The sequence below is a fragment of the Gymnogyps californianus genome, chromosome 2, assembly GCF_018139145.2.
Source record: "Gymnogyps californianus isolate 813 chromosome 2, ASM1813914v2, whole genome shotgun sequence".
Classification (NCBI taxonomy): Eukaryota; Metazoa; Chordata; class Aves; order Accipitriformes; family Cathartidae; genus Gymnogyps; species Gymnogyps californianus.
This window is the reverse complement of record NC_059472.1, coordinates 126,958,189-127,092,341: the sequence shown is the minus strand read 5'-3', so window position 1 is coordinate 127,092,341 and position 134,153 is coordinate 126,958,189. Positions and strand designations below refer to the sequence as shown.

Genomic DNA, 134,153 nt, shown 5'->3' with positions numbered 1-134,153 from the left:
AGTAACAAGAATATAAACCCAGTATACCTTAGTATATTTGAAGTACTAAAACTTTTCCATTTACTTTAAAGGTTTTTTTCACCTCTTGGACATGATCAACCCCAGACATATAGACCAATAAACATATTTTTGTTAAGGCTTTAAAACAATGGGGTAAGTACAGTAAATATAAATTTGTTTACCATTTAAAATTGCAAAGACTTAGCAACAACATCTGTCTTTAAGAATACAAAAAAGCATACTTACAGAGAATATATTTCCTGACAGTTCCAACTTATCTAGCAATTAGTGAATGAGTAATTCAAGTACAAAAACATGTTGTATTTGAATTAAAGCATGTAGCTTTGAAGAACAGTGAAGGAAAATAAGAAGAGTGTAATAAACATGGAGGTGGCTAGGCACAGCGTTAAGTATTGCAGCTAGCCCATAAGTTTACTTAACTATAGATTTCTAAAAGAAACTTAGAAGTTGATTGGAAAGCTACAAGTAAAGAAGCATCATTGCAATTACATGTAAAACAAAATGGGTATTAAAGAAATTAAAATAGAAATAGCTTCCTGAGGTTGTGTCAGGAACAGCATTTACACCTGTGGATTAATACTAATCTTAGTCCGCTGCATCTGTTGATGTTGCTTGCTGTGTTTGGGTAGTTAAAACCTAAAGGAAATGCCATGCAGAGATCTCAACAGCAGATGTTGCTTAAAAGTATTTTCATGGAGATGAAACAAGCAAAAACATCTAGCACCTTTCACTGTGTTTCTGGGGTTTCTTTATTTTTTTTATTTGGGGAAATTAGCCACAAATCATTTTGAAAAATAACCATTTTCTCCCTTTTTCTTGGGCACAGATGTCTGGCTTAGTCAATTTTTATTGTCTGTCAAATCACATACAAAATATACATTAGAGTATTAGACAAAGCAGATACTTTCTTCACAAAGCAAGATCACCGAGGCCCTCACATGTCCCATAGTTTAACGACCCTCAAGACAGAGAAGTATTGGTCACTCCAGCAGTCACTACAAAAGCATGAGCTCAATTACTTAATTACTTCATTATTTCAGTATCCAGTTTAAGCACCCAAATCCAACATATTTTATTCAACTTCATCACTGTGTTTAGTCCAAAAGCCACATTAAGTAGGGAGAAATAACGGCTTCAGCACCATCTGCAATTAAGTTCCACTTGACTCACATCTAATAACATATACACTTAAAATTATATTTTCTTGGATTTCAGCCCGATACCAGTTGCACTTAGTTACATGAATACTTATTTCAGTCTATACCTGTCTGTTTCTCCTTGCATTAGTTATTCACATTTGTATCTATGTGGAGTTTTTTCTGCTTTATACCTATAGAAGTGATGTTAGAGTTAGAGGTCAATGCTCAATGGCAGAACTGTCATAGCCCATAGAATCAACTACTAAAAATGATCCTTACCAAACTGGCAGAGTTTGATTCAGCATTATCAGAATCAGGAAGCCCAGGCAATGAAAGAATCATTTCTGCTCTATCCTGCTTCAGTTTGAAAGGCTGAAGTAGCTGGTAACAGAAGTAATGATAACTCATAGCAAAGAGTTTAAATCTTCTTTGCCAACCTGCATATACATGCACGCACACACAAAAACTCACTGTCCCAAGTAGAGAAGAGAAAATGTTCTGAAACTGGAAATTTCAGATCAGTACCCTACTATTACGGTAACTTACAACTGGTATTTATCTTCACTAAATCATATAAAATATCCTTTCCCATCAGTTCCTTTGTCCTGAAAGTATATACCAGTAGTAATGTCAACACTGGCAATGAAATAATTATTTCTAATTTTTTTCTTTACAGTAGGATATACACATATATTTCCTAATTTTTTAAGAAATACCTTGCTTCCATGAATGTCCTGTACTTTAAAATTTGTCTAAGGCAAACAGTGCCAGAATTTGGCAACTTTTTCAGGGTTGCAAGTCCAATTTAACTTCACTTTTCCAAATTCAACATTAATCATAGAGGTAGATAACAAGAGCTGGAAAATACTGCTTCTTGCAGAAGTGGTTGGCAATATCTCTCATTTTCCCCTGAATTTGGGCATTTCTGTTTATTGGGAGCTAGGATTTGATGTCCCATGTAGCTTACTAGCTGACTGGAAGTCTTTCAGCACTTTCGAAGTAGGCCTCTTGACCCACACTGATTTGGGGTTAAATCCAAAAAAAAGCAGCAAAGCAAACATCTGAGAGGCAGCAACTTCTAGCCTTCTGACCAGCTCTCCTGTATGCAATTCAAAAATCTGCCTGTCCTCGTAGTTTTTGATCCCTGTACTAGTAGTTTTATGTTAAGACAGCGTAGTTCAGATCCCAACTGTTTTTGGAACTGACTGTGCCACTTGACTTTTACCACCATCCATGTCTATAGACAGAGAAAGGTCCAGTTCCCTCCTCAAGGATCTCTCAGCGTACATGACACACACATAGGGTCAGATGCAGCCCACGGAGCGGAGGTCTATTTATTAAAGTACTTCAGGTATCTTTAAAACATTTCAATGCTGAAAAACAACAGGTGCATTTGCATTTTAAGGAAGGAAAGATCTAAGTACAGAGAAGGATCTAAGTATAGGGAAGGAATCCATTTGGTACACAGTAAGATAGGTTTTGTGTCAAGAATATGATGGGGAAAGGCATAAAAATAGTAGTGAGAGTAGTCACAGCACTAGACAACAGGCTAACACAAGTAAAGGAAGGAGTAAAGGGAAGCAAGGATCAGAGAGCGGTAAAAAGGGAAAACTACCAGACTGGGTTAGCCTCATTGACAATAAGATACTCTTAAACTTCATGGAAAAGATCAAAGAATTTAGAGATAGACTTTAAAAAGAACAATGGGACATTGTTCAGTGTACAGTCATTGTACAGGATTTTGTTTGCATCATTTTAAATGGAACAAAGAGGTGAGGAGATGATACGGTGGAAGATAAAGAAGATTATGTTAAAGCAGTTAGGGAAGAGAGGCTTTAGAATACTTTCAGATGATAATATAAAGGAATCCGATGCAAGATGGGCTCAAGGAAAGAAGAAAAGTCTTTAGTAAGACAGCAAAATTGTGGTTCCAGGAGAGAAAGCAAAGTGAAAGTACAAGAGTAGTTTGAGAGGGAAGACTTGTAAAGAGAAGCCTTCATCATGAGACCATAGTAGGATCTTTGGGATAGATGTCAGGAATCAGAGTTCGCAGAAAAAGGGAAGAACTAAAATTCAGCATCAATTTGGAGTTCCAAGATTACAGTCAGAGATGAAAACATTGGCAGTGAATGCACTCAACAGCAAAAAGTAGTGAAAGACATAATTTTGCTAGTTCCAAGAAAATAATTTCCATTTAACCTAATCAGTAATACTTAGGAAAGCATCTGAAATAATTTTCAACTACCATAAGAAAACAGTGGGTGGGTGAATAGCCCTTAATTAAATAATTTCATTTCCACAGACAAGCCCACACATTGAACAAAGTACGGAACATGGCTCAAGTGACTTGCATAATGGTCTGATCGTGAACCATTTGTCCACAGATTAATATGCAGTGTCAGCCTGTCAGCAACTTCTGTGTCACTATCATCACTTTCTGCAGCACTGCCGGTGGCAAGAGCTCTTGCTAATACGGAGACTTCTTTGCAAGGGCTGCAATGTTTTGCTGTTGGATGGCACTGGAGAGGATCCCCTTTTGCAAGCAAAGCATGATTCCCATTCAACCCTAAGGGTAGATTCAAACCGAGTCAACATACTCTTACAGCTGTAGTTGCTCTTTCAGCTGGAATTTTAGAATTTTTACCAACCTTTAAGAAAACATTAAGAAAAAAATAAAACATCAGGCAACCTGACAACATCAGGACTAGGACTTAGTTTTCCCCTATATTAATCAGAAAAAGTAATACACAAGTGAAGAATAGAGATGTTGGCTCAATTTCTTTGTCATTAGACAAGAGTGTCATAACCAATTTTGGACTTGCTTCCTATTCACTTCTTTTAAAGCAGAAGTTAAATTCAGGAACCCTGCAACAAAGTTAGAGTATGAATCACTGGAAGATTTTGGGTAAAGTAATATGAAGACATAATACTTTGCTGGTAATGTCTCCTGCCTGTGAGTGCCTACGTTTCTAGTTACTCTGTGAGGAACTTTAATGGCCTTTACTTTTAGAAAATGCTGATAGCCTACCCTTTGAAATACCAGACCTCTTAAAAGTAACTCAAGTGGTCCCAGAAAAAAACTGAAAGTAGGTTAAGTCTCCAGTACTTAAAAAGCAAAAAAAATATAGTCCTTTTGAACACAGGAGAGGTTTTATATTTCCTTCCCCCATCTCTATGACCTTACAGAAAGGTGTCTTCTACCTTAGAGTCTAGGTTTTTATTTGAAAAACAAATTTGTCAAATGAGGATTTAAGAGAAGAAAAATTATATACTCTCAGGTTTTGCTTAATACAGGAACAATTTCATTGATTTTCAGCTCAATTTGTTTTGGTTTCGTTTTGCTTTCTACAGAGAAAGACTGATAGGTTTTAATATAGCTCAAACTCAAGAGCTGGAAATGTGACATGCCCCAGCTCTGCTCCCCTGCTCTGCAACAGTTCCTGGGGGCAGATATTTAGACTGAATCTGTTACTAGGTGAATTGGAGTATATTTTACCATGAAGTAAGTTTAGCATTCAGAGGATATGAGAATCAAACAGAAAACGCATTACCGGCATGTGTTTGAGCAACAGAGTAACTAATTCACTACTGAAAACCCCGTACTTAAGCATTACATGCCAAGTACAGGCCAAATGCTTCATTCAAAACATGTTTGTTACCAGGGGTATCAGTAGTAAAATATGAATAGCCATTTAAAATTTTTAAAAGTAATTTTTCCATCCTTTTAGTCCAAGAGTATTTTATATTATCGACGCTTTTAAAAAAAATTAAACAAAAAAAACCACAAAAAACTTTTTGGCCTTTTGATTGATGAAAACCTGTATATTAACACCCAGGACATGAATATTTCTCTAATACATGCACTCACTAATGAATCTTTTCCCGTAATTGTTAGGTTATTGTAAAGTGTTATTGCAATACTACCATAAAACATCCTGTGGATTTTGGAGATCCTTTAAGGATTTTTCCTTTTTCCCCATTTTAATTGCCATTCACCATGGCTGCTACATATGTCAAATCACAAACTTACCATTAAAGGGATAAGAATTTACTTTCCATTATTGTTTGCATCAATGATAAAACGTGATGTTTCCTGAAGATCTCTGAGCTATAAACTAAGGCTACTTTAGATACAACCATGCTAATCCTCACAGACAAAAATATTCTCAGGTTCATCTGCATAAGCATTTGCATGTTGGTTTAACACTTACTGAACTTGACTGAAAACCTGTTACCTGCTTGAATTTGTATGTTGAAATCAAGTCATACAGACACTACAAAACCCACGATCAATAACACTGATGTACAGCAGGGGCGAAAGTACGCTAAGGTATTTATTTACACATTACAATACTCGGGAATTCTTGAATTTCATTCCTCTCAGAGAACAAGGTTATACGGACCCGAACGAACACACAATATTAGACATGCCCAAACTAATGTTCCCCCTTAAAATGCAATAGAGAGAAAGGGGCATCATTCACTCTGTGCTTGAATAGAAGCGACATATATCACCTGGCATCATTCACTTTGGAGAGTAACACCGTTAAGCAATCCTATCCGCCGGTTGACGGCCACCGTTGCTGCGCTGAAGCCCTTCACCGCGCCGGGCGCTGCGGCGGCGCAGGCAGGCGGTGCCGGGCCCCAGGGCGCGCGGCAGCCGCGCGGGCGCAGCTCTTCGCCGGCGTGGAAATGCTGGGGCGCCCCCTGCCGTTGGAATGGCCGCGCCGCTCCGCCCGCGCTGCCGCTGCCGCCGCCGCCGCCGCCGGGTTGCAGCCGGGACACCGGGGCGGGGACGGGACACCGTGCTTTTTTTTTTTTTTTTTTCCCCCTCCAGCCGCGTTCAATTTAAAAAAGCTGCGGCAGGGGATAACCGAATTTAAACTTTTAAATTTTCTCTCACAGGCAAGGATTTCCTCCCAGTCTTTTTACTGCCACCTCGTAAAAATAAGTAGCTTGACAATCGCGTGAATCGTCAAATGTTGAGCCAACACCGTGCTACAAAACAAGGCCTTTGGTTAAAAAAAAAAAAAAAAAAAAAAAAAATGTAGTAAATCAAACTCACAAGTAAATTAATCTCGAGGAAAACTACTTTCTTCCACGTGGTAATCTAATGTACATATACGTGGAAGGCACAAATGAAAGCTAGGGACTGAAGAAGGTAAATTAAGTGCTGAGTCTGGAAACATCCCACAAAGCTCATGTGCTTAATTGATGTATCAAAGTGGTTCTAAACCTTCCCTTAGTCTTTGAATAGTGAGAAAAATGATTGAAAAACTGAACTGCCATGCAAGCGCACATCTTTTCTTCTGCTTAACATAAAGGAACCTTTAGGCAAGCTGGTGCTTCAATAAATTGCCTACAGTTAAGTAGACAGGCATAGCGATTTTGTGCTTAATATCGTCAACTATCCTATCTCATAAATACATATCTCAATCATCATATTTATAATTAAAATTAAATATATTTTTGAATGCTGGATGAAAACATTTTGGACAACTCACAATTCCAGAATACCATTACTAACTTGGAATCCTGGAATTAAGGATATGAATGACATCTAGAAATTCAAACAAATGGCTTGCTTGTCAGAAATGAAGGAGCTGCTGCAGCTCTCAATTCTGCCGGGAAACCGGAGTTGAAGCAATACAACATATCCTCCCCACTTGTATGAAACACTACAAAATATTTAAGGCAAGTATATTTTCTACATCACCCCACCAGCAGTCACTCAATAAAGTGATAATTATTGATATTCCTACAGTTTCCAGGGAAATTAAAGAAAATAATAAAATACCGTATTTCTATTGCACGGCTAACAACTTAGGGAAGAACAATGATTTATGATCATATTTCTGTAGTCATTCAAAATAAAGAATCAGCAGAATAAATTACTCTAGTTTATAATGAGTGATATATATAAGAACTATTGTGGGTCTTGTCACTGTTTCTTCAACATATCAAGAAAAAGCGTAAGAATGGAATAAGGAGACAGTCATCATTTTATTGCCTTTACTTGCCTTTTTCTAACTAATTAGGTGAAAAACAGAAAGAAATCCCCTCTATGGAAAATTCTTATGTGATTTAATGGGGGGGGGGGGGGGGCAAGAAAAACACATTCTGTAGAAATTCCTTTGCCCCTACTCGTTTTGCTCCTTCCCTCATTTCCTCCACCTTTCTCCACAAAATAATAATTTGCCTAACAGGGAATGTTTCCTCCCACAGCTCTTGGGATAATAAAACGCTGTCTGAATATCTCATGTGCCCTCTGTGTTAGAAATGAGCACTTTCTATCTGAAAAGGACTATGCAGAAAATCAGGACTTGCTTTTCAGTTTAAGAGCTTCAGGGTAACTGAAGTTATTTGTTAAAATTATTTCATTATTACATATGCAATAACCCATCTATAACCTCTAGATACTTCTAAACTCTGATATTTATTTTCTGTTTCACTACAGGAATTTATAATTGGACTTACAGTCCTAAAAAGTGTAGCTAGACATGAAACAAATATGATATATAGTATAACCATCCTGTATAAAAGTCCTTCCCTAAGAGGTGCTGCATATTGCACACGCTGAGGAGGCAGGCACACATTGTACGGGCACACCACTGTCATACAATCCAATACACAACATTTCTCTCAACGTTTCAAATCATCATAATATTGAGGAATGACTACTACTCTATAGACAGGTACAATACATCTTTTCTCACAAACGCTCTGCTGTATTTCAAGAAAGGGTCAACATACTTTCAGGCATTTCCCTTTAGAGAATCACAGCTTTCTTCCACGTAGGCTCTTTGGCAGAAACGGATGGAGCTGACTGAAAAGTCCCTTCAGACTTCTGTTCTTCTTATCAAAGACAAACAAACAATGTCATTTTGATGCAAGTTTTTCTTCTCTTTGAAAACGAAAATTGTGTCTTTTCATACGTTACTAATTTCTAATTTCCCCACTTTCTCCTATTTTTTCTTATTGTGTTTGTTCTAATTTCTTCAGTGGAATAAAGAAAAAGAGGAGAGACTCTGTTTCCCTACCTTCTTTTTTTTTTGCACTTAAGAAGGGAATAATCCACAGAAACTGTGTAACAGCATACAAAACATGAGTTTCTTTTCCTTTCATTCCAAACAGGGTCTTTTTTTCCCCACTAATTCTGTTAACTGGTTAACCAGAGGGAGAATTTGACATGACATTTGACATCTTTCAAGCCCCAGGGCCCAAAGCTCTTCAATTCATGCAAAGCTCTTTTCAGGATAGCACTCTGCTTGCCTAATTCTCCAGTGAAGAAGCAGTAGAAAGTGAAACAATCATCACTCATCTGAACCATGCCTAGTTTTATGAACAAATGTTTGTCACGCAGCATTTTATTCAATAATCTCTCAGTTCTTCTTGTTCTCAAATAGGAAGACCAATAATCATGACACTGGAGCATTGTTAGCACGTCTCTGACCACCTGCAAACACTATTAGTCTGTGTGTTCCGACTATCCTCAATATTATCCCTAAGTAAATCGTCCAAACTGAAAAGCTCACAAACAAAATAAACGGTGGGAAATGGCTTGAAGTAAAAAATGAGTCAGTAATGAAGTACCAGCACTTTCTGTGACAACATACTCAGGCTACTGCTATTGTTTCCACAATAAAAAAAACCAAACAACTTTTAAGAAACAATAGCTATTAATCAAGTGAGAAATACTTGTTATGATATCTAAGCTTTTGGTCCCAATCTTATCCCTCTGTTACTGGTACTAGGTTTCATGTCAAAGCAACTTTAGAGGTGAACAGCGTACTATCTTAAGCAAGGATGTATTAAACATTGATGGTGGTTTAACAAGGGTTAACTGATGACTTAACACGGGTTAACTGGTTTAGTTAACCACCTGTGTGATTAAATTAAAAAAGAAAATCAGGTCTGTGACAGACAATTATATGCCTGCATGTATGCAGGGATAGTTGCCTACTGTCTTCAGTAGACGGCTGCACAGCTACAAACGCATTTAACACTTGTCCTAAAAAATGGCAATATGAGTCTTTGTTTCCCTGCCTGTAGAATAAGGACAAAAGCAGACTTAAAAAAAAAAAAAAAAGCCCTATGCATCATGTTACTATTTTAACTGTAATTTAAGTCCAGTTTAAATGAGGTAATTAATCATTAGCTTGTTTTTTCCTCAGAAATTCTTTGTACTGCTTTCCATTCTAAAGAGGGTGCAAATAAGGACTTCAAAAGAGATAATTATTGAGAGATCAGAAGTCTGGAATCCATTCACATTTGGCTTTCAGCGGTACTGTACTTTGAATCTTTGTACGAGTGCTGTTTTGTTACCCATATAAATCCACTGGAACGAGAAGACCAATAAGTACAGAGATAGCATTATTCTACACTCCCACTGCGACTGAACAACAGAAAGAACACTGGCAGACAGCATTAGCTTTGGCCCTAGATCAAGAGACCTGGCATTTAAGAAAGCTAACAGACTGAATCTGATCTTTATTTTCACAGGGTTAGCATGAGCTTGTGCACTAATCTAGGCCTAGATGTAAGAGGTAGCTAGATCCTTTTGCTGAATTTATGCAGAGGAAGAATTACATCTCAGTATAATAAACATCTCTCACTAGCAGCTTAACAATTTACCTTGCTATATGTACCATGGTGGCACTGAAACAGAGTATTTATTAAAGCAAAACCAGTTTAATCTTAGGCTTCATCTTCCATCCAACACCTCCAAAGCATTTTATGAAAGAAAACACATAGACTGTCCAGCTGTATAAACGGAACCAAATTCTGTTCTCACAACAACATGCAAACTGGAATCAAATCCACTTGACTCAGTGTATTTATAAGAGCAAAGCAGGTCATGGGGAACTATGTTTGCATTAAGCGTACAACTATGTATCACAAGGTTGCTGCACCCAGCAGTGCCTTACTGACTCAGTCTGTGCTAGCTGCCCTGTAATTGTACAAAACATCTTTGAAACTACCCCTGCCTCCATGTTTGAAATATCATAATCATTCCTAATACTGTTATTAGAGGAAATAAACTGACAGCACAGAGAAAGCTCCCGTCTGCCACTTTTAAATCTATGTTCACTGTATCTCAGAAAAACTTCAGAGAAAAGTAACATGCCGAAACAACACTTCGGAATAATTTCTATATAGGCAATACCTAGGCAAGCAGTCCCTGGCCAGGACTTAGAAGGGATGTGACAAAGGTCTACAAATATCTGTATCACTGACAGTGTCTAGAAATTGATTTGTTTGTCGTTTCTTCAAATAGAGTAATTATCTTACATCATATTAAGCCATCAGAAAGAAGGTTTAAAACAAAGGAGCTAGTTTTTCTATTCAGTGTCTTGCTAAAGCTACGGAACTCCTTGCCAAAAGATGTTGCAGAGGCTAGAGTATCACAAAGTTTCAAGGGTAGACTGAGTAAGTTCATGAAGAGAAATGTGTTTAAGAGCATCGAATATAAGGAAAATACATGCTTTTAAGAAAGGTCCTTCCTTCCTTTCAACCACTTGAAGTTCAAGTGGTTCAAGCACTGGGAGACTGCTAGGAAGAAACATCATAATGTTTGCCCTAATCTGCTACTTCTCCCTAATCATGTTTTTGACCATTGTCAGATGGGACACTGGGCTAGACAGAACCTTTGGGCTGCCCTGTACAGATACTCTGTACGTGCTTATGTTATATTCATTGCTCACTAGCAAAAAAATAGCCCTAAATTTTGTTATGCATTCAGCCTTGTCATTCACTGGGGGGACACACTTTTAGTAAAGTACTCATATGGGATTGCATGTGTCTGTCTTTATAATCTGTTGAAAACTGCTGGGAAAACAAAATCACCCCATGATTAACTAACTGGTACCATTTGAAAACCTTTCTGCTCTTATTTCAGTCCTTTGTTCCACCTCAGATTCAAAGAAATACTTGACATTTTCTAGAATCTGCATACAAATTCAAGGCTTATAGAAAAGCTATTTCTAGAAGTATGTGTTCTTAAGCTACTCTGCTTTTGATCTGATGGTGTGGTAGAACCTTATCTAGTAAGTATACACCACATGCAAGATTATTTTAAGATGCAGAACGTATGATCCCTATTACTAGAGGAAGAGATACTTCGCAAAAGCCACATGAATAAAATCTGTCAGTGATACTCAGGCCCTTCTCTTTTTTTCAGATTAGGTCTTGGTTTTGCCACTTTCATTTACATCTAGGCACTGGAATGAGGAGTGAGCTTCGAAAACATGCAGAATACACCAAAGATTTGCTATTTAGGTATTGTAGAATTTACCACCTAATCTTCTTGAGCACAATTTCAGAACACAGCTCCACATACTTGTGCCCTGAGGAATATAAATTTTCCATGGTTATGACATTTGCAAGTCAGGAACATGAACCCGGGATGCACAAGTTCTCTATCTACGCCAGTCTGCTCAGAGAGGCCACACACATTTGGCAGAAATCAACAAGCACCTATCTTAGCAAATAAGAACAGTGAAGGCTGTTTTAACTACCTTTCCCTTTGCAGATTAATCCCGATCACAGATGCCAAAATCTTTCCTACAGGTTTGCATAATCTATGTTGGCATTTTCAAAATTAATATAAAGAGCAATAAAGAAATAGAGATCCTATCCCAACTACTCAACCATGTAGCATTTAGTGTTTCTTTGGCATGCCTAAACTCATACCCATCTGCTAGAAAAGCATTCTGGCCATTCAGCAAGGTGAAACCACGCAGGCAGATGGTGCCCAACGATAGACTGTCAAATGCGAATAACTAGTTTCCAAAGAAATACCTCCTAATGGCAAACACCAACTAATCAGGCTGTATAAGCCATTCCAAAAACATCCCACCTACTCATATCTGTTGGTAAGATGAAGACTTAAATCATATTTCTGGGCACTTTGCCCCAATACCTCCTTTTCTGCTTAGACATCCATTTGAAGTATTCTTCTTAGCATAAAGGATTATTACCATTCTATTTAGCACCTAAATAATTACATACAGTTGTTTAAAAACCAAAACAACCAACCAAACAAAACTGGCCATTCACTTCTGAGTTCCAGGACCAGGAAATTTACTTGAGTCAGGTAAATGACTGAAACCCATCAATTCTTAATTTACTGGAAAAAAAAAAACCTTAATCTTTTTAAGACATATACTAAAGCTATGTAGTAACAATATCAAGGCAAAGTCTACATTTATTTGTACATACATTTCTATGGAAAACAGTGGGCTGGATCTTCCAGCATCACAAACACAAGTCACTGCACAGGCGAATTTTTCCATTAGACAACAGTAAAAAGAATAATCGAGTCCAACATCTGCTTTACATAGCACAAGTCACTGCCAAATAAGTCATATTAGCTGTATGCTTATCTGTGCTAATATTCACATTCTAAAGGTTAAGGGCCAGAAATATAGAATGAATAACAAATAAGTTTGCACATTCAAATCTTCAGCCTTATCTTTTACAGGTAAGTATTTTCAGGTATTGAAAGTCAGTATCGCTGGCACAGCTTTTGGGGAGAAGAAAACACTGGCCTCTACCTCTGTAGAAAGGAGGACTGCCCTGCTCTGTCCCTGGAAACCAATACATCTGCTCTAAGATGAACTTAAGGGGAGTTCAATTCACTTGACAGAACCAATTAAAAATGCATAATTATTAAATATGCTATTCTTTGGAATAATCGTTCTAGTGAAACAGAGATTAATAGAGAAATAGTGCACAAATATCTGAATGTGTGGTGTCTTTTATCCAGCGTTTATTTTTATGAAAATTCTATGAAGAAAATTTGGCCCAAAATGTCTAGAACTCGCCGATTTTTACCAAAATATTTACCTTTGTCAGGATTTACTGTTTACTAGTTTTGTCCGCAAAGTCTCATTCAACATCTTTACAATCTCTGCGATTTTGTAATATAACTGCTAACAGAATCAATTCACTCAAGCGCTAAATTTGTACATTTGCTCTTAGAACACATGACTTTTGAGTCATAGCGAGGGTTGTTTTGGTAACCATTTCTGGAAAACTTTGCCTTGGATATGGCCCCCAGGTTAGTGAAAGGTAGTGTGCTGTCCTGGTTAAATCAACTCCGTACCTAGATAAAGGCAACCATGCTGCAATATAGAAGAAAGCAGACTTTTTATTTTCTGTCAATTGGAATATATTAAGGGAACCATAAAAACCACAGAACACAACTTGCAGCTTTAAAGCCTATAAATATGTCATTGAATTCACACACGTTGGGAAGTCAAACAGAAATGAAATACAAAAATCTGCACCAAGACTCTGTGTGCATAAAGAATTTAACAAAAGGAAACAAAAGGATTGGGAAACTCCACAGAAGTAACTGTCTGTGTCACAGTGATTAAATCTTTCAGGGGCCTCCTATGTATGTTGTGATGAAAAACAAGCACCGACAAGTAGAATTTACAGCTCTGTTCAGTGATTAATCCTTTAAAGCTTCAGAAGAGGTAAGTTTAGGTGAACACCACTTCCAGTTCATTTCAAACTCAAGCTCAAAAGGAAACCTTTAGTCTGCAGTTAGAAACATACTGGCAAAAAACTAAACCATGATTTATCAGTCGTCTTTATTCTGGACTTATTTAGCAGACTGCCCAAGAACAACGTTAATTCCATTTCACTGACAAAGGAAAAGATTCTACTGAAAGTAGAGGAATGAAAGTGGGTATCTTCACAGTAGATTCAAAAAATAGGGTACACAGAATTTCCAGCTGCTGAACAAACACAACAGATCTCATATATATATATACACACACACACACAGATCTGGTAGGTTTTTTTTTTTTTATTTTTCCCTGAAGTGAGCTTAAATCTTTCATCTAAAATTTTCAATTGAAGGAGAAAAACGGTTGGGTTTTTTTTTTTAAAGTAATTCTGTCCGATGCTTTTGGAAGTGCACCGCAACAAAGGTAAAGGATTCTTCCCTCCCACCTTATATGAGCAGAAGAGGAGCTTTAGAGAATTTCACTGGAGGTAACCCTGGCATAATAAATTCAATTGAAATTAGCAGTACATTCATCTTTCTGTCATGATTTCGCTGGGGACAGTCAGTCTGCTTCCTGCATGCTTCCCAGTGCATGCACAGAGTTCCAGAAGGACGGGAAGGGAAGGCAAGGCAACAACAGCACAGAACAACTTTCATTTACAGCAGGAAAGAAGCTGCCTTCATCAAGCAGCGTTTCCACCACCTGCTCCCTGGAGATACCAGAAAGCGAATTCTTTCTACTTGATGTAAGACAGCTACTATTAATGCTACAATGACAACGTACAAAAGGGTCTGGCTTGTGGATCTCACGTAACAAGCTAGTAAATTACAAGCTCCTAGAACACTGGCAAAAAAGGAATCTTAACAATCACGTGAGTAAAAGCCTTACAATGACATTTTAAGCTGGCATTACACATGCATTCCTAGTATTTAAGATATATAGACACTTTACTTACATTGTAGAATTCAGTAAAACTTTTGGCTGGCAACATCCTCCAAATCTTACTAAGGTATTTAAAGCACCAACAGGTGACAAAGTGATATCCTTCCTGAAATCCTGTATGTTAAGATTACATTGGGCAAGGATTTTTCTCTTCCATTAATTTGAAAAAGTCTAAAAGCAATCATTCTCACTGTCAATATCGAACAATTTCCATTTGTTTTATACCAAGCTCAGTACTGTAGGTGAAGAGTGAACATTCCAATTCACAGTTGCAGATTTTAGTATTACTTGCTTTCCATTGTTTATTCTTATTGGACTTCATATATATTCATTGAGATTTCCATAATGATCCTCAAGTGTTATTCATTTATGAAGATCCCTCTTCCCAGGAAATTGCATTGGTCACAGGTGACAGCGCTCTGAAAGCCCTCCCAAACTTTTCTGACTACCTAGCCTGTGTTTTTATGTAATGTGCACATACACCTCTAAATACCCATTCTTTTTTCTGATTTGTGAAAGCTGAATACTACTACCTAATAGCCATAGGCTTGCATAAAGAATATGAGCCCTCTACCACACAACTGGGCATTTATTTTTGCACTTCTTAATGGAGTCTATTTCATAACAACACTTTAGATCCCACCCCCATGACTATGTAGTTTCCTTAGTACCTTACTGTAAAGCACTTTCTCACACAAATTTTTAAACATGTCAAATAACTTACCACAACCAGATCTCTGTTAGCTACCATTTTGTTGACAAGAAATTATGGAACATTAGAAGCAAGGCAAGATGCCACTCTATGATAATAATCTTTAAGAGGTCTTGCATACCTGAAACATTTATCTTAAGTACTTTCAAAAGTGCCCTTCCATTTATAAGAGAAAAAAATAAATTAAAAAATGCAAAATGTGTCCATGTTCAAAGTATTATTATTTAGACTTAGAAACACTGTAAAAAAGAAAAAATAAAGACTATAAGATAAATATTTGCATTCCATTTACCAACATGCTGTATCCTCTTTTATTCCTATGGATATCAGTTCCTACTAACGGCAATGATAGCAGCAAGATTCATATATATGGGGTGAACCCACTATGTAGAAAGACAATAAACAGTGAATTCCAGTTCTGTAAACACATGTTATTGAAAATGTTTATTGTATTCAGCATCAGAATTATGACTGATGTCAATTTAAATAAATGCAGTGCCCAAAGACTAGAATTAGCAACTGTTTTTTGTGTGCGATCCATGTATCTCATCCAGTACATTCCTGATGCTTTCTACACAAACCTCTTCTTTCTGATGTTTCATACAAGCTTGCTTCCATATCTCTTCAAACCTTTCATCTGAAATGTTCACGCCAATATTGCGGAGAATTTGTGCAATCTACAAAATAATACAATTCATGTAATTCTGGTCAGCATTTTCTTTAAACTATATGGAGTCTGGCTTTTACATACATTAGCAATCTCTATTTGCCAAAGAATACTTTCCCACTCTTAAATAAAAACTACGGACCACATCCTGCATCCTTAACCAAAGAAGTTCCTATTTCAGTAAATCTGAATCTTATTGGGATGAAAGCAGTGGTGTACAAAATCGTCTTTAGTTAATAAAGTAACGTTGATGCAACTTCAACACTGGAAAAATCAAACACAGAAGATTCAGGGAAAAGTAGACGTTTTTTAAGAGCCCTAAGCCAAGTCCTGTTTATCCATTGTATTTTTGCAGTTATCGACATAAATCAGATTATATTATTGTCTGCTCGTCACAGGAAGAATACTATACGCAAAATCTTCAATTGATATAGATAAGTGGGTGAAGTGACTAAAATGAAATGGTTCACATCAAGTTTGGGTCTTGCTATAGTTTTACACCAAAGTAATTCAGCAGAAATATTTTTTTTTTCCATATTTTCTCACTTGGATGCTTCCTGCTGCATGCCTCATTACACTGACCTGTTGACTCATTAGAGGAAGGTGGCTTTAGAAGAATATTGACATGACTTGTGCTTTTGTTAGTATTAGCAAACATTTGGCTTCTTCAATTGTATCATGTGTGCGTGCATGTGTGTTATATTTATGCTCTGGAGATTTTATGCATGTTTTGATAAAGTAAGACCTTTAACATAGTCAAATCAACCTTGTCATCTAAAACTGTCTTTTGTATAAATATAGGTCTGATCCACAGTACAGCAAATCTGCAGCGTCATCTTAGCCAATAAATCTATGACAGTTTATGCCAGCTGAAATTAGAGGAGGAAAACATTGACTAAATTTTGTTTAAGCATAGGTGTTGTTTCAGTTAAATCAATATTACTCATGAGGAAAACAAACCAGATTGGATCTAACGTCTTCAACAAGCTAGTGAAATTTAAAAGTTAAACTAAAAGCAATATTCCATTACAGGATACCACGGCAGGGACAATAAAGGACTACATGCTCTCATAACTTGGCTTCACCATATTAAAATACAACTCTGTCCTGACTTGTCAACAGCCATAAAATAATCACTGACTAAAGCACAGACTATCAACTCTGCAGACGGGGTTAAACTGACCCTTACCTATTATCAATATGATCATGTTGAACATAAATTACATACTATTACTCAGTTACATAACTTCTATTCTCTTCAATTTGTTCCTTTGCGACAGGAAGAGTCACCTCATGAAACTGCTTTATAGTCAGAATTTGCATTCATTTCTACAGGCCTATAGTAAAACTGGTAGTATTAAATGACTCTGGGCTTTCATATAATAATTTCATTAGCTATTACATGTTTGAAAATGTTAATACTCCATATCAAAATAAATCAAAGACCATCACTAAAATACTGAAACAGTCCATTTCATGAGTATAGGGTGATTTAATACACTCAGAGGTGGTTCTGTACTGAACTCTGTATAGCCTGTATCATCTACAATGGAGTATGACATCTCAGGCCACATCATAACTTCAGAGAAGAGTTCTATCTAGTGCTTGACAGGTATAATGGGCTTCTCAATGAAGCATACATTTTATTTACTGTTAGCTATATTCTGCACACATGGATTTCCTGCTTCAGTGCTAGATTATAAAATGGTAAATGCTCATGTACACAACATTCTGACAAGCCATTTTATGGATACGTACAGAACATGACACCACACCTTTACATCCCCAGCCACTAACTAGCAACATTCTTTTCTGTAAAATATATACTCAAGTTCCATATCCACTTCCAAAGTGACTGAATATTTAATATAATGACTAGTAGAGAGGGAGAGGTTGTCAAGGCTTCTTTTTTCATTTTAGATTGGAATTTCACATTTTGTTACAATTGTCTTATAAATTGTATTTCAGGTAGTGAAGTTATCTAATATTTTTTCACTAGAAAATGCATACAAATGTAGAAGCAAAAGAGTAAACAAACTGAAGAAGCAGCAAAGTTGTTTTAGTATTTATGCGGGAGGAACACTGGGCTGTGAGATAACAGAGCGGTAGCAGCCCCCAGAGATATCAGACAGAAAAATCATAGAGTCCCCAGGTAAGTCCCTACAGTCTCACATCCTATCTTTCTCTTCAGAAATATGAGATGGCACAGCATTGGTGTGTGACTCCCTATATCGTCTATCACTGTACAAGTCCTTTGTAGATCAGAACCTACGACCGTGACTCAGCAGAGCACTTAAAGGTATATTCAAGCAGTTTGCTGAATTTGCCATTAGCAAAACCTGCAAGTTTGTTTGAGGAGAGACACCTTGGGTAAAATTTTCCACTGAACATCCCTCTGTGATAGCAACTAGTTTTACACACCTGTAAAAATCTTCTTTTGGGGCTTTTTAAGACAGCTACTCATAGAATCATAGAATAACTTAGGTTGGAAGAGATCTCTGGAGATCATCCATCCAACCACATAATCAAAGCAGGGCTAACTTTACCGTTAAACCATGTTGCTTGGGACCTTGCTCAGAAATTTGAATATGTGCAAGGACGGAAATTCCACAACTGCTTTGCTCTTCTCACATTGCAGAAATGATGAGTCATAGACTCTTAAGCCCTAGACTAATTACCAACCCTCATTCAACACAGCATTTGAGCATGAGTAGCAACAACCTGATGTACTTCCTTATATTACTTATTGAAGTTGGATCTCAATAAAATTAGTATCTATGAATAATTTTGAATGTGAAGAGTACATATTTTTCAGATAGTTGAATGGATGTAAAGAAAGATGGTAATGTTGCAACAATGAATTTTACAACCTGTTTATTTGATAATATGACTTTCCACTCCCACACAGCTAAAGGTACTTTTATCTTGGAAGAATATTCTGAAGAAATGCACTATACCTCTGCCTTTGGTCTTGTTTTAAAAAACTCTCTTTCATACACTCCCTTTTGACTGAAGACAGAAGGGAACAATAATGCATAAGCATTGGCCTCATCACCATAATTAGTTCTCTCACTGATGTGGTGAATTTGAGGAGCAGGAATATCTGAACGAATAGTTGGAACACCACACACTGGATAACCTGTGGAAATCAATCAACAGGTAGCATGGAAAAGCCTGTATGTAAAGATAGTGCCAGGGAGGATAACACATTTTGTATGAAGAAAGAACAAATTTGATACTTCGTCTCTCATATGTTCAATAACAAGTCATATTATTTTCTTCCTCATCTTTTTTCATATTTTTAGAATTCCTAGCTTCAGCTACATCATGAAGCATGACAACAGGAAATCTTGCAGTAATATTCCAGTACTTATCCAATACTTCCAGCTGAAAACATTTTTAGGTGATTCCAAGAAGATATTGTTCTACTTTTAGAAGTAGAAATTACTAGCGTAATTTCTCAAAGACACCTAGATTAACTTCCACGTTTTGAATGGATTAACCATGCCAAACATCCAAGCCATGCCAACTTCCAAGCCACAATCCTAAACAAACTTAGTTTAGATAAATTAATTCACTACTGTACATTAGTAGAACCTGTAGCAATACTTTTTAAACTTGTTCCTGATTTTGTCTTAAATAATGCTCAGAAGCGTACAGAAGTCCACTGTACTTACAGGTTGTTGGGAGACCACCTACTACAGCATTATACTGAGAAGAAGTTGTTTGATAATTTGCAAATACGTGATCTGTTGATCTTGTAAGTGTTTTTGGTGTCTTTTCTGAGCTTCCCGGTTCTTTTAACACAAGATCTTCCTGCTTCAGCAGTGGCTCATCATTCGCCTTTGTGTCTTCAGGCAGAACAGGAGCATCTAGTTTTTTCCCTATAAACAAAAGTTATGGTGCAGCCAGGATTTATTATCAGCACATTATAGACTAAGAGGTAAAAACCATTGCTTGAATCCTATAATCCTAATTGAAAAACTATAAAGTAGGTAACATAATTAATCTGCATTTCTGATAATGACTCTAAGAGATTTTTTACTTTCTCCTGATTTATGGGACATTCTCAACATGCAACACAGAACTCCAGGGTTCTGAAATACATTTGTATCTGAGGCTCTGCTGGTGGTAGGCAAGGACTAAATGCACTCTGTAAACCCTAATGTTCTAAAGGAGCACCCAGTCTACAACAGCAATGTCATTTCAACAGCTGTTGTGAGAACAAGATTGTCTCCACAATTTCCCAGTATTAAGTCATCTACCTTTTGTAATTATTTTTTCTTCAAACTCTTTAACAGCCATTTTGTCTTTCCAGTTCAGAAAGTTTGCAAACTCCAGGTAATTAATCAGACCATCTTTATCCAAATCACAGTAGTCAAATAAGGAATCCAGGAGCGCATCATCTAGATTCAGATTAAGCTGAAAACAGGACTTTCGTAGGTCATCCTTGTCTATCATTCCACCACCATTCTATTATAAATAAAATAAAACAGTTGTTATAACAGCCATTATAAAAAGGCTCCACCAAAAGGAACACATACACGTATGTGTTTATATGTATATATATAGCGCCAGACACACCATTTCAGAATAATAACATTGCTGAATACAAAAAGAAACCTTGAGTAATTTAGAAATTAAAAATCTGAATATAAAAGTGTCACTAAATAATTTTCAACTTAAATAATACAGTGATTTGAGAGTAAAAGAGTGTGACAGGGTATTGTGACAAGATAACAATCTAATCATAAATGTTGAGGCAAAGCCAAGATTTCTTTTGAAAGTAAGGCATCAATCATTCTGTATACATTACAATTAATGTTATATATGAAATGTTAATTATAAATTTTTTTCCAGAGAGAAAAAAAGAAAATATTTGAAATTCTGATGCTTGGTGACTCAGTCAAAAAGTATAGCTTGGAAGAAAATATGAACGTAAACCCTTCAACTGTTTTTCTTTTAAGAAGAAATACCAAATCTTGAAGAGCAAAAAATGCTAAGATTATTCCTGCTCACATGTTCCTTGCTCGCTGTTAACTTGGATATTCCAAATACTGTTGTGAAAGGCTCCAAATACTGTTGTGTTTAATTCCATAGCATATCACAGTAGATTAAACATAAAATAACTATGAAGTTACCTTGTCTTTACAGTCTTAATCTATATTTGCCTTGTTATGCTTATGTTTCTTCATGTCTGTATCTCCATAGCACAGGAGCGCTAATGTCACACATTCCTTTACATTTATACTTTTTCAAAGCACTAACCTTATCATAATGCTTGAATGCTTCTAGTAACATGTCAAAATTCTTATAGTTAGCTTTCTTCAAACTTTGCCGAACTGCAGTCAAGACAGCTCTCTCTCTGTCTTTACCACGGAGGAACTCACATGGAACTCGGTAGTGAAGAAGATCACCAACTCATGTAAACATAAACACTTCCTCAATTAGTCGTGCATATACAAACAGACATTTTAAAAAAATGGCTTACAGTCTTAAGGAAAAAGAGAATTTCAGTTTCCAGATGCTGATTTTCAGCACTGCTGAACATCTGATACAGCCATTTCATTAAAAGACCAAATGGTCCATATGATGATTTCTCTACTCACATGCAGTTAATATCAAAAATTTTGAAACACCTTAATATAGCTTCACAAACCCATCCACTGCTTCCAAAAGCTTCTGACAGCAGTAAGAGTTACTCGATGTCCATAGTTGAGAACAAAAGAACATATATTATTAATCTATCACTTCCAGTCTGTCATATTTCAGGATACTTACAAGAACTAATGGGAAAGTCAATGTAATATTTCAGATAATTACATACCATTGCTTTCTAGAAAGACAATGTACTATTTTTGTGTTACTCTTCCCATTTTCTATGTATCCTAACTTTATTAGTATTTTTAAACACTTTGGCACACTGAGCTACAGTCTTCATCCAAGTCCCCAAGACAACAAGGTCACTTTCTAGAGTGCAAGAAATTCATTCAGAGTCCAATAACAAATAGGAGTAGCTCACCTAATCCCCTTCTAACAGCAACGTACATGCATTATTTTCTGCTTGTTAATAATGAATTTTTTTGTTCAGTTCCTTCTCCTGTTCCTTATAGGACAAGCATACCTACACATTTAAAATATTTAACTGTATTACACTACATAGTAAAGCATGTATAAAAGCTTATGCAGAATTTGAACAAGCCTCCTCTGGTCTTGACTAACTAAATAACTTTGAGCCACTTACATTTTTTGCCGCCTAACTATTCACTGTATTCCCTAGTTATTAAACATAATGTTAAAACACCATCAATCCCAACACTGACTGAGTTGACCAGTTTTCAAAACTTTGTCATAATGAAAATTAACAATTTTTTATTTTCATTCTTTTTTCTGTCTCCCTGCTACCTTCAAAAACTTACTATTCTTATTTATTGTTTGTTATTTTTACACTTTTTATAGAAGTGCTGGAAAAATCATTGAGAGGAAAGACACATAATTGATTTAAACAGCCATTTTAACTTTGTCACTTAGATGTCAATATGAGTTTTCTGCTGTTTCCCATCTTGTTTACATTCAGATACAGAAGCTTTAAAAAAAAACACACGAAAACCCCCAAAAAACCAACATGATCATCCAAAACCTAAAGTTTCTTTCTTTCTGACATTCATTTTTTTCCCACTAGCAACTTCAATTCTTCTCAAATTTTCCCTCCAAAAATTTACTGTCGCTGTTAAATTTTTGTACCTTGCTTCTAAGGTTTTAGGAAAATTATATAATACATAACCAACAGTAATTACTTCAGCATAGTTTCATCAACAAGATAAGATTTTATTCTGCCCCTGAACTTACCATATTCATCTCGATGGAGTAACATTCCAAATGTATGGCCTGGGGGAACATTCATAGTTTCTGCTATACTGTCAATAAGCACATTTCTTTGTTAATTGTCAAATAGTTTATTAATAGCCAATATAAACCCCGTGGTATTATTAAAAAAAAAAAAGGTGATCTTCTGTTATATAATTAGGGATGATACATATAGTTCACCTGAAATTTGTTTATCAGTACTTTGCTTCAAAGTCGCCATTCCAGAAAAGCATCCCTTTATAAACCGTTTAGAACATTTGCTGTTTGTAATATAACACAACCAAATGTAAACATTAACTTTTTGAACATTTATACTCATTAAAAGGAAAAACATTCTATGCTAAAATATTTTTTTTCCCTAAGACAATGACAGAAATGAGTGAGAAAAGTCCTTATAACATACTAGTCAAACAATAGGAATGTTTAGGACAAACCAGATCTTCAACTGAAATAATGTCTCCAAATAAACTACTTCTGGCTAAAGTGGAAAAATTGAATCACATCTCTGCTTTTTCACATGTAATTTTGTGTCTAACAAAACCAGCAACCAAGCCAATATCCATCTGGAAAACCTGGCCCAGTTTTATTTACCAGAAAATTAAGATGCTGTTGGTAACATTAAAGAACTGTTTGTTTATTTCTTAATTTGAAAAAGATGCAATGTTCATTTTATCTCTATGTTTACTAATTAAAACTGTTACATGAATCAGAAATCTCCATCAAAACTGAAAAGAGAATCAATGCCTTGTTCTAAAATACAAAACAAACAAACAAACAAACAAACAAACAAAACCACACAGAGGTGGAAGCACTGTAATCTAAAAACTACTATCTGTATTTTTCTTTATCATTTTCATATTACACTTAGGATGTGGATGGTGTAAAATTCACTAAATAAAATTAGGTTAGCTTGTATCTGCCTTGTACTATTAGGGCTGGGTTTGAGCTTGCACTGCAACCCATATTCCCTGACTGATCATATTGCCTCATGTTGCTCCAGGTCTACTTCACAGTAAGCTAGGACACAGTGAAAGGGAGAGGAGAAACTGGCTCACATTTGTGTTCGCTCCTTACAGCTACTATGGGCATAGTTCTCCAGAGTCACTTAAGCCTGTGATCTTGAGCTTAAAATTAAATTTTGCTACCAAAGTCAATAATGTTGTTTGTGAGTCTTCAGATACAATTTTGCAGAAATCTAGAGCATCTGCAAAGACAGTCTTTGTATACGTTCAGGAACCCTAGATTTTAGCACAGCTGGATCCTGACCACACTGTACCTTAGGACTACTGTAGCCCTTTATAAGCACTGTTTTGTAAAATTAAAAAGCTGTTCCAGATCACCTCAGGTTTATGAAGCATTGTAATGATTCGACTGAGATTGATATGTGCTGCTAGATAATAACACAATTTAGTTCCATGTCCTTTTCCAAGGAAGTAATAATAAAGTGAGAATACAGGTGAGGTAACAAAGATGACCAAAAATAGTGCCAGAGTAGGCAAAGTGGTCAAATCCCCAAATAATAGGTGAGACATTTCAGTTCTTTCTAACCTTCCTAACTGCAAAAGACAGAAAACAAAAAATGAAGTGTTACAGCGTGCTTGTAATTTCCTTGGTGGAAATTTGATCAATTCAGATATAGACCATTTAAACAGTCAGACTTAACTTCACCACGTAGACACAATACAGCCCTCATTAGTAACTTGCAAACTTATCAGCCTAATTATGGCAAGTAGAAACTCCCTTTCTGTAATTGAGTGCTGCAGTGCAAGCATTGAGCACACAGTTATAATTTTTACCCAAGACAGTAAAAGATATTGGAGACTTGGCAAACGTGAGTGAATTTTGTTCTTGGAAGGTATCTTTGCTTACTTACGGATCAAGGACTTTTCCAAGCTGAGGTTGAAATTTTTCCTTGAAATCATCACTTCGTTTCGATACGATTTTTGCTGCTCTCTTCCTACAAATTATGAAAATAACTCTCGCACATATTTGTTTTAACAATATTCAACAATTTTTCAATAATATTGAAGAACATTATTATACGTTAGAAGGAAATAGCAACTCCTCTGCAAGACAAACACAAATTTAGTAATTGAAAAATCTTGCTATTTGAAATCAAAGGTGTCTCTATCCCAGCTGAAACCAGGACAATGTAATGCTAAAGACATGCCAAGTGCTGTTATACTATGGTAGAACTGATTTGGATAAACTATTCTGAAAATTACTCCTTGCATTTTCTATTCAGTTCAATATAGCTAAAGATGGGATTGTGAGATGTAAACCTATCTTCAAATATGAAGACTCACTCTTCTTGAGAACTCACCCACTAATTAACCAGTTAACTCATTGCAACTTACGATTGCAGATCATAGAGCCAATTTAAGGATTTGGATACACTTCGCCCATCTCTAAAGTGAGGGGTTTCTATTCCATAAACAAAAGACTTGCTGAAGTTTGGCGAGTCATACTTCCTATTTATTGCTTCCCCTGCAGAAAAAGTAAGCATTTGAACCTATATAAAACACCTCAGGAAGAAAAATGGTACTAAGTATATTCATTCTTAAGACAAAACAATGAAGAAACAAAAGCAAACAACTAATTAAAAATTCTGTTCAATTAAAGATAACTGATTTGCATTCTCCATGTTTATTAAATAGTTAGGAATAATCTCATTGTCAAAAGTGAAGATAAAAGGCAAAATAAAAAGCAAAAACTGCTTCAGTGGTAAAATCATTGGATGTTCTTTTATGTCTGACCAAAGACAAGCCCAACAGAATTAATGAAAAAATACCAGGCAGCCTAAGTAGTGAGGGTCTTGCAAACAAATCACTTTATAATGTCTGTACCTGAGCAGAGATGTGTACCATTTAATTTACTATTTGTTAAAAAAAAAAAATGCTAAAAGGAAAAAAATGTTTTTGAGGTGCTGCATTTTCAGATAGACTCTTGCTATGTTGACTTCAATGGAAATTTTGCCATTGACTTCACTGTAAACAACATATTACCCTACTTGTTCACGAATCTATTAAACCAGTCTTGCCTATAAAATGAGTTTTCACATACAAGAATATCACAGAAGTACTCTTTGTAAATGAGCTGCAAGCACATGTTACTTGTCACAGAAAAAAAAGCCATTCTGTTTCTTCAAGCTCTTTTCAATCATCTTTTGAAAAGAATGGCAATTAGAACATTCAAAAAATATTATTCACTGCATGCTTTCTAATAAGGGCTTCCTCTGGCTGTATGGCAGCATGGAATTTTTACATTATTGTTCAAAACTGGGGCACATCATAGTTGACTTTTTTTTTTTTTTCTGTCTGTCTGTCTGGTTTTGGCTTGGCCTCTCCATGATCTTGTGGACGGAAGTTACAAAGGAGACAGAAACAGATAATGAATACTTCCACGAAAACACCTAAGAAAGGTGGGGAAGAGGGGAAACAAAATTACAAGTTTGGCCATTTTATACCAATAGTACTTGTAGTAGAATTGCTCGGTGAGAGAACACAGTACTATAATTTCACTTCTATGTAACTGCCTCCATATAAAATTTACATTATTACAACTGAAATATCTGTATTGCAGTTTCTTACATGTTTGGCCTGCACCTACAAAACTGTTGGCACTAGCGCAATGGGCAATTTTATTATAACACTAATCTTAGAGAGCAGCAATGTAAGTCTCTCAGCCTAAGTCAAAATGATGGAACTGGGAAAAATAGGAGTGGCTGCAAAAGTAATACATGTACTGCATTTCAGAGTGCTACTTGTCACTCTGCTCCTGTGCAGACCTATGAGATAAAGGGTAACCACCCCTGAGCAGACCACTTCACACAAGTACAGCCCCCAGAGGCTGAAGCAGTGGAGGCACAGCCCACTGGAAGGGCAGAGACAGAGGCTGTGGGGCAGACTCACAGGCAGGATGCTATAGGCTGAGGAACCTGCACTCCAGAGAGCCAGTCACCAGCCTGAAATTCCTTGTAACCAGAGCCTGATGCTGAGCGCACCATCAGAAAGTCTAGCTGCCCTGAAATTCTGTCCGGATCCTGATAAACGAGAGGAACCAGAAGTGAAAGTACTGGAATGGGTTGGGCTCACAGTCTGTGGCTTTAAGCCTGAGATTGCTCTCAGTGGCATAGACAATGCCAAATTCAATAAGCAATCAGGGCATCTATGAGTTTCTAGTTTCCTGGAAACACTTTGCTTTTCAAATAGCACCCAAAAGAAATCAGGCATCCAACTCCTTCATTAAGTTCTTATACTGTCTAATACACCCACCACAAAGTGATCTACAGTTCCAGAAACAGGTCATGCTCTCTCCGTTGCATGTATTTTTTTCACATCATTACTTTTAAAAAGAATTTATATTATATTAATACAGTAGTAAAAAGTAATAGTTTATATCTCAAAAAATAGTGTACAATATCTGTTGAAGACACAAACAGGAACAATTACCTTTATATATATTAGAACTTTTTATGCAGTTTCTTATCAGCCTTTGAACTTACCCACATAATAATCATTGTGTGACACAATATACAGATCATGTCCTTCTCTGGCTTCTTTATCCACTTCCTCAAAAGTTTTTGGTGGATTTATAAGCTCTCCAGCTGATACATCTGGAAAGTAAGGAATAAATATATGGTTAGAGGAGGTAAAGAGGATGGGTGTTTTGTTTGTTTCGTTCTTAATTTTAAACAATATCTTCTTATAGAAGATGCTAATACTGTGGAAGAATGATACTTCTTATCACATTTCTAGTCAATCTATAGGAATCTTACAGCATAATGACATGGGACTGGGGAGGGGGGAATCACAGAAACTGGGATGAACATAACTGTTGCAAGAGAGCTACATGGTCAACATGTATGTGATTTGCTCCAATCTATGGAGGAAAGATGCACAGGTCAACGTAGTATCTTTTATTAGACCTATTAGAATAGTTGGGAAAAGGAAGGTAAGTTGTCAGCTACCTAAACATTTCTCCAGGGAAATCTACAAAGACAGATCTAGAACAGAGCCAAAAGCCCTACTAGTTACGAAATGTTCTCAGTTGCTTGTTTCTTCATCGTAACTGAAAAATACTAGTACCTTTTTATGCCTTTCAATAACTGCTATAATAATAACTTTTCTATTAAGCTGGAATTGTTGGAAGCATAGAATATGTACTAGATACTAAATTGCAGATTATCTTGTATATAGAAGAAATATGTTTTAATGCTAAATTTTCCTACCTTGGATGACTTTTGTTCCAAATGTAGTATTAATTATATCCAAGCCCTTAGGTAACATAGAAGATTGATCATGTGATCTGCCCAAGGATGCTTCACGATTACTGAAGTAGATTGCTTCTTTTTTGTCTTGTATTTTTCGTTGAAATTTAGTTTTAGGAAGTGGATTTATCAATGAAGCTGCCTAAAGACATCACAAACAACACAAGAGGCAGGAAAACCAGCAAAATTTAATCATTCACACATCACTACAGCTACCCCCTCACACACACACGGAAAAAAGTTTGATTGTAAGTGTTCTAACGAGATCTTATATGATTACACTGACATACTTTTATCTACCAAGTTGCAAAACAAAACTGTATTTTGAGAGAAGACCACTAATAATCAATGCTATGCTAAATCTCCAGCTAAATAAAATACGTATTGTGAGACAGAACTTTTTATTTTTATGCGAGTTTTTCTACTTGTTAATTTGTAAAATTTCAGACTGCGGCCTTTCTGTTCTCAGTGTATATTAGAAACTATAGTCAAATTATAATATGACCAAAACTTAAGTGTGAAAATTATTATAGTTATAACATCTTTGGAACGAAGTCTCCTGGTGCTTATGATTAAAAACATCTATTGTCTAGTGGTTAAGACCATCTATTCTCTAAACAGCTACTCCCAATTCTGCCAATGAAGAATTTAAAGATAATATTTCAGGATATTTTGATCTTCCCAAATCATTTAATTTTTCAGGCTACCCATCAAAGTAATGGGGACTCTAGAGAGGGTTTATTATTAGACACTTGTTGAATGTTATATAAAGAAATATTGAAAAAAGTAATAGCAAATACAATTGATCCAAATCCACGCTTAACAAACTCCCTAAGATTCCAACTCTTCCTCCAGTTAATTATTAATTATTATAAACTCTTCCTCCAATTAATCCAATATCCAATTAATATCCAATTAATAATGCAAAGTGAAACAGTCTTCAACAGACAGTAGAAGCTAAACAAATCAATCCATTCAATGTAAAACTTCTGAGCAGGGACACCAAGAACCTGATTTTTTTTCATTTTGGATATACCTAATAAATGTCGTACTCAACATCCTCTAATATCAGGACTTACGTGTTTCAACCTGAAGACTTATTTTTGAGACCTGAACTTCTCTTTGCCTCAACTTTTTCATTTGTAAAATTGAAAACCTTTAATTTACAAGCCCAGTTGATGAAATGCATCATAAGAGTGTATTTTACTAACCCAACTGTTATTTTTAGAGATTTGAACAACAATTATACGAAAAAATCACCAATGATCTCTTCAGTTGTTTGACTACAGATTACAAAAATAATTTCTGGAGAATACACACAGAATAGTCTGACATATCCAAAACATCACTTTTTAGCTAACAAAATCAGTTTCAACCCAAAGGTAAGAAAGAATACATAATAATTACACTGAACTATAAGCACATTCTCAGACAGCAGTTCTCTTGCTAAGAGCTCAACAGGTTTTACCTCTGTAATCAGTAAAGAAGCAGCAAAATTTCTGAGTAGAAGACTGTTCATTAGCCTAAATGTTGAAATGAAATGAGTAATTCAGTAGTCATTGCAACAGTTAAGTCACTGATAAGATAAAAGTCACTGAACTTCAAGTGTTTTCCTATTTCAATCACGCTAATTAAATCCTATGAATTGACCTCAGAATTCAGATAATCCATAACAGCGGTGAAATGCTGCAGTGTAAATCACTCAGCTATGTACCTTTATCCCTGACTATGAAGAAATCAGTTGCTCTTATTAAGGACATTCTTAAGCAGTCCATTCTTAAACAAAAATAAATGAGTCACATTCTTACACTGAGTGAGGAACGTGACTCTATGCCATGTGTCAAGTGAGTTGCAATGTCAGGATCATCTGCTCTGCCGTAGAATATTCTTTCAACACCAGGAGCTGGATTTGTTGTATTTCGAAACTTTCGCACAGTAGCTGGAGTAATGGGCTATATATAAGGCAAAGAAAAAACAATTTTACACCAGATATTCACAAAATATTAATTAAAAGAAAATGTACTGCAGCCATTTCAGTGTGGTTCCACAGAGGTAAGAACAAAACATGAGGACGTTTTAGGGCTGTAACACATGCATATGCTCCTGCAGATGCTGATACTCTGAGCATAAGGTCAACATAGCCCGGCCTAAATTTTATCAAATTAGCAACAGAAGTAACAAGAGAGTTGCTAAGTTTCAACTATCTGGGTCCATCTTTTAGATGGGCAACAACTTCTTCACATATACTTCATGAAAAGTAGATGTTACATTTATCAACTTCAGAAACTTTTAACCTGATTCACAACAATTCCACCATCAATGAAGCAATTTCAGAAATTATTTTAACCACAGTTTTGGGGGTTTTTAATTACCCATTTAAAGGGAGAGCTGCTATTTAAGGGATCTGTTTGTGTCTCAGTATCCTCTGAGTCTTCAGGGGCATGGGGAAGGGCGAGTGGGAAGCACAATTCTGAGGGTCATCCTTGATAGAGAAGAAGGACCTCCATCAGAAGTAGTAATAATTCCTAATAATAATCACTGTAATTGTATTACCAGAGAAAAACTGTCTAAAACAATTCTATTTAGTCCCATCTAAGCAGGCATGGTGAATTTTGTAAAATATGCAGAGTGAAAAAGAACTGCCAGAAGTGTTTTACAATCCTACCAGCTATTCTCTATGATCCCATGTAACAAAAACTAACATCGAAAAAAAATAGTAGTTCCTAAAAAGAAGGGATGTAGAAAAAATGACCAAGGTTTCACTGATTTTCTTTTTTTCTTAGGGTTTGTCTCAAAGCACAATCACTAATGGGAAATCATTACAAAAGTTTCACAAGGAGCATCTGAAAAACCAACTCACCCTGGGTAAAACCTCAGTGAGGCAACTCGCAGCCGTATCGCCAGTGGGAAGCAACTTTCCATCCTACACAATACAATCAAAAAATAAGGCATAACCAAACCCATTGTACTAATAAGCACAACTAGTCAAATGGGGATCTGACACCTTGCACGAGATGTTGTCTAATTGTCCCCGTTTTGATAAAAGGGGGGAAAAAAAGGAGCCACACGCATTTTTGGGAGGAGACTCTGGGGACCGCAGCGAGATGCGCCCGCCTGCCCCACATGCTGCCCCTCCTCCAGCCTCTTCCCTCAGCCCACAGCGAGACCTCGGCCCCAGAAAGGCGCAGAGAGCGGGCAGGCGGCTCCGCGGCAACGGTGGTACGCCTTCAGCGAAGGCACTCACCGCCGACAGCTCGGGAAACCTCTCTGTGAACTGTCCCTCGTAGACGCGCCGCAGCTGCCCCGCCATGGCGGCACGGGGCCGCGGCGGCCGTTTACCCCGCTCGCTTGGCAACGGCGGCGGGCGGCGCCACCGCGCCCCCTGGAGGCAGCGATGGGAGCGCTCGTGCGGGGCGGGCGGCGCGGCCGCCCTCACACCCCTCTCGCCATCTCCCTCGCACCCAGCACCCACCGTCCTCCTCCCTCACACCCCTCCCGCCATCTCCCTCGCACCCAGCGTCCTCCTCCCTCGCACCCACCACCCACCGTCCTCCTCCCTCACACCCCTCCCGCCAGCACCCACCACCCACCGTCCTCCTCCCTCACACCCCTCCCGCCATCTCCCTCGCACCCACCACCCACCGTCGTCCTCCTCCCTCACACCCCTCCCACCAGCTCCCTCACACACCCTGGAGAAAGCCAGGAAAAAAACTGCACTCAGGCTATTTTGTAACCATCATGATCTAAGAAAATAGTTAAGGTCCAAGTGCAGAGGTTGCACGTTTCTTAGACCAATTATTAAAGTCCTTGAAAATCCACCAGCTTTCAGACAGGCAGGATGAGTCTTCTTTGGGTTGAAAGGAGGTCTTACATGGTCAAAAGTCTGACCAAACTTTAAGTCTTTACTAATTATTCTAATAAAAAATACAGCCCCTTTCACAAATGTTGTCACATGTATAAACATATTAATAAAATATTTTATACTGAGACTGTTCCTCTGGAGAAAACTGCAACTCCCATCTACACAACAGCACAGAGGTGGGCGAGAGAAGCCTGTCAGCACTACCCATATATCAAGACACGTGAATGCTCTTACCGTTTGTCTTAAATAAGTCAACACATCGTATATCTAAACCACTGTATTTGCCTTTTAGAAACAGATGCGGATTACTTCAGAAAAGCAGCGTGGGTAAGACTGAACAAGTTTCACTGCTGTTTAAAAGTCCCTCAGCTCTTACAAAGACTTTTACTCTCAGGTGACATTTAGTGAACTCTCCCCTTCTTCCCAGCAAAACATCTAAATTTAATCACATTCTGCTCCATTCTCTGTAGTCCTATGACGGCAAAACCAATTTTAGATAAACATACAGACCTTAACCGTAATTAATTAACAAACATTACCAGCTGTTGCCATTTTATTCTTGGCTCTATCATTTGTTTGATAAGGATTTAAAATGAAGAAAGCTAAATTAAAACTGAATTCTCAGGACCCTTTCCTACAAATGGAAGATGAGATGCTCAGGCAGCGATCGCTCTCTCATGACCGGGCCACTGGGCAGTAGGGGTGCCTGACTACATGCTCCAGCTGCCAGACGCATTGACGGTACGTCAGTAGTACGATCAGCTAGCTTCCAGCATGCGTGACCATAGCTTAATCTTCTCCAGGTAACATGTGTTATCTTCAGCTATTATCTAGCTGTGGCAGTTGCTGGTGCCCTTTTTCAAAAGTAGGTGTGTTTTTGTGCTGTAGACATGGCTGTACCACACCGCTAATACAGAACATCCACGACCACTTGGGAACTAAAGAAGCTCTTGTAAATTCTTAACATGTTCAGTTCATTTCATATTTCAATCATATTTGTTGTTACTTAAAGTTTAGAGTGCTCCTGCCAAATAAAGCAATAATTGTTGGTAGTTTAATAAATAAAATAAAACAATCGGTTATGTCTTGCCTTGTGATCCGTTCATGTCAGGTGCAGTTTCTATCCCGTAAAGGCTAAACTGTGATCTGAATGAAACTGCAGGTGTTAGAAATCAGGGATGAATTTGATCTGATTGAGAGGAGTAACCGGGTAAGGATAAAGCTGTCAGAAGAAGAGGGAACTATTTATACAGAGGAAGAGCAAAGTATAGTATCGCAAAAATTATATGGTAATAGTAGGGCACAGGAAACTGGGACTTGAATTTTTATTCTTGTGTTTATTTCTAGCCGGCTATCTACCTGTGCTCAAGGTATTACTGTTTTTCTACATTCTGTTATTTCTCATTTTATTTTTACATTGTTTTTTTCCCCAGTAGGTGGCCACAGTTGCTAACTGAAAGAATCCGCTCAGCCCCGATGGAGTGGGTTGTGTCAAAGGTAGAAAAATAGGACCTGGCCGTGTAAAAAGAATGCCTATTGCAGAAACAAGTAGAGCAGAAGTCCTCAGCCTTCTCTGTTTTGCCTCTCTGTTTTTTTTCAGCAGCAACGCGGGTGCCTATAAATCAATTTGAAACCTACTAACAATATATATGCTTCTCTTAGCTATCTTCCACACGTCTCTTGGAAGCAGACTCTAAACCTCCTAGAAATTCTCTCATTTGGTAGCTTCTTTGTGGAAGAGGAAGATGCCTCACTGGCTGCTTTCCACAAGAGACGCATCCAGGTGCCAGAGAAAGCAGGAAAACATGTTTTATCTGCAGGAGCTGCTTCTATTATAAATTACTATAGCAGGGTGGATACTGTAGAAAACTAGTTAGTAAAAAGGTAGAGAAGAATACATCTCTTTCACCTCCTATATAAAAAAAACCCTCTACTATTAAGCTGTAAAAACCGCATCCATATTTTCACCCCCTATCAGAAAAAAATAATATTCTTAAAAATGTAAATCTTGAAGTCACAGAAATGAAACTAAAATAGTAGTGGATCAATTTGGAAAGATTTTCCCTTCATATAAATTGCATTAAAAGTAGACAGGATTCAGCCTGGTAAAAGCCAGGCTAAGTGCATTCTCAGCATATTAGGGGTGGATACACAATATGAGAAAAGGTAGTAAAAGCTAGAGTTTCTTACCTCTATTTTCTAGGTGTTTTCGTAAGTCCACAGTGCAGATACAAAATGTGAGCTCAAAGTTCCATGTAGATGTATCCAACGAAAGAGCTGCCCCTTCTCCCTAGAATTCTGCTCATTTTAGGAATCAGTGTCATATTCGTTCTTTCTTAGATTGAAAGTTAGTTGGTGTGCAGGAAGAATATTTGTAGGGTAGGAAGGATCTGTAAATTTTAAAGATAAACTGATGAATTAACAGAAAAAAACTGAACTCCATTTTAGAAAAAAAGATCAAAACTTTCTTGACTTCAGCATGAATTTGTCACCTCCTGTGTAAAAAAATCAGATCTCTAGAGATATCTGTTTTGGAAAAGTTGAACAAAACATTCCCTTCTACAGCAGTACTTCTTTACTTAACAGTACTAGTCATTTGAAAGTTACCACTATTTGCTGACATCCAATTCCCACAATATAGTGCCTTTCTCTGTCTTGTTCAGGCTAAAACTGAGGAATGGAAACTACCTAAACCCCTGCATTTTACTTTCTTTATGAAGCATAAAGACCCCACGTTCTGCAACACAGTTCTCATTCTGACTATGGTGCTGGCATAGATGGCAGTCAAAGCACTAAGTCTGTAAACTCCTTAAGGTATCTGAAGGCCAGAGAACTTCATGTAAAGGCTGCAAATTTTGTGAAACTCTTGAAGGACATTAGCCATGCTGATACACTTTGCTGTTGTTATTGCCTGGTTACTTCCACGTTTTTTATTCAACTCATTTATGGACAGAAAATTACTGCTTTCTATGTGCTGCACACATTCTATACGTTATGATATGACCAAACCAATGGATGTACAGAGAAAATGTACACAAGCAGAGACAGAAGAAAGACAGAAAAAAGGATATTACAGCAGATGGACACATGAAAAAAAAAATTTGGGAAGTTCAAACAGAATATAGAGAACATGCAGAATCTCTTAAGTCAACTTCCATTTATTATTACACATCTAGAGTCAGATTTAAACACAAAAAGACTGAACAGAGCATATTATTAAACTCTGCAGAGAAACGCTGAAATAGACAGAAATCCATCTGGTGAAATCATGACCCACTAACACAAATTTTTTTTGTTAACATCATCCAACACAGTTTCACTTTTGGTATTTGACATATGACCCAAGTGGACATAAAATATGAAAACATGATCACTGATAGGGCTATCCGGGTGATTTCAGAGCTTTTCTTAAACAGCTATTTGTCCAGTCTACTACAGAAGAAACTCATCTTCACCACTAACATTCACAGAGCCCTGTCAAGCCCAAAATACAGTAACTGGAACTCGGTCATTTGATTACTGCCGCACGCTCTCCTGCCTCTATTTCACACATTCACAGTGAATCTTTGCTGTTTGCTGACCCGGTATGTCAGCATCAATCAGCTATGAACAATTTGGGAGTTTCACAAAGCAAAAGAGACTATATATAGCTCCATGTTGTGGTCAGGGAGTTAGTCAGTAGGAACCTCAAGCATGTAACACACGCTTTCTAGCAGCACACCAGTATTGTAGCTCTGCCACTGTAGGATCCGAGTCTCAGAGTACATCCATCACATAATCCAAAGCATGGACCGCCTATATACTTAACAGACAAAAAGCATGTGAGATTTGCATTCATGCTAGCAGTTTCAGCAAAATGGCCTACTGCAACGTATCTTAAGTCTGCTCAAAGGATTTTGAAGAGAAAAATCCTCTAATCTCTCATGTGAAAGTAACATACTTTATCACTTTTGCCCCCTTTTTACTAGTGCAACTATATCACATGAATATAATTCCTGCATCAAAAATTCCATTCAGCCTTGAATTTCAGATACATTTGCTAATCTGAAAGATTACTCTGATTTTAGAAAGTATTTATTTATATCAGAAGTATAGAATATCCAATCCCTACATATGGAATGTTACGGTTCTTCTTTTCTGAACATTGCTGCATTATGTTTTGCATTTTCGCTCATTCTTTTTGTGCAAACTGAGTGTGTGGTTTCACGTTACACCTAACCAAATTTTACTGCCAAACAGGTGCTTCTTGGCTCTTTGTCTTCTCTGAACTCATACTCCTTTACTCCCATCTGCACCAGATCTAGTCAGCCTGCAGCCACAGCTGAGTTGGTTCAGTCAGCTGAGCCACTACAAAACTATGTCTTTTGGTGAATAATTTTTGCATGACATCAGTGGTTGATCCAACTCACTCTGCAGCTGTAGGGTATCACAACTTACTCAAGAGGTGTAAACTTGCAGGTGGAAACGGAAATGGACTAGGATCCACTGATTCCATCAGTGGCTCTTCATTTGAGTAGATTAAGTGAAACATGAAATGCCACAGACAACATGAGTATTTAATCTCTAAATTGAATTTAAGTTCAAGTCATTCTGAAGATTCACAGTATAATATTTTCATTTTTTTTCATCCAAAACCGTTCACACAGGTACTGGGTCTGGCTTGGATGGAATTAATTCTCTTCATAGCAGCCTGTATGGTGCTGTGTTTTGGATTTGTGACTAGAAGTGTTGTTAACACAGCAACACTTCAGCTTCTGCTGAACAGTGCTTGCACAGGGTCAAGGCTTTCTCTTTTTCCCCATTTTGTCATCGTCCCCGCCCAGGGGTTATGCTGGAGGTGCGCAAGAAACTTGGGAGGGGAACACAGCCAGGACAGCTGACCCGAATTGATCAAAGGGATATTCCGTATCACATAGCATCATGCTCAGCAATAAAAATTGGAGGCAGAGGAAGAAGGAGCTGGCTTCCAAGATGGCTGCTGCCCGGAGACTGGTTGGACATTGGTCTGTTTGTGGGAGGTGGTAAGTGATTTCCTTTGCATTGCCTTTCCCCCTCCTCTTTCCTTCATCTATTAAACCATCTTTATCTTGACCCACAAGTTTCCTTGCTTTTGTTCTTCCTATTCTATTCTCTGTCCTGCTGCAGGGAGGTGAGTGAGTGAGAAAGCGAGCAGCTGCCTGGCTGGTTGGATGCTGGCTGGTACTTGGATGTACGCTCATAATGTAGATAGTAAAAAACATCTGTTTATCAGGATTCTGATGTTTTGCTCAGCAAATCCCGCAGTACAGCTGAACATACTGAAACCAGTCAGAGGGTTATGGCAAATAAGCAGTGCATTAGGGCAGGATTACCTGATTTAAAGGGCAACTCTTCCAAATATTCTACAAGGCAGTCTTTACCATAAGCTTCAGCAAACTCACAGCTCAGAAAACTTGCATTCTTTCAAACATGTTTCTCTGGAGCTAGTCTGGCATTCTACATCACTGATGAACTCAAAGTCTTTTTCACTTTTTTTAAGTTATACATCAGCCTTACAAAAAGCATTTATGTAAGCGATTAACTTTTACTTAGTAAAGCAGAATGGTGAAATTATTATTCTGAGACCAATGTGCTAACAATGGAAAAGTATGTGGTAAAAGAAGAACTGAAGAAGATGAAAAGAAAAAGAACAATCCAGTTTTATTCCATTCACTTCAATAATTTTTAAAGTATTGATATGTCCATACTAAGGAAGGGAAAAAAAGACCAAAAAAAAGGAAAACACAAAAGCAGACAGATATGACATTTGCTGATTTCCCTCTCATTCCACAAGGCCATTGGCTATAATATTTTACAAATAGTGAGATATTTCCAAAGCAGCACTAAAGAGTGAAGATGATTTAAAAAAAAAAAAGGCCATGACATGATTGATTATACCTTTCTTTCTGTTCTCAGCATATTTGTAAAGTAGCAGTAACAACAGGAGAAAATAAACCTGCATAGCCAAGAGGACTGACTGGACAACTAACACTAAAGTCATATATTTTATGAATGAATGGCATAATGGAGCCTCAGCTCTAGTACAACACTGGCCATAGGCTTTTCCTAACTTAATTTTTGCTTCAATTAAATACAGGTGGTGGAACTAAAGCATATTTTGAGAAGACAGCAACATCAAATCTTGATTCAGTATTTCCAGTGATGGAGTTCTAAACAATGTTCATTAAATTGTACCAATGATTAAATACCATTATTGATAAATTTCTTAAATGTCTTAACAGTTGTTTTTTTATTTCCTTCAAATGCCAACTCCCAGACCTTGTTAAATCTGCTAGACTGAAGAAACACTTATATTACTGTTTTGTTTCCTATGCAGCCCACTTATAGTCTGTGACCAAGTGATCCTTACCCTTCTCTCTTACAAGGTCAGCAGATCTTTGCATCTTCCACCGTGAAGCAAGTTTTCCAGTCTTTTAACCAGTCTTAAACTACTCTAAAAAAACCCCATTCCTGAATTACCCTCAAATTTTTCAGCATTCTTCCTCAGTTATTGACATAAAAAAAGACACACAGGATTACAAAGGCTTCACGAAACACACCCGTAACACAGAAAACAAATGATGTATGTCCAACAATCTCTAGAGCAAGGTGTGTTAATATTTGCATGTATTAAGTCAGATTGTTTGTATCCACCTACTGAGCCATCAAGACTTGTTCTGTTAGCAACCTGTTCTCTTAAGATTTAGCACTCTCCCAAGGAGCCCATCTCTAAGGCTTTATCAGTGGTTGTTCAATTTTTAAAAAAGTTAGGTAAATTCCCAATTGTCATTCAGATTTTCCCTTGTAGGTCCTTCTTTCAACTCATTTGACTAGCAGCTTTGGAAACTGGTTCTTTTAAAGCATTAAACCAGGACTTTTCTGCCCGTGTGATACCCAGCTCCCATCCCTGGCACCTCAGTGGCCTCCTCAGGCTGCACTGCACCCGCAGTCCCTAGAGGACAGGCATGGAAGATGCTTGGTCGTTCCCAGAGACTCTCCTCCTCAGCGTTGAGGAGAAGCAGGAGGTACGGGACAGCCTCCGGATCAAACGGACGCAGTTCCCGCCCTGCTGACAGGCCACCTTTGCAGTCACTAGTCGCTCCTCAGGACTTACCCGGCTACATAACACAGGCAGGGAAGCTCGGGCGGAGGGGAGGGCCGGGGACACCCCCCGCCTCAGGCCCGGCATCGCGCCTGTGCTCCCTCAGGCGGCGGCGACGCTGAGCCCAAGTGCCGCGGGCCGGGCCAGCCCGCCTCGCGCCTCTCCCAGAAGCCTCCGCGCCGGCTGGCACGTGGCAGCTGCTGCGGCGGGGTGGGGGGGAGTTCGGGAAGGGGTTCCAGCCCCCCGCGTTGCCATGGTAACGGGCGGGGGGAGGGGGAGGGGGGAAGAGGAAACAAAAGGAGGAGGGAGGAAAAGGTGGGAAAGAAAGGGAATCACGTGACGCGCGGGCGAACCGGAAGCGCATGCCGCGTGCGGGCCGTGACGTGGCGGCGGCGGCGGAAGTACGTGTGTCTGTGTGTTTTGGTCGGGACAGAGGCTGCGGCGGAAGTCGGCGGCGGGCTGGGTGAGGCACGGCTGCGCCCCCGCCCCTCGCCCCCACCCCGCCGAGGAGCCGCCTCCCCTCTTCCCCCTCCTCCACCCACCCTGCCCCGGCTCGCCCGCCAGCCCCGCCGAACGGACGGACGGACGTCGCTGCGCCGCCTCCCGGTTCCCCCGGCTTCCCCCTACTCCCCCTCCCCCGCGGGCGGCCGCCGCGGCCCGGCCAGGTAAGGAGGCGGTGGCGGGGCTGGCGGGGCGGGGTCCGCGGTCCGCGCTCGCGGGGTGGTGGGGCCCCGGCGGCGAGGCGGGTGGAGAGGGGGGCGTCTGTTGTCCGGGCTCCTGCCGGCGGTCGCCTCCCTGGGCGCCGCCACCGGGCCCTGCGGGAACACCGGGCCGTGGTGCGGGCTGCCGAGGTGGGCAGCCCGGCGAGCGGGGAGGAAAGGCTGGTCTCTCCCTTCCCGTCTCAAAATGGCGCCCCCGATTTTCCCACTTCCCCTTATTCCTGTGCCTGGAAGGGAGCCGCGGGGGAGGGGAGGTGGTGGCGGCGGTGGTTGGAGGGGCTGGGCCCGGGACCGCGGCGAGAAGGGGAGAGGGGGGATCCTCCTCTGCGTGCGGGCACTCCTGCAGTGAGTTATCACTGTCTGGGTCGAGCTACAAGGGCAGGGTTGTTCCCTTCGAGTTGCTCGTGAGATGTGGAAGGGGAGGTTGGGTGATGGGTCCCTCGCTTTCCCTTTCATTTGCGGCTGGAGGAGGGACGGTCAATAAGGTGGGAAGTAAAATACTCGGACGACGCGTCGCCATCCGGGGGATCACGACAGGCCTACTATACTGGGTGTGCTCTACATAAGACTTAATTGGAACTAGACATAAAGCTGGAGTATGGTGGAGGAACAAACCTATGCCCGCTTATGTTTTAGAGGAGAGCAGAATTGTTTAAGAACTACCAAAATGTTCCCAACAATAGGACCATGAAAGGCTATTCTCTCAGCATTTTCGATTTTTTTTTTTTTTCCCTACCTTATGCCACTTTCAGGGCCTGGGGATGGAAAAGAGGCTGAACAGCTAATTAAGCAGCTGAAATTAATCAGCTTCTTCCACGTAACAGTCAAACCAAGTAAAAAGCATGACATCTTTGGTTTTTTCCAGTTTGATAGTGACTTTTCAGAGTTGCAGGCAGGCTAGATTGCATTTGTGTATTGTTATTCTGTAATAAGAAATGTCAGGAAGAAGGTAGATGTTGGCTGAAGTGAGGTGACTAGAGACAATGGTAGTACAGTCATCATTACTTATATTTCCTGTATGATAAACCAGTTTATCTGAAAGCAATTGGTACTGTAAATCATTCATATGAGCTTGTGAGATGGTTATTATCTTTAATTGGAAGGCTATGATTTTTTTGCAGTGACTGTGTTGATTCACTTGTTTAACTTACTGTCTCATTATGTTTCAATCTAAAGTGGCTTACATGTGACAAGCATTTTGATAGTTGTACGTGTCGCTGTCTCAGACACTGCAGTAAGATGCCACACTAATTCTGCCAAACCTGGAAGGGAATAACAAAAAACTCGGTTAGTAGGAGTGCCTAATAAATAAGGCTTTTTAGATATCGCTTTTTTAAAAAACAAGATAGTCCAGTATAAACAAATTTAAAGTAGATAATGGTTGCAACCTCAGCATTGTATGATCTGTTCATGGAGTGTGAAAAAGGTTATTAGAAATTACTACAATAGTAAGTGTGTTCGTGGTAAGAAACACTGTCATTTGCTCTGAAATAAAAAAGTGGTGGAATGTTCCAGTTTTAAATCTATCGTGAATTTTTGTTGTCTTTGTATTTGATAATACACTTATTATGTGATAATCACATTCATTGTAGGAACCGTGTTAGCTGTCTTAATCTCTTCAGTAGGCTGGCTTTTGTCACTAGTGTTATTTTGATACTTCTGTATTAGCTTTCTTGTAGTTTAAAATAGGCACTGATCTGACACTTACATGTCTGAATTATGCTATTAAATATGAGTTTGTAGGTATTGGCTAGGACTGTTGGTATTTTGTACACAGACTCAAACATAATAAAATTTGTGTGGTGATCTATTAAAATACTTATAACTGTCTCATAAATAAAACTCATTAACAAAGACTATCTAGCAGCATATAAATTTCTCTTCTGGAGTGATGAGAATACCCAGCATCTGGTAAATTACTTGGTAGGATTAACTGGAGTATTTTCCTAATAATGTACTCCAAACTTTGTTGTTCTGGCATTTTGGCATGGAGCTGCTGTGCCTTTGGGGGATATTCACAAGAAGAGTGAAAGTTCCTACTTACCAGAAGGACCTATTTGTATTTGTAGTGCCCAAGACTGCAAAGTGCGCCTTGCTTTTTAATATATGATGGAGTTCTCACAGTAAACTCCATAAAAGTTGGAAAGTCTCCCTCATTTCAATCCATATGAAGCCATCCATCTAAGAAACTTCCATAGTATTTTCCTCCACAAATTTTTATAGAAGTAATTCCCTTAGATAACTTCCATGCGTATCAGTTTAAGAGCTTGGTTCAAGTCAAAGTTGTGTACTTGTTTTTGTGTAGATGAATGAAAATGTCTTATCAAGGTTTTCTTTCTTCACATGTTCCAAACGTACTGAATACAAAGTTTACTTAGCATACAAAAAAGGGGGGGGGAATGTTAGTGGGTCTTTTCCTGGAAATTTTCACCAAAGCTAAGGGTAAAAAATAGGTATGGCTGCTAAGCCCTTGAAATGAGTGTTCAGAATTGTCTTGAAAGTGATTTGTCAAAAAAGACTTGAATTTGCAGTGTGTGTGTGTATGTAGGGTACTGAATGTGGTATTCCTCTTCTGTGTTGCTTTTTTTATGGTTCTCAAGGCTAGTATTTTACAGATGACTTAAGGAACTGGAGAATTAATGTGACTTGAGGCTTGGAGCGTGCATGGAGTCTGTAGCATTGAAATCTACTTTTAAATCCTTGTGAGACACTATGTTCAGCACACAAATGTGAAAAGAACAGGCCAAAAACATTCTGTAATGGCTATGTCAAACTATAGTACTGCTTCTCTTCAGGTTAAGAAAATCTTTTTCTCATTTTTCGTGTTTGTATGCTGCCATGTTGTGAACTTAATGAACAGTTTCAATATCATCTGAAACTTCAAAAGATGATGACTTCCATATACACTTACAGGAGGTGTTCGTGACTTTTTTAATATATCAAGATCATCTGGATGTGCTGTATCAGGTTTTCAGTCTTGCATTTTTTTTTATCCTGAGCTGTTAAAAAGTGGGTGGTATGACTGTAGTAGGTTTTATTATTAAGTTATTGGATATATTGATATGACTGTTGAATGAATGATGTTTACAGTATGTTTCAGGGACTTGATGGCCTTCCTCTCAGGTAGTGTGATCTCTATCATCTTGACAGCTGGTTATTTTTGTATGTGGTATCTGAGTGTCTAGAATGATTTCTGGTGAGGGGGCAGGGATGTTATAAGGGTGTGAACTTTGAAGTTCTCTGATAACTACAGCTTCTGTAGCTTGGGCATCTATAAAAATTGAATTAGGTATTTTTCTTGGCAACCTGTTTCAGCTTTGGGTTCTGAAGGAGTTTTGCAAGGGGTAGTAATTACTGTTTTGTAAGTGATATAAATCTGAATAACTAAAAGCTGTAAATGGCCAGTTGAAACAAATAGATATTATGGCAGTTAAGTCAGTCTTGCCTGTTTCTCTGTCATACCTCCTTTTGCTCTCAGTATGGGAAATGGCAAGCAAAAAAGTAGTCATAGCAAGTAACCAATGTAGTGGGTTGATTTCCTCATTGTGTGTCATCTAGAAGTCACTTGCTCCAAAGAGTACTCGCTCACATTGTCATTGTGTGTAGTCCTTATGTCTTTATTAATGCTGCAGACTCTAGAAAAACATGGGATGAATTAAGATTAAAGGGTTTTAAATTATTTCATGGTTATCCAAACACACTAGAATGCTACAGCAAACAGGTGTATTTCATTTTAGAACAGAAATAATTTAATTGTCTTCATTACTTTTCGAAAGGAAAAGATAAATGGCTAACAGTATTCTGAGTTATCTATATTTTGGCTATGCCTTGCTGCTTTCTCTCTTGTAGTATAATTAGGGAGAGATTAACTGTTGTCACTGATCCATTTTTACCCAAATTGCTCCACAACTTCTGAAGTGTATTTCAGCAGCACATGTGGAGGGGAAGAGCGTTGCCTGAGAACCAACACACCAGCTGTGCATAAATTGTTTTATGTTGTAAGGATGGAAGGTCTGGTATTTTTAAAATAACTGGATGCATTCCTGTATTCTAAAATATTCAACCAAAATTAATTTAATGAGTAGAATTTGAGTATGTAATTATCATGGTACTTAGTAATAATGGTGGTGGGATATGCAGGGGCCTTTTTGCTTCATAGAAACCTTCTTTCATTGTGGTACACTTTCACATGTTTATAACAACATATATCTAAAATTTGATATTTATTAGACCATGTTATGCAACTAAAAAAAAAAATCTGTTGATTTAAGGATTTTATAATAGTCAAACAGGACACAAACTCAGGACAGACAGGGATGAATACAGGAGTGGAATATCCTACCTGGAAGAAGCTAAATTATTTTGAGAGGTATGGGAAAAGGAGCAGCATGAGCAAATAGGAGTGTTTTTAAGATGTTGAAAATATTTTTTATATGACCTATATTCAAGTTCTGTTTACAGTTAGAAATAAAATACCAGTTTTTCAGCTGTAATGTTAATGAATAAATAATGCTAAGATTTCTTTCTCGTCGTGTGGAAATTAGTTTGTAAAGGAGTATCTTAGTGGAGGGTGGGGTTCTGCTAGAGTGCTAGAATCACTTTCCAGAAAAGAAGATTCTTCAGGACTTGCGTTGGGTTTACAAAAGGGAGAGTTAGGAAGGAGAATGAAGGCTTAGTGTCTGAGCTAGATGTGTAGCAAACTGGAGTGCTCAAGTGCCTGATATATGTGCTGAGTGGTTTGAAATGGGAAGATGGCTAAAGACTACTGCTTGGTTTAAAAGGTAGTTACTTTACCCTAAGGAAGAAATAGCAAGAAGTCATTTGAAAGTAGTAGGTTTGCTTACCTTTTTGCAACATATGTATTAAAGCCATTTTCTGCATTAGGAGAATGTGCTCTAAATTAACTTGCTTGCATCCTAGATGCTAGCAGAGCTATATCCCCACAAAGTGTGCACAATTCAAGTAAGTCAACTGGAGTAGGACAAAGTTATAGGCTGGGTTTTGGTGTTTTGGGGTTTTTTTTTTGGCAGAAATACGGAAGCAGACATTTCTCTGAGAGCTGAGTGACCATCACTTAGATATATTTCTGGTGGGCTCACTTGGAATTTTGTTTTGGGAACTGGGAGGAAAGAGAATACAGAAAATTATTATGCCAGTCTTTCATACAGCAATGCCTACCTGCAAAAAGATTTAATCTCTGCTGTTAAGTGTGTAAAAGCATAAATCTTAGGCTCAGAAGTGATACCAGCAGAGTCTAAAGGCTTCCCTGTCCATATGAATAAATATTGTGATTCATTTTTTTAAGGAGTTTGAAAGAAGAGTAGGTAGACTAAGGAATACACTGTTCATACTTGTTCTTGACAGAGATCTCTGTTGTGAATATTGATCTGCTAGGACATGTGTTACTATTGCAAATAGCAATTTATCATCATATGATAGTTCTCCGGTGGCTTGCACAAAGTGATCTGGAATTCTTACTGGTCAAGACAATCCATTTTTTTATATATGGAAGGCTTTGTATTTTTGCTCTCAAAGTACAATTGTTAACTAGAGAAGGTATTAATGATTGGTACGTCAAGATCTTCTCTACTTTTATTTAAGGAAATTGCATTTGATATATGTGATAGAAGTGAATTGATGAAGTATACTTGCAAAGAACTTGATGTGCTGATTGAGTTTTCCCAATTTGCTCAATTTTTAGCATCCTTTAGTGATGCCGACTTTGGAATATTGCTTAACAATAGCAAAATTATGGAAAAAAAATATTATTTCTTGTCATTTGGTATTTTACCAATAATTTGAAAGTCTGAATGTGTTGTGTTTATACTTCAGTCTTGATATGTTAAGAAATAAGAGACTGAAGTCTTGCAAGAAGAAACATAATTGGATTTTAATGTCCTCATTTGAAGCTTTAATGGGAAGACTAGGTATTGAAGAAGATAACTAGTTCATTTGTCATAGATTTTGTCTATAGTTGACATCTTAACAGTGATGGTGGCTGTACTCTGGACTATTGACTTTGGTAAATATTAGGACAAGTTATATTAGGACAAGTTATATTAATCCATGTTGCATTAGTGAATTAGATTTTTCTTACTTGGTTTGTAAATCTAATACCACCCACTGTCTTTTCATAAACAGGTTGTTACTGGCACAAGCACCACTGAGATCTGAATCCTGGAACTTGCTTTCAAGAGCTTGAAACAAAGGACTTCTTTCTAATTTGGGCATGGCTAATCGAGGAGCAACAAGACCCAATGGGCCAAACGCTGGAAATAAAATTTGCCAGTTCAAATTAGTACTTTTAGGAGAGTCTGCGGTGGGCAAATCAAGTTTAGTGCTTCGTTTTGTAAAAGGACAGTTTCATGAGTTTCAAGAAAGTACGATTGGAGGTGAGAAAATTACCCTGTTAATTTCTTTCATGTTGAGTTTATATTGTCCTTGACACCCTGGAATGTAATGGCACTTCTAGAACGGGTCATAGACAGCAAGGATCAAATCTGAGCACTATGTCTCTAAGTGAGAACTATAACTTTCTAAGCTAAAAGTTGTAGTTGGCACAAGGCTGTAGCAAATATTCATGTCAAGTGGAGAAATCAAATGTGTGCTTGAACTGCATAGTTTTGAAAACTGGGCTTGATGTTACATTTTGTTTGTGGGTGGATGTGTGGCTGTTTTAATTGTGCTGTATGCTTAATGCATGAAATAACTGCTTAATAAGAATTAAGAACTTAGTTTCTATGAAAACAAAGTGCTGCATCTTCCAAAAAGGTTGTGTTGTCATTTATACATCCTGGCTTTGCTTTTGATTTGGGAGAACTTGCTATGTTTCTGGATATACCTTTCTTTGTTAGTAATCACAGAATTTAATGTTCTGTTTTTACATTTTGTGACTTCGAACAAAACAGGTGCTGGCTACTAGAATTAAAAAAAAATCTGTTTAACTGTGAACAGATTTTATCCCACCCCCACTCCCCTGGCGGACTTGTTCTGTTATATTGTATGTTGAAGTTGTTTGTGCTTTGAGCTGTACTCTTCCTTGGATAAATTTAAACTTACCCTAAAACTACCTAACGGCATACAGACTTAAACAAAATATAGATGTTATGGATTGATAAATATTCTCTAGTAGTCCCTATTGCTGCTTGCATGAATCAGTCTGTTTCATTGTAATATTTGTGAAGCCCTTTCAGTGGTCTGTATGTGTCTTTACACATGAACAGTTGTTGAAACGTAAAAAAATCTACAAAGCTTACAAAAATAAATACAAGCTGAATTTCATTGCATCATTTTTTTACCCTATTTCTACTGTTACATGTATTTATTTTGCATATCTGTCAGCATAAATGGAGAACCACTTTTTTCCCTCCTTTAGCAGTCTTACTAATGCTCACTTTTGGCTTTGTGTATTTTATAATGGCTTTAGGATAAGTGTTAGTGTGAAAGGTTTCTGTATTATCTCATACAGCTATGTGGTAATATGGAGAGCATTCTCGAAGATCTGTAGTGAATTAACTTCCCAATATCAACACGGTTTTTAGTTAAAAAAAACTCTGTTAAAATTAAGTTAAATTCATTGTTCAATTTCAGTGATCTCCAATTCATTTAACCTCCTTCTTGTTTTTTCGTGTTTTAGTGTCTGGATAGAACTAGGGATAACCCAAACCCTGTTACACTGTTTAAAATCTATACAAAGATTAAACAAGAGCTTAAGTTCAAGTTCATTATATATGAGTTTAGTGTAATCTCTATATTAAGTTGCACCTCTTCTATATAAAATAGAAACAAGGAAATGCCATATAATACAGCTGAGAGATATTAAATGTAGCAACGCTGGGATTCAGAAAGTTTTCTATAGAGAAGGCTGTATAACTCTGTAGCTTGTAGTTGCCTAAGGCATAATTTTCTTTGTATACAGAAGGGCCTTTTAACAAAGAGAGGCTTATGTGCATTGTGAATCTGAATAAAAACATCTGAAAGAGTGCAGTTAAAGGCAGACATGTTGGATGGTGGTGGTGTGTTTCGTAACTAGACTTTTCCACTTCAGACAAGTGTAGCAATGCCTGTTAGTTGCTTAAGACAAAAGTATGGCTGTTAAGGATGATAGACTTTCAAATAGTTAACACAGCTGATTAATTGTCAATTTACTGTGGCCTTGCAAGATAGAAGAAAGTTACCTTGTTTGCAGAAATTAACTGGTATTTTGTGGTGGTTGAAATGTTCCTTTCAACAAAAACAAGAGAATGTCATAGAATAAAACCCTTGTTTTAATTCTCTTCCTGAGTACATCCCTTCATTTATGGAGTGTAGGTACATTCTTCTGTTGAAGAGAATAATGTCTGTAAGAACTTCAAATTCCACTTGTTTAACATCTTGTCTCTGCCTTGGGGAAATATAATATTGAGCTGGTTCTGAGGAGGAAGCCCTTAGTCTGATGCAGGATGTATGTTTTTTTTCCTCTTTATTTTGGTTCTGGGCTGCTTAGGGAGCTACCAAGAGGAGCTTGTTTTACCAGTGCTTGGATATTTAGCGTTTAGAGAGATTTATGGTGATTTAACATTGGAACATCAAAGCCTTTACCTTCTTCAACCTGCCGGCTCATCTGTGATGGATGCTAATACCCCTGAAGCAGAAGCACCTGACCACTTAACTAGTCAGCTTCTGTATGGTAGTTAGTGTCCTTTATAAAGCAAGATTGACTTGCTTTTGGTTTACTGCAATAAGTTGAGTTGAAAGTTGCAGCAGTTTTGGAATGATTCATAGGCTATGATGTCTTGGAGTATGTGGGACAGGGTAACATCCCAGGTATGCAAGGGCTATGGGTCAGTGCCTCTTCAGACATTTGATTTAAATTGGCCACAATCTGTCGGTATGCTTAGTGATGAGAGTTCCTAGTTCAGCTAAGCAGGGGGCTTCCCTTAGCGTTTCGTCAAGCAAAGGTCTTAAATTTTTTTTGTTGTTTGTTTGTGGAAGGAGCAAGGGCAAGCCAGTCCACAGTATTTCACTAAATGTCTGTCATGACTGGAAAAACAACTTCAAGCATTTATGCTGGATTGCTCAAACTTTCATCTAAATTCTTGGAATTCTTGCATTTTCTGCTGTGTATGTACTATAACTGGGCAAACAATGTGACTATAAAGCGGGTAATCAAGACAGCTTGTCAGACCACTGTAATAGTTGTGTGCTTTTTTCTAAACTTCAAAAGCTAAGGTAGGACAGATGGCAGAGTTAAAACTTAAAGGGTTAAGAGAACCCAGTAGAAGGAAATATTGCTTTTCGGTGTTTTTTCCCCCCAAGAGATTCTTGAGATTCTAGCTTAGTTTTGTGGTATGGGTTTCTATATTGTGTGGGTAGTCACCTCCATATTTCTAATATGTACCTTAATCTGAATGGAAAATCTTTACTACGAGTAACTGTTTGAAGACTTGGAATAAGTTACTTCCTGTTTTCTGTAATTAGGAGACCATTATTTATGGTAATACGTTCAGCTGTAGTGGCAATGGATGCAAGTTTCCCTGTGTCGTGGTTTAACCCCAGCCAGCATCTAAGCACCATGCAGCCACTCACCCCTCCGCCCTCCCAGTGGGATGGGGAGGAGGATTGGGAAAAAAAAGTAAAACTCGTGGGTTGAGAGAAGAGCAGCTTAATAACTAAAGTAAAATGAAATATAATAGTAACTGATAATGGTAAAAATAATAATAGTAATGAAAAGGAATATAACAAAACAAAGAGAGAAATAAAACCCAAGAAAAGACAAATGATGCACAATGCGGTTGCTCGCCACGCACTGACCGATGCCCAAGCAGTGATCTGCCCCTCCTGGCCAGCTCCCTTCCGTTCATATACTGAGCATGACGTTCCATGGCATGGAATATCCCTTTGGCGAGTTTGGGTCAGCTGCCCTGGCTATGCTCCCTCCCAGCTTCTTGTGCACCTGCTTGCTGGCAGAGTATGGGAAACTGAAAAATCCTTAACTTAGGATAAGCGCTCCTTAGCAACAACTAAAACATCAGAGTGTTATCAACATTATTCTCACACTAAATCCAAAACACAGCACTGTACCAGCTACTAAGAATGAAATTAACTCTATCCCAGCCAAAACCAGGACACCTTGAAACTACAGGCTGTCAAAATTATGCTGAAATTAATTCGTGAGATCACTTGCAATGTCAAAAATATGTCTGCTTTAAGAAAAGAACTTTTGAGAAGTGATTCTTTCTTCCATACCCATTAGCTAAGGTGGAGTTGTCAGGAGCTGAAAATCAAGGCTTTTAAGATACCACTCAAGTAATGTAAATGTGTAGAACTGTAAATATCTGAACTGTTGGAGTATAGCACAATGGGATGCTGTTACTGATACTCTGTATAGTGTGTTGAAGCAGGAAGAAATGTATCTAGAAGACTTAAGAGAAGGCTTGTGGTTACTCAGGATCACTTCTACAAAAAAAAGGGAATTCTTTCTGGTTATTGCTTTCTTATGTCTTTAACTGGAGGAAAGACTGGTTTAAATAACTGCTCTGTGTTGATCAGAGTTACGGTCTATCAGCTAATGTTTGCTTCAAACCTGCTGTATTTTAATAATAGGCTTGAATTGTTTAAGGAAATCATATTTGCATCTCTATGAACATAATTTTGTATGAATATAGAGATATAAGCAGACTTCTGGTTTCAGCACCTCTGTCTCTTTTGTAGCTGCTTTTCTAACCCAGACTGTATGTCTCGACGATACAACGGTAAAATTTGAAATTTGGGATACAGCTGGGCAAGAGCGGTACCACAGTTTAGCACCCATGTACTACAGAGGAGCGCAAGCAGCTATAGTGGTATACGACATTACAAATGAGGTAAGTACTATATTAGGGAGGCACAAGGGGGATTTGGAAGTTAGCAGTCTTGCATCAATCTTTCCTTAATTTTTCTCACTGAGTTGTGGGAATCAATTCATCATATCATAGAATGGTTTGGGTTGGAAGGGGCCTTTAAAGGTCATCTACTCCAACTACCCCTGCCATGGGCAGGGACATCTTTCACTAGATCAGGTTGCTCATTTCATATTGGACTATGTAACGTTAAATTGTGTCTCTAAACTTTTCTTGCCGAAAGACCATTTCTAGGGTTTTTTTTTGATTGTATTAAAAAAAAAAAAAAGAGAAGGAAAGCAATTCCGTTGCAGAAGTGTTTCAAACCCACCTCTAAATCAGTTCACCAGAATTGAGCTGTTACTCTCACCACATTGCTCGTGGCAGTTTATTTCTGATAGTGAAAGACATTATTTTAATATTGTATTATTGCAGGTTACAGGTAAGGATTGGGAAGGTAGCACAAGCCATTGAGACCAAAACCTAAGGTTATTTGGTTTCTTTTTATTTGAACTTAGATCAGATAAGCTTAACTTTTTTTTGGTAAAATGAGACTTAAAAACCATAACTCTCAAAAAAGCCAGAAACCCTATACCATAATGAACAGTGCTCAGAAATTAGAAAGTGTTTTCAGACCCTTTCAATATAGCTGTTCATAAACTTGATTATTCTAGAGGAGAAATTAAAATTCCCATTTTCTCTCTTAACCACTTCTCTTTCTTTACTCTGCCTGCATAAAGATCTTCGTATCTTTACTTACTTTTTCAGCATTATCCCAACTAAGCACATTTGAGAACTAAGGTAGGAATGTTTCATTTTAAAAGCTCAGTTGGCAAGTCGGAGTGTGCCTTTGGAAAAAGGTAGCAGCCTTGCATTGGCCTTTTGCTTGAAGTATAGATAACAGAGATTGGGATAATAGGTGAGTACAAAAGGATGATAAAACTCAGTTGCATCATTTTGCAATCATTAACAGGAGTCCTTTGCCAGAGCGAAAAATTGGGTCAAAGAACTTCAGCGACAAGCAAGTCCGAACATTGTAATAGCTTTAGCAGGAAACAAAGCTGATCTAGCTAATAAGAGAGCTGTGGATTTCCAGGTATGTACATAACTTCTGTTTATAGAAATAGAATTTTGTTGGAAAAGAAAGTAAATAAACCTAGGAGGAGCTTATATGCATAGCCTAGCTAATTGTTATAGAGGTCATGCTGTTAAATATAAATGTCAACTGAGACTAATTAAATTATACATGCTACTGAAAAATCTATTTCTGTACAAGTGATATGTAGGAATAGACTTTTTTGAATAATTAATTTTGACTTTGAGGAATAACTTAATTTATTTGCATATCTTTAAGGCTAATAGAATTTCTGTTCTTTGATGTGACCTCTTCCTGTCTTCTACCCGAAATTACCAGTAACTAGAGTTTCAATGGATGAGATAGAATGGTTTGCACTGAGAGTTACTGCTATCTGACTTGTCAGCAGGAGAATTTTGATTATCGTATGATACAAAGCTGATTGATGTGCTTAACTTGCTTAGGCTATACTGTTGAAGCAGTGTTCAAGTTTTAATTGTGCTTTTCATGACATTCTTTTTGGTTTAGTGGATATATTTGTGCTCTCACTGCTCTATTTTATCTTCTAGAAAGTTTAACCAAGTCAGCAGAAAATAGCTTCCAAAGCAAATAAAACTTACTGCAGATGGTTCTGGTCCATTCATGATTGATTGAATTTGAATTAAGATCGTATTTATTAGTCATTAATTCTCTTATGGTTTTAATCTGTATTTGGTGTCACTGTGTGAGATACTGCTGTGTATAGTAGTGAGTCCTTTTGTAACTATGGGAGTCTGACTATGAAGGTTAGCAGTGGTTTAGGTATTTTTCTGCCAGAATTCAACAACGTGGTTTTCTAATTTTATACTTCCATGTCAACTGTAACAGAAAGCTGTGTGACAGAAGACCTTTGTGTTTTCTGAAAAATTGTGGTATTTAATGAAAATTTCATACATGTGTGCAGTCAAAAACTTAATTTAATTACCAAAGTAGAACTACCTTTGGTATTTTTTGTACAATTACAATCTTAATATTTTTCAAATGTTTGGGTTTTTGTTAATGTGGATTTATGGGCTGCTTGCAGGCTTGACAATCCTTTCTTTGCAATGGCAAAGCACATTTTAGATTTCTAGGTATTTGTTAATGTGTTATTTCAGATATAGCTACATAGATCTTAGCAGATGTCACTTTAATATAGAATGCTGTAGATTATTTTTTTTCATCATAAGTATTCTATAGTTTGGCTTTTTGCAGATTTCCTATTGAATGCAAAGGCAGCTACATAATCATAAGAAGCTGGGGATTCTCAGCTGAATTGGCTAACAGGAAGTGGCAAAAACAGGAAACTTTCTATAAACCGTGTATTTCAGATCAAAATTCAGATTGAAAAGGGAGATAACATGGCAAGATATTTAATACTGCTTACTTGTTTTATAATTGTGAATTTCTATCAGGATAATGAAACTGTTCTGATCCATCTGCCTCAATGGTTGAAAGATTCAAGATAGTTCACAAACTGCCTTCTTTCCAGGGTAATAATAGACTTTCTCACATTTGATGGCACTTTCTGGAGCTTATTTGTTCTTGCTATCACAGCTAGTGTTCTGGATCAGGGTTGTCTTTTTAATAGATATTTTTATTTATTACTTAGTTTTGCTTGAGATTTTTCCATCTGAATATTTTTAAGATGAGTAAGGATTTTTAAGATTGCAGTTCTAAATGTTTAACTGCTTGATGGAATTGTAACTTCTTCATAGCTGATGAATAACACATTGTCACATGAGTTTCAACAAACTTTCTTTCAAAATGGTATAGAAATTGTTCCTTAGTAGCAACAAAAGTACAATGTGTAATGATACTGTGATTTTTTTATTATTTTCTTTTTTTTTTTTAAATTAAGTGATGCATTCTTATTTTAACTTTCAGGAAGCACAGGCTTATGCAGATGACAACAGCTTATTGTTCATGGAGACGTCTGCCAAAACATCTATGAATGTAAATGAAATATTCATGGCAATTGGTGAGTTTATGAACAAACTGAGAATTTAAGGGAATTGTTTTCATGAGATACATACCATCGCAATCTTCCTAACCCAAGATCTTTGTTTTTCACCTAAATTATTTCTGGCACTGAAGTTTCCTTAGGCCCATTCAGATCGTTTTTGGTGTTCAGAAGTCAGATAAACTTACTTGAAGCGCAGTTGCACAGGTCTTCTGTCAAGCACCAAAACACTTGGATTAACTTGGAATAGCTAAGCGAGGTTACTTTTGAATTCTGTCAGCAAGTTCCGTGTACCTGTTTTGATTCCATGATGAAAACTTGTACTGCTTCAAGTTCAAGCAAAATTAAGCTGTAGTTGTTACATACAAAAAACCACCTTTCCCATGGTATAGGTAACCATAAAAAGCTTTACACAGTTTTTCTTAATTGTGAGGTGTACTTGGCATTTGCTAATCAAATTAGTGTAAGAATGGAAGTGAAAGCGTATGAATGTGTGCCTTTTGATGGTATGTTCTTTGCAGCGGATTCCACGCTGCCTTGGATAGGTGCAGAACCTGGAATAATGTACCTTTTATGAGACAGTGGTAATTGAAGCTGGAAACATTTCAAAATGTGAGAATGATAATGGACTTGCTTAAAAAAATAGTCAAGTATTCATTTTAGTCTAAACAAAATATTTACTAAATATGCTTTTGTGTTGAAATTTTGTTTGAATTCCAAATGCAGCTATCTGAAATACAAAAGTTGTGCCAAAGATGACAATGTGTACTTAAATTCAATGTCAAAGTATAAGTAAAGGACACTTCATGTGAAAAGTGAATTTACTAATATATTTTTAGCCCTAACATAATCTTAGGGATTTCTGTAAAGATGCTAACATGTAATAGTAAGTATAAATTACTAAGAAATTTTGTGAATTCCATTGTTAGACACAAAATTGTATTGCATTGTTAATAAAACTTTGAAAGTGGAGGAAAAAGAAAGCATGCATTTTTAAGCTGGTCACCAACCTATTTAGTAATAACCTTAATCACAGTAGTGGCTCTGCCACTGGGGAATAGTGATATATAGTATCAAATAACCTTATTAAATCTGTTTCATAATTTGCACTACAGTGACCTCTCTATCCCACTTCTTTTTGTGAAAAACAGCATTGCTATCAAAATTAAATGTTTCTAAAGAGCTCTTATCTTCTGCTTTCCAAGTCAGTAAAGCAGAAGGTAATTTGTGGTGTGGTTCTAACTTCCAGCAGATGCAAATTAAATTATCACTATAGCAACACTTTATAACAAGTGCTTGCTTCATATTAACTATAAATACTGGGGGGGGACAACACATAACTGTATAAGTGGAAAGTATATTTTTCTCATAAATGCTTGAGATAGGCCTGCATTTAATGATGCAGAAGTGCTCAATTACACTGTTCTGGTGAAATTTTAAAATTAATGTGTTTAAAGGTGCAGTTTGCATCTTAAAAAAAAAAAAAGAAAAATTAATCCCCAAAATCTGATAATTTTTTTGGTAATTTGTTATATCAACAATAATTCTTACCTCTCCATATTTTAATGAAGTATACAAAGTAAATTTGAGCAAACAATGCCCAGTTAGTACCTGGGTATTTTGTCTGCAAGGTTGGTTGTCCATGTGAGTATTCTTTCACATCAATGGGTGAAATTCAGCTTTGTCAGTACATCAGAACAAGATCTGTGCAGCAATGGACTCTGAAAGGAAATCTTGACAAGGATATAAGTATTGCATGGAACTTGGAATGGGCTTTTGCACAACATGGATGCAGTTCAGGACCATATATAAATAGGATCTTCAAAAATGGGAGAAAATGAAAAGTGAGAACATGGACAGAATTGAGAGATGCAGGCTACAGCTGCTTGTAAATTGACTGCTTTAAAGCTCATTCAGAACTTCCAGTTAAAAAAATTCATGTTAACTTACAGTTCTAGAATGTATCTAGAATCCAAAACCACAGTGTTCTGAAGACATTTTTCTACTGGTGCTTTGTCCCTTTGTACTGTCTCAGGAGCTTAGTACCACGTGAACTCTTGGGTTCTATCACAGAATTGTAGAACAGCCCAAAGTTGGAAGGGACCTCAAAAGATCATCTGGTCCAGCCTTTTGTGGGAAAGGGAGCCTAGATGAGATTACCTAGCACCCTGAGATTATCTAACACCACAACGCACCTTGTTGATGTGTGCTCTGCTGGTTTTCTGGCTGTTGTACTTGCATTTCATTCCTTTAGGAAAAGTTCTTTAAAAAGCTGGCCAAAGTAATTACTTTGGAGTCGAAGCATGCAGCCAAACTGTAGAACAAGGATGGTTGTTGGGTCCTGGTAACATGGGCGAGACAGCCCCACAGAAGTCCTTTTATGTAGAACTTAGCTTTCTCTCCATCAGAAAATTGCTAGGAGGAGCTACTGCTCAGAAGGGTAACACTATCACCCTTATTTTTCATGTCAGGACTGAGGAGGTACCCTGGAGCTACAAGGACAACAAAGAAATTGTCACAGTCAATTGACCGATAAGGGCTGGAGGGAAGAGACAACTTGAAAAAAAGCGGAGAGACTTGATCTAGTGCTGAGGGCCATTTTATATGTTGTCTGAAAATACTTATTCTGGCTAGATAGCTGGGCAGTAGCTTGACCCATTTCTGTCTGTGTTTTATGCCTTTTCAATCTTTCTGTATCTTTTAGCACTACCATCCTGATCTTAAAGCCTGTTCTGTGTAGGTGGATTCTTACAAGAGCCATCATTTACTGGCATAGCATACCTGTGCAGATACATTTTACTGCTCAAGTTGCTAATGGCATTTCACTCTTGAAAATCATAGATAAGGTAGTTAATCATTAAGAAGTTAAGTGCCTTAACTTCTTTTATTATCAACGCACTGAATCAAATCAGATTTTCTAGTGATTGTATTGATATGCTTATAGAGTAATAAAGTGTTGACTGTTTGTGTACTCAGGTGATTTAATCTTAGTACAATCTCAGTTTTAACTCTTATTTCTTGTTGATTTTATAGCAAAAAAATTGCCCAAGAATGAACCACAGAATACAGGAGCCAACTCTGCCAGAGGAAGAGGAGTAGACCTTACTGAACCCACACAACCACCCAAGAGTCAATGTTGTAGTAACTAAAACATCAATTGCTTTAAACTGTTCTGAATATTCTTCTGCTTCCTAACTGTTAATAACCGTGGAATTGGAGTGCTTAACCTGGCCCAGTACAGCTTCCAAACAGCGAAGAGACTTATCATAATAGTCAAGTTCATGATACAGAGTTTTCTTTTTACCTAAAATTTTAACATGCATGTATCCACCACTGGCTGTAATGTTTCAGCAGTAGAGGAGAGATGGAATCGGAATAAACTTCCTTCAGGTTTTCAAAATCACTTACCATTAGGGGTGTAGAAGAACTACTTTCCGTGGACGTAATTGGGCAGTTCTTGTAGCCTCAATACTGATTACTGTTATAATAAATAGAATTGGGACTTTTCATAATCCTCAATTGTGCTTTAAAACCTTTTTAGAAACAGGGTCTAAAAGTTACTTAAACTTATTCACAGTATTGATGCAACCAGTTGTTTATGCAGGTATCTACTCTTTAGTTATACATTCCATAGTTTAATAATTTAATTACAAATAATACTTGCATTAACAATGTTAAGAACCCTATGCTTGCAGGAAAGTGGAGTTTTAGTTGGTACACTGTATGTAAATTATATCAACCCAGTTAGTTATCTAAAGGAATTAGTGATAAATCAAGCTTAACTTCATTTCTAATCTGTTCAGAGGGTACAGACCAGTAAATTCAACTTTATGACTTAGGATTTTTTTTTTTCCTCTACAAACTGTAAGAGCTCTTCAAGTAAAACCACAACAAACTCGGTGTCTGTGACTCCTTTCTTGGTTTTGATCATTGCTGGCCATTACAGTTTATGTTTTTCCCCTAAGGAGAAAAATAGTGCACTAACAATTACGTATATCCAACTTGATTTTAAATTTGGTTATTAATGTACTGTAAATAGGTACTCTGCATTGTAGTCTACATTTGTTTAATACTTTCTGTAATATTTAAGAGTCGCTTAAAGGTATACAGAATGTACAGTTACTTAAAGCTAACTTTTTTCCTCTCTAATCAAAGGGGGTTCCAAGTTCTTCCTTTATGGCAAGAACAGTAATAAATGATGCTCCTGTATCTGTAACATAAGTACTGCTGTCTGTCAGTATGCAACTTTGTTTTCCAAAGTACATTTTATTTTGATCTGTCCAGTATATTGCACTAATTCTTTTAGTTATTTTCATTATATGAAATCTACCAAGTGTGTCAGAAGAGATGAATTAGTCTATTTAAGTGTTGAACTGATAGCAGAAACTTACTCATGCAGATTTTAAATTTGCAGTAATCTGGGTTTAGCGAGGAAAATGACAGTTCACCGGTGTTTAGTTTTATATTGAGGTGCTCAGGTTTGAATAAAGTGGTTTAAAAAAAAGAAAAAAGATTTTTTTATTACTGTTTCTTATTAAGAGTTTCAGAAGGTTTTATTGCATTTGCACAGTTCCAGACAAGATGTGTGATTCACTATATGGGTCAGCATTTAAGGTGATTACAAGTAAATATATGACACAGCTAAATATAAGCTTGTACTATATGGACTGTGGCACTCCAGTTATCCTATGGTAAATTTTTAAATGGTGAGGTAATTGGGTATCTTATCGCATCCATTTAGAAGTACAATCAAAATAGTAATATTATCTCTTGAACCTGCAGCTAATGCAGTCTTTACCAGTTGTTCACTAATGTAGCTTGCTGCGTTGTCATAGAGCGTCTCAGAGGTGACTCTGCCTCTTCCTGCCGTTTGTGGTTCGCAATTGGACGGGTACGTTTTTGTGTCCTCTTCAAACTGTGGTGGTGGTTTAGAAGCCACCGGTGATACAGTCTGTAGCAGTTCTTGAGCAGCGTAACTTGCAGGTTTGTCACAAAATATCTTGGAGTCCATTTTTTCTGCCAGTTGTGGACCTGAGTCGTAATTAGATAGGCATGGTTTTGTATCTTTGGGGGGCTGTTTCATGTCTTTAGTCCCTATTGCCAGTGCATTCTCTTGCAGCTGTTTATGGGTGTGACTTGGACCTGTTGCACAGAAAGTGTCAGTGCCTGTTTCTTCTTGCTCTGCAGTCTGTGACTGTGGCTGAAAACTGTTACATAGATAAACTCTTCTGTCCTCAAACTGTTTCAGTTCTTCAGAGCCACCTTGTGTGCTAGAATCGGACTGTTTTATCTCTGTGTTATGTGAATTTACTTCATTGTTACTGAAGAGAGACAGTTCTGGATCAGCTTGATTTTTGTGGTCATCAGTTTCCTTAGGAACTCCATCTTCACTTTGCAGATACTTCCTCCTAGAACATTTTGGCTTATTTTGTTTCAGGTTGCCTTTTGAGTCAGTGTGGAAAATGCGTTTATTGGAATACAGTATCTGTATTCCATTTTGCAGATCTTTAATAGCCTTTGAGTCATTTAAGTTGTCTTCAGTGAGGGGCATCAAATACTGACACTTAGATGGAGAAGTTCCGTTTTGTTGAACACATTCATACATTCTCAAATAATGAGTGAATGTTTTTAGAGTTAACGCAAGTACTTCATTGTAATCCAAAACCTCCCAAAGCCCATTAGAAGCTAAAATAAGAAACTGACAAGTGTCATCAATACAGACAGATATGGTATGAGGTACAGGTATAACAGATCTTTTCAGTACTGGGTTTCCGTGATGTCCAAGACCCCTTGTAGTTCTCAGGTACCCCTCTACTAATCCGTCTGGTTCATTAGTGCTGATGTTTCCACCATTCTGAAGTATGCGTTTTCTCTCGCTTACATTAGAAGTGCTGTGCTCTTTTGAGAGGCAGTGACTCTTTCCATTTTTACATAAGACTGCATGTGCATTACCTAAAATTGAAATAAGATAATATTTTGAATTATAGCGTACTGGTTTTTTTTTTAAGGTACTGCTTTTATGTTAACAGTTAGCCTTTTGCTAAGGACTGGGGAAAAAAAAACTGAGGTCATAGTTCAGTTATCTACTGCCACAGGCAACAATATGTCCATCAATTAATCTGGTTCTGTTTACAGCAAAGTTTTCTGTGGTTTTTTTCCCTCCCGTTATTCAGAAGACTATTCCAGAACTTTATTCTTCTGACTGCAACTAAATTCTTATGAGGAGTCTTAAGTGACATTTCATTCAGCTTAAAGTGCAGTCTGATAGAAATGTTGCACCTTGACTGTTTTTTAAGCAAGAGTGCGTATTTTTCTGAAATACTCTTTTTTCTTTTGTAGGAGAGCGTGTGCTTTCAAAATACTATGGCTGAATGAACTCATGCAGAAGTTTCAGGTTCAGACTATTTTTAGCAGTATAAAATTTCTAGTACCTGAAAATAATTTGGACATCGTGTAGAATTTACAGTTTACTAACATGATGCCTTAAATCTCTTCCTCAGTTAAAGGACCCAAGTGGAGCAAGGGTTCTCACAGTTATCATGAGAAGTCAAGGACTAACTTCTTTCCTTTAGTAGGAATACTAAACACTTTACCTTTCCCTCAACACTTTTGAAATCTGCAGGGTGAGGATGAAAAGTGTTAGAAATTGCAACACTGCAGGTGACTAGTCTTGTCAGACTTGAATGCAGAGAGTAAAGGAAAGCAGCTCTGAAACAGTGATGTATTGTTCGAGATCCTCTATGGCTACACTGGGAAAAGACCATTTTTTGTGTTGGGGAGGTGATTGGTCTGCTCCCATGTGTTGGCATAAGGGCAAAAGTGACGTCTTACAGAAGGAACTTGAGTGGGATGGTAGCTTTCCAGACACTAAGCTGGCTGCAGTGTGTTCATTTATATTGTGTTTTTAATATCATCTGGCTAGACTAGGGTACAGATCTCTGAAAAGCGTTTATAAGTAGGCACTGCTTATACAGTAGTTGTATTTCTTGGGCAGTATTGGCATTGTCTAGTGTAGGAGACAGCTAAATGTAGTCTGTGTGAAGGCAGATTTCTCTAGGAGGTGATTCAGAATATCAAACTGAAGGATGCACCTTTTTTATTGATTATAGAATGTAGATGCCTTAAGTTATGCTGTGTGAATGTTTCGTTGTGCTTGCTTCCTCTTCCTTCCTCTGATTTCCATGGAGAGCTAGAAGATTGTCTAAAATTTCCTTTGAACCCTCGGAGTAAGACCACCAGCTGTAAGCCTAACAAAGGGCATGATATAACCCATGTGGAAAAATTTGACTGCAAGAAAGAGTAAAATCTAGTTGGTTTTGGATGCAAGTCTCTTGTCTGCAAACCAGAGACAGGGCAAAAGAATCGACAAAAACTAGCTGACCTATCAATGTGGGACTAAATGAAGAAGACAAAGCTGGCCAATGCCACCATCTCCTGCTCTGCATATCTGACCATCCTCTTCGGTTGTTTACCTGGTGCTGAAGGAACATGTCTATACTTCTGTAAGAACACATTCCTGGGGGGAAAATGAAGCTTGATGTTGTGCAAATCTTTTTCTTTGATGTGATACATTTGGTGGAAAATTAAGTGTATTAGATTAAATAAATGTGTATTTAGAAGTGGTTCAAAAATGTGGACTTTAATCATAAAAGGCTTAAAGTATCTCAGATCAACTTCAAGCCTTAACTCATTAGCGGAGTTTGAGTTTACAGTATCTTTTAATTGCAGCCAGCATAAAACCTTATCTGAGAGGGAAGAATGGAGGCAGGTAACTAGAACCAGAAAATTTAGGTTGGGTGAATTCTCTACCAAATTTTCTTACCTTCATCCTACCTCTCAAGCTCATTGTAATAAAAATGGGTTTCTTCCCCAATAAGGTGAAAACAAACGCATTTGTTAGCTCTGAAAACATTACAACCTTTATGTGAGTTACTCCTGTGTTCCATTAAAGGTGTGACTGCATCTGCTGTAAGAATATCTGAGCTAGTACTAAACTACCAGTTTTGATACCAGTAACAGTAAAGTTCTGGTAGCTGCGAAAATGCTTGTTGGAGGTAGAGAAAGTATGGATATAGCAACAAGCGTCGGGAGGATGGAGGAGAGGAAAGGAAGGGGGTAGACCACAGTTACTTATTTCAGTGTTAGTGCATGTTCGAGTTGGTTTGTAGTGTTCCTCAGACTGGCAGAGGATTGCATATTATTGTTAAACAAAAATGTTCTGGGGTTTTTTTGGTTTTGTTTTTTTTTTTTTTTTTTTAAATCTGGGATCAGTTTTTCCAAATGTGGGATATGGGTTTTGTTTGGGTTGGGGTTTTTTGCCTCCTGAAAAAAAATGAAGCCTCTCAAATGGTTTTCCCTTTCCTTACTGATCTTTGACCCTCTTCATTAATTTCAGTCAAAATTCATATGAAGAAATATGAAGAAATTGTACAAGTTTTGTGAATACACTCATCTGAGGAGGAAAGAGTGCCCCTGTTGATGGAAAGTTGTGGTGTTAGCACACTCCTTACTAATAGTGATAGAAAAGTATTACAGTGCTGGGCATGTGCTTCAAGCAGAGACTGGAAGACACTAGAGAATATAACTGTAGACACAAATCCATTGGAGACTCTTCACCCAACAGCTTTTTTTATATAATTCTGCTTGTGTACTCCTTTATGGGAGAGCAACCATCTTGCTTGTAATCTTGCAGCTGCCTTATGTACACAAGACAACTGAACTGGTAATAAAAATCACCAAGTGGGAAGATACAGTGACTAGAGTTGCTGAGAACTGCAAGAGCTTTGTCTCGTGTTTCCTGCAGCAGGGCTGCGTGGAGAAGCATTAGGAATGTGTCAGTGTTTCTGATTGTAATTAATAACTGATTTTCTACACTATAGAAAGGCAAAGAAAAAAAGGTTTCTACTTCATAAGGAAACTGGTCTGAATAGATCTTCCATAACAACAGTAAATAACAACCAATTCATATTTCAGAAATTAATAATTCAGATGATCCCCATAGATCATGTTTTCAGTTTGCTGGTAGCAGAACGTGGTTTCATTTAGTCTCAATGAAACAAATTAATAAAAAGAAAAGCATGTTTCATTGACACAAGGGATTTATCAGATCTAAAATCAGAAGATTTATGATTGCCCTAAAACGATGACACCTTCAACTTCCTCTTGATTTAAAAAAATAAAAAATAAAAAATAAAAAAATTGTGCTTACTACTCTTACAGAGGTCACTTGCATATTATGGAACGTTTCTTAACTGTGTCTTTTGCATTAGTAAATTGACTTTTTTTGCTTTCACTCCAATATCATATTGAAGGTACTTGCTAGATAAGCTTAATACTTATTGCCTGATACCAATATCAGTTGCAAGGGAATTTATCATGTCTCCTTCACATTGTCAAGTTAAAGCAACTGGAGTTTTTTATCTCCAAATATCTACTGCCAACAAATGTCTAGACTAGCTTTTTTTTTTTTCTATTGGGCAGAGGAAAAAAAAAAAAACCCTGGTGTGGAATGTACTTACCTGTATTAGCAATGTGCAGTAACCCAGCAGCACCTTTGGCTGTCCTGGTTAATGGACTAAGTGTGGTGTTTTCAGAATGTTTTCTTCCTTCTTCCTCAGTGCCATCTGTCTCTTCGCTGGGGATTCTTTCCACCAAACAGGTAACCACTGAACAGCCACTCCAGCGAACTTTGGAAACCTCGTTCCTTCCCAGTCGTAAAAGTCTATCCATTCTCCAAAAGGACTTGGCATACGCTTTGTGAATCCATTCGTAAGTATTGGTCTTGTTGGTCTCGTCATTGCCTAGTTTATCAGAGAAAATCTTCTCTCTTTCCCTGTAATCTGCCTTGATTACTGTGGCAAAAGAATCTAGAATTTGCTGTTCATCCGTACTCTTTTTGTAGGAGGAATCCATTTGAGCAAGCTGGTCAAGAAATAAAAGTGGGAGCTCTGCTGCAACTGTTTCTGCAGCTGTCACACCGTGAGAGCCATCAACTAACCCCAGAAAACATGTATCTGACCTATTTCCATAGTTGTCAAGCACAATAAATCTGTCTTCCATGTCTCCCTGCCATGTGGAATTTTTATCTTGGCAAATAGATAATGCTTTTATTAAGGAATTACTTACTTTCTTAAAAGTGCTAGGATTGTTAATATTAGCAAGATCACAATGTGATGTAGGAGTGTGATTATCCATAAGGAATTCAAATGAATAATCAATCTTCTGCCTATGTGTCTCAGAATATTTAGGAATCTTGGTCAATTTTGAAATTAGTTTCTGTCTCTGAGCCAAAAGTGTTTTGTTGTCAGTCTTTGTTTGTGGGCTATCAAAGCCCAGCAAAGTTAGGGCTTTGTGGGTTTTTTTATGATGATGAAGGTGGTACGGATATATTGTTTGTTGACATGCAGAGCAAAAAATTGAAATGCACTTGGAATCATCGTTCTCGGGTGGAATTGTGACCTTCTCCAGGTGATCTTCCTCATCTCTAGAAAGCTCAAAATCGGGTGGGTTTGTTTTGTCCTGAGATTTTTCCTTCCCTGTCATTCTATAAAGGAGTTGAATATGTTAAGAGTTTTCATATTTTCATATTTCAATATTTTAATATTAGGTAACACTACATTTACGTAAGCCTTGTTCTCACTCTCTTATAAACTCTGAATTGCATCATTGTGTACTAATGTATACGTGGTCAAGAAACTGGGAAATCCATGTGAGATTATATAAAAACTGTAACTTGTAACTGTTAAAAAATCAGTAATACAGCAAATTCAAGAAGTGGAAAGTCTGGAAATACAGAGTTCATGACACAATTTAGATTATTCTTGTACCTAGTGAGGTTTCAGTCAGTTGTTTCTTCCTTGTGATTCAATGCATAGCCCTGTACCTTCACACTGTTAGAACTGTAAATATGATGTAGTTTCTCATCAGCTTTTCTGTATCTATTCATCACTTTCCAGACATGGTAGTGGAGTGTAATTCCTACTTGGAGGAAAAAAAAAAAAAAAAAGACATATTCAAAATTAAGGTAAAAAAAATAATTACCAATCTTGCATGGGGAAATGTGAAACAGGGCCAGAAGAACTGGTGTATCTCTTTAATCAAATCTCACTCTCATTGCCATCAGTTTTAGTTGTGAGGACTTTAGCAGTCAACTGGAAAAAAAAATGAAATTATTTTATACCATTGTATTTAGGCACACAGAAGATAAATTACATTTATGTGGACAGTATTCTATTGTTTTTCTTGCTTGCAAGAGCTAGATTTTGCAACGTTCATGTTCCTTTAATGTAGGATGGATTTCGAATGTGTCAGTTGATTCAGATCAAGAAGGCATAAAGAAGAATGAAAGTATTATCAAATGGGCCAAGCAGTGTTTGAGCTTTTAGGTCTGTGGGGAACACCCCTGCTCTTTGAGCTGCGAGACCTGCGAGCAGCAGCATGTGCCCTCTGTATTCTCCAGCCATCGGGATGGAAGGAGAGACACGCTTTCCAACAGAGCTCGCAGGAAAAGCAACGAGGCTGAAAATGCAGAATCGAGGCCAGGTACCGCAAGGACATCGTAGGGTCTAGCCAGCACAAGCCTTTCTGGCCGTTCTCCAGCCAGAGCTAATTATCTTCCTCCTGTCCCCATGCACCTCCTTTCTCCCACTTCAGCTCCTTGCTCCAGTCTCCCCTTCCTTGCCAGCTCAGTCTCTCTCCCCTCAGTCACCTTCCTCGATGCTCTCTTACTATTCTTAGGTCTGGCACCTGGTGCTACAAACCCAAAAGTCAGAGCTGTAGAGTAAGTCCTAGTGAGGCGCTCCCTGACAGTCCTAGTGTCCTCGTAAGTCCTAGTGAGGCCAGCCGGTGCACAGGGGACTGCCTGAATTCAGGACCTACACACTGGCAAACTGATGCTTCTTTTTAAATATTGTAACTTGTTCTGATTTGGATAAATTTATGAGAATGACAAAAGGTGCACCACTGATGCCATCTCAGCCAAATTTCCAAGGCCTAGTTTAAAACCTGACAATCTTGGAAATTTTCTATAAAATAGTTACTAGAATTTTGGTTTAATACAAGCAACACAACATATTTTTCAAATTCTCAGAAACAGCTAAACCATGTTACCTGGAACTTTTTCAAATTATTCTGCTTCAGGCTTGGAAAATTTCAGTATGAACAGTTAATATCTGGCAGAGTTTTAAATTAGTGAAAACATGAGGCAACCTTATTGGTAGCAGCACTAATAATTCTGCCTATAATTTGAAATGGGTAAGAAAACACGTATCTCACAGAGGAAATATCAATATTGCTTAGGCAGCAGATGAAATTAAAATTATTCAAATGGCTGCTGTGTCCTATAAAGTGATGTGCAGCTAAGCCTTACAGCTGCTTGCATAACATCCTCTCCCCCAGATCAGCACACAACATACAGGTACAGACACCATAATAACACAAAATCCTGACGCCATGTGAGAAGCTCAGCTTGCCAGCCTATACATCATCTGTCTACTAAGTATGAAAACATAGTGTTTGTTTAATTCCGTTTGTTTTATTTATGTAGTGTTTAGTATTTATGTGTGTATGGATGAGAAATATCAGACAAAAATGCATATATTATAGGGTTTTATTCTATTCTCTCTCCTGAGATTTCTGACTTTCAGTGACTGTTGTTAACTGCGATTAATCCACCACCGGGGCAAACAGCAGTGGTTTAGCAGCAGTAGTATCCCACAGCATCATTACAAGAGTAGCCTTTGGTAATTTCATCCTGCTTCAACCTCATCCATTTTCTGGGGCTCTCTCTTTAAACTTGATACAGCCACACCTTGAAGTAACTATTTTGCAACTGTTGTCTCTTCCAGGATTTCAGCTAGGAAGTACATTTTCTTCTCTCTCGTTATTTCTGTTCATCACCTCTGGGTTATAAGCATTTCTATGATTTGTTTTTTCAAGGCATGCACTTTTTTCCTGTGGTGACAGTTGTTTGACAAAATCCCTTCAACTGTTTGAGAATTACAGGAGCATTAAAAGACAAAGCCCCAACCTCCTCCAGCTCCAATAAATAAGTCTTAAAGAATCAAATGCCTCTGATCAGCTGAGATAGATTTTCTTTTTAAAATTTTACAATTGATCTCTTCAGTAGAGGGTGATACCACTTATGACACTGTAGTATACCTTGTCCTTGTAGAGACGAGCTTGCAGGTGGCTACAGCTCTCAATCTGCTGTAGGACCAGTTGATGGGAAAGTCCATCTCTCCACAAGAGGTGAGCATCAGCCTCCTCTAGAAATGCTGCACCACTTCAGTGGGGCAAGATAAGGAGGCACGTGATTAAAATAGCAGGGAAAGATACGCTTGCACAGATCCCTTTTCCTTTATTCTGCATAGTTTGAATTTGAGACTGGGAGATCGCACAAGCCTTTTCACCGCTGTCATCGTGATGATGCATTCAGGTGGGAGAAAAATTAGGACTAATGTATACAGAAAATCTGGTAAACTGCTTTTTGTCAGCCTTTCAAATAGGAAACAATTTTACACTTAGTGTATATAAAAGCCCCTTGGATTAGAGACAGGAAATTGAAAACTTTCAACAAAATGTTAGTTTGACCTCAGTAAACTTAATTTATAACAAACATACTTTATAGATGTTTATATCTCTGTAAGTGGGTGTAAGTGCTAACAAATCACAATTTCAGAGCACCAAAACAGTCCTACTTTATTACAATGTGTAAATAACCAGGATAATACACATAATTCATGTAGAACAAGATATGCTACAACTCCTCAGTTGCAATCATTTTGCTCATAATTATTAGAAGGGCAGCCCTGATGTTAATTTTTTATAGTATGCATACACTGCTTATGTTAATAGCTGAAAACCTTGTAAAAATGAAATAAAAAAGGAAACATTTCCTTTGATCTCTTATGAAGTAAAAGGATTAATCTGTATTTCCTTCTCTCCTTGCATTTCCCTCATCAGGAACAGATACAGACTCGCAAGTTTTTTGCTGTCAGGTTAAAGGATATCAGTGAGATACTGACAACACAATACATGAAGCTAAAGCGCACACAGCCTCAGAGAGCAAAAGATAAAAGTCAGCTTTCTAGCTCACTGCAGTTTTCCCATGCCTATTTAGGGAGCCAAAACCCAGCACTGTTTAATGTTCTGAGCTGAAAATAGAAGCAGATAAAAAAAATTAGAAGGTGTAGAATGGGGAGGGAACCACAGTTTGAGATTGTATGCGTTTTCAAGGGCAAAAGTCCTATTTGCTCTTTGTGTCACAGCAAAGAGCCTCTTGCTTAGCGCTTAATCTTGCTACTAGGAAAGGGAGGCTGCTTCACCTCTCTGCCGTACGCTGCCCTGTCTGTGAGAGGGGCAGAACTGAGGCAGAGCACGAGACTGCAGGCCAGGGGCTCGTATGGCAGAGGATACCATCATCCCAGTAAACCTCCTATTGCTTGAAACCCTCTCTAGCTATGGCACTTGGAGTTACTTGCGGTTCATAGAGCAAGGCGAGATTATTTTCTGTTTCTGCAGTTTGGCACTACAATCTCATTTTTTTAATTAGTGAAGATGTCACTAATTGAGCTTTGAGGACCCAGGATCTGATTTGTATCCAGACAGAAGAGTCCCATATGCAATCATCTCCCTCTGACACATGTCGTTCCTGTCCCCACCCAGAGCATGCTTCTTCCTCACTTACCTTTGTCACAGTCAGCACTTAACTTACACAATCTCTAGTCCTGAACTCCTTCCTCCATGAGATTTGTTTTTCTGTTATTATTATTATTATTTGCTACATACTTGTGGTCTTAGAAAACAGTGACAATTATGAATGCTGAAACCAGCACCAGGAAGATGCCTGCCTGCCTGCGGGCGACAGGAGGAGGCAGAGAAGGGCTGTGTGATGTAAAATGGAGGTCACAGCCTCCCTGAGCTTCTCATCACAATATTATCAGCTAATACATATAAACAGGTTGCACTGCTGCAAATTCTTGCTGAATGAGCACCACCTTCCTTGCCTGCGTTTTCCTTCTTCCCTGCTTTACTTTTTGCCATGCCTTCCCTCTGCTCGTGCCTCAGCCAGCGCTTCCCTCTCGGTCCCCCCTTTTCCACGTGCCTGTAATGCCACGATATGGCTTCGTTGCCTCCATGCATTCAGCCATGCTCCTCTCCTCCTGACTGATTTCCCTCCCCTCTGCCCGTCACACAGTTTGGCAGCAGCACCTCCCCTGCAAAATTGTTTGCGAATGCGTCATACCCGCGTACAGAAACCATGACGGGGATTCTCGGCATCGTGGGGACTGGCCCCTGCCAAGGAGCCACCACGTGTAGCCAGTGGGACTGTAGCATTTGCCGTGGTGCAGCTTGACAGTGCTGTGCAGTGCATGCCCTGTGGCACAGCCCAAGCCAGGGTACAGGCAAGCACTGTCACCTCTGCGGCGGCTGCCTTACCAGGTCCCAGTTTTACATGGTCACTTTTGGCCAAAGCAGCGAAGAGCTTATATCTTCTGTGAAAAATCTTACGTAGCCTTTATTAAATACATATAAGACCTCTGAAAAACTCTCCCCCTGAAAAGACAAACTCATTTCATAACCCAGAAGCCGTGCCCTTCACCTTCCACCCCTTTTAGCAGAGCTGGCCCTCAGTCTCCAAAACCAACTGCAGAGGGAATGCTGCGGAAGGAACAAGACATCTTCTCCCAGGTGAGTCAACTCAGGTGTGTGTAGTACCCTACTTACTGTATCCCCAGAAGCAATGATGCAGCTTCAAGGAAGTCTTGTTATGAAAGGTGTGGGAAGAGATAAAGATGAACCTGGTGAGTCACAGGAGCATGCCGGGGGCAGAGCCTGCCTTCGGGACTTGGGAACACTCCCACCCCTAGACCTGATAATAGGCAAGAAAGAAGGAAGTAATTAATAATTAAAATAATTATGGAATAAATTAAGATAATTAGTCTCCTTATTTATTTTAAGTGGTGTCCAAAACTGGAATCTTGGGATTCCAGGCCCACCGGTTTTCTGTCATCCTATGAAGTGGAAACAGTCTCCATCATCAGGTCTTCTCAGGTGAGAGTTACAATTTGCGACACTGTCCACTTGGGCGGAGGTGCAGCTCCTCAGCTGGGAGGAAGCACCAGACAGGGAAATGGGAATAGCAAAACAACGGCAAAAACAGCTCTTTCTACACTCCAGACATTTTGCACCTGTTCCCGGTAGATGGGCCTGTCTTGGCAGGGCAGAGGTGGCAGTTCATAACCCACTGAGTGCCTGCGTGGGGCAGAGAGGCTGCGAAGCATCAGGATGGCAAGCCCACTAGGCTTGGCATGGGAGGGGTGGTACGTGAGGCTTTCTCACAAAGAGAAAGCTATGGCAGAAGGTGGTAGATGGGTGAAGATAACGTAACTGGGCCTCCTGCAGTCTCCTCTCAGCAACACCCTGCCTCCCTCACCCCACAAACCCACATCTAGGGTTGCTGCTGTACTCCTGGGGTTCCTCTGCTTTTTTCAGCCATACACACCACAATTATAGTTGGTCTAAATGGAGGTTTTTAACCTGTTTAGTTTCTAGAGCTTAGCCAAGAGGTTAGCCGTGGTGCTTGCGGTTGTGTCCCTAGTTCTTAGGATTTCCAGGTGCTCTCCCACACAGATATGGGGAAAACCCAGGAGTGGGCTTGCACAGTCGGATGTGCTTAGGCCAGTGTAACTTCATCTTAGAGAAATAAAAGGGATTTTCTATGTGGAGTTTTATTATCTAAATTGGTGTCGTATCAAGGATGCAGGTCAGCAGCTACTCAGGTGCAGGTAGCAGAAAGGAGGCTGCTTCCTTCCCACCCCCTGCCAGCTGCCCAGGGGTCTGTAAGGCTGCCAGCACTGACCAACCTGCCCTACACGGGGATGGGGTGGTTAGCAAAACTGTCAAAGCACAGGCAGTCGAAGTACGTTGAGTGGGGTCCCAGAGAATTGCGGGGATCTCTGCCACATATTAAGTAGCAGGAAGAAGAGAAAAAGATGTTAAAGAAAGGAACAAAAAAAATTGTGGGGAGGCAGAAGAAAGGAAAGGTAAGGAAAAAATAGGTAATACATCCCATATTTGCATGAAGCAATCTAGAGCTCTCACCACCACGAAATAACACAGTGTAAGCATATGTAGTGACTGCAGATGGCTAAATAACTCTAACAAGCAGCTTCTGAACTTGGCACACACAATTCCCATTGTACTGGCAAAGGCAGTAAATACCCTGTGCTGCGTGAGCCCAGCCTTTAGTTTTCTCACTTGGTTTGTGTTAAACCAAAACTCTGACTGCAGTCAAGAAGAACACCCTCTGGGTAAGAAGTGAATAAAAACTGCTAAGTGCTCCCTCACTAACAAGAAGTTTGTGTTACTAAAACAGCCATGAATGTTGCAATGACATTTTCTCCAAATTTTTTTCGCATTTTTTTCCTTTAAAAACTGGGTAATGGGGGTGTGAGGTTCCCTCTAACAGACAAAGGCCTAGTGGGAAGGTCTGCCATCTGCATTATTGAAGTCACATGTAAGCACCATGGGAAGCTGACAAGATGCTAGAGACAGCATAATGAACAAAACTTTTGTACTGTTAATACTTCCAGTGATTCATAAAATATTGATAGCAGTCCTGAATGTGTGGTGGCCAAGAGGGAGGCCACTTCACCCACAAGGAATGCGCTAATGAAAGGACACAATAGGATTTTATACTCAGAGAAATTCCCCGGAGGGGTAAGAGCTCCGCTTTTCATATTTGCATTGAATGGCAAGAATAAAAACAGGTGGGAGAGCAGGAAGAAAGTCCCATCTTGAACAAAAGGAGAGGGAGAGAGGGCTGGGTTGGGCACACTCACTCCGAGTAGGCTGGGAGAAGGGGATGAGGGGTAGGGGTGGGCTCCCAGAGCTCGGCCGTGGGCTGGGAGGTCCCTCTCAGAGAGGTAGCATTCAGCACTAGGCTGCTATTAGTTGAGTCATTCTCTAATTTACGTGACTGATAGGCCCCAAAAGCCCCAAATGACAACTAGGTAATGAGCAGGCGTCAGGCACACCCTAAACTGCATTTTAATTTCCTCTTTTGTGACTCGGCATCAAGAATTCAGCTGCCTCCTTTGCTGGAACAACGCGCACGCTCTTGCATTTAAGCCTGTCGGGTGTTCACAGTGAATTTGGGCAAGAGCAACAAATGCGAGATGCACGTCCCCTGGGAGCACCAGCTCTGAGCAGGCACCTCCTCGGGGCTATCAGCAGCCTGAGAGAGACCTGAGAATCGCAGGAGCTGGCACTCGTGTCTCATCCAGCTTCTGGCTTGCTTAATTTGATGCAGATGAGTAGTCTTCCTGAAGTCACCTGGCTACTCACCTGAGTTTGTGAGCTGAGCAGCGCAGGCAGGAGGCAGGCAGCTAGGCTCACTCAGCTCCCACCAGTGCTTGCTAAATGCAGGTTTCAGAGTCAGTTTGACTTGTTCAAACCCATTGACATGCCCCGAAGGACAGAAACTGAAAAATGTGGTGAGGGTTTTTCAGACAATGCTTCGAGTTTGTATCTAATTTAATATCTTCATAGTGCATGTTTAATGATGAAAAATAAGCATGAGAGTGGCTCTGTTGTGCTCAAACGGAGTTATGCATGCATTACAATTAGAAAATTAGTACGTACTTGCTTGTAAATTCAGTCAACAGAAAAAGCCAGCTTGGATATATGAAATCGAGAATGACACGTATACACTCGTACGTCAAAGCATAAATTTTTTGGGTTTTCCTACTGTAGTGTAACCTGTCATGGCCAAATTACATTCACTGAAGCCACCACAAGTCAACACAGCCCAAGTTATAGTCCCATGTTTCCAGCCAGCAAATGATCTTTTCATTCCTTATTCTTGCCAAAATTGTAAATGTAATACTTTACCTGTCACTGTAGCAGTTTAAGACAAAGTCAAGCTTTTTTCTTTTTTTTTAAATAACATATTTGCACAAAATTAGAATGAGAGCAATGATTTAAATCAGGCTTAAAGTTTAAAAAAAAAAAGAGAAAGACTTACCTATTTGCGCTTAAAGAGTGATTTCTTTCTAAGCTGCTCCTCTGCAGTAGCAGACAGTAGTTCTGCATGTGTAGTGAAATTAGTGTTTATAAATGTTACTATAGTAACTGTATCCGTAGCCACAGGCTGGTAGACTTACCGTTCTGGTTATCTAGTGAGCAGCAAGGTAAAAAGGAAAAAGAGCCATAGTATTTATTGTAAGACAGCCGTGCTCTTGAGGATTCAAGAATGAACTGCAGTAAAAGTATTTTTTGCCTTTATACTAACCAGTTTCTTACTGTATGCAATACTGCAGTGTTTTTCCCATTAGACCCTCATAAACACACCATGAACTGTAAACAAATACTTGGGCATTTAACCAAAGTCAGTATCTGCTTTGTAACAACTTTCATTTTTGATTTTCCTTTAATGCAAGTAAAAACTTTTCAGGCTTTTAAGGACCTAGAAGAATAAGGCGAAAGAATAAAGTTGTTTGCCTAGGCTGTGATCCTGTGAACACTCGCCTGTGCGGCTTCAGACATAAATGCACGCTGAGTGGCCCTAATAAACATCAGTGAAGTTACCTGTGTAAAAATAATAAACATATTTTCAGAATTGAAACCTATAATTCATTTATATGTGGGTGTGCAAACTTAATGCTGGGTTAAATATCATTAGCTTATTGTTTAAAGGAGAAGCTGGTGATTTGAAAAAAAAAAAAGAAAAATACCTATTGGGGGATGTAAAGGCTACAGCAGCTCCCAGAAAAACTAGGAGTCTATGTTCAGGCATGGACATTAAGCGGTCCATAGGAGCCAATATGTTGTTCCAGATGCGCTCTTTGCTTGCAACATTTGCTACTGAGGAAGAGTAGTGGGAAAGCTGAAAGTGAAACTAAGCACTAACAGTTTCATTTTCAAGTCCGAGAGGAAAGTAGAAACCTAACCAGCATAAAAAAATGCAAGCAAAGAGGTTCTTAGGTGGCTGTTACCGTACAGCAGCTATTTGTTATTTTAAAACGTGATTCAGACACTTAAAAAAATAATAAAAAACCCATTAGCTCTTAAATTTAAGAGAAACCGGATTTCCCCCCCCCCCCCCCCGCCTTTAATTTGCTGCGAAGCTTGGGGCAGCGGCTCCTCCACCTTAACAGTCCGTCTTAAAGCACCGGGGATGGCAGCAGCCATCTTACGGGTCGCTGTCACAGCTGCTGGGAAGACCTAAGCCAGCCCCGGCCTCCGCCGCGGGCTCCCCGGGGCCGGGGTCCCCCGGCCCCGGGGAGCCCGCGGCGGAGGCCGGGGGGTCAGGTCTCGACAGTCCTCCCCCGCCCCCCCGTCAACCCCCTGTCGATTTTAAAACCTCAGCCAAAAACACCCCCAAACCCAGCCCTCCCCCTCCCCCTTTTCCATGAAAATACTACAGCGTTTTATTCCAGTCTTTTTTCCTATCATTTAATGAATACGCCAACTCGCCATAGAACCTTATGCTCGAAAATATCCCCAGGAGCTGAGAAGGTGAGGGAAGAGGGAGACCACAGGTAAAGTGTTTTCTCACTCCCCCTCCCAAATACTACGAACTTTGCAGAAGTCTGGAGACATCTTTGCTTGCCCCGTGCAAGGTGGCAAGGCCCTGCGTCTGCGAGAGCTCTTTATGTGCTGGGATTCCCTTCCAAACTAATACTGCTGCTTCAGGTTTACACATCAAAGAGCTGCAGATCCCACGCAAACGCCTAGCCTCAATCCCAACCTTTTAAACCGTGGTGCCACACTATAGAATTGCCATTTGTGGTTTCTCACAGCTCAACCACGTTTTTACATACATCCAACGGAGCGTAACCGCCTCAAAACCGAAGCACTTGCTTCTGTGCATAAAGTGCAGTTTCTGTGGTGGGATCATTTACTTAATTTTAGCTTTCAATTAAAAGATAATCCCTTTAAGACATAAGTTGACCTGCTGTCAACACTTTTTCCTGGACAAAATAAAAAGCAAGCCCCAAAACCTTGACGCGAGGAGCTGAGCAGAGAGTTTTTGAATTCTCCTGCATTCAAAACTGACTGGTACTTATATATGGAACTAGAAATCACCTAGGGAAAAACCGAATCCTTTGAAAGCGGCTGCAAAGTGCACAGCGGGGAAACGCAGCGCGGGCTCACCGGGGTTCAGGAGCGCGGCCGCCCCGCGCTGGCGGCCCGGGCTCAGCGCGGTGCGCGCAGCCAGCGATGTCGCCTCCTTCTAGGGCAACTTTCCCCGCAGCCTCCCGGAGGGCCGGGCTGGCTCCGTAGCGGCTTCCCGCACGCAGCGGGTACCGCCGCCACCCTTTCCGCGGGGGCGCAGGGCAGCGCCCGCACCCGCGCAGCCCCCGCGCAGGGACGCGGGCGCGTCCCCCGCGGTGCGCAGCGGCGGAAGGCGAGTGCCGGCCCCCCCCCGCCCGCCCGCCCGCCCGGCGGGGCAGGAGCCGCCCGCGGAGCGGCGGGTCCCTCCTCCCGCCCCCCCCCCCCCGGGAGCAGCCGGCGGCGGCGCGGCGAAGGGGAGGGTCTAAGGCCGGGCGCACCGCACCGCGCCGGCCGGCCGGACGGGCGGCTGCCGCCGTGCCGCGGGCATGGCGGAGCCTGGCGGCGCCGGGGCCGGGGCGGCGGGCGGCGGCGGGCCGCAGCAGGGCTCCCCGGCCGCCGGGGGGCCGGCCCGCAGCGCCGCCGAGAGCCCCGGGGGGCCCGGCTCGGCGCGCACCGCGGGGAAGAAGGCGCAGCTGCGCGCCGCGCCGCGGGCCAAGAAGCTGGAGAAGCTGGGCGTCTACTCCGCTTGCAAGGTACCCGGCCGCGGGCGCCCACCCGCCCACGGAGGGTGGGGATTGACGGGAGGGAGGCGGTGGGGAAGGGCCGTGCCGGGCGGGGGAGGCGGCCCGGCTGCAGCCCGGCGCTCCCCGCGGAAGTGGCGGCTCCGGCGGTGCCGGTGGATCCCGTTCCCCTCGGAGCTTTCCGGCCGGCGGTCGCAAAAATAAACCCTAAATGCGCCGAAGACGGGACCGCGGGGGGCAGCGCCGCCCTCCTCCTGCCCGAGCCGGCCGGCAGCGGAGGTGCCCGTCCCCGGCGTCCGTCTGTCCGTCCTTCCGCGGGAGGCGGCGGCGGCGGGCGGGGCTGCTCCTAGTGCCGGCGGTAAGCGCTGTGGGTTAACAGCGCTGCCGCAGCTGCCCACCGCGTAAACATCCCGGTGGGGAGCGGGGACACCCGCCTGCCCGGGGAGGCGCGGCCCTCCCCGGCTCCGGCCCGGGGGAGCGCACCCCCGGCCCCGGGCGGGGGGCTGCCTGTCGGCCGGGGCGCGGCGGCGGCCTCGCAGCGCGGAGCTGTTGACATCGCAAAATCCGCTGCCCCGAGCTGGCACCGTCGCCAGCCGCTTTGGCAGAGAAGCGAAGGGGAGCGGCCTCCGGGCTTGGGAAAGTTGTGTCCCCGCCGGTCACGTAGCGCCGTCCCGGTGTCCGGGCCGGCAGCGGGCACCGCCGTCCACCTGCACCCTACCCCGGTGGGGATCTCTTCTCCAGCGCCTGCCCGGCGCTGGCGTCTCATATTCAGGAGAGCTGCCCTGGGTTTCCCTCCACAAGCACTTTGCCTCCACCCGCAATTTTCTTCTTGGTGGGAGAAGCAGGGCTTGCATATTTGTTGGAGGTGGAGGGAGCTTGGTCAGAGCCGTCGCTCCCGCTTTTGGAGGTCTGTGACAACTGGCATTGTCGTCTGTGCGTGTGTGTGCACATGCGGCGTGCAGAGGAGGACCGGTGTGCTCAGAGCATGGGCCGCTGGTTGCACTGCTGCTGTCAGGGCAATTCCTGGATGTGCAGCGGGTCTGACATGTTCAGATTGGCAGTGCTGATGTCAAATCCTCTAGTAATGCCTTCAGCGTGGAAAACAGCTGTTTGAGAAGTATGCATCTTATTTTCTCTGTTCCCTGACTTCGGAGCCTCAAATGGGCAAATGTTAAGTGAAAGTCCAAACTAAATGCTAACGCACACGAGGAAGCATGATAGTATGGCTCTGTAGTCCTGTCTGGTGGTGTGAGGAGCTTTAACTGTATGCTGAAGGCATGGCGCAATGCTGTCATGTGAGGGCAAATTAAGGAAGCCACACACATTTCAACTTCTTCGCTGTTTCCAAACGTGCAGGCACCTCCACTTCAGCTTTGGTGCATACGTGGGACATTGCAAGATTACACTGGTGTCAGTAAGTTAAAAGAGCAGCTAGTGTACTTGAAACTTGGGGCCCTCACTGCAGGCTGGGTGGCATGGTTTGAAGGTTTCCCAGTGCTGAGTGCCCCTTTGCACCCCCATATTTTAATGTTACCAAGACTTGCTGTTAAATGAAGCTGGTTGAGGGGTGGGTAAGATGTTCACAGGCTGTTAGGAGTGCATGTGTGTGTGTGAATTGCTTTTTTTCTTTCCTGGTCGGTTCTTTTTTCTTCCCCTCATGTACCTCCAGATGATTTTTGTGAGGGCAAAAGCCTTCTCCTGAGGTGCTTTGCCCCACAGAGGTAGCTGTGCTGTGAAGAAGTGCAGGCAGCCTTCTCTCCTCCCAAACCCTTTGATTTTTGGGGAACTCACCAGCCCCACATGTACACTGCTGCAGGCGCTTTGTTGGAAGGGAGAGGAGTGCCATTTGGGAAGGGAGGAGGGCACACCGTGGCCTGCCGCCAGCCCTTCTTTCCCTCTCACAAGGCTCCGGTGGTGGGGTATGGTGCGGTGACAGCTCATACTGCCGGTGCTCTGCTGGGGTGTCCTTGCTGGCCCTCTTCTGTGAGAAGTCCTGGGTGCACGCCCCGTTGGCACTCCAGTGATGGATGGAGCGGGACCCATGGCCGGGGACACCCCAGGGCCTCTTCCTCCCGCCGGGATCTAGGCACAGCCACAGCACTGAATGCTGGTCTGTGTGCAGATTAAAATGCAAGACCTACCTTTGCTATTTCACTTCTCTTCAGTAATTCAGTGGCAGGCAGCTTTCTTTCAGGTCTTGAAACAGAAGCAAGTAGACAGACGGGAAGCTTCTTGTAAACTAATCAAGTGGCTTCTCCTGTGGGATAAAGGGGGAAGGATGGAGCAGGGTGGAAGAATGTGTTATTTTTCTTCCTGAACACCTGGCAGGTGCTCCAAAACGGTGCTGCTTGGCTTGTAACAGTAGTGGTTTGCAAGAAACTGTAGCAGTGCAGAGTGTAACTTTGAACTTTTTCTTACTTTGGGTTGCAACTTCTCTTCCATTTATTTTGCATTTCTGTGTGTGAGTGCAAAAGAGTGAGAGAAGGCAAACACACTGTCTCTGAAGGGGACATCTGTATTCATTCAAGTAGTGGCCATACGTGAATCTTGTGTAAATGTACATAAAGCCGTACAAGTTGGAGTGCAGAAAATATGTAATGGCATCCTTAGCGTTGATCACCTTCTCTCACCTAAAATTCATTGCAAAATTCAGCACGCAGAATTTATTAGGAACTTAACCTCAGAGATGCTGTGAGTAGCAGAGGCAGGTAGCTTGTGTTCGCGAGGGATGAAGAGCAGCAGCACAAGAAGGTGGAGAGGTTGATGGCTGTGTAGAGGGTGAGTCTCGCTGATGACAGCAGAAAAGCCAAGCAGAAAAGGGTGGAAGGCACTGCTCTGGGGTAGGGTGCTCAGTCCCCAAGAGGGACCTCCTCGTCTTTCTTCAGCGATCTCTTTTCTTCACGGGAAACACGGACAAAAACTGCTGGCAAAGACATCTTCAGCGTGCACATATTCTGAGCAGAATGAGAGTGAAGTTCAGGGAGCTGCTGCCCAGGCTAGAGAATGTGGGGTTTGTTTCTTTTTCCTGAAAAAGAATTGGGACAGGAGAGTTGTAGCTGTTGAGCTGTTCCACTTGACTTTTTCCCCTGTGAGAAAAGGTCGGGGTGGAAGGGAAAGAACAGGCTCTTCTGTGTAAAAAAACCTTCTTAAATGCCCAAGTTTGGGGGAGGAAGAAAGTGCGTTCTGAATGATAAGATAGATATTAGGAGTTGGCCCAGTTTTCATGACTTTTGGAAGTGCACAGTAGTGCTGTTTGCTGTGCGGGGTTTTCTATTTGGCACTTGCTATATCTGTGCACATATGAATGGCTGCATACATCGTTTTGGTTTTGTCCAGTCTGAAATTGAGCATTAAGTGTGCAAGCTTGCAGCAGTTTTGGATAAAAGCAGCACTGTGTGACTTACACACAGAAATATATTTAATGAAGATGTAGGAGGAAGTCTCTCGGCTTTTTTTTCCCTATTGGTTTACAGTATGTGAAAATACAACTCACTCTCCAGTCTCACTGGGAGTTTTTCTTCTAAACAAGTTGAAACATGTACTATTTTAGTACACTAAATTTTCTGTAAAATTGGTTATTTCTCATTATGTATATCTTACAGTAATGCCTGGATGCTTATAAATATAATTAGAGCCTGGTAACCTAAGGCATATGCACAAGTAGCAGGGAATAAAAGCTCCTTGAAGAAAGACTTTGTGCTTTAGATGAACAAAATGGACAGAGAGCGAGAAGGGTTATGATGAGATGACTTGGCCAGGGCCCTGTGGCAGGTGAGTGAGTGGCAGAGATTGAAGTAAAATCTGAGTCCCAGGCTCCAGACCAGCTGCTGACCCTTGGTAGAGGCACTTCTTCCCACTTCTCATCCTAGAGTGACCTCTGTGGAGTTTTCCTGCTCCTACACATAAAAAAAGAGTTCGTAGGGTAAATATGTACCACTGTTTCTGTAATGAAATTTTATTTTTTCCTGACTTTTATAAGGCAGATTAAGATGAGGCAGACTTGGCTGTATTACTGCTGGACTCTGTACAGTGTGAGTACAGCTCCTCGAAGCTCAACTGGAAATGTATTACAGTTGTTTTCTGCAGAAATGTATAGGAGACATACAAGACATCTAAAGCTTTCTTACGATCATTTTCGTAGTGGGGTGAATCTGTTTTACAATGTCTTACAGGTCCAATTAAAGCATCTTCCTTTAAATTAAATAGGAAATCTACTATTAACTTTACAAGGTGGGAACTGGGCCCCTATTATTAATAAAAGCTTTATGTGGTAGCCTACATCTGTTCTATATGGGAAACTGGAAATACAGGGAATAAAATACTTGGATTGATCAATAAATGAAGAACGTGTCCTTGGAGCTGAACATTGAACTGATTATTTTGTATTGTTAAAGACAAATGGGTCAGCTAACTTCCTGATACGTATGAGTTGCTCTCCAAGCAGTGTCTAACTGTCTGGTTGCTAGATACTGGACATTTGAGTAGGAAAAATATGTATTTTAAATTCATCACTGTATTTGTTATGGTTTGTGTGATGTTCTTTGTTAAAAGCATCAATTTGAGATTACTGCTTGCAGGAAAAAACTTATAGGGTATTTTACATGGCTTTTGTGTTGGGAGGAAGAATATTTTTTTCTAGAGTAATTATGCTGGCTGGAAATAGAAAGATCTGTAATGTTGTGTATATATAATCTGTTGAGTCTGCTTTGCATCTCAGTTACCAAACAGGGCAACCTGTATGATTTTGAGTTGGAAGGAGAGCCCAGCACAACAGCTGTTTTGAAACTCAGTTTTAAAACTGTTGGGGCCTTTTACTTTGTAATTAAGTTAGCTTGAAGTTTGCATGTTCCTATGCTTATTTCACTATCCGAAAAGAGGAGGAATTTTTTAGTCCATAAGTTACTGTAACATTCTTCATTTATTCATTATTATTTAGACACCTGAAACCCACTTAAAAGGGGCCGAGATGTGTAATGTTGTAACTTTCGGGTGCTTCCTTTTTAAATAAAAATTCTAACAGCGTGTGTTAAAATGTGCAGTATTTTTTCACTGTCCATTTTTGACCTGCTATCAGTATATTCAGTATTCTAAAGGAATCAGTAACTTCAGTTTGTCCAGAGTTGCAGTTTTCACTGCCCAGAGCTACTGGACAGTTTGGTCTCCCCCATTGTAATGCTCCACCTAACATGGAAGGGGTCAAAAAAATGATTGAAATTATATTGTACAGTGCAAAACGTACAAAATTTCTGCACTGTTTTTTTTGGGAGGGGACAGGCAACAGTGTGTAATTGTTGTGTTTTATTATGTTGCACTTATCCAATTTTATTAAAAACTGCCAATGAAGATGCAGTGTTTGTGATCCCTGGGCCTGCAAAGGTGACAGTCATTACTTTGCAGGCTTCAGTAAGGCAGAAGTCCCCAACTTTCTCCAGTGGCTTTATCAAAGCTCTGCACATGTCCCAGAAAACAAGGCTCCAAGGACTGGATGTACTAGTTCAAATGCTTCTTTTCTTTCCTCCCCTCAAAACTGTTTTGATCTTAAATTAAGTTTTTGTGGAGGTGAAGTCATACTTTATTTTCTAATGAAAAGCAGATGAGTGACATTAAAAAAAAAGGAAGAAGGAAAGGAAAAAGCTGAAGATAGTCAAAGAAAGGATTGAATGAACAAAACGCTGTGGAAGACTTAAAACAACTCAGCAATTTAAGCCACTGAGGAATGCACATTGAGTATTCACTGCAAAATACTTGCACTGTCAACATCTACAATGAAAGCTTAGTTTTAGAGAGGACCTTTTCGGGTTGTGTTTCCCCTTGGCTAACAGAACATTTATGCTGATTCTGATGTTTTATAGAGAGATTAACGAAAAAACGCCACCCTAGTAGTTGTTTGAGAAAGGTCTCTGGAATAATTTGAACAATACAAATTAACAGCTGCTTCAAAAAGATCTGGCGAGGAAATACTACTGAGGGCAGAAAAAATCTGCCGTTGAACATGCTCTTTATATTCTTCTGTGGGTGGGTTGATATTTATTTTTGGCAGTTTAACTGAGCTGTTATCACGATTCGTACATCTGTTTGTTTGCATCTTTGCTGTTAATTATTGTGTGACACTAAAGTTTGTGTAGTTACTCACTGTTTATAGTTTTTCGGCTTGATAGTAAATATTGTGTGGTGAGCTTCTGTGAAATACTGCTTCCACTCAGAGAAAAAATTCTCAAAAAGCTTGTGCCTAGTTGGAGGGGTTTTTTGGACATGTTTCATTGTGGTATGATTTAAGGCAATTAATAATAAGCATGATATTATGTCAGTAATTTACAGTGTTGAACATTTGTCTGGACAGCTGCATAGGAAGGATCAAATCTTACTTCCCTAAAATAATATTCAATCAATTTTTGTTTGAGAACTTCTTTACGATTTTCTCTTGAATTTTCTTTGGCAAGAATCTCATTTTCTGACAGTTTTTTTTCTGTGACAGTTTCTCTATCCTCGTCTTAACTGCAAAAACTTTCATGGCAACGTTGCCTCTCCCACAAAGCACATGTGGATAGCTTATTTGGCGTTGGTTTTGTATAGCTCAAGATGCTAATTGAAAGTGGGGTTTCACATCATCTCACAGGTGTCCAAAGTCCCCACACCAGGGCAATCCTTGGTTCGCAGGTGTCACTCAATCACTGATCTCTCTTTCTAGTCATTAAACTTTAAGAGGTCCTGTAGGTCTGGATAACAAACAAAAGTAAAACTGGCTCAATGCCTGTGAAACTGTAAGAGACGGTTTCTGCTGTAAAGTAACATCGGGCCTTCTTCACTTCTCTGCCAATCATATTACTCATAGAAAACATGATAGAAAAATAACATAAAATTCACCATAAATCCATCCAGATTGCATTTTATGAGACTTTAAAAAAAAAAATAAATTGTTTTAATCTTCCCCCCATTTCATACTGAAACCTCCCTGATGCCAGATGATAAATACATGGAGTGGCAGGCATTCTGCACCCACGCAGCGAGTTTGGAGAGCCAAGGGGGTTCAGGCGATGCAGGTTGGCCCCTTTCCAAGGGAAGTACATGGAAGTGGTTTTGCTGGGCACTTGCAGGTGGATTTCTGAGTCATCCTGGTGGCTCTGGGTGCTGAAAATGCCACTCACACCCCTTTGTACCTGCCAGACTGCCCCAGGCGCAGGCAGAGGCCATGGCACCTGGGGCCAGGAGCCCAGCCGGATAAATACTTAAGCGTCAGAGATGGTAAAAACATCATGTGGTGCTCAGCAAACTGCAGGCAGCAGTTTTCTTGGTGCTCAGGTTGCTGAATATTGAAATTAGTTTGGAAGAACAATTTACCATCAATCTACAAAGCTGTCAGTCTTAGGAACTCTCAAGCTGTGTTCCTTTCTGCTTCTCCTGGGTGCTTCTTCCTTAGGTAAGATGGGATTTAGAAACATAAAAGGAAAATGAAATAGGTTCCTGAAATAGATTGCATTAAATATATTCAGAATCGGTTTTGAAAAATGACACATTAGTGCTGGATATATTAACATTACAATATTTCCTACTAAGGTTGTTTCAGTCATAAATATTATGCAGCGGTTGGCATACTTTCCTCACTGAGGTCTTGGCACTGCAAATTCATGAGTTTCGTGTTACAGCCCAGTGCACAGATATCTCTGAACTGTAGAAAAGCACACTTTCCTTCCGATTAGATCTTCAAATAAGAGTATGACTGATATTAGAAGCACTTTACCATCAGAATAACTAAGATCTTTTGGATATGCAGAAGAAAATCTCCTCTTATAAAGCTGCTCTTTGGATAACTAGAATTGGTACTTCAAACTTCTGAATGATTTGAGACATGATTACCAAAGTCACAACCTCGCCCTTCATGGTCACCCCTTTTAGCTGCAGTCTATCAGTGATGTTTCACACTCGGTGAGCGTAAATAAACTTTCCAGGGTTAGCAGCAGGTTGCATTGGTATTGTCACTGTCTTTGGCATCCGTTGCTTTTGTGGCCAAGGCTTGCTTTGGACAGCTTTCTCCAATAGTGTGTGGTTATTGTTTGCCTATTTCAGTATTTAGTTAACCCTTCGTGGGTTGTCATGGGTTTGTTTTTAGTTGCATGATTCCTTGTTGCCAGTATAGCTGATAAGGCAGTGTTAAATGTGTTGCCTGTTAAGATAACCTGTTTGTGTTTAAATCATGAAAACCATCTCAGTGGCAGGATCTGTACATGTTGATATACCAGTAAATGTTTGAATACTTCTTTCACTAGAGTGAGGGCTTTCTGTGAAGGAATTAGCCAGAGTTTGTGAATGTATTTTTCCGAGCACAGTTTGCCTGCCAGAACTGTGTTAATCTGTCTGTTTGGGATACTATTCTATTTCTGATTATTTCTAGAAAATAAAGTCTAGCTCTGTGGTAGCTAAAAAAGCAAAAACAAACAAAGCAACAACAACAAAACACCCTGAAAATCCCCCCCCCAAAAACATCAAAACAAAACAAAAAAACAACTTGTAATTAATAATGTTACTTTTTATTGCTTTTGAAATAACACCGTTTCAGCAAGTTCCTGTGTTTTACAGTGTTGATCGATATCCCCTTTGCTTTGATTTCAGGCTGAGGAATCCTGTAAATGCAATGGCTGGAAGAACCCCAACCCGCCTCCCACGCCCCCCCGGGCAGAGCTGCAGCAGGCGGTTGTCAGCCTCGCTGAACCCTGCCGCAGCTGCAGCCACACGCTGGGTAAGCTTTTGCCTTTTTCCTGCAGTCCACGTGCCTATACCCAGAAATCTCTACTCTTGTGAGACCCAAGTCAAGATGCCATGCCAAGACCTAGAAATGGGGGTTACCATTTGACATAAATGTCAATAACTTAGATTAAAATATGTCGGAAATATCCTAAAATGAGTTTTGAAAAAATTGAACTAAGGTACAACTTCTAACAACCCAGACATTCTAAGTTGTTAAAATGCAAAAACACTGTTAAGCTACTGTCGTGGTTTAACCCCAGTCAGCAGCCAAGCACCACTCAGCTGCTCCCTCACACCCTGACACACACACCCCCCCCCCGCCTCCCCCTGCTCCCGGTGGGATGGGGAGGAGAATCGGGAAAGAAGGCAGAACTCGTAGGTTGAGATAAGAGCAATGTAATAACTAAAGTAAAATAAAATGTAATACTAAATAATAATAATAAAAATATAATAATAATAATTGTAGTGAAAAGGAATATAACAAAAAAAAGAGAGAAATAAAACCCAAGAAAAGACAAGTGATGCACAATGCAATTGCTCACCACCCGCTGACCGATGCCCGAGCAGCGATCCACCCCTCCCAGCCAACTCCCCGCTGTTTATATACTGGGCATGACGTTCCATGGTATGGAATACCCCTTTGGCTCGTTCAGGTCAGCTGTCCTGGCTGTGCTCCCTCCCAGCTTCTTGCACACCTGCTTGCTGGCAGAGCATGGGAAACTGAAAAGTCCTTGGCCTAAGATAAGCGCTACTTAGCAACAACTAAAACATCAGGGTGTTATCAACATCATTCTCACACTAAATCCAAAACACAGCACTGTACCAGCTACTAAGAAGAGCGTTACCTCTGTCCCAGCTGAAACCAGGACAGCTGCCCATAACAATTTTAATACTTTGTGTAACATATGCGTTAACCTCACATTGTTTTATCTGTCAGCTGCCTTAGTTACAACGTGAATGACTCTGTAAGCTGTATTCTGTTTTCTTACTGTAGAATAAACTATAAAATATTCTTGAACATTGCTAAAGCAGGTACTCTTACCTACAAAAAGAACTGTGCCTTTTCTGTGTCACAGAAAATAATACTGAGGTTGTACATCTTAGCATTGTCTAAGTTATTGTGCAGACAGCTTGCATATCTTGGAAGCAACTGCTCAAAATCCACTGTTAAATACTGCTGTGGTGTTTTGTTTTTTTTTTTTTTCCCCAGACTAATAATAAATAATGATTTGTTACTCACATAGCCTGAAAAAGAATGGTGAATCACTGTATTTTTTTTTAAGAATTTGTGCTTATCCAAAATAAAAGCTGATGACTTTTTCTGTATACGTTAGCAAATATTGGATAAAAGTTGAGCTAAAATAAAAGTCAGAATTAATTGAAAATAACCAGTTGCTATTGAGTTTTTGTTGATGTCCAAAACTTAGGACAGTGAAATAAGAAAAAGGAAATCTAAAACCTTCACAAAGGATCTTTTTTTTTTTTTTTTTAACTTTTGAAAATAATGTTGTACTTGTGTGGAATACTTTTTTTTTTTTTTAAATGGGCATTTATTTCTGTTTGTATTCTCTTTTCTTTTTATGCTCTCATTACATTTGATCTATTTCTGGGCTTTTCAGCAGATTTCTTTCCTTTTGTGATATCCCAGATCTCTGGGTTTGCTTGCAGGAGAAGATTAACAAATACGTAGTATCACAGATAGTTCGGTTGCTTTAGCCAAGTTTCAGCCTTTCATCATGCAGCTTCTCAGTGCTGCTTTTGGTTATGCAGTTAGGGTAGTTTGTGTTACCCGTCCCTTTCATTCCTGGCCTTTGAAGATAGAGGGGTTTTTTTGTTTGGGGTTTTTTTTTTTTTTCAGTCTTACAAGATGTTGTGTCTGTCAGTTCCTGGTTCTTCAGCAGAATTTGTGGATGCTATGTATTTTGTAGGAAAACTCAGCTCTTCTAAAGGCTGAGGCTGTTTTTGGTCTATTAAAAAATCTTAAATCGCTTGTTAGCTAGGGAACCAGGGAAAACCTCTACTGTAAAACCAGTACCAGTGAAATGTACCTTATGGAACAAACTGTATTTTTATTTATTGCTCTTTTTAGAAAAGGTAAAGCTTCTTATTCTTCCGACTGTAGCTAATGAGGATGATGTTTCATTTGAAATAACTGAAATTAATTGCTGTCTGCTTCCTCATACTACTGGCAAAAATATGTCTTTCAGTGGTGTTTTCCAAGATAATTTTCCTATTCATCTCCTCCACATTAGCGTGTTCCTGCTGAATGCCTTTAAAACCAGACTGACCACAAAGTGTGTAGGCTTCAGATTATCATCTGCGCTGCATTTTCTCTTCCTCGGAGAGCCATTGAAATAGCGATGTAGAAATTCCTGTAGTGGTTGAAGCCATACCTGATGTAAAATGTAGGATGTTCGGGTTTTTTGCCTTTTTTTAATTTATTATTTTCTTCTAAAGGTAATCTTAGACATTAGTCTTGCTTCAGACATCTCTTTTTGGGGGTATGGTTCAATCTTCAAGCCAGTGCAGTTTTTGGTGCATAAATCTGTTTGGCAGTGCATATTAGCTTATCGAGCTTATTTCTGTCTACTTACCTACAACTCATATTCTTCTATTTGTGGCTTAGCCCCACAGCTTGGCTCAATACTGCATTTTTAATGAGTATTTCTTTTATTTGGGTGACGTATTGGGTCACTACCATAACACTGTGAAGGGGTGACTGAATTGGGTGCTGGGAGAATTCACTCTCCACCAGCCTCAAGACCAGGTGTTACATAGTCAGAGGCTCTTTGCTCTTTTATATTTGATTGGTTTCTCCTGTGTTACAGTGAGCATTTTCCTGTTGGTAAACATTTTCAGTCTTGAGTCACTTTTAAAACTAGTTAGTTAATGTGCTAGTACACTATATACACACTTAGTCTCTCTTTTTTTCCCAGCACTGCCTTCAGTTCCTGCTATGCACCTTCACGTAGCGTATCTGGGTATTTCTTGGTTTGCCTGTCCTATATACATTACTAGTGTTTTTATGTACACACTGATTTTGAGATAGCCTGTGGAAACACTCCTCATTAATCTGTTTTCTCACTGCTCCTAATTCATACACTCAAGTACTTGGTTATTGAAGTTGCACAACTAAAATAATTAACTTGCTATTTTTCAGGTCTTCATATCATTGCATTGGCCTTGCTCTTTCTGCTTGCTTTCTTCTGCATGCTGTAGCAACCTATACTTGTGATTTTTTTGATTTTTATTTTTTTATTATTTTTTTGCAAGCATAACAGCAGCTGAGGAAGGGTATACTGGTTGGGCAATGCAGATGAATGGGACTGTGTAACTCTAGTCAAGAGTAACGCAGTATTTGACGTTAGCGTACTAAACCTTTGATTTTAATAAAAGGTTTACTAATGGCCACAAGAATTTGGGAACGGGCTGTGAACATATGAAGAAAGATAGTTTGCTGGGGTGATGCACAAACATTCGTGACTCTACAGTAAATGGTAACCAGTAGTAAATACATGCTGGTAAAACACTTATGTTACTTTTAGATTCACCGTATGGGTAATAATTCTCTAGTTTAATAAAATGTTTAAATACGGCCACTAAATAGTCAAGGTAACTTTCAGTATTGTTATGGAAACTGCATGGAAATGGCTTCTTATGCTGATGTTTTATTCATTTGTTAGTTGAGTGCAAGGTTTCTTTAGTATGTTATCAATTTCTAATGCAATTCTCATCTAGGAGAGTATTTATTACTTTTACAAGATCAGAACAGACAGCTGGGAATATTAAACCTTCATATCTGGCTCAAGGACAGAAATGAAATTGTTTTACTCTGCCCAGAATGTTGAACATTTGTCCTTATAGAAAGCTCATGGTGGCCATCCCCCTTTCTATTTATTAGACACTATATTATAAATGTTAATTTAAGTGGAAACAATTGCTGGCATCTTTTTAACGTTCTGAGCTACGGTGTCCTTTTTACTTGAAGCTGCACGAATTTATTGAATTCAAACGTTTTGGCAGGTGTCATACCAAACTTCCCAAAACAAACCATCTTTGCTGAGTGGCCAATAAATATGATTGTTTTCAAGTGTTATTTCTCCCCACTTCCTCCTCCTCTAAGGAATCAGATTTATGTTGAAAATTTCTTACCAGTCCTAATCACATTGGCATATTTAAGATAATATAATAATTAGCTAAGAAGTAAATATTGATAAAAGTTATTAAAATATAGAAAAACTAATATGCCCAACCTTTTAAATAGTTTTCCTTTTCTTTTAAAGGATATTTTCCTGTCCTTTCAGAGGAAAGGATATGCATACCGTGTGCATTGCCCTGAGTCAGCGAAGATCGTTGTGTTTTGTAATGCAAATACCTTCTTTCTGGGAATTGACTTTTTGTTTTAAATTGCCTTCTCTCTTCCTGCGGCCAGTTGTTCAAGCCAGCTTGAAATGAATGTCCCGCTTCATGCATACAAACCTCAAGCTTTTGAAAATTACAGATGTGGGACCGTATTTACCTTTGGATATGATAAAAGGGAGTTTGTCACTTGGAAATTATGATACGTTGAAAGATGCTTTTTTGTAAACTTCTGAACAAATGAGCATGTAGAATCTGCAAAAGCTTTGTTAATATAGTGTGCACAAAGCATAGTTTGACGTTACGTGATATGAAAGTAAGAGACTTAGCCAATAATGTCTGGTTTAAAACAAAAAGCCTATTTACAGAGCTGATTTTTTTTTTTTTTACTCTTCATAGAATAAGGTGCTACTTGCATCAACACCTGGATTGCCTAATTTATGGGAATTATGGATTTATTTTCTTTAGTCAGGAAACCTTGTCTCAAAAGCATAGCTCTTGGACAAAAAAGTATGTAGTTATTTATATATTGTAACATATTAATACAGACAGGACTTGTGTGGTCTGTTTTAAGTGTTAACAGACACTGTGATTCCAACCAGCTGTTGTTCTTCTGCTGTGGGATTTGCCACCACTGGACTACCTTTACAAATTGCTCCGATGTGACACATATTTCAGTTACCTCTGATAAGACGTTCGGTTTAAATAGGTTATTACAGGATCAATGCCTTTACCATTATGGCTTAGTTTGAGATATCCGGGGGAATACTTGTGCTATTGGTTCTCTCAGTAGGCTTTTTACAGGTTTGGATTTTTATTTCATTTAGCTGCTCATGTTTCTCACCTGGAGAATGTGTCTGAAGAAGAAATGAATAGGCTCCTGGGGATTGTATTGGATGTGGAATATCTGTTTACCTGTGTCCACAAAGAAGAAGATGCAGACACCAAGCAAGTTTATTTCTACCTGTTCAAAGTAAGCTGAACTTGTGTAGTATCTTCTCAGATTTTTCACTCTCTGACACATAAGCGAATTTCACTGCCCCTCATGCGTGTATTGACTTTATCTGGTGAGACTTTTTTCTCTAGTGTGAGAGAAAAGTATGGGCTAGATGTTCTGGTACTTGCAGTGCACCGTATCTTACTCCAAAAGTCATCCAGATGATTGAGGAGCTGACCCTGAGTCCCATCTATAAGCTGCGCAACCTGCAAGCCTTGCCATCTTCACTTACACATTGGGAAAAGTCAGTTGACATAAATGCTAACTTAGCTGCCTACATTTGCTCAGGGAAGCCTCTTCTATACATTTCAAAGAAGGTGAATTCACAGTGAAGTTTACTAGCTATAAATTTAGATGACTAAACAAGCAGATATATAGCCAGGAGATTTTCAACACTGTTTGCAGTGTGTTGTGCACCTGTGACTTCCCTTGACCCTTTGTATGCAAATATGCTAATTTTTAAAAAATCTGTATATTTTTAACAGCTTTTGAGGAAGTGCATTTTACAGATGGGAAAACCTGTAGTAGAAGGATCTTTGGAAAGTCCCCCGTTTGAGAAACCTAGCATTGAACAGGTAAACAGTCAAAATGTGGGTTTGGCTGGTGTGGGGTTTTTTTGGTTTGGTGGGGTTTTGGGGGGTTGGTTTGTTTGTTTGTTTTGGGTTTTGTTTTTTTGTCTTTTTGTAAACGTAGGCACTGGTTTTGAAAACATGGCATTTTAGGCAGTCTGCAGATGTTTCTGTGTATTACTTAAAACAAAGTAGGGGACTGTAGGAGATCGCCACTACTTCTCCTTTAGTGTTGGTACAATAGTTACATTATTTGACTTCTCTCATCATTCAGCTTATGCTTTTGTGGTTTTAGAGAATGAACTTAAAATACTACTTTTATGTGTGGCGGTTCTAATCTTTCTTTGTTTCAAGTGATGAAAAATGCTGTTGAAGTTTTGAAATCCAATATTAAAATGGCACTTGTCTTCTGTAAATCAATGAAAATGTTACAATCCAATTCAGTGAGATCATAGCCTTCTGTTTCAAAGGGTGCACAACAAAAAACAAAGCCGAAACCAAAGAATAACTGAGGCTTTTGTAACTCTCAATGCATGAAGAACATATGACAAATTCAGATTTGGTTAAGCAAGCTCATGAGAATGCACTTTTGGCACACAAGTGGGCCCATTAGCTCCAGTGAGACCAAGCAGAGGCTCACATACCTTGCTGAAACAGGAGCTCAGTGTTTTCCCATCAGTGGATGAATGGATGCTTTATTGTTAAACAGCGTATTTTAAATGTGAAGGCTGTTATGTGTAGTAATTATTTCCTTGCAACTCTCACTTCTTAAAATTTAGGAAAATCAAAACATTTTATTGGTGAATTTCTCAGAAGTCTTCGCCTTAAGTTCTCCTTTAGTTTGAATATAAACAAAGAATAAGTGTATGTAATCTCCATACACTCCTAGTCCTTAAAATACACTATTAAAAAGGTTTTGTACAATATAATTTTTTGTCACATTCTTCATACTGTTCAATTTGCTTAAGAAAGTAAAGCGTAGAGATGAAAGGGTAATTCTTCTTACAGTTTATTTTGAAATAATTTTCCCTTAAAATAGACTGATATTTTCAATTCTGTTTTTAGCAGTTCAGCAACTCAATAACACAAAATTCTTTGCTAAGCAAGAGTATTATAGTTGATTTATAATATATATGTATTGCAGCACTTTTAGTCACACATTTTAATTGTCTTCAGTAGTTTTTTTTTAAAATGGACAGTATACAAATTGCAATGAGGGGACATACTTGTGAAATACTGGCACTTCTTGAAGAAATAATATGATGTGTAGACACAAACTTCACTGGAAGTCCACAAGCCCTAGTCTACTATTTAAAAGTAGTTGGAGAGGTTTGTAGGTGATACTTGATGTACAGAGAAAATAAATTATGCAGCATGGTTATCAGCAAAATCGTGCATATGTGAGCATATAGAAGAAAGCCTACTGGATCTTTCTCTGTTCCCTGGCAAAGTTTTTTACTTTGAGAAGCAAGGAAAAATAAAGAATTTTCCTTCTCTCCCTTTAAGTCAGCTGCTGGAGGTGGATAGAATAAAAATATCTGGATGTACCTGCTGCTGTGTACAGGGGAACCAGCTTGTGGCAGCTACACGAGTAGCTGAGCAAGGACTTAATGGTCTGGTATTTGTTTTGTTTCCCATGTAATGCAAGTTCAGGGTTAATAAACATAAAGTGAGGAATGTTCGAGGACACCTCTACAAAAATTATGGCTAAATAATTAAACATAATTTTCTTCTGTTTTAAGGGTGTGAATAATTTTGTGCAGTACAAATTTAGCCACTTACCCTCAAAGGAGAGGCAAACAATAGTGGAACTGGCTAAAATGTTTCTGAACCGCATTAACTACTGGCACCTGGAGACACCTTCTCAGCGAAGACTAAGATCACCCAATGATGATATTGCGGGGTATAAAGTGAATTATACCAGGTAACGCTGCTTTTGCTTGTTACAAGTCTTGCTTACAACACACTTGAGGAATACACCAGTACCTGTACGCCATAGGTGCAGCTTGTGAATTTTTGCAGTCCTGGAGTTTATATGAAAACCTGAGGATTTTAGTGAGAGTATATCAGAGTTTCACATGCATCCTTGTGTTTTGAGGTGTGCTTTATCAGCCAAGAACAGGGAGTAGAGGTCGCAAACATCTGTATCTAACACTGCTTTTGCACGTCCTGTGTTTGCAAAGTTGCTCTCAGTCTTCTTAAGATATGAGCCTTATGTAAGATCCTTATTTCATGTACTAAAGATTCAGGCAATTCATTATTCAACTTGAGGAAAAAAAAAAGATAATATTAAGCATTGTAAAGCGTCACATTTTGAAACAAAATAATGGAAGATTTGAAAAATTAAAATAATTTTGTAAGTGCTTGAATGCTAAATGGTGAATAGATATTATTAGGTTCCTTAAAATGATAGTTCTTGTTATGACCTTTTAATACGTTGTCAGAATTCAAAGGAATAGCATAGACACTGGGGGAAGAAGAGCTAGGATAAAAAGCCGGGTCTGTCTTTAATTTTGCTTTTCTCGTACCAATAGTGCAACGCCTTTTTCAGTTAGCGCGGAGACAGCAGTTAAGGTTCCTGCCAGTGCAGGCAACAGTTAACGTGCTGCCTGTGAGCGCAGGCAGCAGTTAGCCAACGTCTCTGTCAGCACACTTGTTCCCAGGAACGGCCAGGGACACTTCTGGCTGAGGACAAGCACTGCCTTCTGCCTGCTTTCCTGGTGGCCTTTCCTCTGACAAACCTCAGCTCTGTGAAGGAGAACAGCAAACCCTGGTGTGAGTTGAGACCGTGGCTGGTGATATGGCAGACTGCGCTGTGTCTGTGTCCTACTGGGATGGTCTCAGATGACCTGTCACCTCAAATAAGTACCTGGCGTAAAGGACAGTTACTGATAATCCATGGGGCTCCTAAGACCATGTTTGGTGGGTCATTGATCTCCATTTGTTTGTGATACAGATGTCAGATAGCCAGGGTTGGTTGGAGTCAACTTTTATTAGGAATCAGTAGCTAGCATTGGCTCTGGTTGGTGACTTTTTTTGTTAATCATTTTGTCACTTGTGGTTTCTCAAACCTTCCTGCCCACAAGTCCCTAAGGTTCCCTCCGACCCAAAGTGCCGCCTCTTTCCATCTGATCTAATGTGTCATTGTGAGCTTCTCCCTTCCGTGGTGTTCGAGGCACTGCTCAGGGTGCTGAGGAAGCTGCTGTGCACCACGGGTGCACCTCGCGAATTCTTACAGTCACTGATTTCATTTGAAAACCTGATGATTTGAGTGAAACTGTATCAGAGTTTTGCACACATCCTTGCGTTGTGAGAGGTATGCTTTATCAGTCAAGAACAGGGAGTAGAGGTCTGCAAACAGCTGTATCTCACAACTCTTTTGCAACTCTTGTGTTTGCAAAGATTAAGACACAAGAGTTTGGGAGAGCATTTTGAGACAGGCTGTACTTTAGGTCTGGATGAGAAAACCCGTACAGGATCCAGCACAGTCTGTTTGCATCCAGTTCTTAACATTTTCTTTTCATTGTTGGAGCTTTCATAATGGTTGTGGTCTGATTCTGCTAAAGTTACAGATACCATTGACTGTTCACTTACACGCAGATACCGAAATGTTGTTTATAAAATTAACAGATACTGTGACGTACATAGTGTACTCTTGATTTACCTCTTCAGTACCATGATCCCTTGTCCAAGAAGACTAACGTGACATGCTATATTTTCATATGTACTTCTTAATGCAAAACTCGTTACGGAGGGAGTTACTGGTAAATGAAAGAGTATCAAGTCAGGGTGTAATGGGAAGAAGCCAGCTGGTGGGAGACCAGGGTGGGAGTCCAGTCAGACTGGGATGGAGCTAGTTAAAAGTGTCACCCCTTTAGCATCTATGTGGGGAAATGTAGAAGTTTAAAGAGGGGAAAATGGGCCAGGCTAAGGGTCTCTGGAGTCGCAGGCAGGAGTCGTGAGAGGCTGAATGAATGAGCTGTGGAGAAAATCCCTGACATCAACATGAATTTTATGTGATCTATGATTATTGTCTGGAAAAAGAGTGCTTTGTGGAAACTAGATGGCAGAGAAAAAGAATATATGGAGACTTAAAAGTACTTGGCTGTCATTTCTTTAAAAAACTGGGCAATATAAATGCTGCTTAACTCTGTCCAGACTTGATGTGGAACTGATTTACATGTTCATAGAGCTCTCAGCTGTGTTATAAGTGATGTGGTTAGTGGTTTTATTGCATTAATTCATGTGTTAGACAGTGATAATTATCTGGCTTTTTTCCCCTTTACAGGTGGCTTTGTTATTGCAATGTCCCTCAGTTTTGTGACAGTCTACCTCGGTATGAAACCACCCAGGTTTTCGGTAGGACATTGCTTCGCTCCGTTTTTACTGTAATGAGACGGCAACTGCTGGAGCAGGCCAGGCAAGAAAAAGACAAGCTTCCTCAAGAGAAACGAACGCTAATCCTCACCCATTTTCCAAAGTAAGGGGTCGCAATGTGCCTGCATTCAAGGTTAACCAGTAGTATGCAACTTTGGCATGGAAATGGAAAAGTTACCTGCAGCTTAAAATAATTTCTCCTTTTATTCAGTAACGAGTAGATACTGCAGCTTTCTTTTCTGCCATAGCTTGAATTCGTGTATTTTATGTACACAACCACTTGTTTTATTTTGTCCTAGGGCTTTACTTTATAAAAAGGATTATTCATCTTGCTGGGGGATTGTGCTTATTGCCTATTAACAGGTATTGTTGGTCACTTACTTTCTTGTTCTGTAGTCCTTGGAAGCAACATAGGTCCAATCTCCAAAAACGTATGCTCGCTTCTGCTTTTGTGATGGAGCAGTAGAAAAGGGAGTGTTGTGCTAGGGTTTATATACACCTAAGAATTTCAGTTTAATTCCACATTGTAATAGGGAACAAAGTAGTCACCCCACCACCAAAAGAGATGTGTTCATTTGACAAAGAAGAGAGTAGTCAGTATAAAGCTGCATCAGTGAATCCTAAACTCATGAATTTCATATTGAGTACCTGTTCCAGTACTAGAATATTGATGACGATCTCTCACAATTAAACAACAATAATTACATATTGGGGTATGTGGGAGAAAGACTTGTCTCGAAACATGCTCAACTTTGACAGTCCTTAATTTCAAACATTTTACTGGTGGTCAAGGGAGGCAGTGGTGACAGGATCATTCATTGTATGCTTCCTGTTAAAATAGTGTATCACTTAAAAAATATCCTTATTTTGTGAGGGTGGCTTGGCTCTCTAGCCCATATTTTAGAAGTCTGTCCCTCCTAACAACAAAGGCACTGACAGGAGAGCTGGTTGCACTGATGCTATGCAAGCTACTGTCTGGGGCTAGAGCTGGGTTAGTGCTCAGGGGAATGAAAAACAACATGAGCTTTCCAAAGCTGAGTAGACCCAGGTTTTGTTGCTCCTGCTATTATTAATAGTGCCTTTTACCATTTTGAAGAATGTAAACTGTCTCTGGGGTAGACTGTTACGGATACAGGAATGTTTGTGTATATCTGGGAATAGGATCACGATCTGGCCCTGAAATAGGTATACAAAAGGACTTAACACTGCATTGATACAAGGAGCAGATTTGCAGAGGAAGGAGGTATGCGTATGCCCCTATGTTTCCACTGTCTTTTACGGCCTAGATAAGTAATTTGAAAAGCATTATTATTCACTGCAGTTCCTTTTAATATTCTGCTAGGGAAAAAAAGAAAGACAAGCACTGTTTGCTGATGATCTGTGGGAAATATGAATAACATTTTCAATCTTTTATGGGCTGTACTTGTCTGAAGCATTTGTCTCTCTGCTGGGGTTAAGCAGAGTGAACCCTGCAGACGAGCTGCGGCTCAGAGCTTGGAGCCGGTGCCTGCCTTCAGTGCAGGGCTCCTGGCTGCCCCGGCCACTCCTTCCTGGGCAAAGGGAGCACCCACAGGTTATGTCTGCGTGTACCTAGGAAATAGTCACCAAGGGGTCTGAATGCAGAGCCTCTGTGCTGCCTGTAAACGTAGCCTTGGCTAAAGTTTAATTTGTGCTTCTGCTCCATCACAGATGGTCAAGTAGCTGTTACAAACTTTTTAGCCATTATCAGCTGTATAGATAGCAGGAAACACTGCATATTGCTATGCTTAGGTATAAATGTCCTATATATAAAATACAAGAGTAGGACTTGATCCTGAAAATCCTTACCCTGTTCAAGAAAGTCTTACTCAACAGTCCTGTTGGTTTCAGTTAGACAGTTTCTATACATATAGATGACTCTGGAGAGTAAAAATGTTCCGTGTCAACTTCTGGTCTGAAAACCCCTTTTGTGCAACATAGGGTAAGCAGCTGTCTTGCTTCTGAGAGGGAACTGATGTATTAGCCCTTTGAAGGCAAGCATACTGGATAGTCTGATCTGTGGAATTTCTCTCACATATAATACTAAGAGAGGTTTAAAATCACACTATTTCTGTAAGTGTACCAAAGTAAGATTAAAAATACTGTTATGCAAGCATAAACATGCAATTAAATGTTACAGTAGGACACTTAAAGGAATGAAAATATTTTCCTAAAAGCACTGTTAACAACTAACACTGGGATTTTATAAATCTGTAAGAGGCAGAAAGCAAGTGCATCTGCAAAACACTGGTTTATCAAAATAGACATATTTTGTCATCATTGTATAACATGACTACCTTAGCATCTGTCAAGTCATAGCTTTCTTATTGGTGCACAGTTTGGTTCTGTAGAAGTAGTTTGTAACTGTTTCTTTCTGCATTTGCAAATTAGATAAATATTGCTTATAATCAAAGATAAGTTTTCATAGATGAAAGCACTCTACTGAATTAAGATACTTAATGTCTACTCTGGCTTGTGATTTTGTGTGTCTTTTTTTTTTTTTTTAAAAGGAATTGGCCAACAGCATTTTCTTACTGAACCAGTAAATATTTTTAAATTTAAAAAAGTTGCAAATGCTTATTCTGAAAAAGAACCTGTTTTGAATGATCCTATTAAGTTAATATTTCACCTGATTTTGTGCCTAGGTTTCTGTCGATGCTGGAAGAAGAAGTGTACAGCCAGAATTCTCCCATTTGGGATCAGGATTTCATGGTGTCTAGTTCCCGAACTGGCCAGCTGGGAATCCAGACAGGTAATTTGCATTTAGTGATGGATTAGGGAGCACCTGAATATAAAGATAAACCTGTACAAGTGATGAATTCTAAGGAACGAGACTTAGATATGCAGCTTTATAAATAGCAGCCTATACTGAAATCAGTCTGCCTCGAGTAAGCACACGTCTGACTCTCTGGTGCTTCCTCATATAAAGATCCCATTTTGATGATGAAATCCAGCTAATTGAAGGTGCAAGTGGAGCAGGCTGAGTGCTGAGGCAAATTGTCTTGAGTATTCAAGCGGCACAAGTGCACTGAGTGTGGGCAAGTGAGAATGGTCAGTGGATAAATGGCTTCAGTGGGTCACTGGCTGGACAGTGGTCCCCTCGCATGAGGACCCATGCCAGACCTCCAGCTTGTAGCAGTAGGGATGTAGGGACCTTCCACATCAGATGTCCCATTGCCTTTGCACACATGCCTTTGATTTTCTTGGGGTTTTTTATAGCCTTTCCTTGCTTTGTTTCTTATTTATGTGCCTCATCGGCTATTCCGCAGCTTTAGTCACTTTTCCTCAGGGTACTGAGGTGTAAGTCATCCCTAAAATTGCAGGAAGACATTGATGATGGTTTTCTTTTACTTTCCCCTTCTCCTCTTCTTTCCTGCTCAAAAATATTTAAAATCCATTTATGCAGCTCAGGGGTTGACTTCAATTTTCAGGTATTTAATTCAGTATTCTGTAACAATTCAGTATTTTGAAACAGTCGTTGATTATCAGTTGACAAAACCATCATGTCAGCACTTTATCTGATAGTGAATTTCCTAGAGTAGTAGGGAAATTCCACTGTGACAGATACAGGCTTTTTTTGTGAGAAATTCCTGGTCTGCACCATGAACTGGTGAATTATGCCTTAGGCACAAGTTCATTGCAACTCTAAAATCATGTTGCTCTCGGAGTTCATTCTATCGTGTACATTTCTGCAGTGCTTCATTTTAACGTGCACCTCTTAAGCACTGGATTCTTGGCATGAATGTGGCACAAAAGAGCTGTTGCTGGTGATGACACCAGGATAAAGGAATGCAAAGAGAAGGACTGCAGGTGCCCAGACTATGAGCTGTCACCTCAACCCCCACACCCACCTGCCAAAAGTCCTGACAGAAATGAAAACTGGATGATTTGGGATGAGTGGTTTTGGTTTTTTTTTTTTTTTAATATTGGAGAGAGAGAGAGAGAGATGTTAGTCTGTGGCCTTTTAAAATAATAATTTCATCCTCTTAACTGGTGTAACAACTTCTCCCTTTATTGAGTTTGATTTGCCCAACCAGTCTTTGAACACTGTTAAAGTGGACAGCTGAAGCTGAACGATGAGATTTTGCTTTTCAATAGACCCCTACAAAAAGCCTTTTCATGAAGCTAAACGCCAGCAGGCTTGGCAGGTATGTGAAGGAAGTTTGTTTTCTTAGCTTGTGCTCAGCACTGCAGAATAATAAAGCCTGATATTTGCAATGAAGTAAAGCTAAGTCTGTCATTAGGTCTGTCGTTAGGTGGAAGTTTAGAAAAACATGTTGAGATAAAGCTCTAATGTCTCTCTTGGGAACTGGTGGCATTGCTCTGTTGCACAACGTTAACTGTTACTTGGCAAGTGGTGGGTGTGAAGTTGGGTCCCTCATTGTGACAGTCCTTCAGTCAGCACCGTGATGGGTTCCGTGTCCTGATTTTTTTGTGTTTGTCTTTTATGCCATTGCAGTTATCAGTCCTCCTCCTGTTGCAAGATCTGTTTCATACAGTGCAAGTCCTTCATCTCTGGAGCAACCCAACAGTGGGAATATGAGTCCTGCTCGCAAAGTTTCTTCTGCCCTTGACCCAAACCTAGGTAACAAAGAGGGAGACTTGCTTTTGGGCTTCTATCAATGTTATCAGTAGTTGCAGTATATGGTGACCATTGCCTTCACTCTGCAACAGCGACCTTGAGGTGTTTTTGCTAAAAGACACGCACACACATATTTTTTTCTCCACTGTGGTAATGTTTAACTAGCAGAAATGGCAACTGTATTTGGAAAAAAAAAAAAAAAAGGTTTATTTAAATTTAATTAAAATGGGGAAGGGTCTGCTGGTGTCAGAGGTTGTTGAAAAACACTTTACTTGGAGTAAATGTATTATGAGCCATGAAAAAAGGTTTTGTTTAAATAAAGACAGAGTAGAAGGGGCCATTGCATTTATTTTTTTTAATCTTTCAAGGTACTGAAATTGCATACATTTGAGCAATAAAGAAAAGTACAAACACACCAGCCAGGTTAAATTTAAAATCTGAATGAGGTCAGGTTAAAAAAAAAAAAAAAAAGTTTTTTGGAAAAAAAGGTTGTTGAATGCATAAATTCTCCTAATAAATCCTTTTTCAAACACCTCAGGATTAATGAGCCTGTCAAGAGAGTTTGTAGGTCAGAGAGATGATCATAAGCTCATGTAAAGTAAGTCCTCAAGGAAGTAGAAAAAGCTAAATGAATTCTTAGCTTCGGTGTTCGCTACAGTGGAACTTAAGGTGGCTCCTAAACTGCAGCTTTCCTTGAGGGACAAGTTGGGAAATGGTCTTAAAAGTGGGAATGAATAGAAGATTTTTTTTTTGTTACAGATCATCAAAATGAGCAGTAAGTAGTCACTAGAAAAATTATATTTTTTGAGATTCTGAAAAGAAATATGGAATTGCCAAACTAATTATTCAGTTGTGCAGCTGAGCTGTCATTGGAATTGCCCTTGGCACTACAGAACTGACACACTACAGATGCAAAACTAGTTTTTAAAGGAGTTCTAAGAGAATGCAGGAAACTGTCAATTCTAAGTCTCCTATTTCAGACAATTAGAAGAAACAATAATAAACTGATTAAGAATGGAATGAATAAATGTGTGAGTAATGTGATGTGTGGAAATTCAATGTGCCTTTTGTAGAACTCACGACTTGTACATATCTGTGAAGGAATTGGTGAGCATTTGGAAAGGGTTTTGTGTACCTGGATTTCCAGAAAGCTTTTGACAAATTGCTTAAAAAAATTCTGGTATAAAACAAGAAATTAATCCCTGGGGAAATAAGAAGGAAAGTCCATTCACATATGAATAACTGTTTAAAAAGTAAGAAATAAAGAATAGGAATAAAAGTTTCCACAATGAAGGAAAGTTAACAATAAAATTCTATTGTTAAGAAAACAATTGTACTGCTTCAAAGTCTGAAAAGGAGAATGAACAGTTTGATCCTCATATATTTAGAGTGCTATAGCTGTGGGAAAACAATCTGTACCATGTGTAAAATAGTGGGCATAGTGGGCCCTAAACTAGCTGGTTGTTTCAAAAAGAAGATCTTAAAGCTATTATGGATTTTCCTTAGGAGGAAAAAAAAAACAAACCCAAACAAAACCAAACTAACTTATCTCACTGCTAAGTGCTGATCACAAAGGCAAAATTCTGCATCCTGGCTCTGACCTTTAGCAGATCTTTAGGGAAAAAAATACAGGAACAAGTTAACCATGGAGTAATATTCCTGTTTGTGTGCCTTCCTAGTATTTGGCAGTTTGCTGCTTCGATAAATCCTGAGCTAGCAGCTGGCTCTATCAGTATTATTGTATCTCTACAATTCCTTGGTGGACTTTCTTTCATGAATTTAACTAGTTCCTTTTGCTATATTTCATGTTGGTCCACAGTTAGTAGGGCAGTTAATTATTTATGTGGTATATTTTGATTTGGAAACTTTATATGGATTTTCTAAGTCAAATATGTGTGACATGTCAGACTGTACGTGCTGCTTAGTTTACAAAAAGGGTGAAAGAAATCTATCATGGATACTTAATTCCAGTGAATCCCCAAATGGGATTTTATGTTATCCAAAAGTATGTGCTATAATTTGTGTATTGAGCACTGACCTTCCAAGACAGCAGCACAGAGGTTCACTGCAGAGGATGTTGAAGCAAAAAGAAAAGCAAATAGTTTCACTGTGAATTTACAGAGGTATAGGAGGAGAGGTATATTCATCCTGCTTCATGCTAATATCCCAGCGCAAAGCCAAAATTGCAGCAGTGATAAGTATTGTCTGGATTACATTTCTTTCTCTTTCTCCCTTTCTATAGGGATTAAAAAAAATCCCCCAACTTGGCATACAAATTAAAGAATATAACAGAAGTGCTAGACTTCACAGGGCTAGTCTGTGACAGTTTGGTGGTTCTAATTTGTCCTGGTTTTGTTTTATAGGGGAAAAGAGAAAAAATAATGAGCCCTATTCTCTGGAGGATTCAAAAAGACCAAGGGTTGTAGGAGATATTCCTATTGAGTTAATCAATGAAGTAATGTCAACAATTACAGATCCTGCAGCAATGCTTGGGCCAGAGGTGAGAAATATATAGACCTGGTCTGTTTGCAAATGGTCTGTTTTCAATAAACGTTCCACATGGATAGAGTATGATAAGCTAAGAGTCCACAAAACTTACCATGCTGTCAATAAAAAAAAAATAGAGACTTTCAAAGAGTATGATTAGGTGAGCAAAAAATATTGATGAAATGCATCATTAACATGAAGAATAGTTCTACTTTTTTTTTTTTTACTGCATTGTGTACTGTTTGCAAAGAGACTTGGAAACTAGTGATAGTAAAAAAGTAGATCCCAGGTTATTTTGCAAGATGCTTTTGTTACACAACAGTTCCAGAGTATGCTTTTTATTGTTAATCATAGATGTAGCTCATAAGACAAGGTAAATGGGGTTCAAATATTGCACCAGAATGAAAGATACAAAGTTAAAACCTCTGTCTAGTGCAGAAGGGCTGATCTAAACAGTTATTTGCTCTGTCTTCCACAGTTGCTCTTTTTTTCTGCAGGGAGAGAAAAACAAACAGAATTGCAGAATTGTGCCATGTACAGAATTGCACTTTTTTTTTTTTTTGGCTGGCTTTTCCTCCTTCTGTTCCCTTCGCCAGGCTATGTTTTGCCAGCAGCTCGTTTGCCAAGGTTTAGCTAGAGACTGCTGAAGATTTTGAACCACCTACATTTCTTACTCAAACTATATGCTGTGACTGATGGCTCTGCATATTACAAGTGCTGTGCCAGTCTGGCTGTTGGGCCTGGCAGTGACTAGAAACCCAGCAGCCAAACTTTGCTCTAAAAAGTAAACAGTATGTGCATGCAGAGATGTTTTGGCATTGTAAAATGATCTTGGAAAAAAAAAAAGTTAAATAAATTGTCTGTATTCATTTAATCTCCATTCAAATATATGGATGCCATTGCTAGATATGTAGCAGCAAAATCAGTAGGAATTAAAATGTTCTTTTTAGGCTATTATGATAGTGGCGTAGACGGTGGAAAGCACTACTAAAATGAAAAAAATATGACTTTGCCTGCACTGCAATTGAAATATGTGATTTGCAGGATGCATAGGCGAATCCACTACTTTTGTCCAAGCTGGCTAAACTAAAGAAAATATGAAGACTTAGTGGCATAGGCTTCAACTGGATGAGTGCTGTCCCCCGAGAGATGTTGGAAGTTGTTGACTCATAACCATCACTGTTGTTTCCTAATCTTTACCAAAAGAAGTTTGAATAAGCCTTTGTACGCTGTAGTGTAGACTTATATCCAGCTTATTTGACGGTGTCATTTCTGCTAAAAAAAGATAATCGTTGTCAGCTCTATTTTTGTAAAAAGATGGCTTGGAAAAAAGAGGGGGTTTCGTTTGTTTGTTCCTTAAGGCTGTTCCGCCAGGCGATATGAAATCTCCAAAATGTGATTTTGTTCCCCGTTTGTGCGGCACAGACCAACTTCCTCTCGGCGCACTCGGCCCGGGACGAGGCGGCGAGGCTGGAGGAGCGCAGGGGGGTGATCGAATTCCACGTGGTCGGCAACTCCCTGAACCAGAAGCCCAACAAGAAGATCATGATGTGGCTGGTTGGTTTGCAGAATGTGTTCTCCCATCAGCTGCCTCGAATGCCGAAGGAGTACATCACGCGCTTGGTCTTTGATCCGTGAGTGCCGCTGGAGAGGGGTTTGGTGGGTGAGACCGAGAGAGCCTGGTGCTGGTTGCAGGAAGGGGACAGCGGAGGTGGCGTGGAGGGCAGCTCTGCCTGTGCTACCCTTTTCTCATCTTTTCAAGCCCCCGTAACTCCTGGCCAATCTAATTGAATTGTACCTAAATACCATTTCAGTGGCTGTATTAATGTCAAGTGGCTTCTTGTGGGACATGGGCCTGCAGGGAAGGCTCCTACCTATCTTGTACTTTCGAATGTTAGAACTGAAAGTCAGAAAGTAATTATAGTGCTTATTAGTGGTTTCCAGGCCCACACTAACTTGCAGGCTGCTCCATCCTCTGTCTGTGGAGATCATGAACCAAATGGCAGCAGAGACTGAAGTTTTTCAATTTGTGGGATTTATGAAGAAAACAACATTTAAGTCAGCATGAGAGAAATGGCTCCTCACCCAAGCACATTGCTTTTCTCTTTATCAGTGTAAGTCTCCTTGCTTTATCAGTGCCAGTCTTGCTTTGGGTGCAACTCTACACCACAGGCACTTGAAAAGAGACACATTGGCTGTAGCAGCATCCACAGCTTGCACATGGTCCTCCACCTAACCTAGTGTCCTGACTGAATTGTGCCTCAGCTGCTCAAGCACAAAGGGAAGTTCTCCTCAGAAGTGTCCACTTTTCCACCATTGTGTTTCCTCCAGAGCCTGCTTCCTCTTGACCAGTATGTTCTCCCAAAATCTGTGCCTCTGAACGATCCATGCCCAAGGATAGCCTAGGGGTGCACTGTACTAACCGCAGCACTTCACAGTGGAGGATGCCTATGGGCTCATTGCTGTGTGTCAGTAGAGACCTCGAGGAGCTCTGACTGAGCTGACCACAGCCAACTGCCCAGCCTCATTCGTAGAAGAGCCTTCCTCCCCTGCTGGTGATACCAGCCTCTGTCTTTGTGCCCAGTACTGTAGCTGTAGCAGTTAGGAAAACATTTCTGGAACTATTTCCTCTGCTTTTATGCTCAGTAGCATTCCCCTCGGCAATACTCTCTCGGTGCCAGCAAACGCTGCTGCTGCTGGGTCTGTGCGGCCCCTGAAGCACAAACAGCCTGGTGCTGGGGACTGTTGGACAGGACTTCGCTCCCCAGGCACAGGAGGCTGATCTTGGGGTCTTCTCCTGGGTTCTTCAGAGGCGAACAGCACTGTTCTCGTGAGGGCCAGCACCAGTCCAGACCCTTTTACCTCTCCTATGTTGAGGTAAGCGCCGCTCGCTTGGGAGAGAGAGGCAGCACCGGGATCTTGTCTGAGTTTAGGAGCCTCAGGCAGCACTGTGATCTCAAGCAGAGGCTACTGGTTGAAGAAGCCAGGTTCCCTCATAACTGAAAATCAAAGCAAAATTTTGAAGTAGTGATGTTGAGCCATGGCCTTCTCCCGTATTTCTCTAGGTCCTCCCTTATTGGGAAAGACTCTTCTAGTAGGCTGAGAGGAACTGCTGGTAGTTTAAATGCTCTTCAGTATATATATCTCTCTGGAGAGTGGTCTGTGTTTGAGAAAGAGGTATGGATATTGCTACAGCAAGAAAATGCTCTCCTTTACATGCCTGTGGCAAACAGTTGACCCAAAGGAAGTGACGCATGTCACCTGGACAGCTCAGAGAACTCCAGCATCTGCTGTGAATCTCCAGGGACACACAGTGGGGACCTCTGCTGAGTAGTGGGTACACACAAACCTACATCAAGTAGGAGATACTGGAGTCCAACAGTTCTCTTCCCAAATTTCTTTCAGCTATTACCTTACCTTTAATGTTCCTGTTTCTGAAATGGCCATCCTTACTGAATCTTATTGCTTAAACAAGTCAAACATGAGGAAAGAAAATTAAAAGCTCAAGCTACTACATTGCTGCTGTCATTCCACAAATAAAAAGCACCAAAATAAGTACAAGAAAAAGCAGAATATATAAAATGTATAAAATCTCGTTCAACAGTGGCACATAAAATATAACTACTCTTCAGACTACCTTTTTTTGGAAGGGGCTCACTTTTGGCTCCGACTTCCTCCCCCTCGCCCCTAAGATATCTTCTGTAATCTTACTGTATTGTTTATACAATTTATGTGATACTGTGTATTGAATAATCTAGAGAGCAGGTGCAGTGTAAATTTTTCCAGACCTTGAGGATGACACTAAAATTCTTAATCCTTGACACAAGAGTTCAGATTGCACCTTGTTATATCTTTCCTGGCAGTCAATGTAAATGCAACAGAAATGGATATTTATTCTGATCTTGATTCCACTAAATACGAAATATCATTTCTTGCTTCATCAGCTGCATTTGAAACTGATAGCTTAGCTATAGAGAGCGCATGCAAGGAAACAGGAATCCCTTAGAAGGGACTTACTGTCCTGTAACTCCATTAATTTCTAATTTAGTCAGGGTAAAATCATCCTGAGAACTGCGCAATGGCATAACTGTCAAGAATAGAATCAATGAAAGCAATACAACTCTTAATTATTGGGCATTACCCTAGTATCTAGGAGTACTTGGCAAGGCCAAGACCTTGCTGCATGAATGATGAATTTTATGGTAAATTCAAAGCATGATGTTAAAATAGCAACTGTTCTGTAGATACAAGCAGCTAACTTAACAGAGGCATATACAATTGCATTAGCATCATGGAAAGAAGTGAATCAAGTTTCTGAAAAAGGAGGGTAATGGCACATTATATACTATGTACCTGAATTAAAGTGACTGTTATTTTTGTCTACTCAGGAAACACAAGACCCTTGCATTAATAAAAGATGGTCGTGTTATTGGTGGTATCTGCTTCCGGATGTTCCCCTCCCAGGGATTTACGGAGATTGTTTTCTGTGCTGTGACTTCCAATGAGCAAGTCAAGGTAAAAATAATTCCCTACTAGTGTTCATTAAATGTATTTGAGTCCCATTCACCACTGCATATGCCTCCTAATTTTGTTAGTCACGTTGAATATATTGCAGAGTTGCCGAACAGAATTTGAAAGATATAGTGATTCAGAATATACTACACAAAAGCTAATGTGCAGATTTAGAATCATCAGCATAATAGTAGGATTACTTCTAATAATAATAATAATAAAAAGTCTTCCTCAACACAAAAATAGTGGCCAGTTGTCTCCCATTCTTGGACTATTCACTCCTCCGTCTTCAGCAATAGTAGTGTAACACCTCATGGTTGACTGAAATAAGTATTGCTTGTGTGTGACAGCACAATGTGATTGAACACAAATTAATGTTACATGATTTGAATGAAAATGAGATATATCCAAAATTTAGATATAATTTTGCATCTCAGAATAAGCACATGCGCTATTCTGTAAGCTCTTTTTTGAATTCATTTCACAAAATGTTCTCAGAGTGTTGAGAATTAGCTGCTATGTTGAGAGAACGTAGAGCACTACGAATACAGGAGATTCCTCCCACTTTCCCAGGGACTGCAGGTAGGTCTAACTATGACCATTTGATTCAGGATTTTGCCTTTAGATGGTGCTGTAGCTTTATGTTTTTCAGTTGAAACTGTTAGAGCCGAGATGTGGATAAATTCAGTTTGTAGCAGTTGAACATGCAGAAATTGTGTGCCCTGCTTTGAAGGGAGGAGCTCTGAGTGTGGAAGGGTAACACGGTGGGATTGAAAGCCTGTGACAGTTTTTAGTACTTGGATTGTATTTGATTTTATTCAACTCTGGTGTTAGAGAGCAGGGGCCTGTCATAAAAGTATCCAAGTGTTTTAGCAAATGCAAACAATAACAGAACATGCTTTAGGTATGTCTATTCTAAGCTTGGATAATTCATAAAAGGTGTTTTCATTCTACTAAAACAACCAGCTGCACTACACAAGTTAAGCTGCCTAAGGTGTGTTGCGATTCTCTAGGAATAACCTTTCAGAATACAGTAGAGCAAATAAATCTAATCCCTCAGAGAGCTTGCCTACGTTGCATATGCACACATAATGCACAATTTCTGCTGTTACCTTCTGGGTGCCTCGCTGTATGTGAAGATCCGTTGACTATTTCTGAAAATTGGCCTTCCCACATTCCTATATGAGTAAGGTGACCCCTACCAGCAGGTAACAGAAAAACTAAATGTTCACGCATGAGTGAACTGCCTACTCTTGGGAAAAATAAATTCCTATTTTAATTCAATTTGAGGCTGGAGTAAGAAATACGGGTACTGTTTTCCTTTATATGTGATATTTAAAAGTTGGATTGTTTTTTAGATAGTTTGATCCCATGTTACAAAATTATTTTAAATTTTACTGTACATGGCTTAGTTTCCTCTTAGGATTGTTAGACATTGGCAAGTGTTTGTGAGAATGAATAAATCCTGTGAAGGTTATAAAAATAATAAGTCAGCAGAAAATGTTTGAAGTAATTGTCGTCATAATTGCTGGAATTTCTTTGAGACACAAAATTGACATTTTTTGTCAGAGATTAGATGCTTTAGAATTACTGGAATGAATTGCAATGTTTCAGGTGTAAATAAAATGTCAGTCTCTCATAGGCTGTTCCTTTGACCCTGCTGATGAGAAGGGAAGTGAGGAGCTTGGCTAGCTCATGTACTGCTAGCTTGCATTTAAGGAAAACATTTTTCATTCAAATTTTTGGTTCAGGGTTTTCATCCTCTTCAAAGAATTTGAGAACTCAAATTTGCAATTAGAAAGTCTCTTCATTATCTTGAGCACATCTGAGTTCTAAGAAATGCTGTGCCACTTAATATGTTGTCAGTTGTCAAACCACTTCTTTGTATTTGATGCCATGCAAGATGTGTGCCACTTTAACAAGTGACCATATGGCTTTAAGAGCTTCCTCAAATTCAGAAGTACTTATTTTTACACATTTGAGGTCTTAATTTCAAATATGAGGTCCGAATACCAGATGTTCCAAATACTAGCTGGAAAGGAAGGACTAATGCACAAATTTTGTACCTAGATTGGTAGAATTTTAAAGAAAATGTGTCACTACTAAATTTTTTGTATTGAGCTTCAACAATAACCTAACTTGCTTTCATCTGGCTATTTCTATGTTTGAGGCTATTAAATTATGAATTAAATCAGAACTATATATTTTCTAATTTATTTTTCTGGCTTATGTACAGTTTTCAAGAACAGAGTACCCAAAAACATTCTGTGTATATTTCTGTAAGCATCCGGTTATTCTCCATGATATTAAAATTGAAACATATGCAGGAAAAACACATTGTTGTGGGCTTTCCTGTCTATTTTACATTTCTTCATCTCACAGCAGAAGGCGAAGACTATAGCTTACTTGGAAATGTGAATAAATGGTACGTTTTATTTACTTTGGGGTTGAATGAAAATGGAAATTATTCCTGTGTGCAGTCAGAATGCATAGGTATTTATTTGATTGTGGACTCAATAATTTTCTGCTGCTTATTATGGTAATAACTATTTCACTATTCCCTTTTATGCCCTATAATAAGTTCAGATTATAAATCCTTTGAGGCTGTCATGGTTTAACCCCAGCCGGCAACTAAGCACCACGCAGCCGCTTACTCACTCCTCCCACCCAGTGGGATGGGGGAGAGAATCGAAAAAAAAAAAAAAAACCAACCTCGTGGGGTGAGATAAAGACAGTTTAATAGGACAGAAAGGAAGAAAATAATAATAATGATAATAATAATTAAAAAACTACAATAATAATACTGAAAGAATTAGAATACACAAAACAAGTGATGCACAATGCAATTGCTCACCACTTGCCGACCGATGCCCACCCAGTTAGTTCCTGAGCAGCAATCTGCCCCTCCCAGCCAACTCCCCCCAGTTTATATACTGGGCATGACGTCATATGGTGTGGAATATTCCTTTGGCCAGTTTGGGTCAGCTGTCCTGGCTATGTCCCTTCCCAGCTTCTTGTGCCCCTCCAGCCTTCTTGCTGGCTGGGCATGAGAAGCTGAAAAATCCTTGTCTTAGTTGTTGCTAAATAGTGTTTATACTAAAAACATCAGTGTGTTCTCAACATTATTCTCATACTAAATCCAAAACACTGCACTATACCAGCTACTAGGAAGAAAATTAACTCTATCCCAGCTGAAACCAGGACAGAGGCAGAGGCTGTTGCTGCTACAGGTGCACAGAACACAGGAAAACAGAGATCTCATCTCAGAATGGGTTCCTGTAGAAGGATTCATTTTGGTGTTCCTACTGCTTTGCAATTTTTAAGTGATAAGGCTAATTATTCTTACAATATACATAGGTTTGTTATTAGTGAAATATGTGACTATTAATAGTTGATATCTAACTTAAAAGGAAAAAAATACACGTGCACCTTGAATTACAACTTTCAGGACAATGTACCTCTTTAGAGCCACGCTTTACCCCTAGAGACAGTCTAGGTTTTGGTCTCTTTTAGGTTAAAAGTGAATCAGATGCTAGAAGCTCTGATATTTTGTGTTCCCTGTTGGGTCACAAAGATACCCTTACAAGGCTGAAAACAGTTTGATCTTGAGTACACCTCACTAAGTTAGTTATGAGAAAATCTTTAAAACAGGATCTAGAGGAAAGACTGCATTTTGAAAAACAGTCTGTAATAACCCTCAGTCCACAGTTTCTAATATGTGCAGTCCCCAAAGGCTTTGTAATGGCTTCTTCTTTGTACATTTCACACAGGGTTATGGGACTCACCTAATGAACCATCTGAAGGAGTACCACATCAAACACAACATTCTCAACTTTCTCACGTATGCAGATGAATATGCTATCGGCTACTTCAAAAAACAAGTAAGTCAATGTAAGAAATTACTTGGTGCAAGAAGTTAACATCTAGCAGTGATGAACTAAACAACTAGACATGACAAAGTAGTTGGATAAGATGCATAGTGCAATTTTATGTGTATATTTTTTATCTACAAAATGTACTCTGTGTTCATCTTGTGTAATGATACTGGCTTATAATGCATTTTACTTTGATGGAATCATCTGAATATAGGTGTACGGTATAGCCTATAATTTGTCAAGTCTAAAAACCAGTCAAATATGGGTTGGCTGCTTCTTCATTCATTCAGTTCCTTCACTGATTCTATAAGAAGTCTAAGGAAGGACCACACATATGTGTGGCAGACTAGAACTTACCTGACCTGTGCTCACAGCTCCTCCTGATTTGAAGCGTGAGGTTCAAGTTCAGGAAAGATTGTGATGTCTAATCTGTCAAATAGATTTGATAGATTAAACAGGTGTCAACTATCTGGTCAGACGACAGAACGAAGATGGAGTGAGACTGTTCTCAGGGATGTACAGCAATAGGACTAGAGGCAACGGACACAAGTTGGATCATGGGAAATTGCAACTAGATAGAAGGAAATTTTTATTTTTTCTTTCTTCCTGTCCTAAGGGTGGTGAAATACTGGAAAATATTGCCCAGAGAGGTTGTGGAACCTCTGTCCTTGGCAGTCTTCAAGACTGGACAGGGCCTTGAGCAACGAGATCTGATGAGAACCTGCTCTGAGCAGGGATGGGGCTAACTGACCTCCCTAAGTCCTTTCCAACCTCGGCTGTTCTATGATTCTGTCTGTAGAACTGATACAATTTGCTCTTCACACATTCAAAATGAATAAAAGCTGGGCTTGTGATACTGCTATCAGATCTGCGCAGACAGACCCTTTTCACGTCTGAAATGTCCCTTCCCCAATTTGAAGGTGCTCAGTCTCCATGTAAGTCTGAAGCCTTTGATGGTAAATTGTGAGGCAGAAGTCCTCGTTGGGTTCCTGATTTTTACTGAGGTTTCATACATACCACTGTAACAGAAGAATAAAATGCAGCCAAAGTGAGAGTCCTACACTGCTTTTTATTGTCTTGGTTAATTCTTTTGTGGGTTTGGTTTTCAATTAACTTTTGAACTATATGAAGACTGTAGTATAACTTTGGAACTTTTAATGGGATTTGTTATCTTACTTTTTCACTTGAAATACAAAAGTAAAAAAAAATAAATTGTTTTTTCTGGCTATAAAATTACTGTCATCTCATCGACTTCAACAGCAACTTTCCTTGATTAAAGACTACAGGACTGGCATCCTTTAATATTAAAATAGCAAATTTTTGGAAAAATCCAGGAAGTTTGTCCACAGTAAAAATCTTTTCCTCCATCTCTTTGTCTCCCCTCTCTCCCTTCTTTTCCTATAGATGTGAGCAATTAACTATTCTTGTATCAGGTGACTCCCATGAGAAGGTGTTTGCAACACTATGAACCATGGTCTGTAACTCTTTCCATTGTATTGTCTGTATTTTAACATTATGATGAATTTGGTTCTAAATCATCATAGCATTTCAGTTAAAACAAATGTAAATGGAAAATGGCATCATGACAACTTGAGTTTTTATCTTCTTCAGGGTTTCTCCAAAGATATTAAAGTACCAAAAGCAAAATATGTTGGCTACATCAAGGATTATGAGGGTGCCACATTAATGGGATGTGAATTAAATCCAAGGATCCCCTACACAGAATTTTCTGTCATCATTAAAAAGCAAAAAGAGGTAAAGGCTGAAATGAAACACTGAACATTATAATCTATTCAGATGTTTAGGAACAATTCAGTCAGTGCCAGGTTAGCTCTCTTCTTTGCTTTGGTGCCTAAAACATTGGAATGTATACTTTTATTAGTTAGAATAATTCTTTCATTAAGTCCCAGTGCCATAATTTTGCAGTTGAAGCATTAAATTCTACCTTACTAACTTTACAATAACAGAAGCGTTGAAAAGTACTGATATTTTGAGGAGTATTTCATAGCTAAATTTTGTCATAGATGATAACTAAGCAAAATCTTGTGAGATTGATTTGTTCTGCAGTTTTGTCAATTTTTGTCTCCCCCCCCCCCCCCCCCCCAATGACAGTAGTGTTCATTAGAGTGACTTTTGAATGGAGTGTTTGTACTGCATGTCCTGTATTTTACTTGAAAGAAAGAGGATTATTTTTTCTGCCACTGTTTAAATACACAAATCAAGGGTGGGCTGTCTTAAATTCCAGGCTGTCCCTCTTTGGAGCTTATGTGGGATGTTCTTTATTTAGTCCATAATAATATTCCATATAATAAGGCAGTTTTAGCAAAATAATTAAGATGTTTCCAGTTGTGTTTAAATACCTTCCTTGGTTTTTAAAGAAATACAGATTACAAGGATAATTTGTTCTTTCAAGGTTGCTCAAATCTCGTTACTTTTTATTTTGTTAAAATGCTTCTTCATGGAACAATCATTTTCCTTCCAATAGAACTATTTGGCCCATGCTTGCAGAAAGACAGACAATACCTGAAAGCTATACATCTAGTTGACAAGGTTTCTTAACTTCACTCATTGGGAAGGTTTTCATATGTCCATACAACATAGATCATAATTTTTTCCCTTTCGTTTCTGCTTGGTTGGGTTACTCTTCAGATCCCAGTCTACTGCTGGACATGTCACCTTCCCCTCAGGGATGGGATGTTGTCAGGGTGGGCGGATAGGGGATGTGTCTTTTGTAGCCTGTTACATCTCAGGCATGCTTAGCTGCAGTAATACAGTTCTAGGCCCAAACAATCAACATGTCACTTACAAAAACTTAAGTTAGTTTTAAAGATTTTGACTCTGGGACTGCTTTATTAGCGTATGTTATTTTGCATTCTTCACTCTCTCTCATTTGGTGGCATGTCCATATTGTTCCAAAGCACTTGGAGACACTCCACTTGGAGATAGAGTGCCTGGTCCTCCAGACATCTCATGTCTACCATTATTAGAAAGAAAGCTGTTACTATACACTGATCTATGCTGTTGTATCTTCTCTGAGAATAAATATATACGCCTTTCGAAGTGCATCTTAGGACTGCCTGTTTGACACTCAAAACACAGATCAGGCTTTTTATTCTCCCTGTTCCAAGGAAATTTAGAAATAGCCCTCACAGTCTGCAGCTTTATGAAGAAAGTTCGCTTGTCTGCTCAAATCAAAAGCAATGAAGATTATACCTGAATAAGTAGAATTTTAAATGTTGACAGTATGGATTATATACTGATTTGGTTTGCTGCTGGTATTGGCCAGTACTGGACATCAGACTTTTCTAGTCCTGTCCTTTTAGAAGTGAAGCTTTTCATGGGATTTAAGCTTTTATTTAAAGAATTAGAGTATATGCCTATGGCTGCTAAGACCATGTCACCCGACACTGGGTACTGGTCAGAGACCACCGTTTGTGAGTTTGCACTGCCTGCTTTGTAGCTCATTTACCGTCATTATGAAAAATATGAAAAATTCCTTTATGCAAAGCTTTGTGACCTGCTGACTTGTGAGTAATCAATGTTACTGATTGAACAGCTTGTTTTAATCAGGAAGAGCCACTAGTTTCTAAATTATAAGAAGGGTTTAAGGTGGATTTAACAATTAGTTTGAAAGTATTTTGATGTTACGCTGGAATGTGGCCATGGTGCTGTTGTATACTGTATTTCTCTTAACATTTGTAACCTCTGTTGAAAATCTGACTTTTTTCTTTTCCTCTTATTTGGGAGAAACTACTATGTGTGGGGGAGTGAAAGTCCTTAAAAATAAAGATATGTCCATCTTTATTATTTCCAAAGAAAATAGTCTCTCAAACTGTGGTGGTCTGAACGGCTGTGCGTTTGTTTACTCCCAGTTATGAAGTAAGCCATTTTGAAAGTGACATATTCAGGACACACAAAGCTTAGGTAAGCGTCTAAGTGTGTATCAAGAGCACCAAAGCAAATTACTTAGAATTGAGGTAATGAGATTGCAAAGCAGAACAGAGTGTACCCCAGAATTGGAAAAGCCTTTCCTGGTATCTACAAGCAGAGTAGAATTTCAGTTCCAAAGAGTGGCATCATTCTGACTTCCTCGAGAGAAAATCTTCAATAAGAGTATCTCTAACTGATATCTAAGCAACTCCTACAGTTATATGGAGACTTCGAAGTGAACAGGTATTTCTAAAATTTTGGAATATGAACATATATGTGCATTAAAATATGTGCCTTGAAATTTCTGACCAGCTGTGCTGAAGCAGTTCAGAAGCACCAGCTGTTAGAATTAGAGCCAGTTCCCAAACCTGCTTCCAGGAAATTTCCTTCCCTACCTCTGCTGCCACCTTCCCGGGAGCTGTGCAGCTTGTGATCAATACAGCAAGCAGTGGCTCCTTTTCTTCCAGATTTGTGCCTGAATAGGCAGCTGAGAGACTTGGTAGCCTCATTTGCAGAATCAGTGTTCGGCCAGGTAGCTCACCCCTTTTACCAGTTTCAGTGGATCTATAAGGACCATAAGATTAGGAAGCGAGGGTGTTTCTGTTCATCACGGTTTTGCATTAATCCTCTGGGTTACTTTTGAGCAAATCGATTATTTTTTGTTTTCTCTGCTGCTTTATTACAGATCATTAAAAAGCTCATAGAAAGAAAACAAGCTCAGATACGAAAAGTTTATCCTGGCCTTTCTTGCTTCAAAGATGGAGTACGGCAGATTCCCATAGAAAGCATTCCTGGAATTAGTATGTATCAGCCTCTTTTAATGTAGAACAGAAGCAGAACAGCCCAAGAAAGGTCCAAGACTAGAAATACTAATGTAGTCACATATTTCTTTTTGATTAAAATGTAATTGTTTTGGTCTGCTGATTTGATTTCTATGAAGATTGTTGTGTTTCCATTACAATTGCTGTCTTCGAGACTTCCCCAAGGCATCCCAGGCTGATCCTCTTTTATGTACGTGTGTGTAATTGCATTGGTATGTGATCCTGCTTTGATTTATATCGCAGTGTAGTCAGCAGTTTCCCTGTACTCTTGTACAAGGATGAGTTCTGTGCTAAACATGGACTCACAGGACAAAACAGAATTAGAACATTGAAGTATCATCTTTTGGGGGATTTTTTTCAACTGTGCTTTTCTGTAATTTATTCTCTGTCCCTAGGGAATCAAATTGGATAACTTTGACATCGTTATTCTTTTCAATACATATTTTCCCACAACCTCTGTATTATTGAAAAAATGTGTGTTTCATGTAGGAATATTTTGTTATCTTTTCAGCAGTCTAGAGGAAGAGGCATGTAGGAAATGGAATGGGACTGTAGGCTAGATGGTTGTGTTAGTTATTAGGAGTAGCTTTTAATAAAACAAACCCATTTTACTGCAGCAGTGCTGAAATGGCATATCTTTTTAGAGTTGCAATAACTCAGTTAATGTTTTGACCTACTGTAGTTCCCATGTAATCTCTCATGTTGTTGGTGTACAGGAGAGACTGGCTGGAAACCAAGCGGAAAAGAAAGAGGGTAAGTGCTGCACAAAGTAAAATGATGAAGCAGTTTGGAGATTCCTTTGAGAAAAGTCTTTAAACAATGTCATTTGATATTTCCTTCCATCCATTGGAAAATAGATAAATAATCTGCAAGGGATGAGTTCTTAAGTGGGTTTGTTTTTTTGTTTTTCTTTGGGCGGGGGGGAGTTGGGTTTTGGGGTTTTTTTTGTTTTAATTTCTTCCATAAAATGCTTGAAACTTTGGAGTTGCTTTTAGGTAAGATGTATGTCATAGAAATGAAGATAAAGGATTCAGGCTAATCTTTTTGTATTCGTATTTTCTTTCAAGTAAGGAGCCCAAGGATCCAGATCAACTTTACAGCACATTAAAAACCATCCTGCAGCAGGTGAAGGTGAGCACTAGTTCTAGTTTACCTTCTGTAAAGATTTTTAAATGATTTCCAATATAGAGTTTCCATATTAGATACCTTACTTTTTTCTTTACCAAAGAGCCATCAAAGCGCTTGGCCCTTCATGGAACCTGTGAAGAGAACAGAAGCTCCTGGATATTATGAAGTTATAAGGTTTCCCATGGGTAATGCCATTAACATTTTTTAAGTATAGAGTTTAAAAATCTTTATAGCTGGAGACATAGCAGATAAATTGTAATCTGATTGTTTTATGTTAAAAGATATGTATTACCTGCAGCTGAATAGCTTGCAGCTCTGAAGTGCCAAGAGTACGATGCTGTCATTTGAAATTTATGACTGCTTTGTGACCTTTGTGAAGCATCTATAGTGTATACATGTGAAATCTTAGTATGCCCTAGAGAGCCCTAGCAAGCTCTTAAATGGTGCAGTCAGCTAGAAACTTTCAGGACTGAGCTGGTTTATGTGAGTTGTACAAATATGTTCTTGTGTGTGGTAACTCGTCATTGCAGATCCTACTGGTATGTTAAAAAATCTCAAGGCAAACTTTCAGGAACACCTGAGCGTTTGAATTGCTTTGAAAAACAGATTTAAGCTTTCTAAATCACATAGAGAAAACCTTTTCAAAAGTACCAGGGTTTTAAAATTAAGTCTTAACAGTTTGGTGGAATTTAAGTTTAGGAAAATGCTTCATGCAACTGATTGTAAGATAACTTTTATCTTTGTATTTTGGATCTGCCAAAGTTGTCTGAGGTGTTTTATTTATTTATTTATTTTTATTTTTAAATCATGCCGCTATTGTTTATACAGGGTTACTTGCAAAGGGAAGTACACAACTGCTAATAATGTTTTTCTTTGCTTTTGACTGCTGGGTCATATAATTTCAATGATGATTCAGTGCTGTTCTAAACAGATGCTTGTTTTGATTGTATTGCAGCAGATTTAAAACTGAATCCTGCTGCTCCTTCATTGTTTATGCAATACTCACCTCCATCTTTCTGATTACAGTTTCTGTACCTTTTAATGTTATGAGAGAATGAAATACAAGTTCATTGCAGGCTACTATCAATCAGTTTCTCAGAGAATGAAAGTGTTTATTCATGTTGCTTTGCATAGGCTCCTAGCCTGTGTATACCAATTTGGCTTAATGATTTTTTTATATTCAACTTATCATTTTCAAATAGCAAATATATGTGTACTTTATAAAACAGCAGCCAGCTTCCTGTTTCCCTGACACAAATGTGTTTTCTAGCAATGAAGAAAAAGAATGTTGACACCCTCCCGTGGCAGAGTTTTTTCTCTGTGTGCTTTTCTGAGCAGAAGCTAGATCTAGATGGCTGGTTAATCTGAACAGTGGTTACAAAGAACTTACTGCCTGGGTTGGGAAACCCAAAGTAGGAATGTAGTCTGTCCTTCCTTGTTCAGATGTATTACATTGGAGGTGGGGGCAGGAGTTCTCATTTTAGGATTAAGCTGAGGTCTTTGGTTTAGTTTTGCTTTGTTTTTTCAGCTAAGGAACCCAGCCCAACTAAACTGCGTTTTGATTCATGATCAGCTGCTTTCTTTCTGCTCTCACTGCCAGCATGCTGATACTGTACAAAAATTGCTCAGACATAATTTCAATTAAAAAGAAACAGCATTGTCTTTTCTTATGCTATCACATACAAGATACAACATTTGTCTTCGCGTTTGCGTACAGACTAAATTGTACAATTTTTGAGAGGTATAGCTGTAGATTTTTTTGACTACCTCCTAAGGTCAGTTCTCATGTATAAACACTTTTTTTCCCCTATGTGAAGTGCTCTTTCAGCTGCTTATTTTCAAGAAATACTGTTTATTTTTGTTCCTTTTCATCTGCAATACAAAAGCTGTATGGCTGAGTGACAGATGGAGGCAAACTTTCACTGTAGTTAGAAGAGAACAGTTTAACTGACCAGCCAGGGAATGTTTGCTTTAGGGTGAGCTGAACAGCCTTCTCAGTTGGATACTGTAATTAGACTATAGATATCTAGTTTAGGTGTAGGCACCTAAATTTCAGACTTAATGGGAGCTGAATGAGCCTTTGCTTTTGCAAAATACTGTGCAACACTAGTGAATGGCAAGTTATGTATCATTGGAAGAGGTATTTGAGAGCATCCCTCAAACTTTTCTTAAATAATCCCCTCTTGTCAATTTGACAGGGTTTTTCTCTGTTTTACCAAAGTCAAATCTCCCTTAAAAAAAACCAAACCAAACCAAACCAAACAAACCCCAAACCCAAAAAACCAAAACAAAAATACTCACAACCATATTTTTAAATCTTAAGTTTTAAGGTTTAATTCCTTTGCATTGGAGGTCTTTGGACTCTGCTTTCCTTGCAATACTTGTTGGCAGTAAGTCTTCTCCATGTCAGCTGTTCCTGTTGTAGTTTCACAAAGGTGCTGCTGAAGCCTGGCTCAAGCATTGCTAAAAAAATAGTTGTTAGAGCGTCTGAAGTGAGAAAAGCCAAGGCATCCAGCACACCTCCTACTACTTCTATTCCTGTACTCACTTCTAGAACACTTGTAATGTAGACAAAATTTTTAAATGCCTGATAAGAATTACTGGGAAAGCGACTGTGTGGAGAACAGAGAGATGATTTACGTATTTTATGGATGACTGATTTTAGTATAAAGGAAAACATTTCTTAAGGAATGTTCTGTAAGTAAGTAAAGGTTTTGTATGATGCGTTGAAAGCAGGAGATCTGTTCTCACGACTCTTGAAAAGGGATACATAACTATAAACTTTGAAGATGTAATTAGAATATATGTAGTGTGTGGAACAAATTTAATCTTTTCAAAGCTGCAAGTACTGCTTGTAGTATAGACACTTCTCCACTGTGTTCGCACAGAAGTGAGGATTTTAGATTAACATACATGTCTTGCGATGTTTGAATTCTTTGCTTATATGCTCCTAAGGCCTCTGCCAGCAAAGTTGACAACAGCTTTGCCTCACAGAGCAGTTAGAGGAGAGTTAGGGACACTTAATACCCACTGAAAACTCAGATAAGTATGAGAACACAAAACAATGATGCTTTAATCTTTTAAAGAAGAAAAAATAAACTCTACACAAAATCATTCTTACAGTGAAATATTGCTTAGTTCCAGGGACTCAATTGCTGTTGAAGCTAAAAAAGGGACCACGCCTTAGATGAAGGCAATTAGGAATTCCAAATCCTAGCTTTGCCAGTTCATGTTAAATGGCAGATCAGTCTAAAGGGATATTGCATACAAAAAGTATTTGAATCAAACGCTGTTAATCTATTTTTCTTCTGTACAGATCTCAAAACAATGAGTGAGCGACTCAAGAATAGGTACTACGTGTCTAAGAAATTATTCATGGCAGACTTGCAGCGGGTCTTTACAAATTGCAGAGAGTACAACCCCCCGAGAGTGAATACTACAAATGTGCCAATATACTGGAGAAATTCTTCTACACAAAAATTAAAGAAGCTGGATTAATTGACAAGTGACACTGTCTTTTTTACAACCAAATAGTGTGCCTACTTTACGGGCAGGGGAAGCCGTTATATATCTGAGTTGTGGGACTTTAAGGTTTCAAGAAACTTCTGTTTAATACTTAGCACTTTTAAAAACCCTTTTAGTTTTGCAAACATGTATTATACTGAACTTACAAAAATTATTTTATTAAAATGCTTTATAATGTATTTAATTACAGAAAATTTCTTTTGTGTGCCCGTTACCGTATGTTCATAATAAGTTTATCAGCTACAGCCTCAGAAACCCCACAAAACATGTGGGAAATTGCACATGTTTGGGAATATGAAGAAAATTCCCAGACAACAGATGTTATAGCTTACCTAATGCAGTACCTATTTGATAAAGTTTTATTATTTTTTTTTCCAGTAAAAAATAAAATAGTAAGGGAAAACAACAGTTGGGGGGGGTTCTGAAACACTTGTTTCTTTGTAGAATCTTTTTATAAGATATTATTTTTTAAAAGAAACACTCAGCTGGTTGAGAAGCTGTGAGAGAAGAGCAGCCAGTTCTGAAAAAGGACTGCCTGTAGTCTTTGATAGATGCAAGTTTTTCTATTCATTTTGGGTTTTGATAAATATTTTACCTGCAAATTGTAATCTCATAACCACTATTTAAAAAAAAAAAGAAAAAAAATCTGGCTAGATGTGTAATGTCATAGTGACTTGGCTTATGCAGGACATAAGTACCCAAAATAACTTCAGAGAATCTGATTCGCATATACTAGACAATTTCAATTAGCTTAGTAGAGTTAAGGTTTTGATGCACTTCATGATCCACTCTATTTACTACTCTTCACTGATAAATTCTTTAGATTATTCAGCAGAGATAAGACTATTGTACACAAAAGAAGTCAACATATGACAGCTTCTAGCTTATATACTTGGCCCTGTGGTAAACTGGATTTTCGACCAAGCTTTATTGTCAATGCTTATTAACTGTGATTATTTAGACCCAGGAACATATTAACATTTTACAACACATGTTAGTATATCTTCAAATTGAGCACTTACATATATATAATATATATATTTTGCTGCTTACACTACATGTAAGAGGTACACCTAACTTCCTAATGGAGATCAGTACAGGCCAAAAAGTTGTCACTTGACATTTTCTAGAGTTTGTAAATTACAATTGCTTTTGTGAAAAACAGATTTAACTTTCATTCTTGGTGTTTTATATTTACAGATGTTACACTGGTAAAATTCAGTAGTTATAAGACTGAAAAAAAACCCCAATCCTGTGCTGTGTCAAAGAATATATTCCTGCAAAATGCCTGTGCAATGTTAAATCACAAGTCGATTCAGCAAGTAGATGTCAGGAACCACCTGGAAGTAGTAAATGTGGTACACAAGGTATTCAAAATGTTAACACTAGACTTGCCATAGTTTTTGTATGAGATTAGTCTGACCTACATTTGGATCTATAACAAAGGTACAGTGAGTATTTTTTTTTTTAATAGCCAGTACTGGATGCTATAATCCTGTTTTGTAGATTGGGCCTACAGATGCACCTGTTAAGCTTGGTATCCTGTGAAATTTTGTTATTTTCAGAGTAGATTTTCTTATCGTCTTTCAATCAGATTGTCTCTTCTATATTGAAACATTTGTTTTCTAATTTAAGAATTAATATTTTCATAGATACTGTGCAATAAAGTTACGGTAGGATATGTGGTTTTGCAAATGCTTTAACAGCTGATGAACTTTACATTTGTAAAATTAATATATTGTACTGGTACAGAATAGTTTTAAATTATATATGTACAAAACCCTACTTATTTTGGTCTCTCTTTTCATTAATTAGTTCTTGCACTACAACCATACACACCGAAGCAATTTCACAACTGAGCACAGTGAATCTATAAGAGTGCAGTCAGTGCGTCTTCCAGGCAACACTAGAGAATATGCAAAAAAGCCTCTGGAGTTCACTGGGAGCATAGTGTGGCAAGCTGAGAATTCAGTATGGAAAGCTGTGACCAGTCCAAGTAGCACTCCCAGCTCCATACTAACTGAGCTGCAGTGCTGTTAATCCTGTCTCCTCAACATCTCAAACAATTCTTTGACTTAGCTGTTCAAGTTTTGATTTTTCATCTCAAAGCATGCTTATGCTGTTTTCCCATTTTTTTCTACTAGAGTCCTTTACTCACAAGACACAATATACGTAGGAGCAAACAACAGTCCATGCTGAGCTTGTACTTGCCTACTATCCCCATGTTACTCAGATGGTACACTTATTTTGCATACCATAAGCAAACCCTGTACCCGTCCAATACCTGACAATTAGCGAGTATGAAGAGATTTCCCCCCCCTCCACTAAGATTTAGTCCTGTGCCACATCATGTAGAAGTGTACTGTTCAGAGAGTAGCAAATAGTGGTCAAAAGAGGCTTAGCTGCTTTCCTGAACACTTTTAGGAATATCAGTTGAGATTAGGTGAGCTCCTTCCTGCAGTTGTGATAGAACTGCAGCAATTCTTCAAGCTTACTCAATCCTAAAAAAACCCAGACCCACCACACCTGCCTTGAGCTGCTCTGCTATCACATTGTTCTTTTTCTGTCCCTGATAAACAGCTGTTACACATTTCTTTGCTGAAAGAAAAGAGCACCTGAAGTTAAATCATTCTGCTTAAGTTCCTATAGTACTAATGGTAATGCTCAGAGCTAGAATTTTAAGATACAAATGGAAGGTTAAATTTCAGTTCCAATATCCAAAAGCCATGTTGTGAACAAGTATTTTCAAACACCCAGTAGCTGCAGCTTTTATTATTACTGTTGAGAGAGTCATGTAAGACATTACTAGTAAAACAGTAATTAACACTACACATTTTTTATTACAGAAAGGAAGAGATCTTACACCTACTGAAGTAGGACAAGTGAGACAGGCAATCTTGCAAGACAAATGAAGAACCTGTATTTTTGTACTTTCCCATTATTTGTGTTGAATGTAGCTTTCCTCTTTGTGTTCATGTACCCATTAATACTTCTTAAATGTTTATCAAGCAAAGAAAAGCTAGTTTGAGTGCTCTGCAACCTTGAAATCTTGCTGGCCAGTTTATAACAGTGTTCTTCTAGCATACTGCCTGTTGTGGCACCAAATGGTACCAGTGCAGGTGTGGCATATCTTCCTCTGGTAAAGGCACTTGGCAAAGCAGGGCCAAAATTATTATGAAGTCCAATAATAGCAGTTTACTTTACACGCCACCAAAGCAGAGCACTCTTCACCAACCTTCACAGATAACCAGATAGTAACTAAACAAATTTAAGTTGGTTATAACTTGCATTCACAGCAGTCATCCAACCCTAAGTTGCTACTTTGAGAGCTCCAGCTACATAATCAAATTACAACTGGCAATCTTGCTTCTAAACAATGCTTATGCCACATAAGATGGGGAAGGAGTACGCTGGCTTGCAGCATGCCTACTGCTGACATTGCTACCCTTGAAGCAAATATGGAAACCATGCAAAAAGAACACACACCAAACTCTGAGCTGTTTCCGAACACTAAACCATTTATTATGAGCTTCAATATGAAACTACAACTATTACCTAAACAATATCTGTACAAACATTGTTATTAAAAAACCCACAAAAATATTTGATCTTAAGTGCCTAAAGTTCACCGTTGCCAATCACTGTGAGATCAAGCAGGGTATAAGTCATAAAATTACATTCATCATCTTTTCCATCAGATATTTCTGATATACTCACAGATCCATGATGTAGGGATGCCTCCTCTCAAAAGGTTTGAATGGAATCACCTTAGTTATAGAAGTAGTCTTGTGTCTTCTATATCATTAAAAACAAGCCACTGGATTAAAACCAAAGCCCCTTAATTTTATATCCTTAATATTAGACACATAGAAATAATTGCATATTTGTGTAAGATATTGTGCATCAATAATTTCCCAGATGAAATATTTCCTTTCTTCATGGAGCAAGCATGGCTTTGCTATCATGACTGGAAAACTCAACGACAACCAACAAATTTCTCGTTGTATTTTGACAGAGATTCTTTCTTAAGAGAATGGCGTTTAGCATCTTTTTTCTGCTTGAAAATTGGAGAATTCAGAAAATTTGTATCTGTAAATGGATCTCCTCTCCTGAGTTTCCTGTTAAAAAAAAAAAAACCAACCAAAAAAAAAGGCAAAATTGAGTTTTGTTCCCCACGTCACTTAAAACATTAACTTTCAGCTGGTAAGTTCAATTTCACATGAACTATTTCGTATTACTAACATCAGACCTCTTTTTGAATGTTATAAGAACTTATTTCCAGTATTTAAATAATCCCCTCAAATCCTCCATTTGATGGAATATCATGAACTTGACATCAAACTGGAAAGCAAGACACTTACTTACCCTGCAATACTTGGTTCTTTATAGCTCACAGTAAGAGTACAGCTTCGCTTGCGTTTTGGAGATCGTGGTCCTTCACCTTCTGGGACAATAGCTGCATTCCCAGTGCTGGGTAGCAATGGAGCGGTGTTGGTAACATCAGAAAGACGACCATGAGATGGCTCAGAGGGCTGCCCTGGGAAGAAATTAGGCACGCTTAAGACAATTCAGGCAAGCTAGCTTAAAAGAGAATGTCAATGAACACAGTAGATGTGAAATAACTCTCAGCTATAACTATTATCTTCATCTTTCTACTTAAGAATACGTAAGAGGATCAACAAATATTCAGGATTTTAATTTGGAAAAATAAATTAACTAAGCAGTGCCAGGCAAAGTGTGATTTGCTATTCCACTTCTCTCCCAATTTATACTCCTCTTTTTCCTCAGCTTTAATACATCATTAAACACATCTAAAATACAGTATTAATTCATTGTTGACCAATTTCTTAAACAAAACATATCTTTAATTCCTATTTCTGCTGAGGGGAAAAAAGTAGAAGAATGAATCTAATGATTTTTATAACATTATTCTGTTTCTATTTATTAAAAAAACTAGAATAAAAAAGCCTAAATCCCTTAAACAATGTTACCGCTCAAGGAAACAAAACCAATTACAGAACGCTTTCTACACTTACTAGTAGACTTGTCCCTTGATTTATTGCTTTCAGTCTCTTTTTCATTATGGAGTTTCTGCTCACGCTGTGCCAGACATCTTTTAGACCTTGGCCTTGCATGGACTGGTGATGTATCTTTCTTGTCCACTGAACTTTTCCTTTTTTTTGATTTACTCTTGTAAGGCTCATAGAGGCTATCATCTGAATCTTCTTCAATATCACTCGACTCGATGGTATTAGTTTCAGATAAGTCATCTTTGTCATCCACACCAGTGTCTGTGTCATTCACCTTATTTTGTCGAAAAGGTGTAACGTGGACACACTCTTCAAAATGAAAGTCATAAGCATCACTGGAGCCACCCAAGAAATCCAACTTTTCTTTGGAAGCCTCTTTATCCTGTCTTTTTTTTGGTCTTTGTCTGGAAGGATTTTTAGGCCATTCCAGTTTTCCCTTCTGATGCTTCTCTTTCCTTACTTGAGAGTCTTCTCTGCTTTTACACTCACGTCGTTTAAGATCAGAATTATTGTTTAAGTTGAACCGTGCAGTTTCAGAATCTATCCGCCTCAACACCAGCTCTGAACCTACCTTGTTTTCATTCAACTGAGAAATACCTGAATTTATGTTTTCTACAGTACACTTCTCTAGACTTTCCTCAAGTCTAATTTCATCCTGTTCAGAAAGCTTTTTTGTTGAGTCAGGTGCTTCTGAAAGGTCCAAGACACCAGTGCAAAGTTCATCGTGATTTCTCATCTTTGAATAGCGACGCCTGGTGGACACACTTTTTGGTAACACATTACCAAATCCATCTTCTCCACTTGAAGAAATGTTTTCCAGCTCTGACCCTATGTTGTCCAGATGAAAATCAAATGTTTGTCCTTGTAATTGAAGAGAAAAAGTCATATTAAAGCTAAATAGTAACAACCTGTTAAGGTTTTGTGCAAATTCTGAACCTGTCAAAAATTAAGACTGTTCTTAGAATTTTCTCTACGGATTTGTATAAACCAGTATTTGGCAATCAAGATAAGCTCTGTTTAATACAGCTTCCAGACAGAAAGCAGTTAAGTATACTACATTAGGATTTTCCTCTAAACTGTTCTGTTTGGAAAGGTTATCTACAGGTCATTTACTTTTCTAAGTATTTTGTTTTGTTAACAATTGTTGATTTCATAAATGATAATGCATGACTAAAGATGACTTTGCTCTGTTGAACTGTTTGGTACATAATGAAACTAGACTGCAGGTGTATAGAAGACAAAGCATTTTCAAATTCCTCCCCCATTTTGCTAGGCATCTTAATTCAAAAAGTTTACCAGTTGCCAACATTAATATCTAACCTTTATGATAATAAGTGGAAAATTACTTAACAGTTACTTCGAAAGCAGTAATTATGTTTTAAACTTATCCTTGCACATTTTTTTCCTGATTCAGAATAGAGAAATGTCTGATACTTTGATTTACTTACCTTTGTCTGGAACTATTTTGATTAAGGAAACGGCATTGTCAGATTCCTCACAGATCTCTGACACAGAATGAGCCAGCTCATTTCTATCACTATCAGCCTCCATCCCACTCGGAAGTACTTGATCATCTCCATCAGCACACTGTAGAGGTCCTCTGGAGAAAATACCAAAGGTAGTATTTACTGAATAGCAATATATTTTTAGACAATGAACTACTTCCTTCAGAAAATTAAGCTTACCGTAACAGAATTTTCAAATATAAATAATAAAAGATACTTACACTGAACGTATTTGTCCTACGACACTGGAACTATTTTCAAGAACTGAAGAAAGCACTCTCTCATTCTGTCAACAAAAAAATCTTACTGTGACTAAATAGCTGAAACAAGCTTGCACCATATACAAGTTTTAGACAACAGCCAAGTAACCCACAGAAGGGCCAAAGAGGCCCTTGACTCTTTTTCTTTCTGGCTGGCTAACACAAAGTGCTGTGGGATCTCACATACTCAGCTCCTGCAAGTCAGCACATTCATCACCAGCCCAATCATACAGATAGTAGACAGGGGAAGGAACTGTGAGGATGGTACAGGGAACAAGACACAAACCCATAGAAAATCAGGGTGCCCCTACCACCTCATAGCAGAGCCTTAGTCCCACTAACAAACTACGACACATCCCCCACAGTGTGGACCCCATGTCATACTGGGAACTGTGGGACTAGTCATACCTCCAAACTAAGGCTCAAAGCTCAAAAACTATGTGCATCTATGCTGGAAGGAGTAAGGAAAAGAATTAACAGAAATCCTGCCCCTCAAGAGGAAAAGGTACTTACTACACCTGTGGAACACAAATTCTTTGCTGGGCCAAGGAGATCAATTGAGTCCAGTAAATTCTGAGAAACTTTCGAAATGATCGCATTCAAGGCTGACAGTCGATTCTAATGGACAAAAGAAGAAAAACAACACTGTTACAGTCATACTCTAGTATCAACTACCAATGTAGTAACTTCGTATTGGTATTATGAGATGACTAAATCCTGTGTGTCAGGTACCTTCAACTGTGATAAAAATAATAAAATTCAAAGAAGATAGATTTTAATTAAAGAAAGAGTAGCCAGAAAAAAAAAATTAGTTAATTACCAGATTAGGTGAAAATATGAAAAAACTTGTTCTATATATTGAGTTAATTTGTTGTGAAACATTTAAGATCATAAAGATATCAGTGGATTGGTGCAGATTCTGATGTTCAGCTTCACTAAATCATAAAGTTATTATTAAAAATACCTCAACAAGTCCTTGTGCTTGCTTGAACCCAAGATTTCTTTGCAAGTCAAACATCTGAACCTTCAGATCTTGATACTCTTTCCTTAAATGAAGAATGGTAGCCTGGGCATCCCTCAGTTTGAGCTTTTCTTCTTGCAAAGCTTGAGCTAGAGCTCTGTTGTTTGCTTGGATGCTCTTCATTTGCTTGGAGCTGTTGGCTGCAACAGAACAGCGAGTGTTTCAACTTGGTTTAAAAAAAAAATTATTATGCAAACTATTGTGATATTTAAGCATCTTACTTGCTATTTTGCACTTTACAGTGGAGATCTGGCTAATTTTACCCAACCTTATCCATTTCTGATTTCTTTTCTCTTTCATTCGTTCTTTTATATCACCCAGAGTGTCTTTGAAGGGCTTTTTCAGGTATTCAGCCATCTTCTACCTTTAGAAATATAAAGGGTGAAGAACTCATTAAGCTGGAGTTGCACAATGCTCCCCAACGCCAAAAGAAAAGGAACAGAGAAACAAGAGTAAAGCTTACGGTATTTTTAAGTTGCACATACACACATAGAAGAGACGCACAAATACGAAAATACACACAGCTATGGCCATTTTCAAAAGGTTTTTGCAGCATGGCTACTGTCACTATTGCCGATTATCTGAACTGCAAAACGCACAGTGTCCGCGGCGAAGACCAGGCCGAGGCCTGTAAACACTCGCATCGGGGCGGTACGACGGGCAGTGGGGGAGGGGGGTGCCCCCGGGGTGTCGGACGCGGGACCCCGGTTCCTCTAACACTGAAGGAAGAGACTCATGACACCCACCCACCGACCAGCCGTACCTCCTCAGAAAGGCGTATCCACCGCCGGGCACCTCCCACGCACGGCCGCGGCTGCCCGAGCCCCGGGCGGAGGCGACACCGTCCCGGCCGCCCCCAAGCCCCAGCGGCCGTTAGCCCACCACCACCAGTAGCAGCCGCCGCCGGCGGCTCTCACCTGGCGTCCCCCACAGAGCCCCGCTTGCCTGACAACGGCAGCAACCGCTGCCCGCGCGCTCGGCCTCGGGGTGGGGGTGGGGGGGTGGGGGAGGCGGCAGGACGTCCTCGCGCGCGGCCGGACGGTTGGCACCCCTCCCCGACGTTCAAAAACCACCGCCGCGCCCTCGCATTGGTGGGACCGGCGCGTGGCGTCACAGCACGGCCGCCGCGCTCATCCGGGCCTCGCGCCTGGCCCCGCCCCTCAGAGCGGCACCGGAGGCTCCGCCGCCCCCGCCCCCTCCCGCCGCCTCATAACCAGCCCGGCCCAGGCTCCCCACACCCCGTCCCCCCGCAGCCCTCACCTGAGGCGGCAGCGCCCCGCGGCGCCGGTACCGCTCCCTGGAGGCCGTTGTGGCCGTTAGCGGTCCCACAGGCTGCGGCGGGGCGCCTATCCCCCGCCCCGGCGCTCTGGCGGAAGTCGGGCTCAGGGCTGACGCGACCGGTGGGCCCCGCCGCGGCTCCCCCCGGCCAGACCCTCGCCCCGGGTCCTGTGTTCACCTGAGCTGCCGTAGTGGGAAGGCATAGAGGCAGAACACCAGCGGTTTTTAAACAGCAAAACTAGGAGATAAAAATCATTCCTCTTAGATGCTTCACTTAGAGCAGTTGCTTGTTGCAGCGGTAGCGAGGTGAGCCTTTCCCACTCTTCCTGGACCACGCTTCTTGCGGAGTGCTTTTAACTCCTGCTGTTGCAGCTTGAAATGAAAATACTCTAAAAGCTGCAGAGTTAAACCTGTTCTCCAGCGCTTGTTTTATGAAAGAAACTCTTCCAAAATCCCATCGATAAGATGATGGCAACTGCCACTCTGTGAGGTTTATGCATGGCCAGGCTGTGATGTGTAGGACAAGCATGGCAGAGGTTAGGCCCGTGGCCTGGCCATGAGGGAAGCCTCCCTGGGGAGTGCCAGACTTGAGGCCACTGTTCACCTCCCTACCACCTCATGAGCGTTTTCTTTGATGTCATTTTTGTAAAAACTGTAACTGATGGGCATATGCTAATATGTATGCATATTGAACATGGGAGTGCTGAACTTTGATTAAATGCTGCTTTATGATGGGAGAAGAAAAAAAAATCAGCTAAGCGATAACCTTATTGACAGTAGAATAAATGGTATTCTTATACCTGAGAAATTAGCATTTTGTAGCTACTACATTTTTTCTTTTTTAACAGCTACTCCTGTCTATTTGATTTTATTCATTACAGCTTGGATGTGGTGTGGCAAGCTGATTTCAAACTTGAAAAATTCTCATAGATCATGACAGAAACCATAGTGCATGATACGTATGCATTTATCCTTTCCCACTCCTTGGAAGATTATGTATTTTTTGTTTCTCCAGCTCAGAATAGCTGGCCTCATCTATGTAGTTTTTACAGTAGTGTAAATAAATACCATTTAACTTCATCAATAGATACTGATAAAGTTGGGATTGCATTTCCTGTCAGCAAATAAGTTGCCCTGCAAACACAGTTCCTTATGCAGTGTGATGATCCCCTTTTGAGATGTGAGATCATGTCAAAAAGAATCACAATTTCTTTAGGCTTCGGCATGAAGAGTTACGAGCAAATTAAACACATTAGACCCTCTTACTCAGCAGCGTCGCACAAAACCAGAGCAACACAATTTTAGTTTCTCTTCACATCTTTTTGCTTCTTTCTGTCTGCTTGCTGAGTCTACCAAACACCTACCAACCCATCCTTCCAGCCCCCGAACAACCCTCCCAAAACCGAACAAAAAATCCCACAGGCCTGGGGAAAAAAAAGAAAAAGAAAAAGAAAGAAGTACTGGATATTAACAGTCATGTACCCAGTAGAAATACCGGTTTTCTGATATTGTACAATTAACCTCGCATCCACTTCCTACAGGCCTCTCGCTGTTTTACAGGCAATAGTTGGGCACACTCCTCCACTTGACAGCAGCTAACAGCCTCATCTGGACCCTTGCAAACAGCTCGCTCTAAACATTAGATGAAGTTATCTCATTGAACTCAACTTCTGGGAGCCTGGGGGGGGTGGTTGTTTTGGGTTTTTTTTTCAGCTAAGCACCAGCTATTCTAACCGAAAATAATACCTTTCCCTACAAACTTTGTCTCACTTAAAGCTAGCAGGTGTTTTGCATTTGGCCAAGTAGCAATTGGTAGTTTCCAGCAATGCTGGTAAGGTCTTTTAGCCATTAGTCATTCATTTGCTTGACACGAATTCACTGATTGTGATTAAATGAACCATGCTGTGACTGAAAAAGAATCCTTTCCTCATTGCTATCTAAGTGCTACTCTTAATTACTTTTTTTCCCCTGAGTATACCTATATGAAGATTAAAATAACTCTCTTCACCTTTTTTCTTTCTATTGTATTTAATATTACCCATCAATTTTGTTACACCTCTTCCAGAAACTCTTTGGGATCTTTCTGCACATTATCTTTTGGTTTTTAATGTTTAATTTCTATATCCTGATAATTACATTTTCACTGTTACCAAGGTGTGCTCATTTCTGCATTATTCTCGCTCAAGACAGTTGTATTTCTATTAGGTTATTATTTTATTTATTTATAGTGTGGGATTCCTAGTAGTGAATTTTTCTAGCTCGACTGACTCTTTGCTGTAAGCAATTTCACATTTTCCTCTATGAAGATTGATGGTATGATTGATGCCAGAGGTGCTCTAGATTATTAGTTTATTTCCAGCGGGTATACTCATGTGGCAAAACAGCTGCTACTGTGACTGGAGTTGAGTATTAAAAGATTTGCTCTCATCTTAGATTTACTGACTTATATTACAAGGAAAGAGTGGCTTCATATAATTACAGCAAATTACAGGAATTAGAGCTGTGATTCTGGGAGCGTTCTAGATACTTCTTGTCAGAGTTCAAGTCTGAGTGTGGTGTTACATGCTGATGTCCAACACATTCTGTTAGTGGTCTATGTAAAGGGCTCAAAGGTAGAAAGTTGTTGTTTTTCTTAAGTAAGCAAGCAATCAGATATGAAATATCCTATGGAATGTTAATTAGTTGCTTTTATTGCTACCAATATCAAAGTCTTCAAATAAATGGTATTTTAACATTTTTAGTGGACGCTTATGAGAGGTATTGATAATCCACTCCTTGCTGGAAAATATTTTTAAGACTCTTGCTGGTTTCAATAACAGGATAAATTTGTATGGCTCTGTAAGGACAGATGATTAGACTCACTGTGTCTACTTTTTCACTCATTTTTGGTGATCACCAGTAGGGGACAGAAGAGCAGCCATGATATGGCAACTGATGGCAAGGTTTTGTTGATGCAGGCAGCTGGATAACCTCCAGATACCCAGCTTAAATACCCCACCCATCTTTTCGGCTGCCTCATGTCCAGCCCTACATCAGGCAGCTGCAGTGAGGATGTTTATACCATCTGGTTTTAAGCATCAGAGTAGCTCAATTAGGTTAGGGTAGTAGATATGAGTCATATTTCACTACCTCTATCAAAACAAGACACAGAGGCGGAAACTACAATGTATGCAATGCAGTGCATATTGTGAGGACAAAAGAAAAAGTGTATACAATATACTATTATGTGTAACACCAAATTAATTAATACTGCAAAGTGTTCTCCGTTAGAGGACATCCTTAGAAGTGGCTCTTACGTGCTACCAGTATTTCCTTCCTTTAGCGGGAGAGTGAGACTGGTTAGTGGCACACAGGACTGTCATGCTTTCCATTACCTTTGGAGTTGGGGAAGATCATTTACGCTCCTATGGCGTGCTGAGTCAGCTTTGATCTCATTTCTTGCGACTTGCACACTCATGCTGCCTTGCAGTGCTTTTCTCCTTGACCATCAGACGGCTCGTTTGTGAACTGCCTTCAAACTGTTCAGTTTGAATCAGTTTTGAGTAGGATGTGTGTAGCTATCATCAGCTTGGAAGTGTCATATCAGGAGTCTTAAGAATATTTGGTACGTGCAAGCTGTGGGGAGTGTAAGATGCTGATGCAGCCACTGCTTCCCTGAAAACAGAAAAGCAGCAAACATTTTTTGAAGAAGCTGGCACAGACTTATCTGAGCAAAAAGGTCTTGTACTAACTTGACCAAGTTTGGCTGAAAATCCTGTAGAAATAATGAGCTGAAAAGATTTTGACAACCAGACAATTGATATTTGTCCTTCAGCAAGGTTAAAAAGAATTGTGAGCGTCATCTAGGTGTCATTATTTTTTATGAATGTCCATACGTGCTATTTCTTTCACATTTCAGAAAGATTTATCAAATTAGACCCATAAGCTGCTAAAGTTCAGACCACTTCTATTTTGGAATATGTTATTAGAGGCGTATTCTCTATTCTAAGTTATCCATAACCACTTTCTAATTACAATTCTTATATTTTTCTTTCTCAAAAATACTTTGTTCTACTTATAACTAAAACCACATACATAAGAGGAAAACAAGCATGAGTTAATGGAAATGAGAGACAACATGTGTTTCATTAAGCTAAAATTAATAAGCTATAAATCAGCATACCTACATTAATTGTATCAGTGTCTTTTTGATGTACATATATATTCTAAAATGTTTTCAATTATTAATCAGTTTAATATAAGTAAGGAGGTGAAAGATTAATAAGTATCTTGATCCGTTCATGAGAGAAATTCCACAGAGGAAAATACATGCAATGTTTATTATATGGGTCAAATACAGCTGTCCCTTCCACTACGGACATAATTTATTATACGTACTGTGATATAGACTCATCCAAGTTGCCACAAAATCTTTCCTTTCAGTGCCAGGGAAAATCCTGAATCCCAGAAGGGTGTCTTAATCCCATGGCACTATTACAACAATATAAGCACCAGTGTGAAATCTTGAAACTACATGGATATAATGAGCAAAGGAGGAATCATGAGTCAATAAAGTGTATATCAACATTTAATATTTTCTCGATGTTTCCATTGAGTATGTATCTTAATTTCATTATACCATCTGTCAGTTGGCTAGAACACTGGCTTTCTCCAATATGCAGCAGTTATAGAGCATGCAGTCAGAAGCAACCTCCTCCCCCTCAAGTTTTCTGCCCCCAAATCTCATGTCACGTTGTCATGTCACACAGACTCCCTCTGTGTCACATTACTGAAGTGAGACTTATCACTGGTTCTGGGTTTCCAGGTAGTTTTAAGTTAGTAAACTTCTTTTTTTTAAAAAAACTTTAAAGTTTGTTTAACTGTTGAATGGAATATTTACTAACAAAACTGTTTTTTTCCTTATAGTGCTTGTATAAATATGTGGCTTTCCGCTAATTATTAGCCATTTTTTCCTGATGAATAAATAGCTCAGAGACACACTAGTAGAATAGTGGCATAAAGAGACAAAGGCAAAAACGTACCTTCTTATCTGCGCAGTGGATCTTGATGATGATGATACTATCTGACGTAATGGAAAGAAACTAATTCATGGATACAAGAGCATATCTTAGTGTAGCTTTTTTTAATGCTAATACACCTGTCATAATGTGAGAGGTGAATATTAACCATATAATGATATGTGCAGAAACCCTGGAACCTGATGGAGCAGAGTGCCACCAGCTTCCCGCTCTTATGTACCTTCTCTCTATAGGTACTGTGATGTCACTGGAGAGGGGTCTTGGTTTATATGGGCAAACCTGGGATTAGAACCGATCTCTTTCTTTTACCTTTCTCTTTAAACATGATTACTCTATATGTACACATTAAATACAAGTATTTATTTGAGGCCTTATAGCAGTAAGTACTGTACAATCCTGTCGTGGTTTAACCCCAGCCAGCAACTAAGCACCATGCAGCTGCTCCCCCCTCCCCACTCCCAGTGGGGTGGGGAGGAGGATCAGGAAAAAAAAAGTAAAACTCGTGGGTTGAGATAGGAGCAGTTTAATAACTAAAGTAAGATAAAATTTCATACTGACTAATAATAAT

At 39.2% G+C, this 134,153-nt stretch overlaps 5 protein-coding genes across 6 annotated transcripts; 2 read left to right on the top strand and 3 right to left on the bottom strand.

The window, feature by feature from the left end:
- Positions 1–15,679: 15,679 nt before the first annotated feature.
- EFHB (EF-hand domain family member B) lies at positions 15,680–31,445 on the bottom strand. The gene is made up of 13 exons (XM_050891843.1): positions 31,380–31,445; positions 30,996–31,058; positions 29,944–30,087; positions 28,097–28,277; positions 27,371–27,481; positions 25,224–25,353; positions 24,740–24,823; positions 22,849–22,916; positions 21,268–21,419; positions 20,265–20,472; positions 19,677–19,883; positions 18,957–19,138; positions 15,680–16,009 (listed from the first exon to the last, which is right to left on the bottom strand). Exons 1-13 carry the CDS (start codon positions 31,443–31,445, stop codon positions 15,845–15,847), a joined length of 1,761 nt encoding a protein of 586 aa, XP_050747800.1. The 3' UTR covers positions 15,680–15,844.
- Positions 31,446–39,574: 8,129 nt separating this feature from the next.
- Positions 39,575–57,651, top strand: RAB5A (RAB5A, member RAS oncogene family). Of its 2 annotated transcripts, none has more exons than XM_050915906.1 (6): positions 39,575–39,782; positions 45,978–46,228; positions 50,529–50,680; positions 51,669–51,791; positions 53,676–53,769; positions 56,785–57,651. In XM_050915906.1, exons 2-6 carry the CDS (start codon positions 46,066–46,068, stop codon positions 56,898–56,900), a joined length of 648 nt encoding a protein of 215 aa, XP_050771863.1. In that variant the 5' UTR covers positions 39,575–39,782; positions 45,978–46,065; the 3' UTR covers positions 56,901–57,651. The 2 variants fall into 2 exon arrangements, with proteins under 2 accessions (XP_050771863.1, XP_050771864.1); XM_050915907.1 differs by lacking the exon at positions 39,575–39,782 and adding an exon at positions 41,083–41,123.
- Positions 57,652–58,297: 646 nt separating this feature from the next.
- PP2D1 (protein phosphatase 2C like domain containing 1) lies at positions 58,298–69,702 on the bottom strand. The gene is made up of 5 exons (XM_050915905.1): positions 69,478–69,702; positions 64,792–64,901; positions 63,270–64,294; positions 58,888–59,703; positions 58,298–58,836 (listed from the first exon to the last, which is right to left on the bottom strand). Exons 3-5 carry the CDS (start codon positions 64,291–64,293, stop codon positions 58,451–58,453), a joined length of 2,226 nt encoding a protein of 741 aa, XP_050771862.1. The 5' UTR covers position 64,294; positions 64,792–64,901; positions 69,478–69,702; the 3' UTR covers positions 58,298–58,450.
- A 5,654-nt stretch (positions 69,703–75,356) lies between these two features.
- KAT2B (lysine acetyltransferase 2B) lies at positions 75,357–121,258 on the top strand. Its single transcript, XM_050890814.1, has 18 exons — positions 75,357–75,563; positions 84,159–84,285; positions 89,480–89,625; positions 90,135–90,224; positions 91,961–92,142; positions 94,507–94,698; positions 97,259–97,365; positions 99,073–99,198; positions 101,559–101,695; positions 103,108–103,316; positions 106,071–106,197; positions 109,965–110,075; positions 111,681–111,824; positions 114,685–114,799; positions 115,537–115,573; positions 115,888–115,951; positions 116,049–116,133; positions 119,265–121,258. The coding sequence occupies exons 1-18, from the start codon at positions 75,357–75,359 to the stop codon at positions 119,444–119,446; spliced, it is 2,388 nt and encodes a 795-aa protein (XP_050746771.1). The 3' UTR covers positions 119,447–121,258.
- Positions 121,259–123,008: 1,750 nt separating this feature from the next.
- On the bottom strand, positions 123,009–127,646 carry SGO1 (shugoshin 1). The gene is made up of 8 exons (XM_050892163.1): positions 127,511–127,646; positions 127,233–127,429; positions 126,782–126,886; positions 126,230–126,294; positions 125,952–126,103; positions 124,510–125,364; positions 123,839–124,010; positions 123,009–123,591 (listed from the first exon to the last, which is right to left on the bottom strand). Exons 1-8 carry the CDS (start codon positions 127,644–127,646, stop codon positions 123,450–123,452), a joined length of 1,824 nt encoding a protein of 607 aa, XP_050748120.1. The 3' UTR covers positions 123,009–123,449.
- Between the last annotated feature and the right edge of the window lie 6,507 nt (positions 127,647–134,153).

Excerpts from the sequence above, each read along its gene's own strand:
- EFHB (XM_050891843.1), bottom strand. The coding sequence starts at position 31,445 with ATGGCGGGGCAGCTGCGGCGCGTCTACGAGGGACAGTTCACAGAGAGG. Across the intron at positions 22,917-24,739 it reads CTTGGAAAAGTCCTTGATCC|TATAGCAGAAACTATGAATG; the intron begins GTAAGTAAGCAA and ends GCTTATTGACAG. Across the intron at positions 19,139-19,676 it reads AGGTGGTCTCCCAACAACCT|GTTATCCAGTGTGTGGTGTT; the intron begins GTAAGTACAGTG and ends TGATTTCCACAG.
- PP2D1 (XM_050915905.1), bottom strand. The coding sequence starts at position 64,293 with ATGACAGGGAAGGAAAAATCTCAGGACAAAACAAACCCACCCGATTTT. Across the intron at positions 59,704-63,269 it reads ACTGCACATTGCTAATACAG|GTAATGCACATGCAGTCTTA; the intron begins GTAAGTACATTC and ends TTTCAATTTTAG. Across the intron at positions 58,837-58,887 it reads TTTCTGTGCAACAGGTCCAA|ACATGAAACAGCCCCCCAAA; the intron begins GTCACACCCATA and ends TAGGGACTAAAG.
- SGO1 (XM_050892163.1), bottom strand. The coding sequence starts at position 127,646 with ATGGCTGAATACCTGAAAAAGCCCTTCAAAGACACTCTGGGTGATATA. Across the intron at positions 126,887-127,232 it reads AAGCACAAGGACTTGTTGAG|AATCGACTGTCAGCCTTGAA; the intron begins GTATTTTTAATA and ends TTTGTCCATTAG. Across the intron at positions 123,592-123,838 it reads AAAGAACCAAGTATTGCAGG|GAAACTCAGGAGAGGAGATC; the intron begins GTAAGTAAGTGT and ends TTTTTTTAACAG.
- RAB5A (XM_050915906.1), top strand. The coding sequence starts at position 46,066 with ATGGCTAATCGAGGAGCAACAAGACCCAATGGGCCAAACGCTGGAAAT. Across the intron at positions 50,681-51,668 it reads TATACGACATTACAAATGAG|GAGTCCTTTGCCAGAGCGAA; the intron begins GTAAGTACTATA and ends AATCATTAACAG. Across the intron at positions 51,792-53,675 it reads AGAGAGCTGTGGATTTCCAG|GAAGCACAGGCTTATGCAGA; the intron begins GTATGTACATAA and ends TTTAACTTTCAG.
- KAT2B (XM_050890814.1), top strand. The coding sequence starts at position 75,357 with ATGGCGGAGCCTGGCGGCGCCGGGGCCGGGGCGGCGGGCGGCGGCGGG. Across the intron at positions 97,366-99,072 it reads CCAGCTGGGAATCCAGACAG|TTATCAGTCCTCCTCCTGTT; the intron begins GTAATTTGCATT and ends ATGCCATTGCAG. Across the intron at positions 110,076-111,680 it reads TCGGCTACTTCAAAAAACAA|GGTTTCTCCAAAGATATTAA; the intron begins GTAAGTCAATGT and ends TATCTTCTTCAG.